The sequence below is a fragment of the Podarcis tiliguerta genome, assembly GCF_965153285.1.
Source record: "Podarcis tiliguerta genome assembly, chromosome: 7".
NCBI lineage: Eukaryota > Metazoa > Chordata > Lepidosauria > Squamata > Lacertidae > Podarcis > Podarcis tiliguerta.
In genome coordinates, this window is record NC_139540.1 from 36,627,884 (window position 1) to 36,772,062 (window position 144,179).

Here is a 144,179-nt window from a genome sequence, read left to right on the forward strand (position 1 = left end):
CCAAATGTTTTCCTGCAAGGCATATGTCATTGGGGTCAAATATACCTACAGTGTACATAGACTGCAGTCTTAAAACATGTCTACTTGGAAGCAGACACTATTGAATTTAATAGGACTTAAAAAGGTAAAGGTAAAGGTACCCCTGCCCGTATGGGCCAGTCTTGACAGACTCTAGGGTTGTGCGCCCATCTCACTCAAGAGGCCGGGGGCCAGTGCTGTCTGGAGACACTTCCGGGTCACGTGGCGAGCGTGACATCGCTGCTCTGGCGAGCCAGAGCTGCACACGGAAACGCCGTTTACCTTCCCGCTAGTAAGCGGTCCCTATTTATCTACTTGCACCCGGGGGTGCTTTCGAATTGCTAGGTTGGCAGGCGCTGGGACCGAATGACGGGAGCGCACCCCGCCGCAGGGATTCGAACCGCTGACCTTTCGATCGGCAAGCCCTAAGCGCTGAGGCTTTTACCCACAGCGCCACCCGCGTCCCTTAATAGGACTTACTCCCTGGTAAATGGAAGTAGGATTGCAACCTAAGTCCCATTATAATTACAGTGGTACCTCGGGTTACAGACACTTCAGGTTACAGACTCTGCTAATTCAGAAATAGTACCTTGGGTTAAGAACTTTGCTTCAGGATGAGAACAGAAATTGTGCTCTGGCGGCGCAGTGGCAGCGGGATGCTCCATTAGCTAAAGCGGTGCTTCAGGTTAAGAACAGTTTCAGGTTAAGAACGGACCTCCAGAACAAATTAAGTTCTAAACCTGAGGTACCACTGTATATACTGACTCATTACTACCATGCTTCATTTTGGTTCCGCCCCCCCTCCTTATAAAAAAAATGTATGAAAAGGCCCTGCCAATGCAATTCCAGTAAAAATGCAATCTCTTAGCTTGCTATTTCAGGATGGGAGACCATGGTTAAAGATGTCGTTTATGACAGTCCTGTAGTGTAGTCAGTATTTCAAGTCATTGGTGGGACTTTGGATGGAAGGGGATACAAAGCAGCCTATCAGGCTGCAGCAAAGGTCAATCTACCTAAATTGTTTTTGATTTTCCAATATGTTGTATAGAATATTAATATGTTACATTATTCCCATCCTTTCTATGTATAGCACATAGTTCTATATATATGTATATTTTTAAAATGTGAATTGCTGGGAGACCCTGTGGGTGACAAGTGACAATTAGGTTTGATAATAAAAATATAGTTCCTCGGAAGTCTTCCCAGCTCAAATGAAAACCTTATCTGCATGCAGCCGTCTTATTGCTTTTGAAGGTAGAAGTGTTGCACTTTTAAATACCCACCCCCCCAATATCACATGAAATAAGATTAAATTGAGAAAGAGCAGAAACCATTTTGCTGCGTTCTCTCCCCCCCCCCTTTTTTTTAGGGAAGGGGGCATGTTGGTGCACCTGGAATTAAGACTTGACATAGGAATATGTTTAAAGCTTATATTGATTAAAATATAGCAAGGGCAGCTTGCACGAAACCAAGCAGAAGTGCAGGAAAGTATAAGCTGTGCCTGCTGCTAAAGGCCAAACTACCTCAGAACAACTCCCTCATGTAAGTTATCCTGTAGGAAGCCAAACCATCTTCCCATAAATGGAAGCCATGACCATCCTGCCCTATGCTGTTCAGCATTCCACAGATGGCACCTATAGATATGTTTGTAGTGAAGGAGCTCTGTATGGAGTAGGGACACTCTATTCATTTTCTAGTCTGCTTCTATGGCTCTCTAGACTTTTCCCAGAAGGGAAGTATGCTGGGGACTAGAATGACGAAGTTCCCACTGCAGTGGATAGAATGCAGAAGTGTCCTAATAACACATATTTAAGCATATGAGTGTTCTAATTCACACTTGCACTTTTTGAGAACATCATGTTTCATTTTGAAATAAATAAATAAATAAATAAATAAATTGTCCAGTAGCACCTTAGAGACCAACTAAGTTTGTTCTGGGTATAAGCTTTCATGTGCATGCACACTTATTCAGCTACTTACCTGAATCATGTTTCATTGTGCATGTTGCACCACAGGATTTTTTTTTTTTTGTTCAAATCCCTTTCACCCATGGACTTTCTAGTTGCCTAGACTGTACTTTCCCAACCTTGGGTCCCCTCTCCAGATGTTGTTGGACTATAACTTCCATTATCCCTAGCCTGCAGAACCAGTAGGGGAGGGGGAAAGCTGGTCTAGACAAGTCACTGGCTAAGCCTCATTTTCCTGTCCATAAAATGAGACCATTAATTATCTAATTAGGGCTGTAGTGGGTATAAAGCATTAGGTTGGGAGTCTTATAGAAGTGATAATCGCTTTCTTTATGTGTATTTATGTGTATTTCATCTACAGCGTACTGCACAGATGTCTCGCAAAGCTGCTGTTAATATGACTGATTTTGAAGAACATGGCAAAGCTTTATTGCTAATCCTCCTAACTCTATGATAAATCTTCACTGTTTTGTTCAAATACACACAATGACACAATGTGGCTGTGCTTCTTGCCTCATCTTATCATGTTTCATTTTGCAAATCTCAGGACCTCGAGATTAGGATAAACACTATAAAATTTAAATGCTGAGGCTTAGCCTTACTATATATATAAACTTTTACTCCATTTTTAATGTATGATTTATCTTGTAGGATTTAGTTGCAGGATTTCTGTATTATAATAGATTTACAAGCTTCAGGAGTCAAACTGTTTTGGAATCTATAGGTGGTTCAAGAGCCAATGATGAATCCATAACCTGCTTTGGTACCAAAACCATGCTTCCAGCAGAAAAACAAATCTAGTGAATTGCTTCCAGATTTGGGTGGTGGTCATTGGGTACCTCTCCTCCACGTGTCCCTTTGAGATGAATGAGGGGCTGACTATGGAAGATAGTCTAATGGCATGCTTGTTGTTGTCTGTTGATTTTATTGCTCTTTCCATTTCTGGTCCTAACTTGGCTTCTCCCAAGTTGTGTATGCTGATGCAGGTAGGACAGCTTTTGTTGTTGTTTAGTCGTGTCCGACTCTTTGTGACCCCATGTACCAGAGCACGCCAGGCACTCCTGTCTTCCACTGCCTCCCGCAGTTTGGTCAAACTCATGCTGGTAGCTTCGAGAACACTATCCAACCATCTCGTCCTCTGTCATCCCCTTCTCCTTGTGCCCTCAATCTTTCCCAACATCAGGGTCTTTTCCAGGGAGTCTTCTCTTCTCATGAGGTGGCCAAAGTATTGGAGTCTCAGCTTCAGGATCTGTCCTTCCAGTGAGCACTCAGGGCTTATTTCCTTAAGAATGGATAGGTTTGATCTTCTTGAATTCCATGGGACTCTCAAGAGGCTCCTCCAGCACCATAATTCAAAAGCATCAATTCTTCGGTGATCAGCCTTCTTTATGGTCCAGCTCTCACTTCCATACATCACTACTGGGAAAACCATAGCTTTAACTATACGGACCTTTGTTGGCAAGGCTATGTCTCTGAACAGGTCAAAAGCACAGTGCCCTACTGCTGGCCAGCAGAGGCTCACCCAACTGGGTTGTGGCTTGGATGACGAAGTGAGAGGAGCTGGAGGAAAAGGGATTGACCCAAGGCCTCTATCCCAAGGACAGATCCAAAAGGATAGAGACTCATGAAAATTGAGGGCATCCTCTATACAGCGCAGGGCATGTATTAGCTAGGTCTCTGTCTCTTTCCAGAAGAAAACAGTAAATAGGTACTGCCTACCTGTGAAAGTTTAATGGGGAGTTTAGATATTTAGGAAATTATTCTGTATGGTATCTCTTGCACACTACTTCCTGCTGAGCCATGAAACTCCAACTCTGCCCATTTTAAAAAATGCAAACTCCACATTATACACTTTTACAGGGGGACAGTACCTATTGAGTTAGTGTTTTCTTCTAGAAGGAGACAGAGAAGGGGGGCTTGGACATGCCTTGTTCTTGTTACTGCATTCCCTCAGAGGTAAAAGCTGTCCATTTCTGCATTGTAGTGCAAATGGGATCCGTTTTCATATTTCAAACTATTTCATAGCACAGGTTGAAGAAAAGCATTCATATTAGAACCCATAACTTCTGGCGCTACTTGAAATGTAAGCTGCTAATAAGCCAATGAGATAATCTTGGTGGCAATTCACTGTACTTCTGAGATCACTTTTTAAAATCTGCAAAACAGAAATCTCTTTAATTTATAATATATTCATCAGTGAAAGCTCCTGATTAGATGAATACATTTTAGCAGCATGAATTTTAATATTTGTATTTTCCCTTTGTTATTAAGTCTCACTTGATGGAACAGAATTTGCTCATTTTAGTGTAATGAAACTACCTAAGACTAGTAAGGTTTTGTCAATTTCAAATAAGAGAAGACTTAACAATCAAAGGATGTTTAGATCTGACATCTCTTCTATAGAGGAATGTCTACTGTTGTAGCCATAGGAAAATTGGGAAGCAGGCTCACTCCATCAGCTCTGGCGAAAGGCCAGCTCCATCCCTCAACTTTTCCCACTCTAGCTATTATATAGATCTTTTACTGTTGGGAGCTACATTGAAACCTAGGTTGTATTATGAATCCCAATGATACATCTTGGAGGGCCTGATCAAGATGAGGGATGGGAGGAGTTGGAGGAGTTGCTGCTCAACAATCTCAGGGAGGGTCCCAGTGATGTGTTACCCCGACACGCTGCTCTGCCTACCCTCCTGTCATTCAAGCACTCCATGCCAGCCTCACTGCTAGTTCCAGCACTGCCTTCCATGTTGCCAGAAAGCCTGCCTCTGTCCTTACTTTACAGATGAGGTGACCAAAGATGTACCCACTGAGACCTCCATTACCTAGGACTCGGAGATACCAGCACCAGTGTGAACAGACTGCTGAGACCCAGCTTGCCTGAAAGGGTTCTTGTTTACTTGTACAGTCCAAAGAAACATCCCATTTGCTGCAGTAAAACCATGCCTGCCCCTCTAAGGTCCAGATCCGAGGGCCTTCTGGCAGTTCCCTCACTGTGAGAAGTGAAGTCACAGGGAATCAGACAAAGGGCCTTCTTGGCAGTGGCACCCTCCCTATGGAATGCCCTCCATCAGTTGTAAAGGAAGTAAATACACAACTTTTAGAAGACACCTGAAGGCAGCACTGTACTATAGGGAAGTTTTTAATGCTTGCCCGAGTGGCTGGGGCAACCCAGTCAGATGGGTGGGGTACAAAATATAAATGATGTTGTTGTTATAAATAATAATATAACAGCAAGCCAGGGGGCATGTCAACTGTTGGATCAACAGAACAGCCTGTGTAGCCATGGCTTGAACCTGCTGCACCTTTGAACTTTGCCTTGCTTATGTACCACCATACTGTCTGGTGGTATATAACATTTTTGGCAGAAAATGGTAATCGTCCTTTGTCCAGCATGAGCCAGGATAGGTTGTGAGCCTCTTCTGGATCCCCAGTGCAGCCCTTTGCTGTTAGATAGTTCAGAAATGAACCTATAATGGACCATGCTGACAGTAGGTCAGTTGATTTATGTATTTTCTGGTGCAAAGATGCTAAATAATGGCAAGTTCAACTAGCACTGATACCGTAAAGGCACTTAAAGCAATGTTTATGAGCTTGATACAGGAAAACACTAGGACACATGTTTCATTTTGGGCATACAGTCTGCTTCACTAAAACATGAACAAGGTGGAATTACACATTTACCTGGAAATAAGACCCAATGAACACAGTGGGGGTTATTTTTGCATAGACATCATGCTGCACAGCATAGATATAAATATCATCTAGCTTTCTAATTTGTGGGAAATGCTTAGTACATTTGGAACATTAAAATAAAATTAAAACATGTTGAATTTTTAATGATGCCAAATGTAATAGCCTTTTGTTTCCACAAAAGCTCTCAGGCAATCAAGATTGTTATTACCAATAAACTTTCCCTAGTGAATGTGTCCTTATTTGCAGAAAAATATATATTTAATTCTTAACTGGCACTATTTTCAACTGATGTTTTTCAAAAAATTTATTTTATGCCATCATCTTACACTTCTCCTAGTAAATAAATAACGGACAAACCTTTCATTCACAAAAGGTGTGCATAACCCATTCAATTGTTTGTTTCCTTGAATGCAAGACCTACTGACTTAGCTGAGATATATTCGAGTAAGTATAGATAACATTGAAACAAGTGCTTCCAAGTGTACATACATTGTCATATAATTCAGGAACTTATCAACCATTTAACTGCATGGATACACCAGCTGGAAATTATTAGGCTAAAAAAAATCAAATCAACCTGACTTCTCTTCATTTACCATTCTATAAGCATTTTATAATGTTTTACCCCAGAACCACCACCACTCCAACTTCCAAAATGGAAATGTGTATGAATGCGGCAAATATTTATTCATTCAGTATTTTAAAATAGTAGATGAAGGATTCTGTTTCCTTACAGTTCATAATGTACTTATTTCTACTGTGGGGTTCATGGCTTAATTCAAAACTAAAGAGAGATTGTATCGATTAGTGTTAAAGTGAGCATATAAAGAGCCACTGTCTGTGCAAATTCTAAATCACACAGTTCTGATAGGGTCTCATGTGGGCTTCCTTTGTGCTGCAGCAAAAGAAGCAAACCCTGGTAAAGGGGAGACTGCACTGCCTAATTTAAGCATGGTCTCTTTCCTGGGAAGACTTGTGACTAGGTTTACATGCTAACTCTGAGTAATCCCCCAAATAATGTGGTGTGGTCATAAGGTCAGCAGGGTTTGAACGAGATTGTTAAATTCATCCTCTCTACTGAGCTGTAATGCACATACCAAACACCAAACACAAATGCACATACTCCTCAACCCTGAAGTAAATGAAGAAACTCTTGTTTGCACAAAGTTCTGTGTGCGCATTAGTGCCTCTGCAAATGTCCCTTGAGCAATGGCTATGGGATACTGACTGCTTGATTATGATTATGGTTTAATAACACAGTTAAGTACATGGATCAGTATATAAGAAGAACCCTGCTGGATCAGACCAAAAGTTTATTCCCTTGACTATTCTAGTTCCCTCAGTGGCTATACAGATGCTCTGGGAAGTCTATGTGCAGTGCATGTGGGCAATAGCCTTCTCTAGCTGTTGCCCCACAAGGCTGATACATGCTGATGCTGGACCTTCCTGAACGGCATCTCCTAAGCAACACTGTGAGAATGTGTCAGTTGTGCATTTGTAATAAGAAGCAAAGTTAGAACTCTATAAAATGTCCTTTAAAAAGCAAAACACCCATTCACAGATGCCACTCATTGTTCCTAGCCCATTTATGATTTGCATCAAGAAAGCTTTGCCCCATCTTGACAGGTTTTGTGGGAAAACACTGAAACACACAACAGTCAGCCACATTTATAGTCCACAACACTTCACATTCCCCCCCAAAGTATTTCATTCCATACAATGAAAAAGCTGAAAAGTAGAAGAAAGTCAATATATTTTTCATAATGAAAAAATTAAGCTAGATTAGGACAAAATTAAAACCAGTAATGGATCTGGAAAAGCTGCTTGTGCATCTTTATAGCTTGGAACATAAATTTGCAACAGATCGGTATTTACAATAGTTTTATAAAGTTCTGTTCCCATGACCAGGAAGGCCATATACCACTTTCTGGGAACCACTTAGAACCATACAGTCGTAGAATGGTAGAACTGGAAGGGGGTCCCGGGGGTCATCTAGTCCAACCCCCTGCCATGCAGCAATCTTTTGCCCAGCATGGGGCTCGAACCCATGACCCTAAGTTTAAGAGTCTCGTGCTCTGCCGACTGAGCTAGCCTCGGTGGGTGCATCAGTCAGGCTATTCTGTCTCTCTAAAAATCACACGAGAGTAACACATAGGCCCCTGTCTTATACTGAGGCAGACCATTGGCCCATCTAGCTCACTATTGCCATGCACTGACTGGAAGTAGCTCTCCAGGGTTTCAGACAGAAAGGATTCCAAGCCTTACCTGGAGATGCTGGAGACTGAGCCAATAACCTTCTGCATGCAAAGTACTGTAGAAGTTATTTTTCTGCTGAGCTACAGCCCTTCCCCAAATGCATGCAATTTGCATATGGAATGCCATTAAAAGCAGCTTCCAAAGCAGCTGTGGGGAGAACATTTAAGTGAATTAGTATAAATGCTTTCCTATATTCTGGAAGACATAACCTCAACAGGAATTCCATTATTTTTATTATAAACTTTGAAGTGAATTAGTGTAAATGCTTTCCACTATTTGGGGAGAAATAATGATCTCAACAGGAAATTCATTACGTGTATTGCTAAATCATTAACTGGCTACTTAAAAGTAACATTTTGCAGTGTGTGTGTTTATAGAATGGATTAAAATTATTGGCTTAATTACTGAAAGAAGGTAAATCACTGAAAGAATTTTTTTATTCCATTTGCAAGAAAGTATTGATCTACCTTGTGACAGGTGAAGGCAGCCCTGAAATTGGGCTTTGTGTAAGATCTAAACCAGCATAACCTGGATGAAGCCAGTTGAAGTCTTGGACAAAGAAGTTCCTATCTGTTCATAAGATAGGTATGGACTGCAGAGAGTCGTACCGTGTAGTGGCTGCAGTGTTACACTAAGCCTGGGAGATCAGAGTTAAAATCCCAGTGTAGTCCTGAAACTCACTGGATGCCATGAAACCCACCCAGAGATAGTCACAGTTTCTCTCAGCCTAACCTACAGGATTGTTGTGGATAATTGGAGGGAGTGTCCTTGCTGAGCTCCTTGGCAGAAAGGTGGGATATACTGAGGTCCTCCTCCTCTGAAGGTCTTCTGCTGGTTCACTCACTGAAAGAAGTGAAGTTACAGGGAACCAGGCAGAGGGCCTTCTCAGTAGTGGCGCCCTCCCTGTGGAACATACTCCCTTCAGTTGTCAAGGAGATAAAGAATTACATAACTTTTAGAATACATCTGAAGGTAGCCTTGTATCAGGAGTTTTTCCCCTCATGTCCCAATGCCTAAATTAATACCCACCTACAAAAGCAGAAATACAAATGGAAGAAATTGACACAAAACCGAATGCTAGATGCAGACGTGGCCAAACCCCTTTTTGTTTGGCCATATGACCTTCTAGGCAGCCCTGTATAGGGCACATGCCACTTGTGGATGGGTTCAGAGGCTAAAGTGAGTGGAACAATGAATCTAATTTTTACTTTTGTACAATTGTCCCTAACACACATTCACCACCCCCTTTATCCTCTATTCAGGCAACTGTGAAGCATTATCAGAGGTCAAGGATACATTCCAGCCTGAAAAAAACCAAAAACATTCCAAGATGGTATGAAGCACAGCTGGTCAGAGGTGTGGCCTGAGGGGAGAAGGTATGGCCTGAGGAGGTGGTGTGGCCTGGAGAAAGTCCCAAGGGCCATAAAGGCCTGGAAGGACACATTTGGCCTGCAGGCCTGAGGTTCCCCACCCCTGCACTAAGGGCTGCATGTCTGTGGTGAGTATGGCAAAATTGCATGCCCTGCAACATTTCTCTAATGAAAATAAAAAGGTAAAGGTACCCCTGCCCATACGGGCCAGTCTTGACAGACTCTAGGGTTGTGCGCCCATCTCACTCAAGAGGCCAGGGGCCAGCGCTGTCCGGAGACACTTCCGGGTCACGTGGCCAGCGTGACATCGCTGCTCTGGCGAGCCAGAGCCGCACACGGAAACGCCGTTTACCTTCCCGCTAGTAAGCGGTCCCTATTTATCTACTTGCACCCGGGAGTGCTTTCGAACTGCTAGGTTGGCAGGCGCTGAGACCGAACAACGGGAGCGCACCCCACCACAGGGATTCGAACCGCCGACCTTTCGATCGGCAAGCCCTAGGCGCTGAGGCTTTTACCCACAGCGCCACCCGCGTCCCATTCTAATGAAAATAGGGACGTTCTATTTCATCACCACCATCACCATCATCATTTTTCAATTTATACCCCGCACATCTAACTGGGTTGCCCCAACCACTATGGGTGGCTTTCAACATATATAAAAAAACATAATAAAACATTAAACATCTGTCTTTAGATGTCTTCTAAAGCTAGTATAGTAAATTATCTGCTTGGCTCAGGGGTCGCATAACTCTGTACCCTCCACCATTTATCTGATGAAAATAGGGATGTCCTAAGGAAAAACGGGACATTTCAGGATCAAATCAAAACCTGGGACGATCTTGATCAAATCAAAATCCAGAACTTAGGGACACTTAGAGGGTCTGAAATTGGCCAGCACAAACTCCCTCTGTTTCACACACACACACACACACACACACACACACACACACACACACTGTACTTGCTAATTCAGAGAGAGAATGTCCATACACATTCAGACAAACATGTCCATGGACACACACATATTCAGTAACTAGAGCCTTTGCCCCTGAGCTCTTTTTTTCCAGAAGGCTAGTTTGAGGAGGGATGGAAAGTTAGTCCCATTCCACAAAGAGAATTAATAGATAGTCACCTTGCCACAGCCAGTTCTCCTACATATTCTTCTTAACTCTGAGTGGGCACTGGGAACCATGCCCCCAAGGAAGCCACATTTGATTCTGGCCTTCCTAAGCCTTAAAATTGTCCTCCTCATACATTAACACTTAATATAAACCTTCGCACACAATGAAGGTTTGCAACCTTCACTTCCTTTGTGATCTGTGGCCACAACCATTCTAAATATAATGCAGCTTTTCATAATATAAATGATGTAACATAACATGTAATTTCATCAGAAATTGGAGTTAATACAGTGTGAATTAATAGGCTACATCTATTTCCTGTTTATTTAAGACGTTCTAGGAGAGAATCACAGCGGACCCATTTGAACGAAAGCTCTGTGGCATTGGTTTACACAGTTATACGCAAAGCGGCAATAGAAAATTAGATTACATAGCACAGCCTTGATAAAATGTTTAGTTAAAGCATGTTTAATTTGACCTGTTGGTTTGAGGCCAAATTTTGCAGTCAGCCATGAAGCAGTTGGGCAGCATGTGTGAAATTGAGGTTAGAACTGCTGCTGCTATACTTAAGTCTGCTGCAAGCTCGTTAAATCACTGCTCTGTCCAAAACCCAAAAAAGGTCAATTAAAAGAAGACGGGGGAAGTGCCACTTTTGGTGCACCCAGCGGATTTAGCAGGACCAGTGCTATGTTGTGACTTGTTTCCTTTTTTAGATTTTATAGTCATGTATGTATGTATGTATGTATGATCTATTTAAAAAAGGCTTGTCGTGTGGTACAAGGAGAAGCTGTTTGAGACACATGAGACCAAATTCCCCTAAGACATGGCTTATCTAGTTGCACAGTTTTGGTTTTGGTTTGGTTTTTTTTACTCCAAGCTGTTATATTTATCTGGCCTGCCTATTTTTGCTCCAGATTTGGACTTTAAACATAGCAATGTGGCACAATTCTATACTACTTAGAATTCAGTCCTACTGAATTTAAGGAGACTCATAAGTGGGCATAATATTGCAGTCTTGTGTGCTAAGCAACAAATTTACACTCACTTGCCATAAACTAAGTCCCCTTGAACACAATGGCATTCATTTGTGAGAACAACTACATTACACATTCAGTAGGGATGGGCGAATCCGTCAATTGCAGCTTCTCATTTTTCAAGTCTTCAGTTATCCACATTTCAACATCAGTTTGCTTTAACTTATGAAAACTCACCAGCATTTTAGTGCAAAATTCCCCAATATTTCTGTATGCAATTTTACCTAATACACACATTTTTCAAAGCAATTTTGCATAGTATAATGCATTTTTATATCTTATTTTCACTATGATATGCATTTGATGCAAATTTTATCCTAGCATATGCATTCTGTACACATAGGGTCCATATCATATGGTTTAACACGCAGCGTGGTAGCTGCCAACAAATGGACCTCAGTCAGCAACACTGCACTATATGGAAACCTGCCTGCATGAAGCAGCTCCTGCTGGCATCTTCCAACAGCTCACCACTTTCTCCTCATTCAAATTTTCTCCAGGATTGTACAGGTCAAAATTACTTGGTCTTGTTTCTGAAGTAGAACTGATGAATTTGAATCCATCATGATTTGATTGATTTTTATTTTTCAGCTTTGCTCAGAGCACTGTGAATGCACAGCTATCGATTCCTTCAATTCATTTGTGACTCTTCTCCACCCCACTCTGTATTACCAAATGTGTGTGTGTATTTCTAAAGCACTGCCAAAAAGTTGCACTCTCAGTGCGATTATTATATGATTGCATCCAGATCTTTGTTAATGCGTAAGTGCATATGTGTATATTAATAAAAAGCTGCACAAAAGGAATTGTTGTTGTTGTTATTGTAATATTTTATTACCTACCCTTCAGCCTAAGATTCCATTCTCATATTATTATCACACTAAGACTTCACTTATTTTGGCAGTGTGCTAGCTGTACACACATGCACATTTGATTATGTACAGATTTTAAAATATGGAAATTTTCTGAAGAAACTGAACTCCATGGCAAACTAGACAAGTTCCTATTCCATAAATAGTTTCAAAAATTGTCCTATTTTAGCAGCTAGAGAGGCATGTTATTTATTGGCCTGTCAGTTACAATTTAATCCATATGCTCACATTAAATTAACCATATGGGGTAATGCAGATCTGAAGACAGAGAAGTAGTCTTGGGAGAAATGGTTAGAATGTGGAATATATACATTATACCAGCTGAGAGGCTCAGACTGAGATTTGCCAATCGGAAGGTGGGCAGTTCAAATCGCCGCGAAGGTGTGAGCTCCCGTTGCTCGGTCGCTGCTCCTGCCCACCTAGCAGTTTGAAAGCACGTCAAGTGCAAGTAGATAAATAGGTACCACTCTGGTGGGAAGGTAAACAATGTTTCTGTGCGCTGTTCTGGTTTGCCAGAATCGGCTTAGTCATGCTGGCCACATGACTCGGAAGCTGTCTGCAGACAACCCCAGCTCCCTCGGCCTATAGAGCGAGATGAGCACACAACTCCAGAGTCATCCGCAACTGGACCTAATGGTCAGGGGTACCTTTACCTTTAAACTGTTTGGTACTTACAGAAAACTAAACCCATGTTTAAGCCATGTTAAATGGATTTTGGTAAGGTAGAAGTTTATAAATTTAGAGAAGAAGATTTTGGATTTGATATCCCGCTTTATCCCGAAGGAGTCTCAAAGCGGCTAACATTCTCCTTTCCCTTCCTCCCCCACAACAAACACTCTGTGAGGTGAGTGGGGCTGAGAGACTTCAAAGAAGTGTGACTAGCCCAAGGTCACCCAGCAGCTGCAGGTGGAGGAGCGGAGACACGAACCCGGTTCCCCAGATTACGAGTCTACCGCTCTTAACCACTACATCACACTGGCTCTCTGTGGAGAAGTGTGGAGCAGGGAATTAGAAGGTATTATACAATGTAAACAATGGAAAATTGGTATAGAGTCTATACAAAATGTTTCTTTAGACCTCAAACTGAGGTTGGTGCAGGAAAAGGCAGTCTTTTGAGCATACTACAACATTTGCATAGGAAAGCATTTATAATACAGATGTGGAAGATGTAATGCTGAGAATGCCTCTTATGACGTCAGCTTCTCCAGTGATATCTACCCTTTGGTCTTAATTTGTTACAGCACTTTTGTATTGGTGAAATCCTTGATATTTACAGATTTTCATGTACTTTTAAACTATATTCCTGTAGTATGGGGATTAATGGATGGACAGTGAAAATTGAGTTTTTGATTCCTTATGGTGGCTAGGACACTTATAATTCAAGTCTGGAAAGAAAAATACCCAATAGCATTTATAGTGGTCTTAGGACCTCACTGCCCTAGCTACTTTTCATATAGGCATCCATTTCATATGCATGTTGTCTGTTAAATTAATATACATTCTGATTTCCTGAGAGTAGGGTTGGAAGGATCTGCCAGTTTAGGTTCTCTCTTGTTTCTCATTTTTACAAATCAAATTAAGTTCTCCACATCTTACAGCAATTTGCAACAAAAATCCTCATTAAAATTCATTGCCATTTTAGTGCAAATTTTTCCTAGTAAACACACTTTATATGCAGTTTTCACTAATGTGTGTAAGTCCCCCTAATATAATGCATTTTTGTATGTTCCTTTCATGAATATAATTGTTTTTATGCACACTTCCCCACAATATATGCATCTTTGTAAACATTGGTTGGTTGGAGAACTGCGTCACAATGTGTATTCCGGATCATATGTTGTTTTGGAAAGTGTGGGTTCAACAGTGTTAAATGAATCAAATTTGTCCTCCGTTCCCCAGTTACAGTGGTACTTCGGGTTAAGTACTTAATTCGTTCTGGAGGTCCGTACTTAACCTGAAGCTGTTCTTAACCTGAAGCACCACTTTAGCTAATGGGGCCTCCGGCTGTTGCTGTGCCGCCGGAGTACGATTTCTGTTCTCAACCTGAAGCAAAGTTCTTAACCTGAAGCACTATTTGCATAGGAAAGCATTTATAATACAGATGTGGTTAGCAGAGTCTGTAACCTGAAGCGTATGTAACCTGAAGCATATGTAACCTGAGGTCCCACTGTAGTGGAAAGGTTAGATAATGTTGTATCCAAGTTGTATCCAAGCAAGTGTTGCCCACCCTTTCCAGTGCAGTTCCCTGTCACTTTCCTTGTTGCCAAACATTCGTTACTTTGAAGAAGCAGGTCTGTTACACAAGACCTTCAAATCAAGTATAATTGTGCAACCTGCTGGTTTGTGATTGACTCTCACTAGTAAATAGCAACAGTCTAGAAGCATCCCATGTCCATTTTCCCTAAACTATATATAACTCTATACACTTTGATCATGTCACCATTTAATATATGGCACCACGCTTGTGTATTTTGTGACTGGCACGTTATAAACTGCAGCTTCAGATATCTGGAAGGAGGCAGGTTATCTAACCACAAAAAAAAGAATAGCAAAAGATAATTCTCCTTCACTTTTATAATTAACAGTGAATAATAATTTTTGCACAAATGTGTAGCCATCTTTTGTGACCTAGCGTCACTTGAAGAGAATGGGAAAGAAATCAGTTTAAAAGAGCCATTGGAGTCTGACCTTGGGGTAGACAACAGGAATGAATAAACAACTTGGATCAGATATAATAACAGTAATGGAAACTTGCCGTCATAGAAATGAAATGCCATTCTGCATACAAGCAGGACTCGGCTTTTTGAATCCATCACACTGATTCAGGCAAATATTCACAAGGCTATGAATGTGATTGAAAAGAGGGATGCCAAGGTTACCCTCTGCCTACGCAGTGTGATAAATACACTGACACATCTCCTGAAGTGACAAACTTGCATGTGAAAATGGAACTTAACTCACTGGCATAGGATGATGGCGATGATGCAGCCACAGGGGTTGGGTGACGGATGGAGCTGACATTTGGAGGTTATTCTGAGTATGAGCTCTCGCCTGAGCATTTCATATAGCTTAATGTGTGGCAAAATGAAGTTCTGATGTGCTATACTAGTATTCTATGAGACGTGTTTCCTGAAGATTCATGCTAGTTATCAACAGATGTGTTAAATCTTTCTGTATGGCATTCCAGGATGATTTGCAAAGGGAGGGGATTGCTACATTAGGGGAACATAATATAACAATATTTAAACAGGACAAGGTCTGCAACTTTGGTTGCTAACATGGTGACCTCCAGATGTTGTTGGACTACAACTCATTATTTAGCATTAGATTTTATTTGGCTACCCTTAACTTACTTAGTGTAGATTATAAGAAGATGTATGCCTGGAGCAGAGCCATCATGACCATGAGAGTCTTAGGAAGATAAGAATTCTGACTGGAATTCAGTGCTTCACTGGGGTAGGAGTTTGGGAATGGTAGATAAGCTGTTAAATGATAATCCATCTGCCTGCCTATTCCTTAGCTACCCTGCTGACCTGGGCTATTTCTTTGTCTTGGTTAATCTTGGAGGGAGAGAACTGAAACCAGCTGTGGGTAATGTGAAAGACCTGGCCCATAGACTTATTTAAAGGGTGCTGCTGTTTGAAGGGTCATAGCTCAGTGGCAGAGTGTCTGCCTTGCAAGCAGAAGTTTCCTGGTTCAATCCCTAACATGTCCAGTTAGGGTTGGTAGAGACTCCTCTCTGAAATCCTGGCGAGCTGCCAACAGTACTGAGCTAGTTGGACTAATGGTCTGACCTGGTATAAGGCTGCTTCCTAGGTTCCTAACTTTCAGTAGTAGATTATTATTATTTTTTTAACCTTCTCTTTCTCTTTCCTTCCCCTTTCTATTTTGGGTTCCCACCCTTTCCTCTTCCTTTCTTCTCTTCTTCCCTGCTCAGTTTTCTGTTTGTTTTGGAAGGTACGAAGGTTATAGTAGTTGGTCTGATGGGTGGTTGGGAGTGGGAGTTTATAGCTCAGGGAAAGAGCCTGAGCAGCTGGAATATTGGTGAGATAAAGTTGCTTATTGCTGTTTGGAGCAAGAATTTTATCGACACAGAGCTGCCTTTGGGGATGAGGCAAGGAGACGACATTATTGATTTATCTTTACTTTAATTCCAAGTTGTTATCTGGTCAGCTGTCTTTGCTTGACAGAGTGATTAGGATTTTCCAAACATTACTGGTTTAAAAATGGTTTATTTGATTATTCATATTTCGTACTCTATTTTATTTTTCTTTTGTATTCTGTTTTGAGATGTATTTATTTATTGTCTTTGAGTTCTGCTTGGTATATTGTTTGATTTTTTGGTATTGTATTTTGACCTACACTTTGCATGCAGTTTTCAGATTCTTTTATACATACTATATTTGATTTTCATATTCTGTATCAACTTGAGCTTTTGTTTATTCCATATTCGATCTATATTTTGTCCATGGCTTTGAGGTTCTTTCATATGCTACAAGATCTCTACTTTGTATTATGCTTTGAAACACTGGTTTATTGTATTTGATTTTGATTTTCTGTACATCACTTTGAGATTCTAAAGCAATTGGGACATTTTCTAAATAGGTAGATAGAGCTATCCTATACGGGGGTCATAACTGTTGGACAACGAGGCCACACAAGAATATTGATATACAATATCTTTATTGTCATTGTCCCATACAGAACAATGAAATTGAAAATCTATATAAAACATTCAAAACCCCCTAAAAACTCTGAAACCCCATTTTAAAATACAGTATACTATAGAGACTCCTTATGCTGCATTTAGAACCAGAATTGCATTTGCGGAATATCACCAACTTTGTTGGTTGTTTTATATCGCTACTGTTTGTGGGGCCTGGAAGAGGATTCATTTCAGTGAGAGTGAAGTCCCAGAGGAAGAGGTGTAGAGTTTATCCCAGTCTCTAGATGAGAGCTTGAGTTTAAGGGACAGCAGCTTGGCTGGGAGTAGGGCTGCTGCCCATGCATCTATATGATTTGGATGCTTGTTACACTACAGATCTCTTTGTAGGCATTTCTGTTGGATCATAGTCCTCTTGTATGCTGGCCATGTATTTTTATGAAGTGAGTGGAGAGAATAATTATTGGACTATTCTTGGTGGTAGTGGTGAGTTTAATAATGCTTAGCTCACTTTTTAGAGGCTGTATTTTTAAAATAGGTTAGAATTATTTATAGTTGTCTTATTAATGACCTACTAATTATATAAGCTGTGCTGTAACTATGGTGTTTTTTGTTTTGTTGTTGTTTATTGCTTGCAGGCCCCTTCGGCTTATTTTGAATGGAAAGTGGCATAGAAATGCAATTAATCAAATCAATAAGCAAGAGGTTCAAATCAGGGAAAGCAGAATATCCAATTATGAAGACTGAATCCTGGCATGCAATAGGGAGAAATGTGCCAACACTGACGGTTCAAAAGGTGCATGAAGAAACAGAGGAATGAGAAATGCAAATAATGCAGCGCCCCAACTCTGTATTAAAGGGACTTTCTCCCCAACACTGTTCTGATACTGGAAGCAACCCAGGCTGGGGAGGAGGTGAAATGCATGAAACAAGGAGGGAGGAGAGTAAGAATGGGGGTGGCTTCAGATCACTTTGGGCATGCATCCATTTGCAAATTGTTGTTGTTTAGTCGTGTCCAACTCTTCATGACCCCATGGACCAGAGCACGCCAGGCACTCCTGTCTTGCAAATATTATTTATTTAATAATATTAGTTTTATAGGTGCATAACAAGAAAAGAAAAACAAATCCCCAACTCTCCCTCTTCACCCTCTCCTTGGTTGCACCAGTGAGCATTATGTAATCCATCCCATCCCAAAATGCTTTCCCACATGTGTCTATGCATCCCCGGTGGATGCAATCCATGATCTTTTGCTGTAGCATATGTCATAAAACTTGAAAGAGCTTGGTATAGAACTTGTCAGTTGAATGTTCATTTCTCATGAGTCAAGTTTCCCATTAATGCCCAGGTCCATATTTAGGTAGTTCATTCCAACAAGTCTCTGACCAAAGTTCTCCAGTGCTTAGCAATTGTCAGACCAGTTGCTACAATAAGATACTGTATATCACTTAGTCTTTATAGAACAATGTTTCAAAGACGGGAGCAAAAAGAGAATGGAGAGTGGACTTAGGGTCAGGCAAAATTTTCTGCTTAGTTATGTGTTTGATTTCCTGAAACCCTTTTCAGCAAAAATAAAACAACTTTAGGGTAAGATCACCAAATGAAGTAAAAGGAGTTGGAGGCCCCTGTGCCCTCTTTCCTAGTATATTGATTCTAATCACCCAATGTCCACAGAGTGGTTTACATAAAAAAAAGATAAACCACATCATTACAACTCACAGAACACAATTAAAATAGCAATAATAAAACCATGCATGCAAAACAATTGCTATAAAACCAAAGATGCTCAAGGTTCAAACACAGTCTAACTGTAGACACCGAAAGCTAGGGAAAAAACAACAACTAAATTTCCGTCAAACTGTGAAAGCCCAACAATGACTAATGTTTGCTGTTTTATCGTCTTTTTAATATTTTGTTGGGAGCCACCCAGAGTGGCTGGGGAAACCCAGCCAGATGGGCAGGGTATAAATAATAAAACTGATAACAACAACAACATGTCCTTTAAGCGCTCTCCAGGTGTTCTCTAAATGTATTACCGTAACTAAGCACACAAGGAGGTTAGCAGAGATGAGTGTGGCACCCACTATTATCATTTTCCCTGGCAAAGTTCTAAAAAGTGCTGGTTAGCTACATAAGTTCAGGGGTCTCCCGAATTCAGACTGTTGCTCTCCAACTTGTGAAGGGCAATGAGAATAATGATGTGGGCCTGGAGCTAGCATGCTCCTCCCAACTACCCCCCCTTGCATGTTCAGTTAACACATTTAGATGATGCCTGGAGAGGACTACATATGCATCTGGAACCAGTGTAGGAGCCTAACTTCTGCGGGAAAGCGTGTGGTGTCCTTGCCATTTTGAAAACTCATAAATCACAATTTGCATAGAGTTTGCTACTCCCTAAATGCTGGTGATTGAGTTATAAAAAATTCTGTTGGACAAGGCAGTAGTGAGCGCATTAGAAAGATCTGTAATGACTGCATTGCTGCAAAAGAAGTGTTAGAGATAATCCACTGCCATCTGTCTTTATTTTGCAAAGCCACTCAACTGGAGACCATATTTACAAAGGAAAAACAACAACACTTATTACAAGAAAGAGCTGGAAGACTAGTGCAAAATTATCTTCACAGAGATACAGCTGCATTCCAAACGGTACTATGTTCATTCAGTTACCCAATTTTAATTTGAAGCCTTGCAAGCAAAGCTTTTATTAAAAAATAAATAAATGTAAAAATGCAGATCTTTGTGTAATCAGAATACACAGGATACATAGGTCTGCATTGAGTGTTACTTCTGGGCATAATTTTCTTCTAAATGATTTCTTTTCTGTTCAGTGTGTCACACAGCGGTAAATTAATCACGCAGAGTCTTCTTCATAAACAAATTAAAACTTTACTGAAGAAAATAAACTTGTTCATAAACAGGATAGTTAAAGCGCATACACAGAGTGCTCATAGCTGCTATCTGCCTCTTCACAGAGGCACAGTCCTCGTTAGTGATTTACTAGAGTCCTGGAGCCACTCTGTCTGCCTTAGCTTTACACAGCAGCAGCAACAACAGCACCATTCCACAGACTACTCCATACACAATCCATACAGCTCTCTGATGGAGGCCCATAGTGAGACTGGCTACTTTTATAGGGAGAATGAGTCACGAGTCAAAGTGACTTAGCAGTTTGCTGTTAACAGTTAGCAGGCTTAGGCTTGAATGATTTTGTAGGCCTTACTGCTTCTTCTGCTCTCAAGAATCTTTGTCTCATGACACTGTGGCCACAACATTATCACACAGGGTTGGTTTACTGAATATGAAATATGAACAGCATACAATCAAACAGAAAAATTGTTGAACATCCTACAAGGTGGAGCTAGATTGCCTAATGTTCAGAAATATAGTACACAATTTGCAAGAAAGGGAAAGGACTAACAGTGCTGAGAGTGCCATTCTAAATGCACCTACAAGCCTCATAATTCCAAGTATAGGATTACCGTTGCAAATGAGTGACTTGTAGGGAAAACTGGTGGCAATCATTTTAGGCGCAGCCAACTGACACATGATTGGCAACACATAGGTGCTTTGGGACCTGATAGAAGGCAGAATGGGGGGCTGCAGGGAATAGAACGGAGCATAGCAGGGCTGAAATACAATGCTTGGAGTACAATGTTTACTTTTTCTTTGGTTTTGATCTGAAACAGCAATATTGACATTTTGTTGTGTTTTGTTTACTTCTTAATACATGAATTTAATATCAGTGTAGTATAGGTGATTATGCCTTTTGGCAAGACAGGTGAGATGTTATGATTTGTTTATTCATTCATGGAAGATCCTTACATCTCACTATTCCTCCTATCTGGAGCATAGAGCATCTAACATCCAATAGATAAACAATTATACAAAATAACACATAACTGAAACCACAAAATTGTAAACTGTCTCAAGTGACAGCTGAGATTTCAGTAGCACTTAATAATCCAACAGCAATTCAACTAATAAGTGAGGCAATAAAAATATAACCATCAGCTAATAGTGGAACAATAAAATAAATCCCAAATAATCAACTAATAACAGAAATAAAAGCACACATTATAATTTACCCTCTGCCTTCCCCTTCCTCAGTGGCAACAGCATTTTACACACACACACACACACACACACACACACACACACACAGGCTTATACAGGATTTAGCAGCTCAACCACTACCATTTCCACAATTGATGTCAGTACTGGTAACTACAGTCTTCTCCACAGTATCACATTTTTTCTCTTCCAGTCACGTCAGGGGTTGCCCTCCCCACTGGAAGCAGTCTACACCTCAATCTCCCATCCTGGGGTGCCCTTTCTTGACTCTCACTCAATGATCGCTTCAACCCATCAGTCATTTTTAGACGGGTGCTCCATCCATGTTGCTTCTGAAGCAGTCACTTCCCTACTTCCCAAAAGCAGTTAATGGGATGCAGCAGAGTCACTACACCAGCTTCACAGCAGGTGAGACACTGCTGCTTACCAGGAGACGAGAGGCAACATAACACAAACACATCAACAGAGCCAATCTGGCACCTCTGCCAATGTGTTTGCACCACACTGACCTCCCTGTCCCCTCCCACTCTCCCTCCTGTTCTCTCTGTCTCCTGGAGACAAATGGAAATATCCACCCTCACATTCTAGTGTAGCCGTGCTACTTTGTGCTACTTTGCTTCCATTAGAACAAATTAGCACTTTATTGTTCATTCCCTCTGTCCACACCTTATACTAAATATGCATTCAGTCTCACACTGGAGCAGGCGCAGTAGCAGATACAGTCGTAAACATTCTGTCAACGTATCAATGCTAGCATAGTAAGCAAATTATTATTTTCATGCCCAGAGATGGCGTCATCCATTTAAAATGACTAAAACCCTTCTGCATTTGCCAGCTGTGCAGCATATGGTACTTATTCTTTGACCTGAAGCTTTTAGCATCTCGAGAGAAATTCTGCCAGGTACTATTAACACTGATCTCTTGTGCTGACTCCCCAAGCCATACCTTCATCCTTACACAAGGTTTATACCTAGAGCTATAATCGCATAATGAGCATAACCTACTAATTGGAGTGAAGAAGAGAGGAGAGAAGGAATAAATTTCCATATTTCTTTATGTAACTTTGTTGGGATAAACTACGCAATTTTAATAACTTCTTCTTTTGAATTTTTGAACTCATTTGTTCACCCAGGGTTTCCATTTTCTGGTGGATAAGCCAGCTATGTTGAATGTCCTAAGCTGATCTACTGATTTGTGACTAATTTTGTTGATTTTATGCTGTTTTATGCACCCTGGTATTTTTGCTTAATATTGATGGCATAGAAAAATCTGCAAATAAAATAAATAAATTATAGGTAACCCCCTCTCTACAGATACTGAGCTCCCAGTGCTAGGCCTAGCTATGCTAGGATTTGCATGTGCACTTTGCTACCTTATGCCCAAATTCCTGTGTCAAAGCAGCAACAGCCATTAACCAGTCTCCATAGATGAGGCCCTGCTTCCAGCTTTGCAGAGGTGTCGGGTAAGATACTTTGATCTACATTTTTGGGGTGCCTTCTGAAAGAAGTTCACCTGGCAGTACTCCTTTATGAGTTAAGGAGAATGAGAAAGCCACACTTTTGCTGCCGGGTGTTTTGCCAGTAATTGGTAGCTGGTGCTGGTTGGCTCTGTAATTTTTTTGGATATAATTAGTAGCAGCTGCTTTAAACGTTGTTTTTTTTTTTAAAAAAAACTATGTCAGCTGTGATTATGGGTGTTGCAAGCATTTGATCAGAATGCTTGTAAATGCAAGCACCCCTGACTGAAAACTTGAGAGTCAGGGCCAGTCATACTATTAGGCAGAGTGAGGCAACAGATACTGGAGAGAAGCAGCTGTTCTTCCTGAGCCCAAGTTCATTCCCTTCTTTTGACACACAGACTATTACGCCCCCCAATCTGTCCCACTGCTTTAGATTTGGTGCGGGATCCGATCCCATCCCCATGGTCAAGGTAAGATGTAACTGCCAGGCCAGTCGGCTTCTGTACATGGGATAGGGAAGGGGTGCCACCCCAGAGGGTGGAAAGATCATTTAAAAAAGGAAAGAGTTCTAGTGCAACATGCCCAAACTAATTCCAGTTCACGTTTGACCGCTTACAAAACAAACTAATTTGGGTCACATTCAAATCAGAGTTCCAGTTCATCCAAATGATCCTCAGCAAATATTTTTTTAAATTAAGTATTTTAACAGTCCCCTTCATGGATCACTGCCTTGCCGTGGCGAAGGGGCTTGAAGAACTCAGAGAAGCTATGAACTATGCTGAGCAGGGCACCCAAGATGAACAGGTCATAGTGGAGAGTTTTGACCAAACGTGATCCACCTGGAGCAGGAACCGGCAAGCCACTCCAGTATCCCTGCCAAGAAAACTTTATGGACAAAGACAACAGGCATATAAAAGTTATGACACTGGAAGATGAGCCCCTCAGGTCGGAAGGCGTCCAACATGCTACTGGGGAAGTATTTTTCTTAGAATGAAAAGTGAATATTGTCTCCTTTTATTTATTTCCTCTTCAGCCAAGCAACTTCTTGCTATATATTCCAAGGAAAAACTTGTTACTTCCTATCACTCATGCAACTACTTTCAAGAAGGAATAAATGCCACATGCCAATTATTTATTATTATTACTATTATTACTACTACTATTTATTATTTAGTTTAAAATGAAGCTCTTCAGCAAGCAATATGTCTATAATATTTTGGAATAATGTGGAAGGGAAAGCGGCATTTTGGCTCTATAAGTATTGCACTGATTTCCAATGTGATTTTATTCATGAGGATAATGGGTTTCGATGGTTCAGCTTTTTAAAGACAACTGAAGGTTTCACAGAATGAAGAATGGATCTATTGTGTGCTCTGACACTGCTAGTCAAAATACATAACAAAACAAAACAAAACTTTTAGTAGGGAGAAGCAATACTTTGAGTCTGTGTTCCTTTTTTTAAATGCACTCCTTCCTTTATGAATGATTATTATTTGAACTTACTATTATTTTCTACACAGCAAAGGTCTCCAAATGACTTACAAAAATACAGCAATGAAAACATCAATAAAATAGTGATTTTATGTTGTGGATTTTCCTACTTGAGGAAGGGGCTGAAATGAAACAATAATCTATACCCATCATGAAAGTAGTTAAGATGTGTGTGCTAATTCTAAAGTGATGTTCTTAAATGAAAAATTTGAAATTGTGCATCCTGTGTGGTTAGAAAATTTCAATGATCTGTCTATAAAGCTAGTTCAAATGAGCTTTATTTATCCCCCCCCATCATTTTTAATGGACCCATTGTGCATTGGCTTCATGCCTACAGACACAACTGCCATGAGCAATCTAAGCTGCAATTCATCTTTAAGATGGAGAATCCATATTGCAGGCTGACAGTGTTGAATTATGAAAGGCCAGGATGGTATTTATTCTAGATGTCACAGTTCCCCTGGTGTTTGAGGTACCAATGAGTTATTCCTTCCACTTTTTCCTGAATGGCCTGGGAAGTAGGGATGAGTCCAAAGAAAAATTGGCATGCAGGAATATCCTAGGGAAAATATATGCAGTCAACCCCAAGATGTATCCCTTCAGGAGAGGCAGTTGAGGTGCTATCCTGGTTCTTGAAGGTGGTAATGGCTAGTTGTGTGCCAATAAACTGAATTCTTTAAAAAAAAGAGGCATTATGTGTTCCAAATTCTCCAGTATGAGAAGTGGGAAAGGCATTTGTTATGGGTGTCATTTGGGCCTTGTCCTTGAAAGCTACTGATATTTCAATATGATCATACCAGAGAAAGAAAATATAGTAAATTGCTTTGGTTCTGAACTTCTGAGTACTACTGTTTATGCCTGAAGCAACAATATGCAGTGATGGACTTTCAAATTTCAGCAGCACCCTGTGCAACGCCAAATTCAGAGTCCCCTACCTCTCACCTTCTGTTCTACATCATTGTTGTGGTGCCCCTCAGCACCCAGTATGGGCAAACTGGTTGCACTCCCCAGAATCTGCCTCTGCACTCACAGAGAGAAAATTTACTTAATGTTGCCAGGCTGTGCAGAGTAAATGGGAAGCCATTTTACCTGATGGGTTTTTCCAGCTCATATTGCAATGGTAAGAAAATTTTGGTACCTACTGATGCGTCAAGTGTTTACATATGCGTTTTGCTGTATTATCCATAGTGCCATACCTTTTCTGGTGATCTTTGGGAGCTCTCCTTTATCTAGTTTGTAAGAGTGTATCATTGCGTGTTTGATAAAACTGGCTGATGTGCATGTTATTGTAATTTACAAGATGCAGAGCGCTGCACATTCTATATTTGAGGGTTCAGTTAATCCCTTAGCACAGCAGAATTCTCTCAGTACAGCAAGGGATTTGATAATTGGACAGATGAAGCATGAAGGAATAAGGCAAAAGTGCAGGAGCCAGATATTCTCATTTAAATCAACCAATCCCAGCACAAAGTTTTTTAAAACTTTAGGCCTAGGCTATGTATTGGTGGAGAGGGAGGTCTTCCATGCCACCAGTACATTCTTCAAGGTTGCATTCTTAAAATAACAATCATCCCACAGAGCAGAAACTAGTAATGTAGCTACACAATGTTGAAAATATTAATGTGTCATGTACATATAATTTTAAATAATATATTCCAACCTAAATGTTCAAATTCCACATGAAACTTGCTAAAAATCTTATAAACTTTTTAAAAAAGTAAGAAGAATTGATTCATTAAGTGCTATGTGATGAATTAAATCAGAATGCAGAAATTGTCATGGCCCATGATCTGGAGACTAGCGTGTGGTGGACTCTAAAGGGGATGCTTTTCAGGCTATTTCCTTGGGTGCAGAACTATCAGGACTGTATTTGGTGCCCCCTGTGACGGCGCGACAGCACTTTTTCACCCTGGTGCCGTTGGGCCAGCCCTTACTTAAATATAGTGCCACCACCTCACTGTACACCAATTACCTGAATTTCTACAAATTAGCCCAGATTATCTAGTGGGGGACTTGTGTGAGGGAAAACGTAATGATTTGGAGTCTCAGGTAGGATTTGATCAAATAAACAAGAAAGATTGTATTAAACAAAGGACACTTCATGTTATACTGTTATTTCAGGTAACCATTCACCTAATAATATTTATACTAAATCTAACTGTTGTTATGGATTTCTAATCAAGCACAGCTTCTTTTAAACTTCAATTGCTTATGTTCAGTTACTTAGCTTCAGGTAGATGTTACAGGTTTATAGACTAAAGGGTAAATGCTCAGCTTATTTCCAGTTATTTCACCTCAGTTCTTTCTCAGCTGTTGTACAGCTGTTGCTGCTTAATACTTTGATTCTTAACAAGGTATTTTCTGACAGTTACACACCCCTTTGACAACCTTACTCCTGAGGTCCTCCAAGTAACAGACCCAAGGGATCACCACACCCCTCTTAACTGGTTTGGGAGTCTTCTCTTTTTGTAGCAGAATCTCTCCCCTCCTGACTGGAATGAGACCTAAGTAGACTGTATCTTTCCAGCTTCTACTTCTCCTGGCTCAGCCTCAGTCTCCCAGTTAATTCCTGGCCTATTACTCTCACTGGACACCACACACTGTCCTTCACACTAAGCTCAGAGACTCCTTTCTGTAGCTTTTGTTACACTCCTCAGAGTGGATGTTTCTACCCAGAACCAACTCTCTCTCCTCTCGCAACATGTCTCCCAACCTCTCCTTTTCAACTCCCTCTCCTGGAACCCCAGCCAATCAGAAGCTGAATTTCATTAACCGTTTGCTGGCAGGGAAAAAGAAAACACTTGGTGACCCAACCCACCCAGCACACCCCGTCACACCCCCTGGCCTGAAAACACAGCCTTCCACTATCCTCTGACCCATAGGATAATATCCCCACTATATCCCCAGCCACGCAGAAGCTCCAGATTGCAAAATAAGGTGAGGGATTTTTAGCCTCTTAGCCAGTTCCTCCGGAGAGGTGGAGCGTCCTACACTGCAGGTCTAGACAGTTTCAGATGGCTCTAGGTCCCTGCAGAGATAACATCTTCTGTAGCTGTCTTGGGGGGAAGAAAGTTTCTGAGCAGAGACCCTCTGAGAGCTGTCCAAGGTGCTGTTCTCATCTGACTTAATTCTTTCTTAAAATTCCTTTTTCAATTTAATGAAAAACATACAACAAACAATCCCCATCTCACTCCCACCCCACAAGAATCTTTCCATGCATATACAAAGTAAATGATACAGTCATGCAGGTTTGATTATAGCAGTTAAAGGTCTTCTACACTTTCTTCTTAACAGATTGTCCCAGAGTGAGCCATGGGTAGCTGGTGGTAAGGGGACAACATTGCCATTTCAGATGTACTGAATAAACACGGACAATACATTTTCAAAATATACTTTGGTCTTTGTGTTTGTCTGACTTCTTAACTGGACTCTGCCTCCTTTCTCTGTGCGCTTCAATCCAATGGAAATGAACAGAAAGATGAGAAAATACCCACTCCACATTGCACTTTTGAAGACTATTTAATGGCGTGAAATATATCATTTGTGCTCTATTTGTGTTCTATTTGTCCACATACTCACCATACTGGGATGAATAGGTGGAACATGTCTAGCTAAAACACCCCTTCCCCTGGTCAAACCTGGCCTTCCTGGTTACTCATTTACACCACCCATCCCCTTCTAATGAGAGGGTAACATGTGCTCTGGTCCCCTTTGGTCCCCTATAAACCTATTTGTTAACCCCAGCCCTTGACACTAGAAATAGCATCAAGTCTGGAATCATATTAGTGATAGCCTTGCCCTCAGTGGAAAGGTCAGGCTCCTTTATTTTCCTCTGTTATCCTTATTTCTATTCAGCCCATGTCTACAGTGGCCCCGTGGCAATAAGAAAAAATAGTCAAGATAACTGATTTAAACCAAGCCCAAACCACAACAGACAGATTCACTAACCATCAACTCTAGGAGATCACCATCAGCAAAATGAAAATATATCCACCGAGTTAGGCTTCATGATAGACATGATAGTATCAGTATAAGAGAATTATAAAAAAATCAATAAATTTGCCAGAAAATAAAAACCTTCCTTCCCATAATACAAAGTAAGAAGCTAAGCCAATGATAGCATGGATCCATAAGGATGTGCGTGTCTTGAACTGGGATTCCTGGCAATCAGGATCTAATGACTCTACTACCTCCACATATAAGGGCGCCATCTAACCTACAGTATCTCTGCAAGCCGGTGGTGCAAGGGTGTCATCCAGGCTGTGCTGGACTAGATGAGCCTTTGGTCTGATCAAGCAGGTTCTTTTTAATGTTCTTATATTTGCAGTACTGCTAGCAGATGCTATGTTCTAAATGAATACTTTTAGAGGTGTTCCTGGACATTCCAGGGTGTTTTTTCTTTCTGTAACATAAAAGACTGCTCTGACTGCAAACTCTCAAACATGAAAGATACCCAGGAAAGCTAGTCTCTGACGATCTTAGTTTCTAGTAATGGGATTTGAGCAGTTTCTGAAAGCAGTCTTTCTTTCATTTATCACCAATGGGCCAAGAGGGGAAAAGAAACTGAGTTTTTATGAAATGTCTTGTGAATTACTGACCTAGAAAGACAGTCCTGAAAATCTTTTCTGTGAAAAACATGTCCAGAAAGTGATTGCATTCATCTCCTTCCATCTCTCTGCTGGATTATTGGATTGGACAAGAAAGGCAGTGTCCGATTAAAGAACAGGGCATTCAAAGAAAGACTCCATGTTGCAAGGACTAAACCCAGAATACTTTGCAAAAGACACAATAAAAAAGAGAAAACAAATTCACATGGAAAAATTGTCTATCAGTATTACTGAGCTCTAAATTCCTGTTCAAGAATAAAAGATGTTATTATTTACTTTATTTTCTCTATTATGTAGTGAACAAGTAACCCAGTTCAATAAAGATAAGAATCAGTTAAAACTCTAAAATTAGAATTCAATGCCTGCTGGAAAGGAAAAGTCCTCAGTAGGTGCCGCACATTCAGCTGGAAGGGGGCCTATCTAACCTCAACTGGAAGGGATTTCCATAAAATGGGGCTCATAGTACTAGATACTGGTAGATACAAACCATGCATCTAAGCCAAAGGAGATGATTAACAGTGATTCCCCCAAAGACCTCAGTTATCTTGAGCAGGGAATTGAGGAATCATGTGGTCCTTGAGGAATCCTAGACCCAAGTTCTTAAGGACCTTGTAAATTTATACAATAACCTCGAACCTCACCAGCCAGCATATGGTTGAAACAAATGACTGATCTGGATGTTAGGAATAAAATAATTACATCTGAAAACTTAGTTCTTTGAATCTTTATCAGTGTGTGTAGATCTGGTTATTCTGGAGCCATTATTTAGTATACTGTTTGAAGTAACTAACAGAATTTACTGAATTTGAGTGAATTGTGTTCACTTTAGAACTAGGGATGTTGGAGGAATTCATTCTTTGTGTATTCTGATATTGGTCTTGCGGGCACTTCCTACCAGTACCTGGTTGTCTGATGCTGCCAGATGTGGTTGGCTCCAGCTGACTGTCCCCTCCTCCAGCTGCACTGAAGATGGTGGCCTCCCCAGACCCACCACAGTCATGGCAAAGACTGTCCACCCAGAGCTCCAGGTGAGTGGATATTCTCTTTGTATTCTGATATGAACCAACATTTATTTATTTATTTTTTAATGAATACTGATACAATCAAAGTGGTTTACAACAATTGTACATTCCTGAATATTCCAACACCTTTCTTGGGTCAAAAACATATACAGTGGTACCTCGGGTTAAGAACTTAATTCGTTAGGTCTGTTCTTAACCTGAAACTGTTCTTAACCTGAGGTACCACTTTAGCTAATTGGGCCTCCTCCTCCTCCTGCTGCTGCTGCTGCACTGCTGCCCAATTTCTGTTCTCATCCTGAAGCAAAGTTCTTAACCCAAGGTACTATTTCTGGGTTAGCGGAGTCTGTAACCTGAAGCATCTGTAACCTGAAGCGTCTGTAATCCAAGGTACCACTCTACAAATGTCTTTTAAGATGCGTATTTTGAGGCGGGGGGGGGGGGATGTATTTTAAATGCAGAAATGAGATGGATTGGATTTAGGAATGAAAAATATGAAAATGCTGTACCCTGGTCATCCATGCCTTTGTAATAGAAACACAGGAAGCTGATTTATACCCGATCAAACTATGTGCATCTACTCAAGTTGTGTCTCCTCTGCCTGGCAGCACCTCTCCAGCCCTGAAGGGAAGAGGAACAGATGGAGTCAAGTGGCAGTGAGGCCAAGCAAGACCTGTCAGGCCTCATAGCAGCCCTACTGTCTCCACCTGAGCCCGAGCTCAGAGACAGAGATGGAATCCCCACCCTGCCCATTGGGCCAGTCACTATATCTCAATGTAACCTTCCTCACAAGGATGCTGTGAGGATAAACTAGGGAAGAAACATGTCTACCTCCTTGAACTACTTGGAGGAAAGGCAGGATATTTAAATGGGGGGCAATTAATTGCGGCATCACTAAAAATATTCTCAAACAGCATTATAATTATGGTATAACACCCTACAATGTTTCAACAATATCTTAGAAACAGTGCATTATCCTATCTCCCCATATTTCTTTTTAATTAGGGTATGGAGGGTGGTGGGATCACTTTGCAATTCTTTGCCACTTTAAAAAAATAAATAGTGGCATGTCTGAAATGGGCAGCACAATTTCAAACTATCCAACCTCCCTTGCATGCACTAAAAAACTTTTATAAAAGCTTTTAAAATGGCATGACATCACACAGTTTCCAAACAATTAAGACTGCAATCCTATCCCCATTTACCCAGGAGAAAACCTCAGAGGGACTTCAAAATAAACAAGCATCGCATTACACTATATGTCTCAGTGAACACTGTGGAACACTTCTGGGTAAACAAGCATAGGATTGTACTGGACAAAGCCTAAGAACAAAACAAAAAATCCCCATAATTTAAAATGGATTAAAAATAGATCAGCATGCTTGAGCTACTAATGTAATATTGTTGAAGGGGAGAGATTCTGTCTTTGTGCACTAATTACAGAATAGGTGACATTCAGGCAACCACATTCCATACTGCAATGGCAATGGGTACACAATGTGAAGGAAGTATTGTGCTTTTCTAGGTAAAATATGCTTTGACTGCCTGGAAAATGCATTGACCTTGAGACAGAAATATCTATAGATTCTTTGAAGCCCATGGGGATCTCTTGATTTGGGATTTGCAGGCTCATGGGGAGTGCAATCCTCAGGGCCATCCCCTCTGTCAGGACAGCTTCTAGCTCAAAGCTTGTTTTCATTGTGGTTTGACTGCTATCAACTGCTATTGTGCCAGGGTCGGGTGTTTTTTAATCATTGTCAACCCCCTTAGAGGCTCTTATTGGGGCTGAAAGGCACTATATAGCTGTTTCTACAAATACATCAAGGGACAGTGGAGCTGTGCTATTCCCCATGTTGCCTATGTCTTGGAAGAAGATTTGCTTCCTTGGTCTGGGGTTTGGAAAGCAGACAAACTGAATGACTCAACTCCCCCATACAAGCTTTTACAATGTGACAGCATTAAGACTCAACATATCCTATTTGCCCTTTCCTCAAGAGTTCTCTTAGGATTACTTGAAGTAGACTTGCATTTGGGAATAAGCAGCAGGGCTGTTGTATCATCAGCCCCACACACACTTCGGGAGACCCTGCCTTTATCCCCGCCAAACACACACACACACACACACACACACACACACAAAACAGGAAGCCAGATTCACACTGTATATATTATACACACAGAGAGAGACTGTGCAAAAGTCCAATAACCATTTCCTGTTCTTTTGTTATGTAGACTTACTGTGTAATTCTAGATTAAAAATAAATAAATTCTGCCACTGGCAAGGCAGATATGATGAATGCTGTGTCTTATGAACATCTAGCTTGCTGCTCAAAGTATTAAGGTCACATTCCATACATTCTGGAAATAGCCTGATTCCACAAAACTTAAGTGAGATTCCAAAGCAGAAGGGAACTGGGACAAGGTATGTGCTGACAGTGTCCTAGAGATTTTTATTAGAATGAAATTGGCTTTCAGGGCAAACATACCTGTGATCCATCCTTGGCTCCCAGAGTCTTTGGCCTCCATGAAACACAATTGCCTGGGACTTTGTTTTCAGTAATGTGAAGTCTGTCCTGTGCTAGCAATAGGGTCAAAGAATTGCAGTTTGCAAGAGTTCCCATCTAAGATATACCAGCTTTGTTTTCAAGTGGATCAGGAAAAGATGGCTATATGAGGAGCAATAACATTTTGTACAAAGCAACAGTGGTTGAGGTATACCTAGGTTAGTAGTATGCCTACCTATAGCTTGACTTGCAGTAATTATGGTATATCTGAAATGTCTTATTTATTGGCCTGCTAATTGTGGGCAAATAATCTTAAATTTAGATGGATGAATTTCATCTGTTCTATGTGTATGTTGAAAATAGAGACAGATCATTCACTTTCCCACTTCTGGATCCACAAAGATGCTTGTCATGATTAGAAGTATTTTCACTATAATGTGTCAAATTGGCAAAGCAAAAAGAATGCCCCATAGTGACAGAAACAGAAGCAAAAATTGCCTGTGTTGGTTTCTTCATCCCATGACCAAAACAGAAATCAATCCAATGAATATGGCTGGCATCCTGAAGGTCCCAGGCCTCAAAGAGGTTAGGCTGGCCTCAACTAGAGCCAGCGCTTTCTCGGCTGCGGCTCCAATCTGGTGGAATGCTCTGTCACAAGAGACTAGGGCCCTGCGGGACCTGACATCTTTCCGCAGAGCCTGCAAGACAGAGTTGTTCCACCAGGCCTTTGGTCAGGGCCCAGCCTGACTCCCTCCTCTGGCAACCTGCACAGAATTTTGCTTAACGGTTGCCATTAATTTGATTTTAATTAATTTTTATAATGGACTGTTTTTAGAATGTTGGATTATTTGATTGTTTGATTATTTAATTAATTGTTGTTAGCCGCCCTGAGCCCGGCTTCGGCTGGGGAGGGCGGGATATAAATAAAAATTATTATTGTTGTTGTTGTTGTTGCTGTTGTTATTATTATTATTATCCACTCTTTTGTTGCTTTCAGCCTTCAAACCGTGGATAATTGATCATACTTCCCCATGAGGTGGACTAACACAATGACAGCATAGTTTATGTAATTTATATAATTAATTACATAAATGACACAAGTTGCATAATTTTGCAACAGAGGACAGTAAGATGAAGAAAGTCAATTTTGGCGGAAGGCAAACTGCAGCAGAACAGAAATGCCAATAAAAATAAACAGACACTTATTTTCCCTTCAAATCTTCCTTGTAATTTTGAAGGCTTCCTTAAAACAAACAAACAAACAAACAAACAAACAAACAAACAAACAGCAACATTGTGCCAAAATTCTTGAGTCATTCTGTGTGATGGGCCCATAATCTTTGCCCCACTAGCAGGGTGAGAGCTTCCTGTAAGTACATTTCATAACACTTAGGAAGCGTGCAGTAGCATTTGAAGAAGTGAACTCTTACTTAAAGAGCTTACTATTGCTCATGCAGAGTTTGGAAATCTGAAACACGTCATGGAAGCTGCAGAATCATTGTCCCTGCCAGATATGCAGAGGGAGTATCAAGGTTGTTATTTCTCTAGGGTCCATTCAGCAGAGGCCTGTTAATTTATTTGGGAGTTAATCCGAAAAACCTCAGAGACAGGGTGGAACAAAGGAGGATTGATTTCCAAAAACCAAAAACAGACAGAGCAGTCATTTTCTTACTGAAGCGGCCTGAATTAAAGAATAGTAATGGGTTATTCCAACAAGCCTTGCTTTATTGTTTTACCAATAACAGGATTTCTCTTGTCATTTCAAAGGGGACGCATGCCAAGGGTTCAGCAAAGTTTCTTGCCCTGTAGCGATAGCTTTCACTATGTTCCTCCAGGCAAGAGTGGGCTGCTGACTAGTTAGAGAAGCATAATCCTGCTGCATGGACTCTTTCATTGTGAGTCAGATGTTTTCTTTCCCTTTTGTTTAGGAAAGGAAAATACGTTGTGGGCAGGGAATTATTACTTTTTCCTGACGACATACATAATTATGCCTCATGATTGTTCAGAAGAACGTCAAGATGAGGAATCAGTTCGTTCCTGTGCGTCAGCTCTTCTGAAAACAACCAGCCATCTCAGAGTCGAGAAATGCTTTCTCTTTAGAGCAGGAGTGGGTGGGCAGATGTCAGGCTTGTGAGATCTGCTATGTTTTCTGCTAGGACCCCCAAGATCCACCAACTGCAGCCTGGCACAAAAGGTATGTACATAGAATTAAATAATTCTTAGTCCAGGAATTTGTTTTGAGTTCCAGAATGAACAGAGCTCATAGTCTTTCCATAGAAAAACCCACTGCTCGTTATCCTACTTTAATTCTAGCAGTATACCTTAGGCTAAAACATTCAATGACATAAACATTCAATACCAGGGAAGCAGTCATTTTGTTGCTGCTTTTATTTAACAACTGGGAATCAGAAATACTTGCTGATCTATTGCAAATCAACCTTCTGCTCATTTGAGATTAAGAGCACAATGCAACAAGAAACTACCCTGCACAACTTCCATTGATATGAATGAGAGAAGTGCAAGGGATCAGAATGTGAGTTCTTGGACAGCCTCCCTTCATTTTACTGGTGCAGGTGTGTTGCCTATGGAGACTTCTAAAAAGAAATAACCCGGAAGATTGTGTTTACCACTGTTATCTTACAGAAGAAGACAGCTGCCACCAAAGGAAGTAATTCTTGAGTTATCCTTTGGGTAATCCTAGTCAGAATCTCAGAAACTGCTGGAGAAAGCAGGAGGAGAAAAAGAGAAGTCATGTCGGTAGTGTCTTGTTGTTTCTGCTTTCATTACAATCTGCTTTCAGTATTATTTTGATAGAAAAGTGGGTTTAAATATTAACTTCTAATCTAGTAAGCAACATGATGGTGCAGTGCATTGGATTCGTAGCATTTAACATTTTGTAAGCTTTCTAACTCTGACAATTCATCATCCAAAAAAGGTAGCCCAAGCAACATTAGAATAATTTCTTACGTTTCCGAGCACAATTCAAAGTGTTGGTGCTTACAATTAAAGCCCTAAATGGCCTCGGCCCAGTATACCTGAAAGAATGTCTCCACCCTCATCATTCAGTCACTGAGATCCAGCGCCGAGGGCCTTCTGGTGGTTCCCTCACTGCGAGATGTGAAGTTACAGGGAACCAGGCAGAGGGCCTTCTTGGTTGTGGTGCCCGCCCTGTGGAAGGCCCTCCCATCAGATGTCAAGGAAATAAACAACTGACTTTTAGAAGACAGCTGAAGGCAGCTCTGTTTAGGGAAATTTTTAATGTTTTATGTTTTATCGTGCTTTTAATAGCCTGTTGGTAGGGAAATCTAGCCAGATGGGCGGGGTATAAATAATAAATTGTTATTGCTATTGCTATTATCTCTGGACTACTCTTTAGCTGCCTGACTATTCTGTGTTGAGAACAAGGATCATAGTATTTTAACAAAGTCCTGCCTCTTATAGTGTCATTAGCTGGGCTGGATTGGAAGAAGGACTTTAGTTTCTATAAGCCATAAAAATGAAGCAAATTAGGCCAATAACTTCACAAGGGTAGAGCAATGCTCATCATCTTGCATTTAGGTTTCAAAGCACTCAAGTTATGATTATTTCTCTCACAATACATGCCACAGAACTGTCAGGCACAGGAGGGGCGCTAGTGCAAGGCCCAAGCTCTACTTACGGAAGGTCAGCAGTCCTTGATGTTGTGGCTGCATCAGTACACTGCAGTGATCAGGTGAGTCATAGAATCATAGAACTGGAAGGGACGGGAGGGTCACCTAGTCCAACCCTCTGCAATGCAGGAATCTCAACTAAATAGAGTCCCCAGAGTTTCAGGGAAAGAAGGAATGATTGATAAACCACTCTGGGAAGTGTAGCTTTGTGAGGGGAATAGTTCACAACGCAAAATGTGGAAGTGAGCAAACATGTGGATTCACTTTAAGGGAAATGTTCAAATGTCAGTTGTGACACAATGCTATTGAAGACATGCGTTTTGGATAAATTATTTTTATTTTCTACTTTAAAAAGAGTATACTAACACATTTAACATGCAGAAGTGCCATTATTTGACAGTCTGTTGAGTCCAAATTTATTTGGATGTGGATAGCTCATACTAGTTTTAGATGCCCACAATGCCATTTACATGAGATTATAGTGTATCTTTGTGACTTTTGAAAGCCTCATGCAGAAACACTGTTGTATTTTTTCATGGTGAGGTGTTTTGAGAAAAGGTTTCTTAAGTATTTTTCTTTGGTGTGGTATCCCCTCCCCCCCCCCACACACATGGAGGCTATTCTCAAGAATACCTCACCATGTGAAAATAATGTGGTAAGTCATTGCATGAAGGTTTTGCTATGTCAACAAATAATGTGGGAACTGACCTTCATTGCTTAGAGAGTTTAAAAAGAACTATCAGGGAAACCTGGCTGAAGGCTATGCACAAACACTCTTTCTCTTTATACATCCCTTCCGAATTTCACTGCAGCTGGAAAGTATCATAGCACAGATGTGTTCTCAGGAAGCTATTCATTAAAATTCAAGAGCGGTATAAATCAAAATGCATTTTTCACTTTTTTGAAAAGAAAAACAAAACTGTCTGCATAAATTTCCTCTCGTTTTCCTTCCTCAGGTTTCTCTTCCTTCCTCACAACTCAGGGATGAGATAAAATAAACAAAAGAACATCTGAAGATCACCTTGTAAAATTAATTTCACTTACAGTTATTACAGGTGATTCATTCCCACACAAATCAAAGTGACTTCCCACACAAATCAAAGTGACTTCTAGAGGAATCTGGACCATTTTCTTAAGATCTTTCCATGTTCACTTCAGACCTTGCTCCGACTACTTCCATCACCAGTCTTTATAATTCTTACATTAATAGCCTGCCACCATCTATTCTAGAAGACAATTAGAAGATCATCAGATTCACCGTAGCAACAAACATCCAGAGTCTCTTAAATGTTGTGCTGCCTGGAAAGAGAACAAATGCCTGGGTCGCTCATAACCTTTTCAAATGTTTGTTCCATGTTCAGTAGTGAAAGTGGACAGGGACAGGAAGGGGCAGGGATAGACTTGAAGCAAAACATTGCTGATCTTCTGCTGGCACAGTCGTGCTGTCATTGCTGCCTACACTGGTGTCTTGTTTCTTTTAAGAATATGATACTTGCTGAGATGGGTTAGAAGAGTGAATCAGAGACTGATTCTCTGCATCTTCACTGCACAGTCAACTAATGGAAGAAGAAGAAGAAGAAGAAGAAGAAGAAGAAGAAGAAGAAGAAGAAGAAGAAGGCGGCAACATAACGCATAGAGCTGTGTAGAAATGGCTTCTCAAAATTCTTCTTTGTTGGCAAAGAAATTTGGGGAATTTCCATAGGAAGCGGAGAAATTCTTTAACTGTTTTTTAATGGGGGGGGGTCCACTACTAGCAGTGACATTACCTTAGCTTCCTTCTTTTAAATTCCTTCCTTTCTTCCTTTGAGCCAATGGGGGGGGGGAGAACATGACGGGGAAGAAGAGGGAGGAACCCCCCCTCAAAGTGAAAGTCCTTATATGGGCTTCTGCTAGCAGGAACAGTTTGTTGAATTTGACTCCAAGCTGCCATTTATCCATTCTACTCTGGGTGACAGATAAAATGCTCTCATCCTCTGCTCTGCTCGTGCAAAACCCTCTGCCAACATTGGATAATTCCTCATCCTTGCTGAAGCCCTGTAAGGCACATCTCACAATGCCCCCTAGGTCCCCTCAACTCTCTAGAGAGATTTTTTAGGGAATAGATGGGGTTGCAGGGAAGAGGAGGGGAAGGGAAATATCTGTTGGATCAGTTGCACTCTTCTTGCATAGTATTGCGTACAACCCATACACCATAGCGGACCTAGAAGGAATATTAAACCAGAAATGATAGCAGAGAAGGAGGAGTTTTCTTGGCTCTGACAGAAGGAGAAGGCAATGCAATGATAACATGGTTCCTGACTACACTAAAGACATGAGGCTCTGTCTACCCATTGGATTGGTTCAACTCATTCAAATCAAGTGGCTTAACTTACTCATTTTGCAACTAGTGTACACTGAATTTATACAATTCTGGAAGTGTTACTGCATGCTGACCTTTTCTTGTTTCTGTTTCATGGTGCATTTTTCTTTTTCCCCACCATCAATCAGATTTATATAAAACTAACGTCAGAAAAGCTAAAAATTTCTTTGGTCTTAGGACATAGTTATATATAAATTTGACTGCCTCACAGGAGTGCATTATTCATAAGAAAACATCATCAAAGAAGACCATTTTAAAATCACAGTAGCTTTCTATGATCTTTTATGACAGGATAACTTTCAGTGGATACAACTAGACATTTGTATAAAGTTCACAAAATATTTGGCAGCACCAGTTTAAAAGTTTTGCTACTTGTGCTTCAAAATCCTTTGGATAGCCAACAGTGCTAAAGGTCTCATAATTTTGCTTTTATAATTTACTTTTGGTATGTGTTCATATGAACATGTTGATCTTTTGGGAATCAGACATTTTGCTTCTGAAAACTGAGGACAAATAACCCCTTAGATTTGGTTCAGAATTTATTTGCAGACTGCTTGTGTTTATTGAGTTTTCAAAAACAACAACGTACAAGCAAGACAAACAATAGAAAAGAACTGCGCCAATCACATTATTACAGTTAGAATAAAATATGCAAAAGGCTTATTTTTTTGCAGACGTTCAAGTATCATATGAGGTCAAGTGATTTTGTTCTCAGAGTACCTAGCAGACTTGTAGCAGGCCTTGGGTGATTCTAACACCCCATTACCTGGGGCAGGGGACAGCACCCTCTTTACCACACAAAAGAGCTCTGCTGAGTACCTTCTTGAGCATGCAATGGAGGCAGCAATACAGATATTTTTTCCTGCCTTTATTGCCATGTGATAGAAACAATTATACACTCTGATATTCAGTCAGCTTCACACTGGATCTTGCACCACTTTTGCTATATAACCTTTAGAAGACAACAACTTTTCTATCTGGATTTTCACTGTTTGAAATATGGCAACCCTATGTATAGAAAAGCTTTTTAATGTGTAATGTTCTATTATGCTTCTATATACACTGGAAGGCACAAAGAGTGGCTGGGGCAACCCAGTCAGATGGTAGGGTATTTCTCCTCCTCCTCCTCCCCCAAACTCCACAGTTACAGTTTACGAACATTTGGAACAAATTACTCTTAGTTTATCAATTTAATTTATTTAAAAAGTTTACACCCCAACCTTCTTCAGTTGAACTTAAGGTGACCAACAAGGGTAACTTAAAACAATTATAACAATGATAAAATAAGAGTAAATCACTTGAAAGCAGCAGTAGGAAAATTGCCTCAATACAAAGAATGGTTTCTTGGAGGCTTTTGCATTAATATTTGTTTGTGGAGAGAGTTTTCTGTCACCTTTTGATCTCTAATAGGATATACTTACTGATATTTTTAAGGGAATTCAGAATTCAGTTTGATTTCAGCTGAACTCAACAGACAGGCAAGAATGCTGAGGAATGAGACCAAGGGAAAACGAAAGCTCATATGACTCACCAGAGAAATTTTAAAATGCCTTTGCCTATGGTGGTAGCAATGTGTTCTTTGGGACCACAGTGTTGTGTGTCATGAACTTCAAGCTTGTTTTAATGTCAGCCAACGAGCCACCATTTCATCTCTAGGTAAGTTTTCAGATGGTGCCCAGCTGTAACTCAATCTGATCACAATCTGCCCAGGATTTCTTATTTGTACAACTAACCATATGAAGGCAAGCCAAGCTGAGTTGGGGGTGTAGCTGGCATAGACATTTTAGAGTACTGAAGGCAAAGGGAGAAGTTGGCCATTGGGTCATGTTTCCTTCCTGTCTTTTAGGGAAAGAAGAATGTTTTTTGTAAGGAATTAATTTTGCTTTTCTACCTCAGTATCCCTCTTTCAGGGCATTGAATGGCTTGCGATTTGGCACCAGCTGAGGCCAGAGAAGTCCATTTGACAATCTGACGTTTATTGTGCTGTAATCCATTTTGAAGGAACAGTGAAGGAAAATGGACATAACCAGACAACGGGGCCTATTAAACAAAATGAAAGGTAGAGCAGGCTGCCAAGCTCGCTGGAGAGTTGCCTTTATCCAGTGCTGTGATGTTTACACAATAGATGTGATGTAATGTTCAGCTGCATTTTACAAGGATGCTGACACTTAGAGAGGGTCCTGAACTTCTACAATTACTTTTCCTGTCCTTTGAAGACCACCTGGTTTTGTTTAACAGATTTTAAAAGGGCGCTAGTAGGATTTGGCTGAAATAAACCACGTCTCATGTTTATGAGAGCCAAATGGAAGGGTAGTACTGTGGACAAACAGTGCACTTAGAGATATTTTCCCAAGATTGGTGCAAATGCTCTTTTGTTTATCTTGGTGGAAGTAGGTAAAAAGGGCTTATGGTAAGTTGGGGGAGGGGTAGTCCCTCTGGTGAAGGACACATCATGCTCCTTCTGGGGTAATTTGTACACCTTTGGTCCCCACCCTGCACTCACCTATCACCTGTGGCTCCTAGAAGCTGTCACCATGTGACAGCAGGCACAACTCAGGAATGGCTTTGACTGGCTGGCTAAACCAGATGACAGTGGCTGATGAGTCTCAAACCCTTGGTGAGTTAGGGATTTCTCCTGCATGCAGGCTCCGGTGGATTGAGCGGATGAAACCAATAGTGGGTCCAACAATCAAGAAGGTGGTTTCTGAACGTGCTATAGAGGGAAGTGAAGGGCAGATGGGGCTCATCAACCTGGAAAGGAGAAGCAAAGCTCTTATCCTAAACTACCACTGCCTTGTGCGATAATTTCGAGAGAAGAAACAGTTGATGAGGAAACCCTATACAAATCTGGAGTGGAGTTCCTAAGACAATTGGATGGCAGCTTGCAGCCAAGCTGGTGCCAAATGTATTGCTATGCTTTCCTTTGGACCACATCAGCAAGGCTGAGAGGGGGGCTCTTGTTGTCTGGGCACCCCAGAATCTCTATACTGCCCAGGCTTGCACCCTGGGGAGGTCTCTTTGGTGCTATTAATGCAGTGGTTTGATTTCACTCCCAGAGGTGCACTGCATTGTCTCTTGAGATGGATGGTTGCCAACAGCAACTTGCTGGAAGTGATCAACCAGCATTACAAATTACATCACAGAACCTTGGTACAACCATGAACAAATGAAACTGGAGGGCTAAAGTTGGAATTATTGTAAAAGGTAATTGAGAATAATAATAGTAATAATAAAGATTTTTGCTCCTGTGATGTAAAGGATCCAATTGTTATTTTAATTCTACCACCTTATATTTAAACTTGTTTCCTGAGCGAATCTTCTTTATAGACACTTTCCTAGGCTGCTCTATTTTTTTTGGTAAATTTTCTAAGTTTGCCTTCTGTGTGTATTTCAAGAAAAAATTGCACACGAACAAATGCAGTTCTGCTATATGAAAATATAAACCTTTTTTCTCCTCATATGGGAATCAAAGCATTTGTAATATTCAAAAATGTGTTTATCTCATTTCTTCCCCACCTTTTCTTCAAGGAGCTCATGGGGCAGAATCTATGGGCTTTATTCTTTCAACATTTTAGCCTTTCAACAACTCTCTGCAGTGGAGAAAGAGTGACTTGCCAAAGGATATCCAGTGTGGTCCTAACTTGACTTCTCCCAAGTTGTGTATGCTGATGCAGGTAGAACAGCTTTTGTTGTTGTTTAGTCATGTCCGACTCTTCGTGACCCCATGTACCAGAGCACACCAGGCACTCCTGTCTTCCACTGCCTCCCGCAGTTTGGTCAAACTCATGTTAGTAGCTTCGAGAACACTGTCCAACCACCTCGTCCTCTGTTGTCCCCTTCTCATTGTGCCCTGAATCTTTCCCAACATCCGGGTCTTTTCCAGGGAGTCTTCTCTTCTCATGAGGTGGCCATTGGAGCCTCAGCTTCAGTATTGGAGCCTCAGCTTCAGGATCTGTCCTTCCAGTGAGCACTCAGGGCTGATTTCGTTAAGAATGGATAGGTTTGACCTTCTTGCAGTCCATGGGACTCTCAAGAGTCTCTCCAGCACCATAATTCAAAAGCATAAATTCTTTGGCAATCAGCCTTCTTTATGGTCCAGATCTCACTTCCATACATCACTACTGGGAAAACCATAGCTTTTACTATACGGACCTTTGTTGGCAAGGTGATGTCTCTGCTTTTTAAGATGCTGTCTAGGTTTGTCATCACTTTTCTCCCAAGAAGCAGGCATCTTTTAATTTCGTGGCTGCTATCACCATCTGCAGTGATCATGGAACCCAAGAAATCCCCTTCTATTTGCCAGGAGGTGATGGGACCAGTGGAAAACACAGTGGAAAAAAATGAAATTTAAAACCCTTCCTTGTTTCATTCTTTCCCTCTGTCTTTTCTGTATTAATCTTTTCTTCCATGATCTATCCATTTTTGCAGAGTATATTTTCAATTATAAATAGCCCTTCTTATAACAACACACTGAACTGAAGCTTCTGCAATTTCTAAACACACGTTCTTCTAACTAAGGGAGAATTCTTTATCTCCAAATGTACAGGAAATTGGTTCAGCTGGTATTTATTTGAGTTGGGGAAGATGAAAAAACATCCTCTTTCACAGCTTTTACACGATATGATTTTTATCTGCACTATACAAGTGTAAGTCTAGAGAACCAATTAAACTACCTCTTTTGGGTTATGGAGAAACTGAGAGGAGACAGGGTGGGGAAAACCCTGATAGTCTTGGGGAAATCAGTTAAATGTCAGAGGACACATTTATTTTGTATTTATTTGTTAAAACTATTAGAATTTTTGGTCTAAAAAGCCATGGATGTGGCCATGGATGTGAACTCCCAGGGATGATGAGAGTTGCAGTCCAAAACCACATGGAAAGCCACAGATCCCTGATCCCTGTACTAAGCTGTGTATTCTTCTGAGTTTGTTTTTACACTGAGAACCTGTTGCAGTGATGCAGGAATGGGGAACCTGTGCATCCCCAGCTGTTGCTCTCCTCCAGTTCCCATGGCTCTGCTGGCTGGGTCTGATGGGAGTAGGAGTCTAACAACATTCAGAGGAGCACAGGTCCCCATTCAAGCAGTAATGGGTGGTCAGCACAACCGCAGAGTGCTTCCTTTCCAAAAAGGCCATGCTCCATGGTCTGAAATAGCATGATACAAGCTTCTTGCCCTCTCCCATTCTTCCTCAGTAAACACAAGCAGCAGACCAGATGCTCCTTGAAGGGTTCAACTCCATGGGTATTTAGATACAGATTGCAATAATACAAAAAAAGAAACAAATTAATCCTGTCCATGTAAAATGGTAAATTACTACTTTCTTTTTAAACTGTAAGAAATAAATTAAACCTAAATACCAGCTGTCAGAATTAGGACTTCTCTTCAAAAGAATGTCTATTGTTAGAAAATGCTAAAACTGCTTTTACTGATGAAGTTGCTGCTTGAAAGCTAGATGGTTTTTGCCGACTTTTGAAGTGGTGGTGAACAGTGCTGGCAGTTCCATAACTTTCTTGACAATGTGATTGTTCGTTTGCCTCTGCAGCATATGGGTCATTTCCTCTAAGCATGGAGATGTCACCAGGCACCCAGCTGCTGGTGTGGTGCTGAACACTCTTCCTGCTATCTCCTGGCCAAGCCTCTTCTGCTTTCAGTCAAATGCTGCCACGCTTCAGCTCTGGCCCAGGTCTTTAAACGAGGTCAGCCAGGTGGATCATGTACAGTGGTTGCTAAGCAACGTTCGTTTTGACTGAAAGCTACAAAATTTAAGACGCAGCTCTTTTTCTTTTTAACCTAAGAGATTTGTATCTTATTCATTATTAAAGTTGTTAGGTGCTCTGGTTTCCTCAGAGAGAGAAAGAGTGACTTAGGTTACAGTCCTGTGCAGTTGCTTGTGTCAGTTTCCTGCAGTCTAAGCATCCTTGCTGTATTCAAACATTACCAAATAGGAGGTCTTGCTGCTTTGATCGTATCTGTGCTTTTGCACCCTTCATTGTTAATATGCACTTCTTAATGAAAATGTTAGGATGTACAACTGGGTATACTGCTGGAGGAAATGGATCGTGTCCGTTAGCTCCTCCCTTCTCCATGTGTTTGGATTGGCACAACTTCTGGAAGTTTCTGTATGTGTATGTGGGCCCTGGTGATTGCAGGGCTCCCATACACACAGCATATACATTCAGTCTGTGCTCATGTTGGCTTTTTCAGAAGTTATGAAAAGCAGCTCCCTGAGTGGGGCAGAGCAGCTGTGCTAACTTCCTGGCAGCTGGGCTGCTTTTGCTTCTTGGGGTGGAGAGGTTTAGGTGGTGGGGAGGTTGGTGCAGTGTGAATGCACTGCCAGGGCCAATTCCAGGGATGAGTGTTTTTGTTTGTCAGGTTAGGAAAGGCTGTCCCATGCTGTACTGTTTCTTACTAGCCACAGCAGCCAGCCTATCTACCTGCTTGCTAGCTGGAGTGGGTCTCCGGTTGTCACCCACTGCACTATCAGCCCTCATCCACTTTGTTCGTCTCACCCGGGCACGATTGTAAATTACTCAACTCTCAGGTAATTGTATAGAGACTCCTTTATTGCTCCATTTTATGCTGTCATGATGCCCTTGTTTTCCTTCTTCTTTTCCTCCACTACCTACATGGCAGAGCACTGGTGAAGGTTTTTATAGACTCTGATATCCAAGGGAATTGATAATGGGATGAGATTATCTTCCTTTCTCATCACAGTCTCTTTCATCCTCCATTATCCCTAATTGAGAAGGAAGCTGTAGAATCAGCAGAAAATTAATCTGCTTCTAGATCAATAAGAGAAGATTCTACTTCTAAGGTTTCCTCAATACATATTCTTTCTGCAATCCAATCATTAAATGAGATCTGACAGACTTGAATCAGAGATAGATTAGCTTCTGATTCAAATGGCTAATCCTAAATGATGTCATATGTTCATTCAACAATCCTAGACAAATCCGGGTAATAATTAGACCAAGATCTATGTGAAAGAATGTATCACATGAAAGAATGTGCGCCAAGTCACACATATGTGGCCATCAACTTTCTATCTTGCCAACTCCCAGTTCCTTTATTTCACCTTGTCATATAAGGCTAGATGATCAGGGGATATAAGTAGGGCAGCTGTTTCCAGAATAATTGCAGGGCAGAATATTTACGCATGCAAAGTAGGAACATATCTACCAGAAGCCTTGTGCAGGCATTTGGTACTCATGGATTCTCAATGCTTGAAGGGGCTACTGAGAATGTGCTAGTTCCACACTTTAGATGGCAACATGCACAACAGCCACATTCTCCGGTTGATTCATAATTGGCATAATTGGTTGGTGGCTGAAGTTATGAATGGAATTGTGGTAGCTACTAGGGATGAGGGAGAAATGTGATTCTGTTCTCATTTAAAGGAGAGCTTACCTAATTCAAACTTCTCTAAACAATTTGAACCAAAACACAGCTACCTTTTGAAATTCACTCATCTCTGATAGTGTGCAATTGAGTTCTCCAGCCAGGTAGTGGTACAAAAACCCACGTGCGATGATAAAGAATGTCTATAATGAATATTAGTGAAAATGATTTGTAAATCTGCACTATATTAGGAGAAATTGCTTTGCAAAAAGTGGGCATTAGATCTACAAAAATGTGTGTTAGGAAAAAATTGCACTGAAATCCTGATGAATTTCCACAAGGACTTTCTTTTCTTTTTCTTTTTCTTGAAAAAACACACCCTCAAACTGATGTGGAAGTGTAGAGAACTGAATTCAAGATTAGAAAAAAAATAAAAATAAAAATTGGGAGATGCAGAAATGGACAGATTAACTCATTTCTAGTCCCAGTTCCTGTCAACTATACTCTCCAACAATACCTAAGTGTTCTCCTGCCACTTCCTGTTTTTGTCTCAACACACATTTAGAATCATATAATCATAGAATCTTAGAGTTGGAAGGGACCCCAAGGTCCCTATTTCAACCCCCTGGAATGTGGGATTTATTTTGCCCAACGTGGGGGTTGAACCCACAACCCTAGAATTGAGAGTCTCATGCTCTACCTACTGAACTATCCATCTCTACAAGCCACTCTGTAGATAAAATTTCCCTAACCACTTATATAATCCCAGTGGCTCCTTGGGAATGTTTGTATGGTGTAACAGTATGCACGTTTCCTAGGTAAATGGGTTTCGGATTGTAGCTTTAATTAAATTCACGCATTTACTTTGTCAGTTCTGACAAAGAATAAGGATCACTGACAAATATTCCAGGTGCCTGTAAGACATAAAATAACCCATTTCAGGCATCTATTTCCAGCTTCATCCCATCATTTCTTTTTCAGATCCCTTGCCAGTGTTGTACACCCCTAAGCATCCATGCCACCTTGAATTTAACCCTTGCCCAGACAGCTGTATAAAAATATAGTCACTGATGTAGCTCTCTGGAAACTCATCTCCTCATCCTTGATCTTGAAGTGAAGTCCTAGTGCTACATACAATTGTGGCATCCCATCCATTTCCATGGCAACAGATTGCAATTTCACAGACACAGGATTATCACAGACACTGCAGGATAAAAACAGCGAGGCAGTGTTACGGAGGAAGGAGTTTGCATTCAAACAAAAAAGAGCTTTAAAATGTTGCAAGATATAATTATTGGCAAATAAATAAAATAAAATTTCACGATGATCTCTATTTTTATATCACTTTCTTTTTACAATGGTATGAAAGTTTCTAATTTAAAATTGCAGCTGTGGTGATGGAAACTGGGGAAGAGCAGTAGATCAGTGGCAAAATATCTATGGGTATCCTCAGGATTTTTTCTTGTGTGGGGGACAAAGTAAAACACTAGAAGAGGGAGCAGAGTAGTTTCTCTCACACACACAAAAATGAGAGATGAATATTATACCTCATAACAGATTCTAAGAAGCTAGAAAATAACCCTTAAAAAGAAAGAAAAAAATCGGAGATATGGTTGAATATTATGGTTCATTGGGGTGGGGGACCTTTCCCCGCATTTAGTAGAATCCCATGAGAACATCTGCTTTGCATGCAGAAGGTCCATGGTTTAGCTGTCCAAGGTTCCTTGGCAGCTGTCTCTGATGTGTGGTGAAATTCTCCTTGCCATTTGGCAAGAAGATATAGCACAAAATAACACTATGGTATTCACACAGTGCACAGTTAAGCTCTGGAATTTGTTCCTTCAAGAAGCAGTGATGGCCATAATCTTGGATCCAAAATAGGATTAGATAAATTCATGGAGGATAAAAGGCTCTCCGTGGCTACTGGCCAAGATGGCTGTGTTCTCCTCCTTCTGTCAGAGGCAGTATGCCTCTGATTGCCAGCTGCTGGGAATCACAAGTGGCAAGAGTGCTGCTGCATTCAGGTCTTGATTCTGGGCTTCCAATAAGCACCTGGTAGGTCACTGTGAAAACAGGATACTGGACTAGATGTGTCAACATGCTCTTCTTATGATACCGATGACCCAGGTATCCTAGAGTGAGAGAGAATCTGTTACCTGTGTGGACTCCAGATGCATGTCAGTCCAATGATGGACCATCCTAATGGTGAACCAATACACTGATTATTATTTTGTGGTCTTTTGTTCAAGTGTCCACAGTGTTGGTTAATCACAGGTGGTATTCAGCACTGATCATGAACTGGCTAAGAATAGGAATCCTTTTTCTATACACTTCTCTACCATAGTTTGGTTCCCCGCTCCCGCCAGTAGTAAATCCTGCCACGCTTTTCTTTACCGTGAATGTAAAATGGGGCAATATAAGTTTAAGAATCAGAGTTGTTGTTTTAAATAACATGTGTAGTAAAATGCATTTTGATTTCCACAGGTAGCAGTTTCCACTATTAGTAAGAAACAGAGTGAAAAACTGAGCCATGGGCAAAAAGACAAACAAATCCAAGAGTGCTTCTTTGTAAATCCCTGGCATATGCATGTAACACATCTTTGTACTTACAGTTTGTAGTACTGGGTTGTTGTGATGTTGTCATCCAGCCTCTAAGAGATGCTTTGACACCATTTTGTACTTTTGGCAGCTGATCAATGGAGGCCTTCTGGCATCGTAGGTATGGACCAATTTTCCATCAGTGGGAATGGAGCAGGAGTTTGTTTATATAATGTGGTTGTCCAGGGGATGAACGAAACCAAAAAGGCAGGGGATGTTTTGCGGGATTAATGCCACAGCAACAAAGCTACAGTGAGTCTGAATCCAGAGCAGCTTAATTTCTTCCACATAAGGGTCATTGTTACTGGATACACTGAGTGTTTATGGGGATTAAAAATAGTCAGTAAAGTGTACTACTTCCTATAAAATAAAACCTTTAAGCTTCAGTGTTACCGGCTACATTCATATTCAGTTAGTACCTTCAAACTTTCTTTTCTGGAGCCCCAGCCATGTGGGGAGGGGATACAGATTATTTATTTCACTTATTGCTCATATATGTGTGAGACATAATTTAGCTATTGAGCTAAATTGGTGTTATGACGGAGATAAGCATATGCAAGTCCTTACACTTTAAAGTTTGCATATATATATATATATAGGCACACATCAGAAGGGGTCATTTCAGTAACATGCTTGCAGGCAGATTACTTGAAAAGTAATCAATAAGTTTAGACAGAAGCACAGAATTTCACACTGCAGAGGTTTCACACAGTGTGTTCCTGCACTACATATTATGTCTGCAACATGGAAAAGTTGTCATGCATAACTTATTTTAGCCATCTTATAAAGCCTATTCAGGTGTTTGAATGAACATGAGTGGGATTAAGGGCGCACTCAGATGTGGGGAGTATTGTGTTAGTTTTCTTGATTATAATGATAATGGTTCCACCCCATTTTCTAATGGTCCTTTTCCACTGCAGTACCTGTTGCATTATGGAGTTGTGGCTTGTTGACCACTATACCAACATGTCACACTAAATTTGTGGCACATGATGCCACACAATGACAAATGTCATTGGACAACATCACTACTCCCCCATGCTTTCTTCACATGCATGTTTCCGTTCCCCCACGATTCACCCATGAAAATTGCAGAAAAGAAAGATATTCTTGTATACTGCCTCAAATTTCATCATTTTTCTCCCACAGTTTTCTGTGGGATTGCAAACAGACGCTTTCTGGAAACAATGAACATGGAAATGAGCACTAAACATCTACTTATATTCTGCTAGATTTCTAGAAGTGGCTTTTACATCACATGACATAAACAATTAGGGAAGCAGAATCAACTGTCATGTGAATGCACCTTTAAGTGGGGGTGTATAATCTCACAGGTCTCATTTGTAGGGACTCTTCCAAGCATGTTTGGTCACTAAATGAGTAATGGTATGAAGTGGAGCAGCAGCACATGGGGCATTGGGGTGCAGCTCTCTGTTAGCCCCCCCCCCTTCCCAGGTTAATCCCATGTGTTTTTGCTGAAATGTCTGAGTATGGCTTAAGTGGGCAATGCATAATGTAGACCAGTCTTTCCTAATTTGATGCCCTCCAGGTGCATTGGATTACAACTCCTATCATTCCTTCACCATTGACCATGCTGTCTGTGGCCTATGGGAGCTACGGCCAAAAACATACAGAAGGCACCAGGTTGGGGAGAACTGGTATAGATTAATACATTTAAAACATTATCATACCACTTTAAATAGCTGTGACTTTACCTCCAAAATACTGAGGACTGTAGTTTGTTACGGATGTTGAGAGTTGTTAGGAGTAAAGCACAGATGGGATATTATAATCCTTTATGTAAGGAGTTTATTTTTGGTCTTTGTGCAGTAAGAATTCTTATAAATGAGTTAAACTCACTGGGTTGCCAAATGTGGTAAACACTAGGAATAGATTCATCTCATGCTTCCTCCTATCCATTACTGTCCATTTTATGATGCAAGTGGATGACCTAGTTAAATTCTGGTCAGAGGAGTTGTTATGGCAGCCAACTGAGACATTCCCCCGCTTCCAAAAAAAAAGGGGAAGGGGAGAAAGGTGTCCTCTTCCATCCAAGCTCACACAATTCCATATCTGCTCACCAAAACCTTTCTCATCCTAACTACCACCTCAAGAGGTTGTTGTTTTTATTCCACAGAATAATGTTAAGGAAAGTTTCCCTATGATGTCAGTGAAACATCATACAGTCTTTTTAACATGAAGATGCTACTTAGATGATATTGCAGCCTACTAAACACTAGACACTCGCTTGAATCCCCTCCCACATTCCTCTGTTCACGTAACCAGATGTTCGACATAAGTTAGGGAGAGATACATTGTATCATTTAATAAATAATTACCGCTTTCTAATTCAGATGAAGGAATTATGATCCAGAAATGAGATATCAGTTGAGAATTGAAAGAGATTACTGGGATCTGCTTTCCTGAGATAACAATGGGAAATTACTTTGGTGTGAATGAATCTTCGTTTATTTTTGCAAAGACTGTAAAAAAACTTGAACATTTCAAATAGCAATTTTTCTGTGGCTGCTAGCTTCCTCTTTAAAGGCTTGGTGTTCTACTGAACTGGAATCAGCACAGTGCAAAATGTGTACATCACAGTTGCCTTTTAATTAACCCCATAATTATATGCATGGCTGCAGAAGCGTAATTAATATAAGCATGCCCCATCTGTCCCCAGCACACTTGCAGTTTTAAGGAAATTAGATTATTTGAATGCTTTTTGCACTTTCTCTGCTACTGCTATTAGCATTCCAAATACACGGATACAAATTTAAATGGAAATAATGTGTTTTCATCCTTCTGCTGTTTGAATGACAGTCTGTACTAAGGGAGGAAGGAGAAAGCACCATGTTGAATATTACAAAGATGGGGCTGAAAGTATTTAATTTTTTAATCACTTACTGTAATTAGAATGCTCCATTACAATGATATATGCAATTTGTTTCATTTCTTTATGAGGCAAAGTACATACAGAGCTGTTGCAGAGATTAAAATTCTTTTGTATTGGATTGGAAGATAGTTTTAAGCATGAATTTACAACCACCTGCTTGTTGATGTACCTGAAAATACCTGAAAATTGAAATACCTGAAAAACCAGTCCCAGGGTAGAATTCAAAGTTGAGCTAAGGAGATCACTCCTGCCCCCCCAAGCTTGGGGGGGGGTATGAAGGGAGGATTGGGGAAATTCCCATTGCACTAGTGGGTTTTATTGCTTTGGCTTCTGTTAGTGCAACTATTTAGTTGAATCCAGCTCTTAACCTGCCAAATAAAGTGAGGTGGGTAACAATATGATACCTTTCCTTATTATGAGGTTCATCTTGTGCTTTCCTTATAGCTTTTAAGGTTCTCAGGCTCTTTAATTGAGTTTTAAATCCAGACTGCCTCTGTTGTAAGGGAGGTTTATTTGGTGCATTTTATTGCTGTTTTTAATTGGTGCTGATTTTGGGTGAGATTGCATCAATTTCCTGGAAGATCTTGGGGAGGATGTGACAGCCCACGTGGTTTCAGTTCAGTCAAGTGGAGAAATGGGATGCACTGCCTCTGGTAGATGCCACCATGCTAGGGGCCCAGTCCCTGTGTTGTGTGAAACGGACTGCCTGATGAAATGGTATCTGCAGGGTGTTCCCCTGCTATGCAGCACAGTGAACACTTGAGCATATAAGAAATTTGAGATAGAAGAACCTGTTAATTTCAGTTCTCTCACCTTCTCATTTCCCCAATCTTTAAATGCAGTTCTTCATGTTTTGCAGGAAAGTTGCTCTATTTTAGATAATTCTGTCCTTATACACAGGAATTCCAGCTCATGTGGAAAACCTTGAGGGGACACAGAGCCAGATTTCAAAACTGCCTTACTCTTATTTAGCCAGTTAGCTGAAAACATGGCCAAAGATTGCACAAAGGAGCAGATGGTGAAAGAGCACTTTTGAATGTCAGTTCCTGTCCCCCCCACTACTTCTTCTCATGACTGACTGCTTCTGAAAGTGTAAGAATTAGAACTTGGAGACAAAAATGGGGCTTAGTCGACAGTGCTGAGTTTGCCATAATCACTGGCACACATCAGATTCGACAATAGGATACTGGGATCTGCTTTGGCATTTGTTAATGTAAAGTGTTTAGTGAGCTCGACTGTTCTCTCTGGTCTGTAAAACTGAACAAGTGGTGATAGGTAATATCCTATCAGTGGGAGACTCTGTTTTACACAGGCTATGGAATGAGGTGGTGGAATGCTTTAGATCAGGCATCCCCAAACTCGACCCTCTAGCTGTTTTGGGACTACAACTCCCATCATCCCTTGCTAACAGGAGCAGTGGTCAGGGATGATGGGAATTGTAGCCCCCAAACAGCTGGAGGGCTGAGTTTGGGGATGCCTGCTTTAGATGGCCTGAATCATTTAAGAGTATTTGCAGAGGACACACACACACACACACACACACACACACAAATAGAAACCTCTCTGCAATTAAAAAAAGAAAAACTAAATTAACCCTGGCACATCAGGAAAAGAGCCTACCTTCTTGCTAGGCTAGATCAACTTGCAGAGAGTTGTGAGGTTTTTTTTTTTTTTTTACACATTTTAGGATGTGAGTCAATCTGAAATGGTACAGCCTATTCTGCCATCATTGAATTTGAGCACCACATCCCCCCTTCATTCTACTATGTGTCCAGAGCAAGTCAGCGTTGCAAAAACTGTATATTGGCAAGTACCACTTCCATACCCGTTTAATTCCAATCCATATGCTTCATACCAGTGCATCTTAACATCATTTTCACTTTCTATCTTTTTAATTCTATCTGGATAATTAGGAGAGGATTTTCTTGTGAAAATATAAATGAATTTTTTTTTCTTTTTTCTTTTGCTCTGTAGCCAACACAACTGATGCTCATACCACTCTGATTGAGCATGTAAGCAGTTTTTGTTTTGTTTTTTGTAATGAACAGATGATATTCTTGACAGCAATAATGGTTTAAGGGAAACAGCATCTTTTAAGAGCTGCTTTGCATATTATATAGCAGCAAATCTAGATTTGCCATAGAGGGAATATTCCCTTTCTGGCTTCCTGATCAGCATATCTGTACCATGCATTTAAGCTGTATGTCCACAACATTCATGTATTACACTATAAGTTTACATTTAAAGCATCTTAGGTGATATACATCAAAATACAGTGTTCAGTTGGCCTAAGGTAACTTGAGTACTTTGATATTTGTAACTATAAGGTATTAGAGATAGCTAAATTTGCCCTGCTACAGTTTTCAAAGCCCAGAAGAAAATATACCCAAACAAAAGAACCATGCAACTATTTATAATTCAGTTCACTGATCATTTACCAGCAGGAGCTCAAGGTCGGGATGGGCATATTTGCCAATTTCAGTTTCTGTTTCTCATCTTTTCAATCTTAAATTCAGTTCTCTGCTTTTATGCAGAAATTTGCTTTGCATTTTCATGTGAATTTTCTCCCAGTAATGTCATTTTTTCAAAGAAATGTTCGCTAATGCCCTGCATTTGTATATGTTGTTTGTATATGTTGTACATGTACATTTTAATGCATCTTTTCCCCTAACCATCCCCGCTTGTCCATGAAGCTCACTGGGTGACCTTGGACCAATCACGTACCTCACAGGACTGTTGTGAGAATAAAATGGATAAGGGGACAGCCGCTTATCCCATACTGAGATCTGTGGAGAAAAGGTAGGATATAAATGCATAGGTAGATGGATAAACTATGCATTTTTGTCCTTGTTGTTTCATTGGGCAACGGAATCACAAAATTCAGAGGCGTGCGAATTTGAAAGGATGGCAGTGCTGCAGTTTGCATATTGATTTGGGAAGTGTGAATTCTAATTAAAATTTCTCTCCTAGCCATAGATCAGTAGCAGAGCCCATGCTTTGCACACAAGACATCCCAACTTCGTTCCCTGGTGTCCCTAAGCAGGGATGAGAGAGGCCCTGTCTGAAAGACAGGAGAGCCATTTCCAGGCTGTATCATTAATACTGAACTAGATGGACCCAAGATAAGTCTTTGTATAAGGCAGCTTTCTATTTACTTCAGTGGCCTGCACTACTCAATTATCCATTCAACTGTTTACCCACTTGATACTTGGGCATAAGATGTCAGCCTCAATTATTATGGCATGCACTGCACCTCTCTGTGTAGATGGACTGTTCAGTTCCAAAGTGGCATTCTATCTTCAGTGTATTGTGTGACTGTTTGACATTGGATGCACATCTTCTGAGACTCAGCCTTCTAGGATTCTGAAAGGAAACACTTTATTCTCTCCGTGGCAGCTGTACAGCCTGGCATAGGCTAGCGGGAGCTGGGAAAATGTTAGAAACCAAACAGTAGCTTCTAATATTTTGCCTCGCCACAACTGACTTTGAGAAATGTACTTCGGAAAAACTCCCAGCTGGATTTGTAATTAAGTCCATCTTCTATAAACACTGGCTGACACTCTCTAACTAATGGCAAATGCTGGAATCGGTGGCAAGAGTATGAGCCAAACATTATTTTGAGCAAGTGGAAAATGTAGACTGTCTCCGTGTTACAGTGATAGCCTGAAGGATTATTATTATTTTGCATACAGTTGTTTTTCTCCTATTTGGAGGTGGAAGACAAATCCCATTGGGGGAATATGCCTGAATTACATAAAAGTAATGTTGCATTTCTGTAACCATTTAATTGAGATTCATTTGGCAAGACCTCATATTTCTATGAATTGATTATACCCCCCCAACCCTTCAGAATGCATTGAAATGTTACTTAGCAATTTAACAGATACAACATCTGCTGAGAATATTTATATTGATGTACTAAAGGGAATTGCCAGTGGAGCTATGTTAGGCATATGGACAAACACCATCATCTGCATGTCTACTTGTACACCAGTCTAATTGAGTTCAGTGGGATTTACTCTTCAGTAAGTTTGAATAGAATTGTATCAGTAATTTACTTGTTTTGGTTTGACCAGATCATCTAGCCAGATCAACAACAGCCACCATAGTAGACCTTGACACCTAGACGATGAGAAAAGCATTGTGCTTGATCAGAAGCAGTAAGGAATATTATCAGGCAGCACAGCAGATAGAGACACCACAACATGCTTGATTATGTTTTGATATCTGTAGGGCCAAACCTTTTTCATCCTTGTACTAAGGCTCCTGCCCTCATTAATCTGAAGATGAAGTCTAATGGCATCTGGAGGGTCATAAGTTCTCTATCCCTGCCTTAGTTTGGGGATACTTTTTCATTGCATCCCTTTGCAATTTCCCTCCAGCAACACAGCTTGCTAAAAGAAATAATCACACACTGAGCATACAGCACATTGGTAGTTCTAAATGATTTTTATTTGAATGCAAATGAGTTGTGCAAAGATCAGGAGGAAGAGGATGTTATTTTCTTCATTCCACATTTAATTTATCCTTCTAACGCATGAAGTTTTTCTTAGTGGAATGTTAGAATGAATAGATCATGTCAAGAGCCCTGGTGGATACAGCCAATGTTTTCCTTATGCTTGTATCACTTCAAACGAAATGCTAACCTCAGGATCTACAGCCAAGCTTATTTTCCATTATATTCCATTACACTCACATAATTCTCACTCTTGCCAGTAAAAATAACTGCACTGATATATGCAAAGATCACAGATGTGAATAATAATTACTCGTTACTGAAATTGTTGCAGAATCCCTATGGAGAATAAGAAATAACATTTGTGTGTTCATGTCTGCATACATGCAGACGTCATTTATATATATATATATTTTTAAAAAACATGTTTTGGAAGATATCAGTGTGGAAAATTTAGGATGTATTTTCAAATAGTTATGGCTTCTATATATTCAATAATTGTGCCTGTGACAGTTTGGTGTACATCCTGGAGTGCACACAGAGTTCTAGAGTAAAGGCAGTGTGTATTGTAAAAAGAATGATGTTCCAAAGTAATATTTACACACTAGAGACCAGTGACAATCTGTTCATAGGATGTGAAGAATTTAATCTAGTCACCTGCTCCTGTCTCCATCAGTTATGTCATCTACTGGTAAAACTCAAGACTAACCTTTGTCTTTGACTTAGACCTCATTTCAGTATTACCTAAATGCTATGCATCTCCTTTGGAGTCTGCTCATCATCTTTCTCATCACTGCTGCTCCTCAGCATAATTTAGCTCAGGTCCTGCCAACACCTTCTCATAGCCTCTTCAGAAGCTTAGAGAACCCTAAGGTTGGCTGCTTGCCTGCCTTCATTCCTTACAAACAAGTACTTTCATTAAGGTACAGAAAATACTTTTTGTTGTGGTTGTTGTTCTTCCTAAATTGAATATTCTTTTCTGCAGCATTGATTGCTGTGGTAATCTTGCCAGCAAAGTTTGATCATATCAAACTATGCAGAACAATGTGGTATTGTCTCTATGACCGTTCCCTACAATAACACAGAAACTATTATAAACATAACTGCAGAGAACACTAAAATAATTATATCTGAAGGCACACATAGCCAGCAAAACACACACACACACATGCCAGATGATAAGCACCCTTGAAACAATTTGTATGTTCATTTAAGGCTATATTGGTTTTATTCTATCACTAGCTCAATCCGAGGAAGTGTTGGACATATGGCATTACCAAATTATTTTAGTAACTTGGGTTTGATTCAGCCAAAAATAACTACTTTTCAGCCATATTATTTTCCTTAGGAGAGGGAGGGAAGCATGTGCTTATCACTATTTCCAACTGAAAGCAGTTGTTCAGAAGCCCTTTAAAAGTTGTTTAGATGATACTTTTAAACATTCGGTTTTTAATTGTAAAAAATACACATTTTCTTTTAAGAATTCAGTCATTCAATTGAATCAGACCAAAGGCCTATCTAGTCCAGAATCCTGTTCCCACAGTTCCCAGCCAGGTACCTATGAGAAGCCTGAGAGCAGGAAACAAGCACAGCAGCGCTCTTCCATTTGTGCCCCACAGCAACTGGTTTTCAGAAGCATGCAACTTTATCCATGAATTTGTCAAGTTCTCTCTTAAAGCTGTCTGTCCAGCTCCCCTCTTAAAGGCTCAGCATTTAAATTAAGAAAGGAATGGTTCCATATGTATTAAGTAAATTCAGGCATGGACTTTACTTCAGTGTAGTGGTCTGGATTCCTTTCCCTAGTAATAATTATACAAGAGTGGTTAACTTAGCATGGAAAAAAATGTATAGCAGGTTTACTCCTGATCAATAAAGAGTTTACATTATACCAGAGAATATTTGCAGTGGTTGCTCTTAAAACTGATATTTTCAGAGTGCCATCACTGTACTTTAAAGAAATATGCCGGCAAAATCTGGAGGATCCACAACAGAGTTTCAAACATCCTAAGGAAACATCCTATTTCAACCCACCTGCATAAAGAAACCCACTTTCCCCCGGAATTCATCACTCTAAGAAACCACTATGACCTTCACAGCAGAGACGCAAAGCAGAGGTCAGTAAAAGTAGTCAAACCATCAAAGTGGTGATGCCGTCCATAAAGGTGTGAAGTGCTTTACTGTAAAGCTAATGTGGAAATGAGCTGCAAACATACCCTAAATATAGCAAGTCAGTGACACAAAAGGTACTTGAGAGGTGAACTAGAAGGAGGTCATATGTGTGAATACAGCCCAAGCAGCGAATGGATGGCTTTTCAGGTAAGCTTGATCAGCTATAAAACACATCCCTGCCATCCCCAGGTGATTTTTCAGGGAGTTCTGGAAAAGGGACTGAAATAATTCTTTCATCTACATACCTGAAAGCTATGCAAAAAGGAACAGAGTCTGACAAATTTCAAAACATTTGGCACGTTTCTTAACAAAGGAAGAAAATCTTCTTTATCCCGTGTGAAGAGCAGCTAATGAATTATGCCAACTGTAGTGTTAGACAATGTTGTGAGAGCAATAGCTCTCATTTCTGTCCTAATAAAAAACTTTAAGCTATTTCCAGTCAGACTGATAGCATACATTGATGCTGGTAGTCGTACATAACATTTCTACATCCGTTTGTCCCAGTCCTGCAAATGGGATATGTACCTGATATGCTTCCCTGCTGTTTGTCCCCACTGTCTGGTATGGAGCATCTGCTTCTGAGCATGGTTCTTTAAAGGATCTGGTGCCATCTTCATGTGTGCACTGTGACATGCTCTCATCCGTCTTGCAATGTGGTTACAGAGGCATGTTGCTTCCTGCTGTCTCAAGCTGCCAGTCGCAGCCACCACTGTATGCTATTATCTCCAGATTGGGACCTCGCTTAATCCAGTATCAATGTGTTGCATATCATTAGCTAGATGTTCTCCATATTGGCTTAATTCAACTGTAATCTTGCTTCCATTAGCCAGCATTGCAATTCAAAGGCGATGAATAGAAATAGTTTGCTAATAATTAATTGGATATTTTAAAAAAAGAACCTCATGACTATATGTGCAAGTGTGAGGAGTTAATGGGAAATATGCCAAATCCTTTTGCTTGACGAGACTTTAGAGCCTCATAAAGCTACTCAGATAATCATTTTTCAAACAAGGCAATTTGAAAGATTATCCAAGCTTCTTGGTTTTGTGTAACTTTCTGATTGCTTGCAGGGGAGCTCTTTTATCTTAGGGAAAGACTGCATTTAATTTAAAAAAACCTTCATAGCTCACATTTTCACTGTAACTCTTCTGCTTTGGTGGCAAGGGTAGGCAATATATTTCCACAAAAATGCTACTGTGAAAAGGATAAGTGGTAGGTTTCCAGTATGAATTATTACAGCATCATGTCTAACAGCGCAGTACTGAAGATTGAGTTCCTGTTCTCTGGATTGCTTAGGATATATATATATATATATATATATATATATATAGCATACTGCCAGCTCCAAAGCATTCCCAGCTAATAAATTAGAATCCAGAAAAGCTATTCGAAAGTAGTTTCTCTGAAGACTATGCAAAAAAAGAAAGAAAGAACTGACTAGGACACCCACTGCAGCGATTTATGTTCAGTACCCAAATTATAATACCAGTGTCTGCAGAAGTTGTTATGGCTTGCTAATATGGTAAATTGTGGCTATTAAGTGTATAAGGCTGACTGTTAATGCAAGCAGAAAACCAGCTCTGGGAAACTCTAAGCAGATTTGGGACTAAGTTCATGACATGAGAAAAAGCATCCTGAGAGAAGAGACATAGTAGTAGCACACTATCAGCATGGATTCCCTCCCTACCACCACCTGCAATTCAAAATTTGACCATATAAATCACATGCTAAAAAGGAGGGATGGGGAACTTGTGGCCCTCCAAATGTTGCTGGACTACAACTCCCATCATCCCTAACTATTGGCTTTGCTGGCTGAGGCTGATGGGAGGAGCACAGAGGTTCTGCGTCCACCTCTTTGTCTCCATCAAAATGGAGCTAATCAAAGCTATTTGACTGATTGAACAGAAGAAGAGAGGAACCTCTACCCATCTGGACCTATTATGGGGCAATACTGAGCTCTCAGTGCTTATTACTACTTAAAACAAGCATACAAAAATCGGCTCAACTTTTCTGTGATTGTTAAATGCATCCACTGAAACAACTGAGGTAGTACAAATTGATAATTTACCAGAAGAGATCTATTTGAAGAAGAAGAAAATCAATTGAGCTGTCTTCTGGGTATTGATTACTTGACTAGCATTCATATTACTACAATATAAAATGTATTTTAAACAAATGGGTCAATAGCAATGTTTACATCAGGGTGGCATGGCAAATTTGTTTCTTGTGCAGCTAAACATTCCTCTGTCTCCCCCTGCTGCCTTGACCAGCTCTCTATTATAACATGGCAAGTAACTGCAATTGTGGCGTCCCTCTGGGAAAGGCGGAAGGACATAGCCGCCAGCAGACTGGAGTGGGATAAAGATAGTTAGATCAGGACAATCAGCCAAAGCAAAGGGATGGGAGGCAGGGAGCAGGAATACTGCACACACCTTTTTTATGTTATTGCCCTCAAATCTTGAATGAAAATTTGACTGACACCATCCTTTGTTAAAGATGCTGGGAATTATAGCTCTGAGGGGGAAACTCCAGTTCCCATGATTCTTGGGAGAAAGCCACATGCTTTAAATGTATGTGCTTACATAGCTTAAGAAAGAAAATGCACTTTATGTCCAATGTCATTGACTACCAGTTGTGTGATTTCATGCAGACACCTGCTTGGTCACTGTGAGAACAGAATGCTGAATTAGATAGGCCTTTGACCTGATCCAAAAGAGCTATAATTATGTTCTTACTGATCTCCTGTTTCCCAGCTCCAAACATGTTTGCTGTTGCCAAAGCACCATGATCTGCTGGTTTCTCTAAATCCCAATACCCTTTTCAAGTGCTAAAAAAAAATTTCTTGAAACTAAATTGCTTTTCTTGATTAACTCAAATTGGATGGTTATGTATTATTCCAGTTCTGGAAATGGTTCAAGGCATATCTAGATGATTGTCCTGTTGGTGTTAGCTAACATGTGCCCCTTCTCACAACCACCCATGTAGTTAACCAGTGGCAGTATTCTTAGACTAGATCAGGACTTCCCAAACTTGGGTTTCCAGCTGTTTTGGACTACAACTCCCATCATCCCTAGCTAGCAGGACCAGTGGCCAGGGATGATGGGAACTATAGTCAAAAAACAGCTGGAGACCCAAGTTTGGGAAGTCCTGATCTAGTCTAAGAATACCGTTGTCTAGAGGCATTGCACTTTATGATCTGTGTTTCATTGATAATTACGTACTTTATGGCAGCTTGCTTTCTAACAGATTTATGGATTTTAGTGGTGCTTTAGTGATTATTTTATCGGTTACACGACTTGGAGAGTTTTATGATTAAGAAGCATATAAACCTTTCTAAATAATCCAAATAAATAAAATTGAAGGGAAAGGGGGAGAGCCTGCCATTTAGTCTGTTTTACAGCCAAAGCACATTTCACCACGCTCAGTCTCTCATGTGAAGCAGAACAATGGTCCACAAAATAGCCTTGCTCAGTCTCTCTCCGTGTGATCTCAAGAGCATGGGGAGAAATGCCTGAACAGAGCTAATTTGTCATCTTCTTCCTGTGAAAAATATGATGAAGTCACTGAGGCTCCACTTGAAGCTGCACAGTCTCCAGAGGAGCCATTCTATGGTTGTCATGGGGCACTAATATGAAGATCAAGATAGAGAAAAACAGTGATACAAGATGCCAAAGAAAGTGCTTGTGTTTTGTGTTTTTTTTAAAGAAGTTCTTACACCTTGGTGGACTGCAAGCTCCTGAGACTGAATTAGCTCGTGTGACCTTTTGAAAGAAACAAAGGGAAAACTCCAGCAAGGCAGAGTTCATTTTATAAAAAGGTCCACACGTAATGTAAGCACAGCAAGAACTGTCATTATCCATCCAAGGAGATGATTATGATGTGTGGGCTGTATTTTGCCTTTTCTCTGCAAACCATAAATTCTGCAAAGTTTTAACAGGACAGAAAATACAAGCCACAGTGCCCTTAATAGTACGGTCTAACCTTACTTGATTCTACCTACCTACCTACCTACTGTACCTACCTATCTACCTATCTACCTACCACCCATCTTTACTAAAAATAGTATATCCACCATGCACAAATAATTATCAGTGTTAATAATTATCTGAGGCCCTTCTCTATGTACCCCTTCCTAAAGAGTTGTGCAGGGTGTTGTCAGAAGAATGGACTTTCTCAGTGGCATCTCCATGTATATGGAATCTTCTCCCCAGGGAGGGGTGCCTGACAGTGTAACTATTTGTTTTTAGGCACCATGCAAAACATTTTTGCTCTCCCAGGCATTTGGATCTTAATTTCCCGCTTATCTTTTAGTGTGGCGGGCTTCAGTTGGCTTGACTCATGTGTCTAGGTGTGTAACTGGCTTTTTAGGTTGCTTTATTCTTGTTTTAATTTTTTTTTGGAAGTCACTTAGTGTTCATTTTTTGGGGAGAAGGAAAGCAAATAATAATAATAATAATAATAGTAATAGATAAATACAGCTTGCATTCTGAAAGTATAGGGTTACTATTGACTATCCCTTCAAATAGCCAGTGAGTGGACCAGAGGGATGAAGTCTGTCCTCTGTTCCACTCCTGAAGCCACACCCCATGGCTCTCCTGTAATTGGTTAGAACCATAGCTGGGCCCAAGCATTTAGCACAACCGGCAGAGGAGGAAGTGATATTCTTCCCCAGTTGTGCTAGGAGATGGCCCTGATCCACTGCAGCTGTGCCCTTCCGCAACCTCACCCACTGCCTAAAGTTGACAGTAAGTCATCTTTAATAATATTTAATTTCTTTTATGTTTCTGAAGTTTGTGGGGTCAACATTTGCCCTAATGTCAGAACCATTTTTGACATTTAGCCCCATCCAAGCATTTCCTAAATGGAGAGACATCAGTTTTCAGTGCAGAAATGCTGTTTACCTTGCTGTCATTTTCTTGCTAACCAAAGGGGGGAGGGGTAAAAAGCTGGCCACAGTTTGTATTCTCTAGAGTTAAGATAATAACAGACTGGAGAGTTTTCCCCGCTGTTTGGTTTGCTTTGCAGTATGCTTGTTACACCACCATATAATCAGAGATTGTAGATATATACTGAGCAGAATCTCTTAAACTGCACAGAGCATTGCTGCCTAAGCAACTTATTAAGAAATGTATGTACAGTCCCCTGCCCCCTGATTGGGTAAAGTAAAAAAATCTCTGCTCACTCAATACCAGAGTGGTTTGGTTTTCAAACAAGTATTTATGGATGCACTGTCACATTATTAGGCAAATAGTTCCACTGCTCACTCCCCTCACCACCATTAATATTCAAGAAACCACAATACTATCTCGTGTACTTTAAAAAAGTATCTTTTTTCTTTTAATCCATTTTTAATAATAATAAAATACAGGTATTAATATAATAGCTATGGTTTACAACAGCAGGTCACCGTTTATTTGGGGGCAAATGGGCACTTTTGAAATTTTGAAAAGCCACAAAATGGCTGTGTGGGGAACAGTATAACCCAAAATGGCTTAATAGCTTCCATATCTAAAAGAGCAGAAAAGGAGACAGGAACACAAAATTCAGAAAAGATGGGAGGATGAATATCAAATGAAATGTTTCAGTGGGTATATTTATTGTGGAGGGAGAGACTGAAGTAGTACAAACAGAAACTGAGCTGAAAGAGCTAACAGTCTTTCATGCACTGGCTCCAGCCCCCTCAATATTTTGAATCAGGATGTCCAGGCTACCCCAATATTGAGGGGGCCGACATCCACTGCTGGGCACCCTCCCTGCACACCAGCCCCCACCCGAGAGTTGGGAGGGAGCAGCCAGGAGCATGTCGCAGGGAGAAGGAGGTGGAGCACAGCGCTGGGCCCTGCATCCGGCCTTCTCCTCCCTGACTAATGTTGTGTGAGGAGAAGGAGGTCAAGAATGGAGCCCAGTGCCACGCTCCGCCTCCTCCTCCCTGCTCAATGCCACATCACAGCTGTGGGGGTGAGACACTCATGTGGCGTAGCCTGGCGTGCGAGTGCTCGGGTGCTGGGTAGGGGTGGCACATATCACATGACATCACGAGACGCATCATATGATGCACCCCCCAATGTGTGTGGGGGGGAGTTGATGGCCCTGCTTTCATGCACTGTAGATTTTCAGGGGATATTTACTGAGACCTTTTCAGATGCCATAGGTCGGTACACTGGCATCTGTAGATGACACATTGGCAACCCCTGGTGCACAGTGATATAGCATTTCAAATAGGTTGGATGTTTGCAATTCATTGATAGTGGTGAATTATTTCATGTTATTGTGCTGAAATGCCAGTTTTGACTACAGCAAAACCATTTTAATGGAAACACAGTGTAGTGCAAAAGAAGATTTCTGTTTGGCTTTGGAGACGATAGTATATTTCAACCTAACAAGCCCCACATAATTGTTGTGAACCTAAAATGTTTCTCTGAGCTTCAACGTGGAATTGTGATAAGTCGTATTTAGCTGCAATTGTATGCCATCTTAACCTGGTCCACAGGATCTTTTCTCTTCCCTTAGATTAAGTAAAACTGTTGCAGCCTGCAGAAAAATGAAGCCATAATCTGGATTCCTGTTAAAAGAATATTACAATTACTTTAGGAAGCAGCAGCAGCTACTGGCCATTCCAGAGCATCCATTTGTAACCTGGAATTAAAGCATCCTACTGAGATGGTCATGCTGCTTCTATAATTGTACTGGGTAGCCTTTTGTAGCTGACTGTCAGTCATATGTGGAGAACTATTGCTTTGGCAGTCCCAACAGGCTTAGTGATTGGTAGTAAGTACTCCCAGCAACAATCTCTGTGAGTCCAAGCTGTATGGTTGCAATATAGGCTGAGACCTGAGGAATCAAATGACTGCATGGAGCCAAGGAAGTGAGGCCAGAAGCAGAGTGGGTCTAGAAACAATGCCTGAAAGCATGTTCATGCAGCGAGGCTGGCAAAAGCAGGTCAAAGAGCATGGTGTCAAGTCTGAGACTGAAGTAGCAAGGAAGGAGAAAAGATTATTGTGGATCAGGAGCTAGATTCAGAGACAGGCAGTGAACAAGGTAGAAAGTATCATTGTAGAGACGTGTTATGACTGCTGATTCATAAATCATGGGCAGAAGCTCTACACAGGGGCCAAAACAGAAGACATTTATTGACATTGTTTTATAGAGGATCTAGAGTTTCCAGATCTGCACTGTCATGGAAGGTCTTCTGATGAGTGGCATTCAAATATAAATCCCATAGGTAGCTGCTGAGTTAAAGCTAAATTTCCAGAAACTTTCTGCATATAGGACACTGTTTCACATAATTGTCTGGAATTATAATGTTGTTTTTGGAATACTATCGCTCCCTCTTCTTGTCTCATAACCTTCCTTCCTTCTTTTTATTTACCTTTCCTTTCTTGCTTTGATATTTCCCCTTATTCTCTGTTGTTATTATTGCTTTTTGTGTATTAGAAAGTAAAACAAAAGCAAAAGACTATCTCACAGAGTCATGTGTGATCAAATCCTTAATTGTAGAGATATAGTTAGGATGAGCGTTCCTATAGGCTAGTCAGCATGACAGTTCTTCCGGATCTGATATAGGGTCACAGGGTTGACCTACTCATGTTTGGAGGCTGGGAATAGCTCCCTTGGTTGTATGCCATGTTAGGCTCGAATCCCAAGGCAGTTTTTAATTATAGCTTTTGGTTATAGTGTAATTGCAAGACAAGCTGAACTGATTAGCTTTTGAAAAGGTCTCTTAGATAAGCATTCATAGATAGAAAAAATAACAACGTACTGACGTGTCCTATTCCTTCTAACACTGCTGTGTGGCTCAGATTTCCATCTTTCCAGCAAAGCCAGGGAGCTGTCCATTAGGTCAGAGTTCAAGACTTTCAAGATAGAACGGAGCTGTCCAGCTAAGAAGGGTCTGAGGACTGAGCAAGAGACATTCCACCAGCAACTTCTAGACCTCAAATGAACAGCTTTATAGCTTGTCCTGCAGTTCTCATAGTGTTGGCAGGTATTTTGACATTGTGCTGGATCTGGCTTTCTCCTCCTGAATAAGAGGAGGTGAGAGGCTTTGAGCCACCAGAAGGACACTGCTGCATTGTTTCTGGACTTTCGCTTATACAGTGGTACCTTGGGTTACATACGCTTCAGGTTACATCCACTTCAGGTTACAGACTCTGCTAACCCAGAAATAGTACCTTGGGTTAAGAACTTTGCTTCAGGATGAGAACAGAAATCATGCTCCGGCGGCGCAGCAGTAGCAGGAGGCCCCATTACCTAAAGTGGTGCTTCAGGTTAAGAACAGTTTCAGGTTACGTACGGACCTCCAGAACAAATTAAGTACTTAACCCGAGGTACCACTGTATTCCCATTATACTTGCTCCTGGGTTGTCAGGGATGACACTGGAGAGTATGCAGCTGGGTGTTGCCTTAGGGTGTCTGAGTGGTGGCCGGCATTGTCAATGTTCACTTGCTCTCACCTGAACTCAGTTCCAGCACCTCTCAGGTGGGTGCCATTGCCATTCTAAGAGAACAAGGGGGTGTTCGTGGTGAGTTCTGGCACCCCTTTTCCTAGAAAAATAGCCCTGGTGATAGGATGTGTCTGGGTCAACCAACTTCCCCCAAGTCTTTACTGGAAATTAAGGAGAACTCAAACCCAAACCTCTAATAGAGTTTGGCAAATGGAGGATTGGGAGGAAGCAACATTTGGCTTTGCTGGAGACAAATCACAGCAGCTAGTGGGAAGTGGGAGAATGCTCTCCATTGCCAAGAAACTTGGCAGGCATGGCAGCAAAAGGGCAGGGTTGCACAATTCACCATCTGTGCTAAATTATTCAAAGGCCAAGGATCAAGGAGCACAAATAGAGAATATATTTCCTCTATAGAAGTGCAATGGCAGATCACTGGAAAAATTCAAAAGAACAGTTTTAGTGCTCAGCTCCCAGCTTGAAATTGCAACTCTGATGGGGTGCCTGGGGGTCTGATTACACAGTTGACAATCTCAGGAGCACCACGCATGAGGCAGGGGGTTATGGAGACTCCTGTTTATTGGCTCATAAAGAAGGAGTTCTCAAGGGGGTGGAATAGCAGCTTCTCGTTTCAGAAAAAGAAATCTATGAGGCACATGCCCAACAGGTATTATTAACTATGGAAGTAACAAGATATGCCACAGTGTAATGGCTCAAATGGTCAGATCATAATGCTAATTATTTAGTCTTTTAGTTGAAGTCCCCACAGGATATTAAACACTGCCAACCACTTACTGTTGCAACAGCTAATTTCTAGTTCAGTTCCTCTGCCAGAATATCTCATTGCAAATGGCCTTCATGGAGCCAAACTACAGAATGCCCTAGGCTACATATGAATTAATCTACCCTAACCTGAAATTGGCAGCAGTGTCAAATCTGAACAGAGCGGGGGGTGGGAGAAGGCTAATTTAGGCATCCTTCACTGCAACCTTTTCAGTTTTAAATAGGGTTACCTTTGTCTCTCCACAGCTGTGAATGTCTTTTAAGGGATTCCTTACTTCAGGCCACTAGTAGACATTGGTGGGCGTACCCTTTGATTGTTTCTTAGACAAAAAGCCATCTGGGTAAGAACTATACAATGTTGGTGTTATGCCCACTGCTTAGCACACCTCAAGCATCAGGTAAATGATAAGCAAAGCAGCAGCATGGATAGGACTGGCAGGACTAGAAATGACATAAGAACAGCCTGCTGGATTAGGCCAGTGGCCCATCTAGTTGAGCACCCTGTTCTCACAGCAGCCAACCAGATGCCTGTCAGAAACCCACAAGTAGGATTCAGGCAGAAGAGCACCCTCTTGTATTCGGAACTGGTATTTGGGGGCATTCCTGCCTTCAATTGTGAAGTTGTGAAGATGGATCATAGCCATAATGGCTAGTAGTCACCAATGGCGTTCCCCTCCATTAATTCCTTTAATTCTCTTTTAAGATCATCAAAGTCGGTGGACCTCACTGCTTCCTGTAGGAATGAGTTCCATTGTTTATACACCCACGTTGTGTGCTGGATGGAGGAAAAGTACCATCCCAAGAGGCAGGTAGTCATGGGAGTTAAAAGGCCTATGCAGAAGCCCCTTGTGTTTAACTTTAAATCTGCTGATTCCATGCCATTCAATACTTAACATATGGAAGCTTGGAGCAGGTGAGGGTCACATGCCTCATCAAGCCCAGGTGCTGCAATCAGCATGCAAAGTACAAAAGGGAAGCAGAGCTGAGGGGCTGTGTCAGCTCAACTGCCCATGCTGATGGTCCTTGGCTTGGATGCTCCTGGGCCTCTGCGGGACTGGGCTTTGGGTTTGAATCTAGACTGCATCCTGACTGCTGGCCTTCAGACTTGACTACTTGGATTGACCCTGGACCATGTTTCCTGACCTTTGGACTTGACATACTGAATCATAGAATCATAGAATCATAGAGTTGGAAGAGACCACAAGGGCCATCGAGTCCAACCCCCTGCCAAGCAGGAAACACCATCAGAGCACTCCTGACATATGGTTGTCAAGCCTCTGCTTAAAGACCTCCAAAGAAGGAGACTCCACCACACTCCTTGGCAGCAAATTCCACTGTCGAACAGCTCTAACTGTCAGGAAGTTCTTCCTAATGTTTAGGTGGAATCTTCTTTCTTGTAGTTTGGATCCATTGCTCCGTGTCCGCTTCTCTGGAGCAGCAGAAAACAACCTTTCTCCCTCCTCTATGTGACATCCTTTTATATATTTGAACATGGCTATCATATCACCCCTTAACCTCCTCTTCTCCAGGCTAAACATGCCCAGCTCCCTTAGCCGTTCCTCATAAGGCATCGTTTCCAGGCCTTTGACCATTTTGGTTGCCCTCCTCTGGACACGTTCCAGTTTGTCAGTGTCCTTCTTGAACTGTGGTGCCCAGAACTGGACACAGTACTCCAGGTGAGGTCTGACCAGAGCAGAATAGAGTGGCACTATTACTTCCCTTGATCTAGATGCTATACTCCTATTGATGCAGCCCAGAATTGCATTGGCTTTTTTAGCTGCTGCGTCACACTGTTGGCTCATGTCGAGTTTGTGGTCAACCAAGACTCCTAGATCCTTTTCACATGTACTGTTCTCAAGCCAGGTGTCACCCATCTTGTATTTGTGCCTCTCATTTTTTTTGCCCAAGTGCAAAAAAGTACTGCCAGGTAGGCCAGGGGTTCAGGACACTTTTTGATTGAAGCCCAACAGAGGGTCTTCACACCAAACCAAAATTGTTCTCCAATCGCAAAGAACCTTTTACTCGACATTAGATATAGCACTTCACTCATCTTATACAGGACTTACCTTTACCCACATTACACACAGGGCAATTTCCACAAATTGTATAACAGCACTCCCAGTTTTTTTAACTTCAATGTACCCTTGACACTTTATATTTTGTAAGGCAACATGAACATTAACTTTATTGAAGCATGTCACAATACATCAGTAAAATGTCAGTGTAATGGTGGTAAACAGGTATACCACAGTCACAATATAGCATCATGTGTAGGATGGCACACGGATAAAAGTATGGAGGTTCCTTCTTCCGTAAGGCAACAAGGCTGCCAGCAGGTAGAGATTTTCTCATTTGTGTTCGCTAGTGAGACACATCTCTTCACTGGTAATGCTTCTCCTCAGTTGTTAAAATGTTTAAAGGATTTGATACATACCTAGAGGGGCTAAAATTCATTAAAGGACTCAGGAGTCAATGTATATAACATGTAAAACAAATGATCATTCTGGGTAGGAATGTATAAATTCAGAAGGTGATTATCTGGTTTAAAAGCATAATGTACAAGCCCATAGATAAAGCAAACTCGACCCACATAAATATCTGCATGCTCATGCACATGCTATGTGCACCTTCAATGTTCCTGAACAAGGAATAATCCTAGGTACTGACTTTATACTTGATTATTTATTCTACCAGTTCTCTTGTCTGACTATATATGGATCTGTTCAGATCCATATAACATTATGCTAGTTAAGCAGCAATTCTTAAAGGGAAAAAAAATTGATTATGTGAATCTTTTAGAGACCATTCCTATTCCCTTTATTTGGATGAATGAAGTTGTCCTTTAATGGAACACAGGATTGTGAGAATAAACTCTTTCCTATTGTTTATACTAGCAGCTGGGTAAATTGGTCATGTTGATGAGCATAACATATACCATCTTCCAAAATGATGCTTCTGCAAAACTCACCCTGTCACTAAACTTATTTAGTACCATGCTGACTTCTCTGTGACACCGAGGAAATCTGTTAGCAGCTTTCCAGTGAAGCCATTGCCTCTTAAACAGAGCAAAGCAAACTTGATTTCTACTGTCTGTCTAGACATGGGTACTAAATGGTTTCTTGAGAGAGCATTGATTAGAAAAATGACTCTGTGCCCTTGAGTCATTGCCAGATCCAGAGACTCTCAGTATCGCTGTTGATGGATAACACTGATGCAAGTGGAATAAATAAGCTCTTGGAATAAGGTTGCAAGGCAAACAAGTTTTCTCCAGGGATATCATTTGGTCTAGGATTGCTTAGAGAATGCTTTGTAAGGTTAGAGTTTTTATAGGTATCCTTTACATTACAACTTAAAGAAGCAGAAGGTGTTTATCCAATATACTCCTCCAGACATCTGAAGAATAAAAATTAATCTGTAATGCAGAGGCAAATTGGTAAAAAGGTGTTCAGATAACACATTTCTTCTGCTTAGGTTTCTGTTGCTGTCCAAGAAAAGAGCATTGATAAGGAAAGATTTTGGGACTGGTTCTTATGTATCCTAATATAACCGTCAATATAAGGACATATAATTGATGCCATTTTAATATTTGTTGCCTGTTGATATATGGACTTTTGGGAAGTTTTTAACATCTGGAATTATATTGTTTCTGAGATTATGGAGATGAACAAAACGTCTGATCTGGTTTAAGGCAGCTTCCTTTTAAGGCTTATTCCCAGTGTCTGAATCCCTTTTTAATTCTTTGATATTTTGTAATTCCTCATTTACGGTATTCCAATTGATACCCAGTTATTTACTGTGTTCTTCTCACTTCTACTTATTGAAAACAAGATTCTAAATTTCATACTGTAATTATTTAATTCTAGGAAATGGCACATTTCAACTACTGAGTAGTGTCATGTTCATCCCTTCCCAATAGGGATATCAGAACTGAAAAATGTATTTTAAAAATTAAGTAAAAGGATCAAGGGACTCCATGGCTTTCCTTACAGGAAGAAACTACAACACTTTGGGCTTCTTTTAGGCCCAAGCTTCATGGGAAATAGGAGATTGCACACCGTCTACCTAATTCCTGGATCTGAAAGCCACCAACCCAGCTTATTTCTTTCTGCTTTAGTTCATTACCACCTCTAGGCAAGGATAGATGGAATAAATAAGAAAACAAACCACTATCTGTTGCCATGTGTAATGGGCCTGATATTGCAATGAAAATCATTCAGAAGCAATTGACTTTCCAGCTAACAGGCCACAATGAATCTACTTCAGAAAATTAAGCTGGTGTCAAATAATGGCACATTAAATTTAGAGATAGAGATGGAACAATCTTGAAAATTGTTTTATAATATTATACTATCTAAACTCATAGACATTCCACAGCACTCTTACATTAACGCACCACAGTTGAGCAAGTTTTATAGTTTCCACCCTTACAATTTCAAACTGATACATTAATACTATTACAAAAATCAATCAACATTAACAGACGACTGGAGCAACATGAAGCATCATGAACTATTGTTAGTAATTTAAAACTTGCAAGAAACAGGACAGCTTGTGGGTATGACTAGATGCTTATACCTTTGCCTGTAAACATGGGTGGTAACTCTGAGGGTATCTAATGTGAGATTTGTTATGGCACCTATTTGTTTCCTCTGGTGCAGTAGTGTCTGGAGTTTTGTGTACAGCAAAAATGGCTAAGGACTGGGTCATAGGATGAAGCGAGGTATGGGGCATCCTTGAAAAGAGGTGAACAGAGTCTGAAAAGTATGTGTTGTGGCCAAGGGAAAGATGTGATTGGCCAGAAATGTTTGCCCATCGGTGGCTCATCAATCATATATCTAATTTTCCCACTAGGATATCAACATCCCAGGTGGCTAGACATGGTTCCTCTGTAGCCCTGGGACCTGTTATTTAAAGTTAAATATTAGGGATCGTAATATTTCACATGGAGCAGGAGATGTAGGTCTGCTTTTTATCAAATATTTGTTGGACAATCATTCACCACTGACTCTGAATGTATACATCACCATGGTTCCATAGGGCAATAAGAGCACCAACGTTCACACTTGAAACCAGAGTATGCAGGAGGGCACAAAAAGTATTATTGTTATATCTTGCCTTTCTGCAATGTATTTGCATTGGCTCATAATTATGAAATCACATACAATGTAGTGTGCATAAACATAAAGTTATAATAAATATATTTGAACAGATGTAAAGCAAACTAAAACAGCAGTGTAAAATATATCCAAAATCAAAACAGCAGCAGTTTTTAATCCTGGTAAAATACTTGGATCAGAAAAGCTCATTGACATAAAAATGTCTTTGCTGCTTATCTAAAACCATTTGTACTCCAATTTTTGTTCTGCTCTATAATAATAATAATATTCATAATTTATTATTTATACCCCACTCATCTGGCTGGGCTTCCCCAGCCACTCTGGGCAGCTTCCAATCAAATATTAAAATACAGTAATACATCAAACATTAAAAGCTTCCCTAAACAAGGCTGCCTTCAGATGTCTTCTAAAAGTTTGGTAGTTGTTGTTGTCTTTGACATCTGGTGGGAGGGCGTTCCACAGGGCGGGCGCCACTACCAAGAAGGCCCTCTGCCTGGTTCCCTGTGACTTGGCTTCTCGCAGTGAGGGAACCGCCAGAAGGCCCTCGGCGCTGGACCTCAGTGTCTGGGTAGAACGATGGGGGTGGAGACGCTCCTTCAGATATACTGGACCAAGGCCATTTAGGGCTTTAAAGGTCAGCACCAACACTTTGAATTGTGCTTGGAAACATACTGGGAGCCAATGTAGGTCTTTCAAGACTGGTGTTATGTGGTTTCGGCGGCCGCTTCCAATCACCAATCTAGCTGCCGCATTCTGGATTAGTTGTAGTTTCCAGGTCACCTTCAAAGGTAGCCCCCACATAGAGTGCATTGCAGTAGTCCAAGCGGGAGATAACCAGAGCATCACTACTCTGGCGAGGCAGTGTGCCGGCAGATAGGGTCTTAGCCTGTGTACCAGATGGAGCTGGTAAACAGCTGCCCTGGACACAGAATTGACCTCTGCCTCCATGGACAGCTGTGAGTCCAAAATGACTCCCAGGCTGCACACCTGGTCCTTCAGGGGCACAGTTACCCCATTCAGGTCCAGGGAGTCCTCCACACCCGCCTGCCTCCTGTCCCCCCCAAACAGTACTTCTGTCTTGTCAGGATTCAATCTCAATCTCTTTTAACTGATTCCAAGTTCTCAGTGAAATAAGGAGCTGAGTTAGCTGTGCAAGGCAAGATGGTGGATAACTCATGGAAGATGTAGACACAGAAGTGTAGCAGCTGTGAAAAAGGCAAACTCTGTGTTAGGGATCAGTATAAAAGGAACTGAAAATGAAACTGCCAATATCATAATGAAATACAAATATATTGGTGGGACCACATTTGGAGTACTGTGTACAGTTCTGGTCACCTCAACCAAAAAAAAAAAGATATTTTAGATGTGGGAAAGCACATTTACCTACTGAAGGAAGCATATTAGTGTTTTGAATAAACACAGAAAATGTGCTGCAGAAATCTTTCATCTTTGATAGATAGAGACTGAAGTAATGGCTCTGTAGTCAAGACAAAATGCATCAATGAAAGAATGCCATGAAATGTCTTCATTCATTCCTTCTAGATTGATCACTAAGTGGCAGCACTTCTTTTCAGGCCTTCGTTCCATTTGTTTGTGAAGATTTAACTCTGAAACATAATAAGCATATTCATGTGTATTTCAATATCTATGAGAAAACATAGCTGGGCCTGCTGAGAGTAGTTGGGGTTTGAATAGCTCTTTTGAAATGGCTTAATATTTACTAGTATTGTCTCTACCGTCTTGAATATTTCATGTCACAGTCAATCAGCAGTCCAGTAAACAAAGCCAAGAGAAAACAAATATATGGATAAAGCAATAAATCCACTACTAATAAAATAAATGTCACAGTTGCAAGGGCTTTATGGCAACTCTCGCTGATTTTAATTTTTTTAACATTTTTAAGACAGTCATTCTAAGATTATGAATAACTAAAGACAAATAAGGATGCATGTACGTGGACATTTAAGAGTGAATTTAGAATGCAATCTGCGCATCAAACTGCCCATTTGTGGGTGTTCACATAATCCCACTGGTAAATCCAGCTAAGACGTATCAGTATCAGTACTAATCCTTAACCAGGTTGCACATCATCACAATGAGAGTGGGCAGGCAGGGCCTTGTCTCATCACTTTGTATAAAACATCTCTGTAGACCTTTCTGGTCTTTAGGACAGGTGATCCAATAGCACGACAGCCAAATATGAGAGGCTAGTGGAAGCCAGTGTGTAGGCGTGTGTAGGTCACTACTTCTAGGTGTCAATCGGGGGGAGAAGGGCTCTCCATGGTCAAGGAGCAGCTGAGGGATGGAAGGGGGCAACCACACTGCACTTCTGCAGAGTCTTCTAGCAGATTGTCTGGGACAAGGATGCCACAACTGATTTGTGCCACTATAGAGCAATGTGAGTGAAGATGCACTTATGTGAGCAACATTTTTCCTTTTCTCTGCCTAACTTTTTTTTTTCACCTTCCATCAGTGCTTCAGTGTGTGTGAACAGACTCTCTCCCCTTACACAACTGAGATGGTTGCCATACAGTCGCAGCCATTTTCTAACACTGGCATGTGGCCACTGCCAAAGCTATCCTGGGAAGCCTCTTGGTCCCAACCTTCTTTATTCCAGTGCAGGGTGGGGAACCTGTAGCTCTCCAGATTTTGCTGCTCTACAACTCCCGTCTTCCTTGATCACTGGTCATGCTGACTGATGATGGTTGCAGTCTACAGGTTTCCTATCCCTGCTCTGTTTGAATAACAATTCAGATGTAATGAAGCAACTCTCAGTTTGCCCTAATGAAACTTAAGCTAATATTTCATATATCAGGCCACCCAACTTATTATCATCAACCAGATGCAAATATTCACAATTGCTATGAGTATTTTTCTCTTAGCCTAAACACTTTCAGAGAAAAATGAACAATTAAATAATTTCAAACTTAATGTCCTATGGATCTTGAGATATATTTTCCCCTCACATCTGTGCTCATTTATGGTGTGGAGGGTATCCCTCCTCCTTTAAAATATGTACTGAATCAGGAGGAGGGCCTTCTTGGTAGTGGTGCCCACCTTGTGGAATGCCCTCCCATCAGATGTTAAGGAGATGAGTAATTATATAACATTTAGGAAACATCTGAAGGCAGCTCAGTATAGGGAAGCTATTTTAGGTTTAATGTTTTACTTTGTGTTTATATATGCTGGAAGCTGCCCAGAGTGGCTGGGGAAACCCAACCAGATGGGCAGGGTATAAATAATAAATTATTATTATTATTATTAAATTATTACAGAAATTGAGGTTAGATTCCTGTATACATGTCCCAAAGTACTCAGTGGAGCTTACTTCTGAGTTAATATGCATTGGCTTGTGCTGTAAGATGTCCTAGTGCATGAAGGTGTGAGTCATTTCTTACTCATGGTGGTGAGTCACACTTTCCCACTTACCAATTTGAATAACATTGGTAGTCATCACTTGCTTTCTACAGACACAAAATGAGTATGAAAAAGTACCGTAGATCAGTGGGATACCTGTGGACAGGTGCACATTGAAAAGAGAAAGCCAGGAGGGATGCTGAATTTCTTAAGTTAAATGTCCGTTTTTTCCTTCGGTTTGATCTGAAGAAAACACTTAAACTTCCACCTGAAAACAGGCCAGCAACTGATTTCAAAAACTGTAAATGTCAAATATGAAACTCTCCAAACAACCCACTCAGTGCAGTTAGTGTCATACCACCCACTCTGAGCACCGAGACAGTAATTTATGTAAGTTGTACAGCAGCAAAAGCAAATGTAACTGATGCTGCAGACTAGTTCCAGAGGAAAACGGAAAATGCTGAAACACATAGCCTTTATTGCAGTTATTTTGCATTCCTCTTCCAAAACTAAAACTGCCATGTAGCATCAGCTAAGGATTGGAGTACATGTGGCTAGTGGGCAGCGGGCCAAAAATGCCTCTGCACTTTTGCAGCCCCATCCACTCCCTGTGAAGTGGAGAGGCACTTTTTCCATTTTTGAGGGATAGGCTAGCAAAATGATGACAGTAACCTAATACTAGAACCCAGCTCCATCAACTGAAGATGAATGTCAAAAAGATCCAGGACAGACAAAGAAGTGCATATTCACACAGCACATAGATAACCTAGGATGTAGTGATGCCCACCAACTTGGATGGTTTTAAAAAGCAGTTTAGATAAATTCATGGAGGATAAGGCTTTACTAGACATGGTAACCAGGTTCAGGCCTCTGGTGTCAGAAGCAGGATGTCTTTGAATACCATTTGCTGAGAATCGCCAATGGGGGAAGTGCTGCTGTGTTCATGCTCTGCTTGCAGGCTGCCTAGGGGCACTGTATGAACAGGATGTTGAACTGGGGGACGGGTCTTTCCTCTCATCAATCAGGGCTCTTCTTGTGTTCCAGCTTTGGGAGTCAGGGCTTCCTTTCATCATGGCCAACTGCAGAAGCTGCTTCTTGTTCTTGCAATACCTTCTTCTTGCCGCCACAAAGAAGGTAGTTGTAGCGTTCCGAGTGATTCCTGGACCCTTTTGCCCCTACCAGAATCCTGGCACAGATGTGGGAAGGCCTGCCAGGGTCCACTATAGGCCACAGAATATTGAGGGGCCCCACCCCCCTCCTTGAAAATTTTAGAGGACTTGCCCCTCCAGATGGTGTCCCTGTCCCTTCTACAATACACACTTGAGAAGCTCTGTTCAGAATTAGAACACAGCCCCAGTGATGTGTGAAAGCTTCTCCTAACATTCTGTTTTTGGGAATTAGGGATTAAAATTTGCCTCCAAGAAGAATTTGGATCGAGGCTACAGATGGGGTGGGGGAGGTCAAAAACCCCACCTACTACTCTTTATCCACTGTCCCCCTCCCCCAGCCAGCTTCTGCCTTTTTCAGACTGCTCCTCTATCTCCCTCATCTTCCATGACTACCTATGAGGTTTATAAGTCTTTGGAAGGAGGTCAGAAGTTTGTGACTTCTCATCAGCTCCTGCTTACCACCCTGCACCGAGATGCATGTCAATTCTTGTGAGCGAGTAGCCAATCTACAAGCTGCTTCTTCACAGTGTGAACAAAACTGGATAAATGTAGGGATGCATACTTCTTAACAATTGACATAAAGAGTTGTTACCAAAATTGAATCTGAGTAAGCTTGTGAGGTCCTTCAGAAATAAGATATCTGGGGATGTTTTTTATGGAAGGAAAAAGATCTCTGATTAAATGTAAAATGTTCACTTCTGACCTTCACAGATTGCTCAGAAGGCATGAAAGGGCAAGGCAAGCTCCAAATGAACAGCTTCCTAGAATGAAATCTTAAGAGTGGACTCAAGGCTCTTTTTGGGAGGCTCCTTGAGGAATGGAATAGGGATGCGGGTGGCGCTGTGGTCTAAACCACAGAGCCTAGGGCTTGCCAATCTGGAGGTCGGCAGTTCGAATACCCGTGACGGGGAGAGCTCCCGTTGCTCGGTCCCTGCTCCTGCCCACCTAACAGTTCGAAAGCACGCCAAAGTGCAAGTAGATAAATAGGTACCACTCCAGTGGGAAGGTAAACAGCATTTCCGTGCACTGCTCTGGTTCACCAGAAGTGGCTTCATTATGCCGGCCACATGACCCGGAAGCTCTATGCTGGCTCCCTCGGCCAATAAAGAGAGATGAGCGCCGTAACCCCAGAGTCGGTCACGACTGGACCTAATGGTCAGGGCTCCCTTTACCTTTACCTTTGAGGAATGGAAGGCTTTAAAGCAGTCAGAGAGAAACCTTTGGGGCTCCATGTATCGGAACCTTATCAGGTTTAGCCTTGTTGGCCAAATTTGACATGTGGAGGGGGTCAGTTCCTCAGGGGATACAGGCACCAATGTGAGAGAACCCGACTGTTGTGGAAACTAGATAGTGTGGAACAAGAACTTATCTCAGGTTTACAATTCTCTAGCCTGGACTAACATGTCAAAGAGACTCAGTAAAAGTAAAACTTCTGTTTGTAATTTCTAGAAGTTTTCAAAGTATCTAATATTTTCTGTTTTACTTGTTACTTGTGAAAAATAATATAAGGGGGATATTGATATTAGCTCAATGCCTATACCGCCAGTGCCTTCAAGTATCTAGAGGGTTATTGCATAAAAATTCTACTGCAGCATATTTTAATCCAAATACCAATTTGCTTCTTCCAAGGAATAAAGTGCCTTCATGCAGATATTTCTCAGATAGTTAAAAGTGTTAAAATTGTGTTTCATTCTGAACTGCTCTCAATGCGTCAGTGTTTGACTTGAAGGATGTTTAAGATCTGAGGATGAATAACATTTGATAAGGAACAAATTGTAATTGCTTACTTCATTATACAATTTTGCACCAGCTTCCAATTTATTAGGTCTAAACGTTGTTGTCAAGCGCCAGAGAGAGTGAGAACACAAAATTGACACGCAAGTATTCTTATCTCAAAGGGGATGAGACTGGTATGTGTCAGATGTGGGATTTGTTATTGTTGAAAAAGTAACAATGCAATTTACAATCTGACTTTAAAAAAGATGGCACTGTGCTCCATCAATATGGCAATCAGATCTTATATTGGCGTTTTGTATTATTTACTATGTATGCTATCCAGCTATTGGCTAGAGTTGCTTCTGAATTATTCCAACCTTTGTTGACATTTATGTTTTCTTCAGCTCACAGAAGGGTTATGAAAATAGGCATTTCTTCACTGTCAAGTAAACACAGTCTGACTATTTATACAGAATGATGAGTTGAACAAGTCCCGGGAGGACACAAGTGGAGTTTCATTCCTTTCACAAGCCATCTGCTACCCTTCCTGCAAAAGGAAGGGTAACAAACAGCCTTCATATCATGGCTACTTCAAAAAGAACTAAGACAATCATTACGTAATGAGTAAGTACTGAAAGAAAGTTATTGTTTCACACAATAATTTGGATCACAGTCAGTATGATCTTAGAAAAGAAGTATATCATTTCATCAGACTTCCCCCATTCATGAAGTTCTGCCCTGGGATTCCCCTCATTCTGTGAGGATTACATGCTCACCAACCTCTAAATAATAGCACACAATCTGGCTTCAGTTGACTTTTTTACACCATTCAAGATTCATCTCAGGCTATGCTAATAACAATACTGCCATGTTTCTCTTTTTAGGAACATAGGAAGCTGCTTTATACTGAGTCAGACAACTGGTCCGCCTAGTTCAGTATTGCCTACAATGACTGCTGTGGTTCTCCAGGGTTTCGGGTACGATTTTTTCCCTGGAGTGCTACCTGGAGATGCTGATCTTATGCACAGAAGACAGATGCTTTACCACTGAGCTAGATCTGGGTAACAGCTGGACTTAATGTTTAAAACTAGGCATGAGACACTGCTTCTTCATCCCAGAAGACTAGGAGTAACCTGATATCTCCATTTACCAAAAAGAGTCTATTCCAGCTTGCCTTCTAAATGCCAATAAAATTCAAGCTTTTGGTCCATAATCTGAGGACTGCATCAAGGTTTGACCGTGAGTTGCTGCCATTTACCAGTATACCTGGCAAATATACCTTCAGTATACTTGAAGGAACGTCTCCACCTTCATCGTTCTGGCCGGACACTGAGGTCCAGTGCCGAGGGCCTTCTGGCAGTTCCCTCGCTGCGAGAAGCCAAGTTACAGGGAACCAGGCAGAGGGCCTTCTCAGTAGTGGCACCTGCCCTGTGGAGCGCCCTCCCACCAGATGTCAAAGAGAAAAATAACTACCAAACTTTTAGAAGACATCTGAAGGCAGCCCTGTTTAGGGAAGCTTTTAATGTTTAATAGGTTATTGTATTTTAGTGTTTTATTGGAAGCCGCCCAGAGTGGCTGGGGAAACGCCCCCAGATGGGTGGGGTATAAATAATATATTATTATTATTATTATTATTATTATTTACCATTTTATGGCTTGATGGTTTTAAAATTTCTCCCTCAGACCTCAGAAGCTTGCCTGCTATTTTGTGACATTTTGCTTAGTCCCAAGCAGTGCTATTTTTCTAAAAAAAGAGGTGCCAGAACTCACCATGAATGCCTCCCTTGTTCTCTTAGAATGGCAATGGTGTCCACCTCAAAGGTGCTGGAACTGAGTTCCATCAAGTTCTGGGGGGGGGGGGCACTGGTCCAAAAAATGGATTTTTATCTACCTTCCTTCCTTTTTAAAATACATTTTCCAAAGCATTTTGTGGTGGCTTTTGTCATATGAACCAGTAGGATTGGTAGCAAAACAATGATAAAGAAAACGATCATCCTAATTTCATACCAGACAGGGCCAAAATCCAGCTTCCTTAAGAATGTGCTTTTCCCAAAGGCCGAATGTTGTTGCTCTCGCGTACAGCTTCCAGGCTTCTCATGGGCATCTGGTCAGCCACTGATCCAGCAGGCTCATTTAATGTTCTTCTGTTCTGAAGGGATTTTCATACTTCTTGTTTCACTGTTTATTTTGACCATGAGGGACTGACAAATGGAACTAGGATCCCAAATGGAAACCTTTGCTAAACTCCTTTAATATGCTCTTACAATGCAACCCATCCATGAGGCAAGGTGAGACAACTGCTTCAGGCAGTAGGTCCCACAGGGGCAGCAGATCCCAATGTCAATCTTTCCCACCATCCCCTGTTTTTAATGTAGATATTCCCTCACCTCTTTTTCATTGGCAGGGAGGGGAACAGCATATGGGGTATGGCTCAAGTGCCGAAATGACTCAGGGTGGCTCTGGTGCAACCTATGCATGTCTTATTCAGAAGTAGATGTAAGGTCAGGCATAGGCAAAGTTGGCCCTTCAGCGGTTTTGGGACTACAACTCCCATCATCCCTAGCTAACAGGACCAGTGGTCAGGGATGATGTGAGTTGTAGTCCCAAAACATTTGGAGGGCCGAGTTTGCCTATGCCTGTGTAAGGTCATTGGGACTTACTCTTAGATAAGTATGTATAGGATCTAAACCCAAATTATGGGCTTCTGTATGACTTTTCTTGCCAGTTCTGATACTCAGGCAATTCCTCACTTTTCACCTTCCGCACTGATAACTTTTGGCAGCAGATTTGTCTTTTGAAGCTGGAGGAATAGTGGACATGCTATTTCACCTTTGTAAAGACCTACATTTTGTACAATAGATCAAAGTACTGTGATGGGAAATGCATCACTTTACTTAACCATACAATTCCTTCCCTTCTGCCACTCAGTATCTGTTCAGCGTGAGTAAACTGAATGCACATCAGCAGTAGGAAATGAGGATAGCAGCAGCATGCTCTACTAGCAGGATACTCTCTGCATGCAAACTCATTCAGCGCAGAGGCGTAGGAAGGTCAGGTGGTACCCAGTGTGGAAAATTTCTTGACACTACCTCCCCATTGATATCCCCCCCCCCCCCCTGCAAAAGTGGTTTTACATTACTTCATATTTTCTTACAAATGAATGTGGATTCTGGGCCTCTGATAACAAGCAGGTGACTATGGACAGATACTTAAATCTACAGGATGGATTGTGTTTTGGCTTGTGTTATTTTATTTATATTTATTGTTTATTTAATAAAATTTATTTTAAAAAACCTGCAAAGTGGTTTACCAAAACAACCGCCCCCCCCCAAAAAAAACACACCACAGCAGTAAAATCAAGAGCATTTAACAATATTACCTTAAAACATACAAAAGCTAAAATATCAAAATTAAAATTACTTCAACTTCCTAAGCATCTAGGTATGCTTACCTAAAGAAGAATGCTTTTAGCAGGTGCCCGAAAAGAGTCTAGCAAAGGCACGTGGTTTGTTGCAATAGGCGGGGGAATTCCAAAGTGCAGGTGCTGTTACAGTAAACAATGCAGTACAGATATTATGTGGAACCTGTAGGAGTGCTTGAAACTACTGAAGGGGAGGTTTAATTCATTGTGATTTCACCATGCTCTGTATTATCTGAAAACATTTATTTAAAAAACAGGACTGCACAGCAGCAATCTAGTCTCATCATGAGCAGTGGGACTTATTCCCAAGCCAACAGTGATTAAAATCGGCTGCAATCCTATGCACCATTTGCATCCAACTTGTGCCTAAAACTGTGCTCAAGCCTGTACCAGAGAACTGTAGAGTTGGAAGGGATCCCTGAGGGTCATCTAGCGAAACCCCTGGGGCAATGCAGGCAATCTCAACTAGACTATCCCTGACCAATGGCCACCCGTCTTCTGTTTTTCCCCTCAGCCAGGACACACAACAACAGAGACTGGAGGTGGGGGGAAAGACAAATTTTGTAAATGGGGCAGATTTGTCAGGTGCGCGCAGGAACAGCTTGAAGACTTTACACAGAGAGGAACCCCACACGGGTTTCCCCACATGTAATGTAACAGGCAGGGAGCCAGCTCAGATAGAGAGAAAGACACTGGGGGAGGACAGGACAAAAGAGTACCAAAGTCCGCCCATTTTATCCTCTTTGGGATGGTGGTGTTAGGGCTCTGGGACCACCCTCCCCAAAATATTTACCACTGTTTGTTACCACAGTTATTCTATAGTACAGATCCTTTTAAAATTAAATACTTTCTCTAAAATTAAAACGGCAGAAGTAATCAGTAGCATCGTTATCAAAGGAAAGGTGAGAGAATAGTCCCTAACAGATATAAGGGAGACACAGATACACAAGCACACAGAAGTAAATAATCCAGCCTTGGGGAGAGGGGTGGGAATGTACAGTTTGCTGTACTTAGTCTCGAGATGGGAGACTGAAAGGGCTTAAAAAATAAAAGTCTTGTGTCTAGGAATATTTTTCTGCAAAAGCATAGCTATTTTCGTGGAGGAGGGTCAAGATATTAACTAATATGCATGAAATTTCACATATAGCTATATAATCCCCAGTGTAGTAAGATAAGACCTTTGGAGCAGGCATTTTTTAAAAAAAGATTTTTATGAACCACCCTAGTAGGGCAGTAATTGTTCCTTGATAATTTGTCACCCCTCTCCATGATGGCACCCAGTGCGGACCGCCCCCCCCCTTCCTACGCCCCTGATTCAACATAGGCTATTTATATGTGCTTGGGATCCTACAAATGCTGCAGCACTTGCACTGAACCTCAAAACATGCAAGATGGGAGACTAAACAGGAAGGGGCCAATGACTATAGTACAGTAGATTTTTGTGCCTTGTATGATAATACAGAAATTTTGATGTTTATTGGAAGACTGTTTCATATTGTAATCATTTTTGTTATTTTCCTTGAGAAAATATGTATAGCAGTGAGACTGTTAAAAATCTTATTCAGGAAGTTTTCATGCTGTATACCTATGAACCATCCAATGAAGTGATCTTATATCATTTTTCTTCTTCTTTTTGGCATAAAGAAGACCATTGCTAATTTTGTGAAATTAGTAACTCTCGCTCATATGGTTGCATATAGGGGCTGGCTACTTCACACATTGCATCTTGAAGTGTATATTTAAAACTTTGTATGTGCACGTCTAAAAATATAATGTGACAACTATACATTTGTAAACCTAAGCATGATGGTCATCCAGGAGCCACGACTGATTGCAGTTCCTTGTTAACTGTACATATACCATGCCTTACACCAAATCTGCCCATTGATCCATCTAGTTCAGGTCTATACAGATTGACAAGAACCCTCCCAGTTTTCAAACAGTGTTCTTTCTCAGCTCTGCATGGAGATACTAGGGACTAAACCTGGGACCTTTTGAAAGCAACGCTTATGCTCTGCCATTGAGCTGTCACCCATCTCCAGAGGTACATTTCTTACATTCAGAAGCAAGTCTTGGTTGCTCTTGTGTGATAGGTAAGGGGAACTCGTGGTTCTCCATATGTTATTGAACTTCATCTCCCTCCAACCCCAACCAGCATGGCCAATGGTCAGGGATGATTAGAGTTGCATCCACAATGTCTGGAGAACCACAGTTTCCCAACCCAATGGTCTTGGGAAGATGCTAAGCATGTTTTCACCTTACTATATTTACACAATCTTTTTGCCAATAGCCATGATGACAACAAGGGTCATCTTTTAACCAACAAGCCCTCTCCGCAAAACCTGGGATCTAGGTAATAAGTAGGTGTCATGAAAGGCAATTCTTTTTCATCTGAAGAACATCAGAACACAGGCTATGTGGAAATACTCTACATGCTGATGCCCTTTGTGGACTAGCTCTATATGTGATGATTCTATCATTTATTCTAATAGGTAAGCCGTAGTAACTGAGCCATGAGCTGGTAAGTTTTCAAGTAAGACACTGACTAATCTCTGTGCGCAACAGGCTTCTTCTTCAGCGAGTTTCTCTATTTTTCAGGAATCAATCCCCCTCTGAGTGCCAATTTATGGAATAGTAAGTAACAGTACAACAGTTCATTATTTTGCATTGCAGAAAATCAATGCTAACACAAAAAGCTGTGGGATGTGCTTCTGATTATTTATGCTTAACCGATCCAATTAAAATCAGTCACATTGATATTGGTTTGGCTTTACCTAACTGCAGTTGACTAATGTGATATTCCTAGCTACTTTTAACAAAATTAATAACAAAGTCCTGAATTTAACTGTCAGAAACAAAGACACACACACACCCACCCCTAGTCTAGAGAATAGGATTCATTCCAGTACAACTTTAAACAGCTCAGGCAAGAAGGATTTAATCAAAAACTTAATCAACTGGTCTCAATATGTTGCAAAGCACTGAAGTGTTTCCCACCCCTTATTCCTCGGTCTTTCAGTTAAAAACAATAGTGGGCTGGGAAGCCCATTAAATTACTATTGCAACTGCAGGTTACAGCTAGAAGCAGGAACTCCATCTGGTAGTATATTGATCTGCAGATCTAGGTCTTTACAGAAGCCAGGAGTTTGGTTTACAAAGGTCAGGCTGTAAAGCAGGAAGTGGGAATCTGTAGCACTCCAGATGTCGTTGGGCTCACCTCTTAATATTGGCCATGCCATTTTGGACTGATGGGAGGAATAAAAGAGCACCTGAAGGTACCTATAGGTACCTCACCCCTTCTGTAAGGTTGTCATGTTGTGTCCAGCAAATGCTATTTGTCCACACAATGTGACAAAATGATCAGTGGATCAGGGCTTGCATGGGGAAGGACAAACCCCAGCTGATGTGATGAGATATAGACAACCATGGATGACATTAGCAGTGGGTCACTGAAAAGAGAGAGCCCAAACAACACAGTCAATGAGGAAATGAAGCAAGACATCATTTAGGGGGTAGAAGTGGTATAAGACATTGTCCGTGATCTAAATATAATGGTCACATGTCACTGAATATGCCATGATTAAGATTTGTCTATTGTTTTACTGAACTCTGGCTTCATATGCTGACATCACTATGTTGCCTGGAGTGACCTCCATATTGCAGGATAGCATATGAAGTGGTTTGCATCTCTGTAAACCTGATTTGCTGAAAATAGTATAAAATGAACAGCTGGCAGAGGGGTATCTCTAAGCAAGAACAATCTTACACAATCAGCTCCATTTGTGACATTTCGGCTTTCGAAAAGGACTGTCTAGTCGGTTGATTCCAGGATGACCCACCTGTTCCATTGTAAAGCCTTGCCCTGGCTGACTGGGAAAAGGTCCACATCTTATTTCCACCTGAAGGTTGGAGGAGCTGACCTTCTACTGAAGGTCCCCTGTTGTACCAGTAGATTAACGGGAAGACTTATTAGTCTACAAAACTTTTGGGTAAAGATTATTGTAGTGAATCTTTGTTGGCATAGTTCTTGTGGCTTATCAACTCACTAAAACTCACAGAACTTAGCCTACAGGTTGCAAACAGGATATCCTATTATAACATTATTACTTGGAATCCCCTTCAAAGCACAGAAAGTTTGTCAGCGTTGGAAGCCATGATTCTAGGATGTACTTGCAGTGACTGCATTGTTGGATAAAACTGGGACACTTATTTTTCCTTCTGTGGTCTGCATTTCTGTTCTCGAGCACGTGGTCCATTCATCCAATACACTGTCCTGTGTCAATGCTTTCAAGTGTATGATGCTAATTATAAGTGGGACAAGTAGAAGGGATATGATTGACTTCATTTCCCCCTCCTTTTTTGGAAGACCAGTCACAGAACACACTAAATATAGCTGGGACAAAACTGGTGGTTGCAAGTGCCTGCAAGTTTTAGTGACTTGAAAGGACTTCCAAGTGATAATGCTATCATGGAACATCCTGTTTGCAGCCTGCAGAATGAGGTTGAATTCATTATTAGTGACAGAGTATAAGGAGTAAAGGAGTGGTAGCAACAAAAACACATATTGGATTAAATGATAATTAATTTGTCTGGTTCAAGAGTAAAGGAATGGATGGAGGGTTGCTATTGTAGTTACAAAGCTGTTGTTACACCAGGACTGAGTTCAGCTCTTTATGTTACTGATTTACTCTAGATGCTGCTTCTATTTTGAGCCTTAGAGTTGCTTGTTTGTTCTGATTGTTTCTCCCTATGTTTCCCGTTAGAGTAGTTCACCATGTAGCCTCTCTTCATTTAGTCAGTCTCAAGTGATTTATCAGCCATAGTCTGTCTTATAAAGTTGTTGAATTCTTAGTTCCTTGCTGTGGCTGTGTTACATACAAACACAGAGTCTGTTTCTGTACTATAGTGCTGTTGTGTGCACAAAAGCATTCAGTGTTGTAAACACCAAAGCATCACATAATAATCACTTCCCATCATCATCCCACAGTTGCACCCCTGTTGACAATCCATTATTGTGTCGGATGATTATGAGTCACTTACATGATGCAGAGATGAATTGTTCGCAGTTGTTAGAGGATTGTTCAAGGTCATTAAAACAGAAAGAGATTTCAAAGAGCTCCAAAAAGAACTCCCCAAACTGAATGAATATGTGGTTAAAAGGCAATTGCAGTTCAGTGTAACCAAATGTTAGGTGATGTGAAATGTTAATGTTAGACTCATGGGGTCTAAGCTGGTGGTAGATGATCAGAAAAGAAACCTTGGAGTCATAGCAGATAGCTTTGTGGAAATATTGACTCAGTATGTGGCAAAGCAGGTGAAAATAAAGCTTCCAATATCATAATGCTATCATACAAATCTATGGTGAGCAGCATTAGGAATATTGTGTACAGTTATGATAATGTCACCTGAAAAGGATATTATAGAGTTGGAGAAGGTTCAGAAAAGGGCAGCCAGAATTATTATGGGGGTGGAGTGACACTCCTTTGAGGGAAGGTTGCCGTGTTTGTGACTTTTTTTCATTTAGAAGGTGATTAAGAGGTTAAGTAATAGAATTTTATAAAATTATGCAGAGCATGGAGGAAGTAGATCAGTGGTCAGCAACCTTTTTCAGCCATGGGCCGGTCCACCGTCCCTCAGGCCATGTGGTAGGCCAGACTATATTTTGAAAAAAATAAATGAACAAATTCCTATGCCCCACAAATAACCCAGAGGTGCATTTTAAATAAAAGCACACATTCTACTCATGTAAAAACACCAGGCAGAACCCCAACATAACCCAGAGATGCATTTTAAATAAAATGACACATTCTACTCATGTAAAAACAGGCTGGATTGATAAGGCAATTGGGCCACATCCGGCCCCTGGGCCTTAGGTTGCCTACCCCTGAAGTAGATAGAAAACATAGACAGAAAAAAGCTGTTCTTCCTCTCTCATAGCACTAGAACTTATGGACCTCCAATGAAGCTGAATGTTGGAAGGTTTGGGACAGATACTTGTTCACTCAGCACTTAGATAAATGATGGCACTTGCTTCCACAGGAGGCAGTGATGGCCACCAACTAAGATGGCTTTAAATTCACAGAGAATAAGATTATCTTGGGCTAGAGGCAGCATACCTCTGAATACCTGAATACCTTGATGTGGATCACAGGAGAGGACAGCGCTCCTGTATTGGGTTCTGGCTTGTGGGTTTCCCACAGGTATCTGTGTTGTCACTATGTTGGGCCAGCAGAAGTCTGCTCATGTGACATTTCTCAATATACAGACAGAATAGGATCACAATTACCACCCAGGTTTCATTCAGTATTGGTTTCATTCAGTGATTTAACATGATTCCTCGCTATCATAGAACCAGTGAATGTTCACCTGGATGTCATGTATTTTGTGTCACTAGATGTTAATAAGGATATGTTTCTGATACTAGCTATGTGAGTGCAGTTAACATCTAGCTACTAGTCCAAGCAAAGGTTTGTTGGTTCTGATTTATTACATGATGAATGGGGCAAATATTATGGATTGGGGAAAATAAACAGGGCCATGGGTCAGGACAAGCACATGTGCTTGCCAAAGAATGTACATAGACAACATTAGGGACTCCTGATGTAGCTGGAGCCCTAAGCATAATGTTCAATCTAAGCCGTTCACTGAAGTCTTTCCTTGGAGGAAGGGAATTAAATATGGTCCTTTAACAGACACTGCAGATGGGGAAGTAATTATAAAGGCTATGCAGCATCTGTGCTTTTGAGCTTTAGCAGTTAAAGTGAGCAGCTTCTCTTCAGAGACTGACAACAGCATATAATGTTGTAGTGCCAATTGTAATTTGCAGGTGTATTGCCAGGATGAAAAATGAGTGAACCTGGGAAGCCTCAGGAATGGTGATGTAGGCTGATAATATCTATTGTACTGAGAATTAATAGTGGAATAGCAATTTATTAGCAAACTCCCCAATTCACTGTTCAGTAAGAGCACATAAAGGCATAAAAGTGAGATTCAGTCATGCTCTGTTATAGCTCACAGCAGGCAACCTGCATCTTCATTAGAGGGCTTCACAGTCTTTGAAATCATAAAGCCAGTGCAGATGTCAGTGTGTGGTAAAGAAGTTTTTAACTGCTTGTTGCTTCTGCAGAACCACAGCCTTGTTCCAATGCTGCTGGATAACCTGTTTGCCAATGAGCAAGATGTACAAGATAGGTGTTGTCTTCTAATTTGGTGGCCAATATTCAAGGTACAAAGTAGAGGTCCTGGTACACAAGAAATCATGGAAATCAGAGAACAAACTCACATTGAGCAAACTTGACTTGGAAAACATGATGAAAGAGATACCCAGATGCTAACAGACAGTCAAAATCTGTCAGGAGTGAGGAACCTGTGGCCTTATAGCTCACATCAGCCCCAGTCAGCAGAGACAATGGTCAGTGATGATCGGAGGACCACAGATCCCCTCTGCCTGGTCATAATGTAGGAGGCCGCACCTGAAAATAGGTACGTTATGAAGCTGCAAAATAGAAATAAATGCTGCCACATTACAGTAAGAAAACATATTGTGATGCGGTTGGAGACTGAGACTGCTCACCTGTGTCAGTTGCATGGAATCACACTCACGTGTACCATGGGAGGGTGGTGTCAGAAGAGCAGGAGAAGAATTGTTTCTTTTCTATAAGCCACAGAGAAAGATGGAGAATGGGAGGGGGGGCAGAGTGAAGCAGAAGCGGAAGATTTTGAGCATGGTTAATGGTTTGTTACAGGGAGAAGTTGTCCTCCATCCCACCCTATGTTGACCTGGGATACCTAGGTCAAAGACCCCAGGGACCAAGAGTGGTTCTAAGCCCTGTAAGCAGGGGCTCCAAATACTCTGAAGCTTGGGGGTTTGGGGAACGTACTACAGCAAAATTGAAATGGCTGACTATTACAGAATGAACTTAGCTGTTGTAGCTGCAGCAAGCATGTTTAGACTCTAAAAAACAATTATAAGCATATGACTGTGCTGTACGACATTCTACCTCAGAGCCATTTCTAACATGCCTGTTCAATATTCACATTCTGAAAAAAGTGGATAAGGAGAAGCTGTCAAAAAATGTTCTCAGATGAGCATCTTTGCCATCTGGAGACAATCATGCCCCAGGCGCAGATTTGGCAAAGTTCCTAGACCTCGCACCACCATTCATGCATCTCAGGCTCATGTTGAAGAATTCCCATATTGCACAGAAAATTCTGATAATACCGTAGTACAGAAGCAGCAGATGGAACTTCAGCACAGCCCTGCAGCATGCAATGCTTCAGATACATGTCTACATTACCTGAATTGGAAGGTTCAGAAAAGGGAGACAGTCAAACAACACTTTCGTTCATAAGATATGAGGCCTATCCAGCAGTTGCACAAATTTGGGCTTGATACCAGATTTGGGCTTGATACCAGTGTTCATACCAGCTTTCATTTTATATACATCATTACTAATTCCCAGAGGGCTCTCCAAATATATTCTAGTATTATGAAAAGGATGAATATAGGAAGCTGACCAATGGTCCATCTAGCTCAATATTGCCTATAGTAGACTGGTTAGAAGTGGCTCTCCAGGGTTTTAGACATGAGTAATTTCACCTGAATATGCTAAGTGTCAGAGCAGTGAAACTAGCCTACAAAGAATTTTTTTAAAAAATATCCTTTTACATTTTCCATTGTACTTGATCCTGCTTCCCAACTTCAAGTGCCGTAATGAGCTCATGAATCTGTAGCAGACGATATACTTTGATTCACAGACATTTCCAAGATTATCTTGTGTGGGAGAGTAGGTGGGTGGGATCCAAACACAATAGATATTTGTCATAGCATTTGCTGTGTGTCTCTGTAGGCTTCTTGCTCACAAGCTTTTGAAAATCTTTCCTTTTCTCTGATTAAAGGTCTTTTAAAGGCCTCTTACATGTGAATAGTCTGAAGAGCTTCTTGGTTTACACCTAGCCAAAGCTGTTCATATTTTATTTATACCTCAAAATGCCCTGATTGATACTAAACTGTAGGGAATATGAACTGAAAGCATAGAGTATAGATTGTTTCTGGGTGATAAACAGCTCATAGATAAAAGAAAAAATAATAGGGACAATGTTGAAGAGACCTGCTTAATCCCAGATTATTTATTTAAAAGATGTTTAGGCTGCCATCCATGAAAAATATGCTTGATGTTTTTATTTTTTTATTATTATTTATACCCAGCCAGATGGGCAGGATATAAATACTGTATTATTATTATTATTATTATTATTATTAGCAAGCAATAAGGTTGATAAAGCAGCAGCATAGAATATAGTCCCATATAACCAAGCAATAGGACATAAAAACAATTTAGCATTAAACTTCAGCAAGGTAAATAAAAATACCGTACTATAATTTGACAATACCTGCTAATACTCTGGTGCTATAATGACATCCAAGATGGTGGAACCACGTGGTTTTCTCAGCAGAGATGTTTCATAGTCAGGGCTGCCACAAATGGAAGTTTGGTGGACTCCTTGCACCTGTATCAGTTTGCTTGCACACTGATATCTACAGTGGAGACTCTCCCTTCACCTTGTGTGCCCACTGGGGATGAAATTTTCTGACAATCTTAAATGTGAGTTTATTGGCACAGATCCCCCCCCCCCCCAATTTCCATCTTGCTCCTTCAACTGGTTCTGCTAAAAGTATAAACAATGTTTACATATACTCATTGAATATGTATAATATTATATGTATATATCCTCCAGGTTTCCTAAAGTAACAACCACATAAATCCACACAACAAATCCACACAACCAGTGCTTTGGGGGGGGGGGGTTGGTATGCACACCTCTAAACATTTTGTGCATCTTTGTACTTTTGTCCATTTACTGTATTTATTTTTCCCAACTTGAACTATAAAATGGTGATTTTCCTGAGTCAAAATGAGAGTACCCCTAAATATTTTTTAAGAAAAAAAGCACAGTACACAACAATAAATAGAACTGGATAAAAGTACTCAAGATGTAAAGTAAGGACAGCAAAAGGCTGTTCCTGACCCATTAAACTGACACTTTCTCTCCCCATTGATGATTTATTTTCTCCTCACCTGATGGATAATGGTAGGGGGGGTGCGGGGCAAGCACAGGATAAAATTTCAGAACAGCACTAGCTCTAGACCACTATCTGAAAGCAGCATTGTGGCTCTACTACAACTGTGTAAAAGCACATCCAGTGTGATAAGTAGTTTGGTACTGTCTGCTGCTACCAAAAAAAGACTTTTAAGAGAACTGAAAACTTCAATGTGGTACTAAATTTTGAAGCTAGACAACATAAAACTCTGCAATACGGGACTCTCTTGTTTTTCCCGAGCAGCTCAATAGGACTGTAAATTGTGGCGGTTTCTCAGTGTGCAACACACATTTCAATTTCCCTGAGTTTTTCAATAGCCGAAAATAGATTGCCTTTTACCTTCTGGAGAGCATGGTGTAACTGTAGCTCATACCAAGAGAACTCCTTGGCTTCTAGTAAGAGAGCTCTCTCCCTTGAGAGTTGTTTTCCAGACAGCAAAGGAAGCCGCCACCATTCACCTTACCCTAACCTTTTCATGTAATTCTATTACACTGAAAATGGTTTCATTGCTTTCGTTTCTAGCATGTACAGACAAGCAGTTGGTGGGTGTAAAGGACAGTCGAGGTCATACAGTGCTGTGATTCTGAAGGGGAAGAAAAAGAGATGAGCATAAAGCAATCCTAACCCCAGCCAGGGAGCATTTATTCTCTGCTGCAATAGCTGAGTGGTCTGAGGAACAAGCCTCTTTGGGGAGCCACAGGGCTTTGGAATCCAGATTGAGATTGAGATGGACCTCTGCCATGGCCCAGCCCACCTACCCCAATCAGGGGCACATCTCTCCATCAAGAATGTTCCATCCTACTCCCCTTTTCAGTCATCAACATGGGGAGATAGGGGTCAAACTGTGATTTGGGTATATATATATATATATATATATATATATATATATATATATGCACACATGGACATACTAGGGGCTGTGCTCCTGCTCACTCTGCTCGCCAGCCCCCCACCCATCCTTCTCACATTAACCTCCAGAGCTTTCCCTTCCCACCCTATACAATTACTAAGCTTGGTATTTGTTATGGTTATAAATTTAGTGTACATAAGATGCTGTGTTTGAATACAGTGTATTTTAAATGTTGCAATGGGAAGTTTTCCTTAGGCAAAAAGGTTCCACTCTGGCAAAAGCGTCAGAGAAGCTTGGTATTCTTTCCATTAGAGTGTGATAAGCTATGTGATGACTCATCTCCAGAAACATGAGCTGCAGAGCTCGCACAGCAGGAAGCTGAAACGTGTGTGTGTGTGTGTGTGTGTGTGTGCTTGCTTAGAGATTGCTAGTAGCAGCTGTGGCAGTGGTTGCACAGAAGTTCTTCAGTGATGAAGAAGCTTAGGAACTCTCTCTAGGACCAGAGAGAGGAATGTTTACTGAACTGCATGCAGGACTGAACTTCATTGCTTGTTTGCAATGTCCTACATTGTTATTTTGTGACATTTATCTTATTATATCTACTTTTCAAAGACTGCTCTGCAGTAAAGCTTTGAAGCATATTCTTGTGGTGGAGAGAATTATTTTCTACACAAGGTCCAGATCAGGGATTCCACGGAACAACTCTAGCACTTTTCACCTTCCCAACCCTATTTATGAAGTCACTTTTCTCTTTTCTTCTGCAGCCTTGCTTGGCACTCATTTTCACATTCAAAATGAGTTCAATGAACCTTTTATTTCAAGTACACATGTCAAATGTTCTTTAGGGACTTAGAAAAGGGCATTAAAGTGGTCAGAGTCTTTGCCACTGTCATCTTCCTTGACCACTTCCTCCTACCCTTTCTTTGCCTTCTCTCTTATATTATTTACACACTGACTCCACCCCTTATTTTGGCTGGTTTTTGCTTTGAAATCTTGCCTATTCTATACTGGCCCCCCCATAGCCCTGCTTGGCACTTTCTCCTCCAGCCTGGATATCCTTTGCATTCCTTTCATCATAGATTCCCTTCTCTGGCTGGCTGTTCCACAAATGACTATAGGCAGTGCTTAAATCTTGTGAGTATAGTTTTATAACAGCAAATGATGAATTAAAATGTAATTGAGATATGCAAATATAATTAGATGGGAAATATTTTTAATAGGCCTGCTTCCACACATCCATAGTCATCTTGGATATATTTTCAATTCCCATCCTTCTAACAAGATGCAAATTAAAATTACTGTAATAATGTCCTTCCAAGTGATATACGTATATGAATCCCAAAACGAATTTGCTGCTTCTTCTACTAGTGATTGTGGGGGCATATGGGAGCAGCACTTACTGTCAAACTTTGAACAAAATGTCTCAAAAGATTCTAGAAACTGACAAAACAACAAAGACTTTAGACGCAATTGAAAATGTCTAAAGGAAATATTTTGACCATTTCATTCCAAACTGAAACATACAGAAGAACTATCTAGAAGCATGCTGAATCCCTTTCCAAACGTCAGAATATTAGAGAATCCATTCTCAAAACTGTTAGCAGGTGGTATATTAAGCCAGCAAAACCGAAGATAAAGTAGGAGAAAGTCTCCTCTGTTTAATGGGGAGAAAGTCACATTTCAATATAACTGTCCAAAGATCTAGGGCTGGTGGCAAATATAAGCTATTCCCCCTGCTCCCTCCCAAACCAAGTATTCAGCTGATTTTCCCCAGAATTCCAAATTAATTCTGCTTAATTTTGCTTGCATATTTTGAGTCCATATGCTCTAGAAAGAAAAAAATGTGACTTCCTATTTAATTCATAATTTTTTTATAGCTGCATAGAATTTTATGCAATTAGAGACAATATTTATTCAGTATTTATTTAAGTGGTAAATAATTTTTTTTAAATATAATTCACCTGCAGCAAATAACAATGAATAAGCACAACAAATGATATTGGGATGGCTTACTTCAGGTCTTAGGGCCATACCAAATTGTAATTAACATGATAATTTTGCACAGCATTTTGCTTGTAACACCCTCCCCCTCAAAAAAATTCCAAAAGTAAAAGGAGATTGTCAGGGTGTGCTTTAACCTGGCTTTGTATGGGATGCCCTGGCCAAGTGGATAAGCTCTGTAGATGAAGTCTTCATTGATAAGTGGTACCAGCATCACCATCCCACTTATGAAGGGTTTGAGATTCACTGGAAAATACCCACCTGGCTCCTAGACCTCTCATGAGGCAGTTGCTAAGAATTCAGGTTGCTCCCTGCCCCCCCCCCCCTAGTACAGAGAAACTATTTTCCATGCTATCTTCCTTATTGCATTTGCATATGCATAAACACAATTTTTCATCTTTACTACAAAGAACACCATGCAGCTGTCAGAATCAAACTGTTTACCACATAAAGAGGCTATAAATATAGCAAAATTCTCATGGGCATTCGAAGAGTGGCAGTTAAATGAAATCTCTCTGGGAAGTAGCTGCCGACACTGGTCCTCATTCTATCAGTTTTTGTCAGACATGTGTTGAGCCCTAAATTTCTTTCCAAATAGGACACTGAAGCTCATGGCCAGAATTCGATTGAACTCCTTTCATGCAAATAGGCTAACAGTACAAAGCCATTTTGCCACTGCTGGTTTGTTGTAAGAAGTGACTTTTAGTCTGACTCTGAAACAGGATGTATTAAATCACTGAATTTAAGTGAGCCCCTGAGTCAGCAGTGCACTACAGATTTATGAGCAAACAGCTATATAATATGGAGGGATGAATCGTGGAAGGAGACTAATTCTATAGGAAATATAAACAATGGGACTGGATAAAAATGAGTGCCCCCAGGCGATGTAGATTTATGAACATTCCTTTAATAAATTAATATACAGTTAGTTTTCTTGTTGATCAATGCTCCGGCATTTATCAGTAAAATTTAAATGCAACATTTAAAATAGAAGCATGAGTTTTATCTGCTAAGGAGCACTTTAGTGACACTGTTTTGTGAAGAAACAGCCATGCATGTTATGAAAACATTGTTAGGGCTGCTGTATTTCACTTCCCTAAATCGGGATGGCCTAATTTGCATATTATGTTAATAGTTTGGTAATTAAGCACATTTTACTCATTTGGCATAAAATGCTTTTTTCAATTTAGGTTTTAAACATCTAAATGTACAATGTCTCTAAACAATGGAGCACAAGGTTTTTACATATAATTCCCTGGATTCAAGCTAGAAAGGGGTTGGAGGAGACAACTGAGCTGGTCTGATCTTTGCTGCAGACTGAGTGGTGTGCATTATAGGGCACTGGTCTGCATTGGCATTGACACTGCCAGGGAAATTTTGAAGCATTTAAAGAGAGACGGGGAAATCATATAAAATAATACCTGAGTAAAAGAGGATTAGCTCCTGTCTTTGCTGCATGGGTGACGGTATAAGGAGGCAGGGGGCTGTTAGGATTGTCCTACTCTCATGTAGGACCCATGCCCAACTGGCATGTTCTCTCCCTCCTGGTTGATTGTTTGGGAGCTTCAAAAGCTTTCTTCAGCCCGAACATCACAGTGACTGACACCAAGAAGCATCAGCACACTTAGGGATCCGCAGAGTATTTGCAGTTTGCATAACAGAACTCAGTAGCACAGCATTTTGGCTAATCTACTTTATTTAAATATAATACACCAGGAGCTTCTTAGCTCCTTCCTCTTTCTCATCAGATAGCAAAGAGAAAAAAGAACAAAGGACAATAGTCCCACTTCACGGAACACAGTAACACAAACATCCTGTTCCCATTACTTCCCACACTGTGGAATGAAAACATACACCGTCATGTGATAGACAACAATCTCATGACTGCAAACACGGAGCAGAAATCTCAACAGGGGCAAGCGCCTCCCAAACAAAGAGTTTGACCCCTCCCCCAGTTGCCCCCTACTAATCCTAGACTTTTGTCATCAGCATATACTGTTATTTTTTTCCCGGTAATCTTAATGTGTGCACCCTTCTGGAAATATACTTTGACCCTTCTGTGTACACCCATCTTTTTTTCTGGTGCCACTACTGCTTTGCTGTGATCCTTCATTTGCTGATGGGGGGGGCACACCATTGCCCTATCAAAAGTTGGCTACCCCACCTGACTTTCTCTATTATTTTATAGGGACAGCTCTCGCTTTCATCTCAGAGAAGGGGGGGGGTGTCAAAGCCAACTTCTGTGTCTAGATCATTCTGTTCCTATCACTGTGGCAATTTTTCCTTCTCTTCAATGTCAATCTTAACTGTAACTTCCCACATTTGCTACAACATGTGAAAAGGGTTCATTTCTTACAAAGCTGGCATACTGCCTGCACCTTCTGTGCCTTATACTGACGAAGAGGCTAGAGAGTGCAATATCCCTACACAGATATCTCATTCACTGTTATTCTTATTATAGGCTCCTATCCTGGTCCTAGTGAGTTTCTAAGTACAATGTTCAGAATGATATAGCAAGCAACAAATGCCTGGTCTTTAACCTATATCATGGAGAAATCTCCACTGAACAAACTTGAGTCTGGTTCTGGTGAATTTCTCTTTTAAAAAACCCAACGCAGCAATAACCCATGTATACTAAGCCTCTGGTTGTGAATCCCAAAATGCTGTCATATACACACACAAGGGAACAACCAGGGGACTCGAGGGAATACTGAGGTTTGCAAAAGTGCAAAGTAACTTTGTGGGATGGGAGCGGGGGACACAGCAGTCTAACTAGTACTGAGCATGCTCAGTGGCCACAGAATACCAAATGTTCAGGACTGGAGGCTGGTGGTGTGTGGAACAGAAAGAAGGGAAAGTGGGAATGGAATGGAGTATCATGGTAAAGGGCAGGGCTGGCTGGAACCATGAACATGAATGTTTGACACAGCAACACTTGGTTGCAAGTCCCTCTTTTTTCTTCCTTCAGGAGAAAGAGTGGGATAGAAATTTAATAAATAAGAACAGCAGAACAACACACCCCTGACCTCCATTAATGAGTCAAATTTTATTCAGATGGTATGAATTCCACTCTTAGTAAACAGCTCATTTTCAGAGGAAAACTAAATTAGACCCCCCCACACACCTCCTTTAATTAAAAATGAAGTATGGCACTTAGCACCAGGAAGAATACAATGCTATGCTGATCCATACCCTACTTGGTCTTTGAATAGGTCCTTAACAAGCTGTGAAAGGATGGCTGTGAAAGACAGGCAATTTCAAATGCAGTAACTACCCAGCTGTATTGTGCTATGTGATGTTATGCAATGGTGCCCAGCATATTAAGGGTCTTTATTACAGAGGATTTAATACCACATTCAAAGATGCTTTTAAAGCTGCTTTTATGTACCGTGTTAGAGTCCTGTAAAACAGGAGAGCTGGCAAAATGGATTTTTAAAAAAAATATATACAAAAAGCTCCATGAATTACAAGCAGTATTCAAACACTTAAAATATGATTGACCTACAAGACTGCTAACAAACTGGAATAGCAAATTAGTTTGAAATACGTAATAGAAATAAGAGGAAATTAGAGGTTGCAAACAAGGGGGGAAATAAGAAATATTTATTTGCAAACTTTAATTATTTTTAAATAAAAGTGTCTGCAATCATTTTTTAAATCTATGCTTTAATAAACTTCCTACATAAAACTACCAGAAATTGCCATTATAATCTGCATTATAATGTCTTTGAATTATTAGTGTCAAATATATAAACTAATAAAAATATTGCCTAGAGATAAAGCAAATTTATTTTTCCATATTATCACCACAGCATATATCTTGTATGCTAAAAATCGGAAATGAAAAATAGTTCCTTAAATGAAGGAAAATTAGGTTAAATTATGGGGGTTAGGAGTCTGGGGCAAAGTTGCATAGGTCCTTTGGGTAAAACAAGGAAGATATAAATTAAACAATGTGAAGAAGAAAGGTGGTACTTTCAGGATTGGGGAATGCAAGGTGAAATACACACACACACACACACACACACACACACTGTGGTTATTCTTTTGTTGTAAGTTAAAATAAAGGATAATGATTTATGTTTTTGTCCAAGTCAATGATTTTTGTGTTTAAGAATTTATAGGATTCACAACTTTAGGAGTGGGAAAATTAATTTGATAATTTGAGATTTATAATTATGTTAAAATTATACATGTTAACTTAAAAATACATTATTATAGGTGGCATCGAAATGTTTGATATTGTATTAAATCTTAGCATTTAAGCTTTGTACTATTTTTAAAATTTCAATATTGGTAATCCTGATTTGATTTTTCTTGCATGTCTTTGTTTCCTGTATTTATTTTCTTTCCACTTCCCCCAAAAGAACAGGGTTTTGTTTTTGTTTTTTTTACGTTTAAGAAGCTTCTACTTATTATAGTATTATTTCCTAAACAATTAAAAAATAGCTTCTCTGCTATGCTGACAGTCTGAAGGGTGTTCAGATGATCCTCATATATTCAAAGCATTGAAAGGGCTAAACTAGCTCCACTACCCACCAATGTGCCTGGGACCTACATACCCAATGGCCCACACATGTAAAAGGGAGATGCCTGAAAAGGCTCCTGCCTGCAGAAGCACCAGATTAGCTCTGCCATCATGTTTGCACTGCATCAACTTCAATGCTCCCTTGCCCCTCCTCTTCTCCAGCAGTGACTCAGCCAGAAGGAGGTTGTCAGGCTCCATCATGCCATCCGTGACTGCTTTGTGCACATGTCAACATACCTATGTAGAGCTTCTGCATGTGACTGACATCCCATCCTTGTGTGAAGGATGTCTAAGCATGAATCTTAGTGTCTGCATAGAGACCCTTGTCATGCCCATTGAATGAGCAGAAGATGAAAACAAAGCACAATGTTAATGCATTTTAAAAAAATTATATTAAGTTGCAACATTATAACATATACAGTCAGAACACAATTTTGCCTTTTGACTTATTTTTGTCGATTTCCCACCTCTTTCCCCACCTTCTTCCTATCAAACCATAACCACAATATTATAATCTAATTACTTCTGTTGCTCATAGCTCAAATCCTGCTCGCAACTTCATCATATGATAATATTTCTTTAAATAGTCCGAAAAAGGCACCCATTCTTCCATAAAAGTCTCATTGTTAGACAAAGTACAATGTTAATGTAATTGCAAAAATATGTGCCTTTGCACTAAATGGCCAGTGCTTTGGAAAGTGGGGGAAGCTGTTTTGTAGAAAACTGTGTGCATGTTTTGGCTTGGAATATTTTCTTCAATAAAAAGGGATATTCAGGGAAAGGGATCAGAATGAATCTAAAGGGGCTAAACTCCCCCACAATACTACAATGTATTATTATTATTATCATTATTATGTTTAGGCATTTCTACACCTCACAATCAGCTGTCAGCTCACAGTAAGTGTAAATACAGGCAAAAGTATTTGAAAACAGTCAATATATCATAGGGGAAGCAATCTATAAAAGCAACCTGTAAAGGACAGTCTTATTGGGGTAAAGGAATGTCAAGGTAGAAGGTTTGTTTTCCTTCACAACTATCCCCTTCTTCCTCAGGAAGGTTGTTCTGTCACTTTGAGAATCCTGATAATATAACATTGGCTATATATAAAGTACCATAAAACAGAGAGTTCCTTTTCTGCCAACCCGGGCTTCTAATTTTCACCCCAGTACCTCTATTAACTTCAGTTTTACAGCACATATTTTTTCCTTCAGAGGGAACATTTCTGACAGCAAAGGATAGGGAAGCACATATACATCAAAAGTCGCAAACTGTCAGGTATTTAATGTGGAATTCTGTGGGCACATAAAGAGAAAGCACTCAAGGCAGGGGCTTCAAATAAGTGCCAATAATGCCACTGGGGAGAAATATCATTGATTTGATGAGGACTGCATCAGATCGTTAACACCGAAAGAGGTAAATCTTTCTGCTACTCAAACATTGCCAACATAGGAAGTGGTGTGGCTGAAAAAAGCCACAACGGAGCTATTAAAAAAATATATATAGAAAGTTTCATGTGCCAAAAGTAGCACAGGACACTTATAAAACTCAGCTCTTCCATGAGAGTGATGTGGTCTTTCCACCTGTTTATGCCACGTGGATGTAGCAGGCTTCAGAACAAAACAAAAAAAAGTACAGGCGTTTCAGACATGACCTTTAAGACGCAGCACAGTTTCTGCTAAGTAACACTTACAAACCCCCTCCAACATTCCTTAGATGAAAATAGGGACATTTCTCACTCCCCTCCAACTGACCCTCCTCAACCCTCCATTCCTTTGCCCTCTGCAGAGCATTTCCAAGCAGAAGGGCGTGTGCAGCCATCACTACACCAATGGGACACAGCTCATATGCCCTCCACTGCCCTAATCCTGATGGTATTTTATTTTTCTTTGGTAGATTTACCAAAAGAAAAGCACACACCAATAAATACATTTTTGAAAAGGGCAAGATTGGACACAGATACACAAAGCTTATTATTATTATTATTAAATCAAGACTCCTTGCACTCCACTCTGCTCTGCCTTTGTTTCCAACCCAGGGTGGCCCTGCCCTCTGTCTACTCCTCAGAGCCAGCACATCACACAGGGCTGGGCCTCAGCAATGGCAGCCTTTCCTCCTCCTTGCTCATTCTCCTGCAACTGCAAAAGCGCTGCCCAAGGAAGGAGGCCAGCAGTGGCGGCCATGGAGAGGCAACAGGATGCTCCCTCACTGCTGCCGATCAGGATAAATGCCAGCTAAACCTCCGTACCAAGCTCTGCAGTCGCACTGGTGGGGGAATTAGGTGTTGGGATATTGATGTTCCGTTCCACCCTAAGAGGAACAGATATGTAGATTGTTGTATGTCACATGTCTGTTTACATTCTAGCACAGCTTGCTGGGAACTTTCGTTTGTGTATTCTGACATTCTGAGATCAAATCCTAAGCCGGTATTCTGTGACTGTTCCTGGAAAATCAGGACGCTTGGAGGGTATGCTTCAATTCTTCTAACCAAAGCCTATTACATGACTTTCCCAAAGGAACATTTGGGTACTACTCCCCAGATTTCTACAGACGCATTGTACCTTTTGCTCTGTCACCTGAAAGCTTTATATTTGTTTTTAAAAAGTAGTTGTACCTCCCCATTTGTGTGTGCATAAGGGGGGCTCTCAAAAGCAATCCTAAGGATTGTGGTTTTATAAAGACTCATGCGAGTTACTTTCTTAAGGTTTGCCAGTGAAACCTGGTAAATAGCATGTTGTTCTACCCTTTGGCTGGCTTTCAGCAAGTCATTATCTTTTAGCTCCAGTTCCCCACCTGTAACATCAATATTACAACCAGCCGACATCAAAAGGTTGTCACAAGGATGGATGAGATAAGGCAACATGTTTTGCTCTTGGCCAGAAGGATAAAATGAACAGTAAGTAAATAATCATTTTAGAATTTCCACTGTTTTCAGAACCTTGTGGCATTTGCTTCCCTCGTTCTGTCCCTTCAGCAGCCTGTACATTTTTAGCTTGACTTTGCAATAGCCAACCCAACATGACCCACAGCAAACAGTGTTAGCTTGAGGTTTGGGGAGACTCTTAGGCCCTCAGTCGAGTTGCTCTGTGAGGTGGCCCAGTGGTAAAGCATCTGCCTTGCATGCAGAACTTCCCTAGGTTCAATCTCTGGTGTCTCCAGGTAGGGCTGGAAAAAAATTGGATGGGGTCGAGGGCCAGAACCCTGCTCGCCAGGAGGACCTCCAAATGCAACAGGGCTTACACATTTTAAAACATGGAATGGTAGCCAAAGACCAAATGCAGCTCTCCGGGATTCTCTGCCTGGCCCTGGAGACCCTCCCCAGACCACAAAACCTGCCAAGCAACACTCTCACCAGCCCTAATCTTTACCCTCCTTGAGTTCATTTGCCTGTCTGAAATGTGCCCCTGAACTCTGATAATGTCTTTTGATTGCATTGGATGGAGGATAGAGAGTAAGGAAAGCTGATGTCATGTTTTGGGATGGGAGCCTGACATCTGGTACCCCTAGCACTGGAATATGGAATAATAATAATAATAATAATAATAATAATAATAATAATAATAATAATTTATTTATACCCTGTCCATCTGGCTGGGCTTCCCCAGCCACTCTGGGCAGCTCCCAACAGAATATTAAAAACACAATAAAACCTCAAACATTAAAAACTTCCCTAAACAGGGCTGCCTTCAGATGTCTTCTAAAAGTCAGATAGTTGTTCATTTCCTTGACATCTGATGGGAGGGTGCCACTACCGAGAAGGCCCTCTGCCTGGTTCCCTGTAACCTCACTTCTTGCAGTGAGGGAACTGCCAGAAGGCCCTTGCAGCTGGACCTCAGTGTCTGGACTGAACGACGGGGGTGGAGACGCTCCTTCAGGTATACTGGGTCAAGACCGTTTATATAAGGTTCCCCACCCCTGTTTTGAAGAGTCCACTTCCATAATAAGACCATTTAAAATTGTCCAGCACCATTGCTGCTCCTGTTGGGCCCTCAGCAAATGTCCAGTGATACCGGTTCTTAACCAGGCACTTGAGGGCAAATATATCACTATGTAGTATGACCACTGCATCTTCTTTTTAATGAAACAGAAACAAATATTTTTGAGCAACACTGGGTCTGAAAGAAAAATTAGCTCATTATAACACATCAGAAGGAAAGGCAGAAGCTCTTAATCTTCGGCTTGGCATGCCTGACAAATAGTCAGAGCACATGATGCTGTTTGCATGGTTATAACATTCTGTAGTGTTGCCCACAATATTTTGAGCTATTCTACTAAAATGAGGTTTCAGGTGGCTGGCATGGAACCACCAAATCCTCTCAGAATTAGGTAGCAACTCCAGAAAGTTCCTTCTATTTAATTGTGTAGAGCATGCTGAATGATTTGCAGTGCCTTATTGTCTTGGTACATTTCTCCCAAGTGTATTTCCTGTGTGTCACGTATACCAGTAGCTCTGTTGTTTGACTTCCCAGATACTATTTCCACAAAAATAAAGGTTGTATGGACCCCCTGCCCTTCACAGAAAAAACTGGTAAATTCATCAATTTTTCACTCTGGTACATCTTGGAAGACAACCCATCTGCAGAGAACAGCAAATGATCCACATTTTAGTTCTCTGTCCAGATTTTGAGACTATGTTTTTTTCATCCCAGGGTTCATTATTTAAATTTCAAACCTTAACATTATTGGCAACTTAAAGCACTAGGATAATGCCCAGACAGTATTTCCATAAAATTCACAAGCCACCTTGCTGCAAATCTCTAGCAAACACACACTGAGGATTGGATTTCACTCCACTGTTCAGTTTTGCTTTGGTCAATTTTGCTTTGTCCATCTTCAAATTTCCTGTTGTCCACACTCCTAGAGAGTGCCTCTTGATGTTTTTCTGCAAGGAGATCCATGAAAAAAGAAGAAAGGGAAGGATGGGATAAAACAAAAACAAAAACACTGTCTCTTAGCTTTGAGGGCTTGGAAAGACAATTCCAAACTCCATTCAGCTTATTTTTCTTTCTTTCCAAGCTAGCAAACAAAGCTGGAGTCACCCCCTTTCTTTCAAGGAAACAACAGCAAACCCTTCTAAATTTCTGAGGAGGAAAGGGGAAAGCCCAAGGGTCTACCAATACCAAGCTGCTGCCAACCCAATGCTTTTGGAGAACAATTTGCATTATATCAGAGTATTTTTGTTTCTGTGGAGGTCACTAGGCCTAGCATTAGACCTAGAAAAGTTCCAGGAAAACAGTTTTTACTGTTTCCAGGTAAGCACATTTATTGGAAAGGGCAAAGAGAGCTGGTTTAAGGAAATTGATTTTGTAGTACCATCTGCCAGTTGCATTGCATAAAAGTGAAGTTTGTTCTTTTACTCAGTAAATTTGGTTTTTTATTGCAGGAGTTTTGCATTATATAGCAATAACATTGTCCCGAGTGTTTAAGGAAAGGACATAGCAGGTAATTAAGTTACTTCAATTATAGCTGTAATTTTCAAAGTAGAATTATTTCAACAAGATTAATTAAATTAAACTGGAACAGTTTTAGAAAGGCAATTCCTCTGCTGCAGAAAGGACAGCCATCTCCAGTCCACAGAAAGTAGAGTGTGAAGAGCTCATCATGGGATGTGTTACTTCTTTCCTTCTGTTGATACACTAAAATCCATTCAGTCAGTTGGGATTGAAATCCATTCAGTTTCTGGTAGGCTGAGTTCCACCTGTACTACGTCGCTTATGTGTATCTAAGCAAGCACAGTGCTTTCTAGACCTCTAGGACTCAGGGTACTACCAGGGAGAGGAAAAGGTTGTGGTTCTAGTGGGAACATGGGACCGGAAGGCTTAGCACACAAGGGAAAGGCAAGAAGGAAAGTTTGTTACAAAGGCAAAATTAACAGGGAAGCAGAGTTGGCCCAAGACAGTTTGTCACCTGAGGTTAAACACAAAATGGTCCCATCCCCTGCCAGGGAAGAAGGCGTGAGTGAAGATCTACATCAGGTACAAGAGGGGGGAATAAATATCTACCTCAGGAACAAGGGAGTGAATGAAGATCTACATCAGCAACAAAGAGGGGGAATCAAATCATCTTTACCCAAATCAAAGGCCGTTGCAGGGCTGGGGGGGGGGGAGAGAGACAAAAAGGCTTAATCTGAATCACATGGTGCAACTGAAGAAACCCTAGGAATGGGAGGAGGCCAGTGAAAACCACTAACATGGGGTGGGGGGGGAGCGACAATGATAACTCTGTCTTTCTGTTTTTGCAGTCATGCAAAAATGAAAGATACCACGGGGGGGGGGGGGGCGGATACATTGATTCTGCAGCACTTCCGCAAAAGAGAACGGAAGGACCCATCAACCGCAATCACCCGGAGATCACGGTTAAGAGCTTCAGCAGCTTCAGCGGCCGGTGCCCCCCAGAATTAGGTTCCCAGGTGCACCACACCCCTTGCACCCCCAGGTAAAGACGGCCCTGGGGAGGTTAACAAGGAAGAGGCAGATCTGGTCTCCAAGGAGTGCACTACAGCTGCAGAAAGAACATCTTTATATGTTGTTGTTGTTTAGTCGTTCAGTCCTGTCCGACTCTTTGTGACCCCATGGACCAGAGCACGCCAGGCACTCCTGTCTTCCACTGCCTCCCGCAGTTTGGTCAGACTCATGTTTGTAGCTTCGAGAACACTGTCCAACCATCTCGTCCTCTGTCGTCCCCTTCTCCTTGTGCCCTCCATCTTTCCCAACATCAGGGTCTTTTCCAGGGAGTCTTCTCTTCTCATGAGCTGCAGAAAGGACATCTTTATATAGGGGCAGTATTAACACATTGTGAAGGTGGGATTGATTTTGCAAGACAAAGACACAGAAAAGCTACTGAATTCCAAAATATTTGTGAAGATGCTCAGTTTCAGGCTTTAGGGAGTCTCACGGCGGAGATGTTCCATTCACTGTTTTCATATTTGTGCCTTCATGCTGCATCATTAGATTCCTTTCCTTTCAGAATGAAAAAGAACAATACCAAATGGTTCTTCATACACTGAGAAAGGCTGCAATCCTAGACACATTTACCTGGGTACCCCTGAAGTCAATGAGGCTTATGTCTGAGTAGGCATGGATTGGATTGCACTTTTAAGATCCTAAAACCAGATTTGATGGAATGGACAAAATATCTATCTAGGCCTTCATTCTGTTTCCAACAATGGTCACCTGGACATTTCTGGGAAGCTTACAAGCAGGTCATGAGTGCACCAGCTCTCTCCTTTTGCTTGTCTCCAATACCTGTTGTTCAGAACATCTGGTATTCTCTTGCCCTAAAGGTATAATCTGGTTTGTAACTTGAACATTATAATAAATATAATAAAAATAAATAAATAACTGGCACAGAAATAATAGACAAAGACACTTTAAAGATCTGTACCTAATGGAAAATTGTTTGGGAAATAATCTAAATGTTCTGAGGTCTGAAAAAATGTTTTACCTAAAGGCAGTATCTATTCCAGCTGAGGCTATATCAAATCATATAGTCACTGAATCAGAGTAAGTTTAATTTATTCCACAACAAGGTGCAACCAGATCGCCAGTTCCCAGAACTCTAATATTTCTATTCTGCTTCTTCAATAGTTCAAACGAAACAGCAGCTCAAAAGAACTGTTATGGTGCCCATAGGGACTCACTGAAAAGGAAACTAGGAGAAAGCTGGCAGTAATCTGCTCTGAAAAAAAGAGTCTATACCGTTTGGCAGGAAATGTCCGGAAAATGTGAAGTAAGGAAAAAATGAATGAGAGTCAATGCTAAGCCTGTGTTTATGAAGTCAAGCTTAATTTAGAGTTATTTCAACATTCTTCCAGACAAAAATGAACTAACAGCTGAAGGAAAAAAAATGGGTCTAAATAAGTTTGCTTTTCTGTGAGCAATTTCCTGTCCAGCCATGCTAACCACCCTGAGCTACTAAGTCGCCCACTGTGTTAAATATACAAGTTGACAATATAATTTAGTTTTTATGGCTACCTTCTCACTCTCGAATTTATTGTAGTCCACCACAAAAAGGGCCTGAAATTAAAATATTTATAAATATGTGAAGATGGCATAGAGTTTAGTGGTTGATGAAAGAGCATGAAAAATTACACGGTAAACTTAATTGCTATCCCAAGGTGTATGCAATATATATAAATACATATAAATATACACTATCCCAGGTGTATGCAATATAAACTAAAAGCTATAATTAAGCATGAAGCCAAAGTAGAAGGATAGCCAGCCCTGAAGGATACTATTTATTTTTCCAGTTCAGTAAAGCTATTTAGAACAGCACACTGGTGCGTGTGGAAAGGCCATAGCTCATGCAGAGCAGATCTTCTGCATGAGGAAGGTCTTGCTGGACAAGAGCCAGACTTCCATCTACTCCAACATTCTTTTTTTCAACAATAGCCAAATGCCTCCACTGAGCACCCAAGCCACATGCAAGCATATATCACCTCTGAGCTATTTACTGGACTCTTCTTCATGAATTTGTCCATTCTCACTTTGAGAAAACAAAACAAAATCTTTTTTAAGGTAGTTGACATTAGGGATCATCTCTCAATTTCCTTTCTCTTGGTTTTTCAAATCTAGAAACTGAGAAACAGGGAAATGAAACTGAGAGTTGATCCCTAATGTCAAGTTCAGCTCTCCACATTTCTGCATCACTTTGCAACGCCTTTCATTTAAGTCCTCATGAAAATTTGTCTGTGTTTTAGTACAAATTTATCCTAATATACACATTTTTTTTGTATGCAGTTTCAATATACACAATTTTGCAAGTATTTTTTTCCATAAATATATGACTTTTTATCCACATTATTACTATAATATCTACAGTACATTTGCCAACGCATCCTTTGGAACTACAGGGACGCGGGTGGCGCTGTGGGTTAAAGCCTCAGCGCCTAGGGCTTGCCGATCGAAAGGTCGGCGGTTCGAATCCCCGCGGCGGGGTGCGCTCCCGTTGTTCGGTCCCAGCGCCCGCCAACCTAGCAGTTCGAAAGCACTCTCGGGTGCAAGTAGATAAATAGGGACCGCTTACTAGCGGGAAGGTAAACGGCGTTTCCGTGTGCGGCTCTGGCTCACCAGAGCAGCGATGTCATGCTGGCCACGTGACCCGGAAGTGTCTTCGGACAGCGCTGGCCCCCGGCCTCTTTGAGTGAGATGGGCGCACAACCCTAGAGTCTGTCAAGACTGGCCCGTATGGGCAGGGGTACCTTTACCTTTACCTTTGGAACTACACCACAAAATTCAGAGTACAGCGAGTTTTGAAGGATAGCTCAGTTACGGTTTCAGAAAGTGAAAATTATGTAGGTTCACATTAATATCCTAACCAAACCTAACTAGTGCACATCCTATTTCATGGTGGAAATTTTCATTGATTGACTATGAACTGTGTAAAGAGCTATGGTGTGTCCTGAATCTACCGCTGACCATTTTCAGGTTATTCTGTATTTCATTACTAAATACAATGCATCTCCCTATACTTTATTTACACTAGATTTCTATCACACTGTTTTCTGGGGTTCTAAAACTGGAGGGGTTTGCATGCCCTGGATGGTTTCACTTTGATTGGTGTGTGCGCATGTTTCCCAGCTGCTTCGTGGCCCTTCTGAAAGCCTAGAGAGCTTTCCAGGACAGCTTCCACTGTCCCTTCATGGCTGCAGACTCTTGAAAGGCACTTGGGCAGAGAGACAGAGGCAGAGAAGAGTGTTGATAGGGACAGATTCTCTCCAGTAAAATGAGAAGCATCCATGGGATGGGATAGAGAAAGAGACGCTCTTGGGCAGAGAGAGACAGAGGAAGAATGCACAGTCTGTATATATGGGAGGGGGGGGTAAGAGAGGCAGAGAGATACATATCTGTCCAGTTTGTTATGTGTGTGTGTAGAGAGAGAGAGAGAGTTGCGTAGTTCAACACAGAATGTGGAGCAGGAAGGGAGGTGGTGAGGGGAGTGACCAGGAGCACAGCTCCCCTACTATATCAATATTTATACATTTCCACTTTTGCCATAGCATTCACATTAACGTTGTTTACATTTATAGAGTTATCCCATAGATCTCAAGCAGAGGAGCCCCCAAATCCAAAACTCAGCCGGGTTAGTGGTACCAGGGCAGGTGATGCAGAGTGGTGCTTTTTCTCTCTGCATCCCCCCCCCCATTAGTTTTCACTCCACATTCCTGAATATAACTGCCTCACATCTCCCATGCTTTGACATATTTTCTCTTTCAGAATAATCAGTCAGAATAATCAATAAATATATTATAAACATGTGTTTTACAATAATGTTAATGATAGAGCCAATTAACATTGCTGCAGATCTGCTAGATAAAGATTAAAGCGTGGCAAAAATTAGTAAAAACAGCATTGCTACTGCATTTGACTATACTATGAAAATCATAAAAGGCGGGGAAAGTACTTACAGATGTTGTAAAATATAGAACATTTTCAGATGTAGAGTTTGGGAATCTGCTGAGCACATTGCTCCTGCAATATGATGACAAGACCCTTTATGCAATATAGGCCCTGGAACCTCTTACATCTCACTTGCCCCATATTTACCCAACTCCTGCATCTAGCAAAAGAAACCGACACACGATTAATCATAAAACACTCCATATGTTGAGAATATTTTATTTTTAATCCATATGGAAAACCTTCCATATTCTGAAGTCTGTGTCATGGACACCTCCGTCTATGAAGGAACCCTGGGCTTACTACCTTTTGAACATTCCCAGATTAAACCTTGTGGGGGCTCCTAGGCAGTCAAAATCTCTGGGGCGCCCTCTCCTCATACGTTTTTGTAATTTCCTTTCAAGATCAAATCAATATTAGTTTGATCGCTTGTCAGGGCCCCTAAAAAGCATGGGGCCCATAGGCCGGTGCCTACTCCTGCCTATATGGTAAACCAGCACTGCTTTTGAGGTGCCTTGCCCTCCATCAGTGGGCATCCCTGGCAGTCATACCTGGCAGCAGGACTCCATGTAAAACCAGCTTGCAGGGTCTAGCTGCCGTTTAATTTTTCCACAATAGTTCCAGTGTAGTGTCACTCTGGGCATGATGGGAAATTTAAATGGCAGGAACGTTCAGCTGCTGGGCTAGCCCACCCAGGAGGCAAGGTGGATTGACCGCCTCATGTGGCAGGATCCACATGAGCAGCAGATCCAGCCTCCAAAGAATCCATCGCTCGCTGTTGCTGCAGTGATCTCCTGGGAGGCCGGATTGCCGCCTCCTTAGTATCCTCCAATGGCACCTCTACAGAAGCCTCTTAGTGAACAGGAGGCACTGTTGTTCTCCACCCCTAGGAAGGAAATGGCAAGGGCTGCCCTCTGGGGTCTCCTGAGCTCTGCACTCTACTGGAATTATTCAAAGCAGGCCCCTTCCCCTACATACAACAGCCTTTGATTCCCACTTCAGTCATCATGTAAGGTGGATTTGACCCCCTCTCTTGTTCCCAATGCAAATCTTCACTCACCCTTTCTTCCCTGGTGGGAGATGGGGTGCCATTTTGTTGTTTGCCTCAAAAAATTTCTCAGGCCAGTCCTGCCCAGCTGCCTTGTGCTAGTTGAGGTGGCAGGCTGGAATGCTTTGCATTTTTTAAATTAGGAGCTGAGGGCAAACAGTGGGCCCTGACAGGGTGCTGTGGCCCAGGCAGCTGTCAAAGATGCCAAGAGTTGACACTATCCCTGTTGGTCCATGTAGTTATTCTCCTGAAGCACATCCAGCAAGTGTGTCAGTACCACCTAAGATGTAGTGGTAGTAGCATAGTAGATGAATATAGTAGCATATAGCAAAGTCCCAACTTACTAAGGCAGCGGTAGGCAACATGGTGGCCTCCAGAGGTTGGACTGCAACTCCCATCAGACCAGGCTAGCATGGGCAGGAGTCAGGGACAATGGGAGCTGTAGGCCAACAGTATTTGGAAGGCACAGCATTACGTCTCCTGTATTAAGAATTGGGGGTGGGGGTGGGGTGGATTCAACCTGACTCACCCATCTACCCTCTAAGAAGGTTTAGCATGAGTAAAATTATTCATGTTTATGGATCAATAATAAAACACACAGAGATCTTACAGAAGATGCAGTAGGAAACCTCTGGTTTCACCTCAGATCGTATAAATCTTTCGCCTTTTACTAAAGATTTCTAGAAGACATCTGAAGGCAGCCCTGTTTAGGGAAGCATTTAGTGTTTGATGTAGTCAGTATTTTAATGTTTTTTTGGAAGCCGCCCAGAGTGTATAAATAATAAATTATTATTATTATTATTATTATTATTATTATTATTATCCCTTCAGTTCTTAGAGGGGCCCTCTTTTTCTCATCTCTTCTCTTCACATTAGCAGCCAGGTTTCAAATCAAACCTCACATTTTCATTTGCGCATGTGGAAAAAATAATTGGTCTTTGCTTTGTTTGAATCCATAGTGTCCCTGCCCCATACAACTTTTTTTTTGTTTTAGGAAGTAATTAGGAATATGAGGAAGTATTTATACAGAAGCTCCTGTGCTAAACAGGTGTCTTGCTTCCAGCTCTCTCAGCAAACTCAGTGGCAGAGAGCAGATGGCAATGTTTGGCTTCTTTCCTCACCTTCAGCAAAAGTGAATAATCCTGATCATCATCAATTGCTTGTGACTTTGTGCAGAACAGATTAGTTTCATCAGTAGGCTGATTCAGATGAAATGCCTCGTGCATTAAAAGCAGAGATGAGAGAACTGTGGGGCCGTGGGGCCATGTTTGATCACCAGGCAATAGGAATCCTTGGGTGTTGAACTGTTTCTTTAAATGAAAAGGTTCATCATTGTTTCACCCAATGTGTATACCTTTAAGGGGCCAGAGCAAGGGCCAGAGTAAACTAATGAGATCCAGCCTTGCAGCTGTGAGGCATAGCAGGTGCTGCTGAGTTGCATTGATTAAGCTGTGTTGGGAATTGGCCACAGTATATAAGGAGCAGCACCTAGCTCTGCCATTTACCCTGGGGATGGGTTGGTGGTTGGATCGTGTTTGTTTGCTTGTATGTAGTGTTTAAGGAGTTTTTGTTTTTCTTATTAAAACCTTATTTAAGTTATTTTTGAGTCCCTTCTTTTTAATGCAAGCTCTCCCCAGCAAGCTCTCTGCGCTACTACACTGCGAAAAGTCAACACTGGGATCCCAAAGAGCTGCTGTTTTCCCTTTTGTGCTCTCTTCCTGCTTCTATTACTAGTCCTTCGGATATCCCTAGTTGTTGTTCTTCCTTCTTCCTCATGCATCTTTCCTGTGCTGCGTTTGTCTGAGATCAGGTACTTCCTACAAGTTTTTTTCTGCAAATACTCCTACACAATAAGTGCAGGTGGATATAAAAAATATCCACCACATGGCAAATAAATAAATGAAAAGGCTCAGACATCTTTCCTGCTGTGCAAGAGCTAAAGACCAGGCATTCATTAAGAACTGACTATATTGTTAACTTATACTTCGATGGTATGCATATCTACTCAGAAATAAATCTCCTTGTGTTTACTCTTAGGTAAGTTGACATAGGATTGCAATCTAGACTTTGAGTTTTGTTTATTTTGTTTAGGGTTGGCCTTGGGGCGAGTGAGGAAGCAGGGTTAGTGTGCCTTTAACAACAGTGTGGTAGGCAGAAATTCAACAGGCCAAGCCTCTTCTAAATATGGAAAGAGAATTATGGGGAATCACCTGTTCACATTCTGCCTGTCAGACATTTCATTACATGCGTGGCTTGTGACTTACTTTGGGGTCCTCCTCTCAACGTAAAAATGAGGACATAAATTTGCCTATGATACAAACATAGACAAATTTATGCAAATCTTTGCCCTCTTTTGTGAGTGGGTTGCAGGTCAAAATCTACGTACAGTGTACTGGGTCCAGAAAATCCTGTTTACACCTCAGTGTATAGGGACATTTTACATGAACAGAGATCCAGAAACAGCCTTGGTGACAAAGCAAAGCTGCCCCCTGTCACCCCATACCAGGTTATTAAATCCATGTTTCAGCCTTGGAATATATTTTTGCTCAACAATATTTTATCATGTGAAAATTTCACGCTTCCATTGTTGCAGTTGCCCAACAAGGAGAATTGATGGCAAGAAACAGCAATCTATACGTGCACCAATCCATCAATTAAAAAAATAGTGAATATGTTTGCAAAACCAATAATGTATAGCGGTGGATACATCATTTTCTTCTTGACTGCAACTTGTTTTCTGTGATTAAGGTTACAATCCTATGTGCACACTTACCTGGGATTCAATAGGACTTACTTTTTAGTAGACATGAATAGGAACACACTGTGAGACTGCTTTCCTATGCACACTTACTTGGAATTAAAGTCCACTAACCTCTGAGAAAACAGGCTTAGAATAATTTCAAAACTTATTTGGAACCAAAAAGGGTTTTTATGCTTTACTATGGCAAGAAGGATCTCTTCCACACACACACCCTGCCCACCCAATTTTGTTTGCACTTAATTTTCTTTGCTCAAATTCAAATCAGTATGTTTTGCCATTGAGTATTTGGATTTGTTGAAGAGAGAAAAAAACAGCCTCAGATGTATTTAAAAAATTGGGAGAATCTCAGAATATTCTCATTTTCTCAAACATTCTGCAGTTTGGCAGCAACTCCAAGGTTTTGAATCGGAGCCAAAGCTTAGGAAATATCTCCCTTCATTCACAACTGCAAAATTCTGGGGAAAATACTGTTGATCGTATGCCCAGCTTTGGCACAACTCCAGGGGTGGGGTAGGGACCTGCTGGTGTTAGGTTTAAAAAAAAGTGGTTCATATGTATTCTGTTAGTTTCAGTGCATTTTGGTCTGTAACAGTGGTTTTCAATAGATTGGCATCCAAAAGTTCTCAATTTTGATGCTGAAGGTGGAACTTGTTCCCAATAAGTGTGTTCTGGAATGTTTGAACCTGTATTGTGTTCCCAATCATATTTGATTTCAATATTTGATATCAAGCAGTCAATAGTATTGAAGAGTTTACATGCTTTCAAAAAACATCTTCAAGGAACACTTTCTATATCAGCATCTACCAAAGAACATCGGTATCATCTCTCACAGCCAGGATTTAAGCAGTTCACAAAGGATTCGGGGGCATATTCTAGGCTTTACACTACGTTCACCCAGTGACTCTCACAGTACACTTTAGGAGTGAAATTATTTTTCCAGGCGTTGAAAGAAAACCAATCCTTTTGGAAGTAGTAAAACCTCAGAGTGAAGGCGTGCCTCCAAAGGATGCTAATTTAAACACAGGGACCTAGTTTTGTTACTGCTCCATGCTGGGAAATCCATTTTCCACCAGCTATCCATATGCCCTGCCGGAGTAATGAAAAAAGACTTTAACCCTGTATACATCTTTAATCTATACTCAGACATGTATGCCATCAAACAGCTGCTGAGCTGAAATGAGCCTTTCTCTTGGTTTCCTTATACCATACACAAAGCTTGTATGTGAGCTCTGTAGACAAGCCAGTTTGCCTCTCCATGAAGCATATGTAAGAAAGGGAAACATTGCAGAATAGCCTAAAACTCAGGATAACTTCCTTTTCTAACTGAAATGAACACTGAACTACTAATAACATATGATAGCACAAAACACACAAACATGGTCTGGAGATATGAAGCACACACACACCCCACTTGGCATTTAATGTTAGGTACAAAACCAACAAGAGTGAGGAAATTAAAAATTAAGAGTTGCTGTCAGGACTTCAGGGTGCATTATATGATCCCACTCTTTTCAAAAATAGTGATTAGGGAAATGACCGCCGAAGAAGAAAAACAGTACCTCAAAATGAAGACCCATGCTGGTGAGTAAGCCTACATCTCACTTCATATGGCAGAAACCTGTAGTAATTATCATAGCCAGGGTTTAGAAGGGCGATATCGAGACTTTAAGTCTGAGGCTGGAGCCAATTAAAATAGAAATAATTATGGCAAGGAAAGTTTGGCATGTGATAAAAATCCATGCGGCTGTGACACGTGTTTGTGATCCAAAGCCTTGCCATTTGCCTTTATGAAACTGCTAAACTGCAGATAATAAACACACTGAGATGTGTCTGGCTTTCAGTACCAAGAAGGATTTTTCTTTTGTTTTGTTTTTTAAAGCAGCATTAGAACTATGTGCAGTGTAGATTTATGGGGTGTTACAAGTTCAGGAAGCCATGAGAGAGTGAAAGTGCCAGGCCCGTGGCTCAAAAAAACAGAAAGCCCGGGGAATGAAATGTCAAAGCGTTAATGTAATCCTTGCTCGATCTGATAGTTCTAGTATCTCCATATCAGCATTTAGTGTCAGCGTTTCACATTAAATAGGAGAGTTTATAGCATATAATTATTGATAGTTTGAGAGAGAGGGTTTTTTGTGCTATAGCCTATACTGTAAGCGCAGGTCATGCAGGAAGCATTTCGCTGGTCTGTTGCCACATCCAGGGGGTTTTGAACTCCCAACAGTCATTAGAAATGTGAAGCACAATTTGCATGGAGCTACTGTTCCTTAGTCCCACCACTATCCATCAGAACTCATCACTTTTCATTATTCCAGTGAGAACAGCCAGCTGCAGTTTGTCTGGGAAAATGGATGACTAAGCAATCCCAACCAAGTGTTCACCAAGACTGGGGAACAGCTCTACCATTCTCCAATTCAGAAAGGTTGTAGAGATGTTTCTGTTGCCATTGTGAATTGATGTGGTCATTGACCAGCATATATGAAGCATGGCTGTTCATGCATCAAGCATAACTGCCTTAATGAATGCCATGACACTACGTCTATCCCGAATGCTCTTAAACAGAAGTACTGTTGTCACAGAAGGCTCATCTACATGCTAGAGTCACTTCAAGGAACATGTTTTATTTTACAAGGCTGCCAAAGTAACGATCTCTTCAAACCAGGGATGTAGCAAGCTTGTATGATTATTTCTATGATGTCCATCGTCACACATGTATGCGCATGCACATATTATGCATCAGGTGACAGGCTCAGTGAAATCATGCAATTGCCAACCACGCTGGTGCTTCTTGAAAATTTTTTGCCAAATAATGGCAATGACACAACACACCCAATCCCGGAACTGATCCTTTCCAAAGCATACTGTGTTCTACCAACTTTAGAAGCTGTTTATTCTTACTTCAAACCAAGGCAAAATATTTTTTTCAAGAAAACCTTTCTGAAGAAAATTCAAAGCAAGAAAAGAAATGGCAACCAATGAGCCAAAGAACTGCTGAGGACAGGCTTGGTATGAAATTGAGGATTTGGTGTGCAACAGCCCATGACCCAGCCTGAGGGTAACTACAGGGGTGTTTTTTTGTACTCCATCCTACCACCTACGGCCAACATGAAATCTCTGAAGCACCAAACTGTTTTTATTCTGTCAAAATGATGGATCTGGCTATATAATAAATTACAGGGAGCAATCTGTCCTAGTCAAATAAAACTCTGCAGGATTGCTGAAAGGATAGGTAGTGGGTGGAGAGAGGAGAGCTGGGGTGGGGAGGGTTAGTGGCTTTTTAAAAAACAACAACAACTATGCTGTGATAGTGGTAAGAACAGAAAATGCTCTCCATGCTTCTAGATGAATCTGAAGGTTTCCCCTCCTGCTGCTATTTTTTGTAGCATGTCACTGTTCTCTTATGGCACTTACATGTCTGAAATCAGAATAGTGAGTGCTAAATATGCACAACTGATATTTTAGCATGTGAGCAAGAGTCTTATATATAAACACTGTTGTTGGTTTGCCTGAGGATAATAACAAAAAGCAACCCTATGCCATCCTTAGAGGTCATGCATATGTCAAAGACCTTCTCTGCTTTCACAGGCACATCATGACAAGACAAAACCCCATGTGGTATTCTGGAGGCATCGTTGTTGTTGTTGTTGTTTAGTCGTTCAGTCGTGTCCGACTCTTCGTGACCCCATGGACCAGAGCACGCCAGGCACTCCTGTCTTCCACTGCCACCCGCAGTTTGGTCAGATTCATGTTTGTAGCTTCGAGAACACTGTCTAACCATCTCGTCCTCTGTCGTCCCCTTCTCCTTGTGCCCTCCATCTTTCCCAACATCAGGGTCTTTTCCAGTGAGTCTTCTCTTCTCATGAGGTGGCCAAAGTATTGGAGCCTCAGCTTCACGATCTGTCCTTCCAGTGAGCACTCAGGGCTGATTTCCTTAAGAATGGATGCGTTTGATCTTCTTGCAGTCCATGGGACTCTCAAGAGTTTCCTCCAGCACCATAATTCAAAAGCGTCAATTCTTCAGCGATCAGCCTTCTTTATGGTCCAGCTCTCACTTCCATACATCACTACTGGGAAAACCATAGCTTTTACTATACGGACCTTTGTTGGCAAGGTGATGTCTCTACTTTTTAAAATGCTGTCTAGGTTTGTCATTGCTTTCCTCCCAAGAAGCAGGCGTCTCTTAATTTCGTGGCTGCTGTCACCATCTGCAGTGATCATGGAGCCCAAGAAAGTAAAATCTCTCACTGCCTCCATTTCCTCCCCTTCTATTTGCCAGGAGGTGATGGGACCAGTGGCCATGATCTTCGTTTTTTTTGATGTTGAGCTTCAGACCATATCTGGAGGCATCACCTACATATTTAAAATAGCTATTCAGTTGGTACTTTTCAGCTGATAGAACTGCTGCCATGCAGCTGTCCATTTGATTGCCCATTGGTTGTCAGACAGTGCCCTTCGTTTTTAAGACAAGAAAGGGGGACTCGGACATATAGAAAGCAATATGGAATATGGGTTCCTGGTGGTGCAGTGTGAAAGAAGAACAAATCACAAGGACAATGTAATCCATCACGAAACTGGCACAGTTTAAGAGCTCTTAAAACCATATGTTATGTGTGGCATAAGTGGGAGTTGTGGCACAGGAATGTTTGGGAGTTGTCTGGTTGCTCTAGACAAACCAGGAGCCAACATTGCCACCCATTAACTATTTACTCACTCAATGTTGCCTCAATTTCTGCTGCATCTGAACATGAAAGTATTCTTAGACCCATGTCTGAGTTTGTGATGTGTGAAGGAACACTAATGCCAAACACATGGAAAAAAACGCATGGCCAAACATGAGTGACAGGGATGTCAACAAAGACCACACATAATGTGTTCATGTTTTAGCCACTCTCAATACTTGTTTCATTGTGGGGAAAACCATACACACCCAACACACACAAATGCTTGTGAAATCTAATTGTTCCTGAGTGACAGACAAGGTCTCTCTTCTGTAATGTTCCTTGCTTCACATGGAAGGCTGGGAAAGTTGCGCATACTTCAGGGGTGGAGAAGGCATTGTATTTCATATAAATATAGGGACCTTTACAAAAGTAAATGCAGGCTGTTGGGAAATGCATTGTGGGAGGGAGAGAATTGTGTACTAGTCTCAAAGTGTCGGGGGGGGGGGGGAGCAAGCAAAAACAACCACTAAACAACATTTTAGGACTACTATAGCCCAGTGGCATTGCGTGGGTTGTCAGCACCCGGGGCAAGGCAAGTAATTTGCACCCCCTAACCCGGGGCAAGGCAAGTAATTTGTGCCCCCTGCTGCACTGTCCCTCCCCCAGATAGTCCCTCGCTCTCTCTCCGCACAGCACCGCGTGCCTGGCACCCCCCCCCTCCACAGTGGGCGGCGACCCAGCGGCTCGGATCGGATTTGCACAGCCAGCACTGCAGTGAGAGAGAGTGAGTGAGCCAGGTAGGGGCAGAGAGCTGCGAGCGCGAGCGCCCCCCCCCCCAGATGTTGCGCCCGGTGCGGCCGGGCCCCCCTGCACCCCCCATGCTACACCACTGCTATAGCCTTTCCAAGACATCTTTGTATCTTTGCATAGGCTCTTGGGTCTGCATGGCTTCAGTCCAGCTGTTGTCATGTATGTATTCTTCCCCGCCCCAGTGGGTGGCTTCTCTTGTCTCAGGTGACTGGAGAAGATGATTCCTGCTGATCCATTCATTCTGGCCAAACCAAGCAGTCTAGGTGGCTGGCAGAAGAGTAAAGCCATGGGGGAAGCCGTGATAGAGGTTGGAAGATGGATCATTGATCTGATTCTCCTGGCATTACATATACTGAATCAAACCAAGAGTTGTGTGGTTTCCAAGGCAACACACTGCCTTCCTCATTCCCATACAACAATTTCCAAGCAGAAGTGCAAAAATGTATATGCACAAAATAATACCAAGCAAATTAAAGCCTTGAAACAAATGAGTTTTTTTAAAGGAGCTACAAAGTCGATTGCAATTTTCAATCTATTTATGAGATTGATAATGCTAGGAATGTCCGTTTGTAATAAGAATGTATAGATAGTGCTGATTGCTAACAACACAATAGGAACAGATCTTCTGGAACAGCCTTCACCAACCTCTCCAGATTTTGTTAGACTACAGGGTGCTGGCTGGGGTTGATGGGAGCAGTCATTCAACATCTGGAGGGCATCAGGTTGGTGGAGGCTTATCTCACAGCCCCCCAAGTCTAGTCCTCTCACTTCATATTGGAAGTAGAAAGCAAGGTTCTAATATATTATGCAAGAAAAGGCTGGACATTATTTAATGTAGATTTAAATAAGAAGATGTTTTCTATTTCACTGATAATAATTTATGTATTAAGCATATTACAGTTTCACATAACTTCTACACACATTACAGGTGTGAAAGGGAGTCACGTGATTAAAGGGGCTGTGGTGCCACACTGCTGGTTCTGCCTCCAAATAGCATGTGGCTTCCCGTGACCCATAATATTCATGGATTATACATGGACAACTGGGCTGGGGAAGCCTACCTGCATAGACCTGTACGTTTCCCCTAGGAAATGGATCACTGCATAGTATGGGTTCCAGCACATAGAGATCTACATGCATAAAATTTCTGCCTGCAGACATTCATGCTTGATGTATGGATATCAGGGACAGAATGAGGATTCTGTGCAATCTCAGGGGAGAAGCGAACAGTGGGAAAAGGCAGTGCCACACACCTGGCCTCCTGGCAGCAGCATCACTGCCATATACTGGAAGGAAGGGGAGGGAGATGACAAGGAGGTTGGTGCTGTGTGCAAAGAGATTTTCACACCTGAGGCAGACACTAAAATGGTATGCACCTCACTGCCAGGGAACAAGGAACACCAGTTGCGTCTCGAGGCCCCAAGACCCACCTCCAAAATAAATACACACAGACACTTATATTAGTTTAAGTTTTGGGGCAAATTTTGGCCACAACTTTATTGAAATACAATCACGTGAGTGGTATTGGCTTAGGCATTGACTCCCCACTATAACTGACTCCACCTCTCAGGGTGATTGTTCAATGGGGTAAACCAAACGAGAGAGCAAGGTCGATGAGGACCAATCTAAGCTCATCCCGGGGTTCCTGTGGTCCTGGCATGGCCCTAGCCCCTCAAGTGGACTTCAGACAAGATCCAGGACCCCCAAATTCCTTTAACGGAATACCCAGTTCCTGGAGGGGCAGGTGATGGCTGCACCTCCTCTCCCCACAATCCAACTGAGCCAATGCCTAACCGCCACCTTACAAGTTGTGACGATTTGCTAAGGGGTGGGTGAAAACCAAATGGCTAAAAGCCAATCTGCCAAATGGAAAAAAAATCCCTACCCAGCCCCTGTTCCAAAACAGGCAACCCAAACCAAAGCAAGGCCAAGCAACTCTACCTAAGCTAGGGAGGGTGGGTGGGTGTTTAGCCGTGCAAATGCAAGTGCCCCACTTGCATCACACTGCTGCTTTTAAAGCCCCTGGGATCACACCACCTACTGGCTATTAGCTAAAACAGCCTGGCATGATCCCAGGGGAATGGCCAGGACTTCCTGCTCCTCCCCCCCATTTTAACCCTGTCAGGTGAGCTCTTGGGTCCCGAGTGCAACCAGGACCCTCTGTTATGAGGATCCCATGAACAAGGAGGGAAGAAAGATCTGTATCGAGACTTGCTGCCCCTGTGGATCTTGCCGCCTGAAGCAGTCACCTCACCTTGCCTCATAGGTGGGCCCGCCCTGGCTGTGTGGGCACCCAAGCAGAGCCAATCTGGCTTTTCCAGCAGTGCAGCTGCACAGTGCCAATGTCCCTTCCAGTCAGTGGCAGTGATTCAGAGGGTGGAGCACATTTTTGTAGTGCTGGGGTGACTTACCATACGGGAACCAATGCATCCTCTCCTTCAACCACCTGCATGAAATAAAGACATTCCGAGCACCTAACAGTATGCAAGGTTTGCTTTGCTCTCTGGCCTTATCAATATCAGACACTGCTTATAAATCTGCCCCAGAGGAATGCTGTCCACTAGAGACAGCATAAATTGATTTAACCTTCAAGAGCATTCTTTACAAATGTCATACAAAAATGTTTTACTCAGTATTCCGCAAGGAACTTAGAGGGGCCTTTTATTCATTCATTCATTCATTCATTCATTCATTCAGGATATCGACATGATGCACAAAAATAAAGCATGTGGAAAAAAGGGGGGATGCATCAAACATATAAATCTGCTTAAAACAGCCTTTACCAACCTGGTGCTTGCTCTCCAGATGTTTTGGATTACAGCTCCCATCAGCTCCAGCCAGAACAGTTCCAAGGGGTGGGGCTGATGGGAATTGTAGTTAGTTCCCATTTTAATGTGAACTTACCAAATTTGCACTTCCTGAAAGAATAGGAGAACCAATCACAACTATCCTTTGAAATTCTTAGTTCTCAGAACTTTGTGATGCAGTTACTCCAGTGAAACAAAGTGCAGAAACGTGTGTGTATTAGGAGAAAATGTGCATAATGTGTGTATCAGCGAAAATAATATGCAAAAAAAATATGTTTTATTAGGAGGAATTATTTGTCAAAATGTGTTTTCTAGAGAAAATTGCTTACAAAACTGTTTACATTAGGAGAAATGCACACTAAAATGGTGATGAATTTTCATGAGGGCTTTAAAAAAAAGAAAAAGCTTCAAAGTCATGTGGAAATGTGCAGAACTGAACTAAAGATTGGAAAAATGAGAGCAAGAAACTGACAGTTTCAGCCTGGCTGAGAATAAGACCCATTCAGCAATATAACTTATATACACACAGGGCTGGCCTTAGATTTCTAGTGCGCATATTATTTCACTACTCTAACTATTTTGGAAAAAGCTACTTGGAGCTGCTATGTTCCTCAACAGCATATCACCATTTTAGTAAACCGAAGAACAGGAAAAAAAGCATATTCAGCCAGCAAAGTGAATCATGATCTGCAGAAGAAGAAAATCTATTTATTTGCTCCTCACCAAGAAACTGACTCTCACCCAACCCTCAAAGAATCCTGTGGTTATGTGAAAGATGACTGATCTTTTTTGGAACATTCTTTTCATATAGCTAAAAACTCTCTTCACAGTTTTGCCACAACAGCTCTGCTTCTGTCTCCATCGTTGGCCTTCTGCTGTCAATCAATCTTATTTCTGTCTTCTCCTAGTTTGGATGGGATTAACCAGTAACCACACATTTCCCAGTCATGTGGCTCTTGTAGTCACCATAGAATCATAGAATCATAGAATCATAGAGTTGGAAGAGACCACAAGGGCCATCGAGTCCAACCCCCTGCCAAGCAGGAAACACCATCAGAGCACTCCTGACATATGGTTGTCAAGCCTCTGCTTAAAGACCTCCAAAGAAGGAGACTCCACCACACTCCTTGGCAGCAAATTCCACTGTCGAACAGCTCTTACTGTCAGGAAGTTCTTCCTAATGTTTAGGTGGAATCTTCTTTCTTGTAGTTTGGATCCATTGCTCCGTGTCCGCTTCTCTGGAGCAGCAGAAAACAACCTTTCTCCCTCCTCTATGTGACATCCTTTTATATATTTGAACATGGCTATCATATCCCCCCTTAACTTCCTCTTCTCCAGGCTAAACATGCCCAGCTCCCTTAGCCGTTCCTCATAAGGCATCGTTTCCAGGCCTTTGACCATTTTGGTTGCCCTCCTCTGGACACGTTCCAGTTTGTCAGTGTCCTTCTTGAACTGTGGTGCCCAGAACTGGACACAGTACTCCAGGTGACGTCTGACCAGAGCAGAATACAGTGGCACTATAACTTCCCTTGATCTAGATGCTATACTCCTATTGATGCAGCCCAGAATTTCATTGGCTTTTTTAGCTGCCGCGTCACACTGTTGGCTCATGTCAAGTTTGTGGTCAACCAAGACTCCTAGATCCTTTTCACATGTACTGCTCTCAAGCCAGGTGTCACCCATCTTGTATTTGTGCCTCTCATTTTTTTTGCCCAAGTGCAATACTTTACATTTCTCCCTGTTAAAATTCATCTTGTTTGTTTTGGCCCAGTTCTCTAATCTGTCAAGGTCGTTTTGAAGTGTGATCCTGTCCTCTGGGGTGTTAGCCACCCCTCCCAGTTTGGTGTCATCTGCAAATTTGATCAGGATGCCCTTGAGTCCATCATCCAAGTCGTTGATAAAGATGTTGAATAAGACCGGGCCCAAGACAGAACCCTGTGGCACCCCACTAGTCACTCAATCTTTGTTGTCAAACAATTATAGCTCTGTTCATTGGTTATAGTAAACAGGAAATAGAATATAGGAGTGGGAGAGGGGGAAAGAGCCTGTTCGCTCTGCTTGCCTGCTCCCATCCATGTCTCCCTCCATGAACTGCCTGCTTTGGAGACAGTAGTGACTAGTGAGGTGGCACAGGTGAAGCGCTGTTGCTCTCCCAGCTTCCCAAGACAGTGGGTTGCTGGCTCAAAATCCACCAGCTCAAAAATCCAGGTGTGCCCACAAGCCTTAAAACACTGTCAACCCCTGCTATAACCTAAGAATCTCCATGGTAAATTAACCTTTGTTGTCTTCTCCCACCCGAGAAACACTAGTCATGAGCTAGGGGAACTGTGCATTTTGGAGCATGGACTATGTCACTGGAGAAAGCAGTTTTCAAATTGGAGTGATTAAACAAACACGAAAGAAACAGACTGTGCACTTGTTGGAAATATAGTTCATCGTTTCCATGGAGACTGAAATTTAAGGGCATGAAGCTGCCCATTTTGCGGGCAGCAGTACTATAACCAAGCGTAGCACACATATAAACATATACACATAAAAGCAGCCACATGTGCCAGAACATTTTGGCACTGGGAAAGAAGAGTTCAGTTTCATTAAATATCACGTTTAGCTATAGTCTAGCTAAAAGCATCTCTCCAGCTGTGTGTGACAATCTCTTAAAAGCACAGCACCATGACAGCTTTTCCTAAACAGTGTAAGCAAAGTGCAGCAAAGAGGACAAGTTGCTGGTTCTTTGAACATCCTTGCCGCAAGATAATCGAAAGAGACTTTTTCTTTCCTATATCTCTGGCCTGCACTACAAAACATGTGTTCCATCAAGTTGAGCAAATCGTGGCACCTTACCAATTAGGACACCAGACATAGATCTTAAGATTCAGCAGAAGAAATAGCAACCATGTATCTGCTTCCTTTCTGGTGCTGTGGTCTCTTCCTTACCACCCGCGGCCGCCTTTACTGGACATGCAAGATTAGGAGACCTTGTCAACCCAGCAGGTGGTAGAGTAGTAGTACAAAATTGTACAGAGCAGTATAGAACTGTCAGAGGAATATTTGGGAGGCACTACAACTCTCTTGTGTCATGAGAACACAGAAAGCTGCTTTACAAAGATCTCAGGAGTTAGGTGTCACCTCTCATCTGACCTCTGGTCAGTGGCAAACACATTGACAAAGCCAATCCAGTGGTCCTGCCAATGTGTTTGAATTGTGCCAACCTTGCAGCTTCCTCCCTCCTCCCTTTCTACCTCCCGGTAAGCAGCTGTGATGCAACCAACCAGATGTGAGGTGAGCAGTGGTCCTCCACTATGTCTTCTGTTACTGAAGGCATGTGCTCTACCACTGAGCTGTCTCAACTAACTATGACAGGTCTGTGTCTCATCTTGGTAGAATTCTTCATCCAGTCTCTGACAGACTGATAGTTCATTGATTCATTAATGACTAATGAGCAGAAGTGGAATGTTCACTTTTGGACCTTTCAGTGCCTGACCTTTGGTAGCTATTTTGATCTCCCTCTCCTGTATAATGTCCTCTTTGATATCCAGAGGAATGGTGTAAATGTAACCCTCTCAGGTGATACCTACTTTGTTCTCCATAGCAGCAGTATCACAGCTCTGCTGCTTCTTGGCAGGCTGCCAGATGAAGGCCGCCACCTAGGCTGCCTTAACATTTTAACTATTTCCACACCAAATGACTCTGTATTATAGGAAACACTCTATTTATACATTTATATAACCTTCTGATTCTCTGCAAGACCAATCATGAACACACTCTAATACTGAAAAGGGGAGCATCACCATTACCGTAATGTTTCATTATTTAAGGTACTGGTTTTGACCTTTAAAGCCTTCCATGGTTTGGGACCAGGGTACCCAAAAGACCACCTCTTCCACACATGCCTACCTAAATCCTGAAATATTATTTGGGGATCAAGGAGCAGGTATTTATCTATGTTTGAATACAATTGAACAACATTCTGAATCAATATGGCAGACTGAACTATTCAAAACTGCACTGATTTTAACCACAGATCTTTGGGTTTGTTGGAATTCCAAGCAATGCTAGACATGAGACTGCTGGTGTCAAATAAGAGCTGCAGAAGATATTATGGAGCAATTCTTATTTTCTTCTCTTGGCCTTGGAGGAAAGAAGCTGAGCAAAATGTCAGTGGAACTATGATCTGTATGATCTGGAACATCCAGTATTAGATAGATGCAGATGAAGATCAGACCTCCTGCCTACAATAACATCATCTGATACACACAGGAAACATTCCAGAGGCTAAGTCAAATCATTGTTAGGTCACCAACAGCTGCCAATAACTTCTGAGAACTCTTAACACATTGATTGTAAATCCCTTCTTCAGTTTCTCACAAAATGGATCAAGCTCACAGGACTGCAGTTGGTTCTCAACAATTACCTTTCTGTGGACGTAATGTCAACATCTGTCACAAAATATGAGAAATACTCAACAATTGCTAGCATTTTAAAATGCCTTGCAGTGTTCTGGGAAGTAGTTTCTTGGCACACATAAAATAGCTCTTTTTGAACAGGCTTCAAAAAAGATTAGAATGACAGAGTTAGATAATATTGCTGTAAATTGTTGTGGAGACTCAGGTTTAATCTGGTGGGTTTAGCCGATGATACTTCTGCTTTTCTTTTATATTAACTCTGTTTGTTTTGTTATTACTATGTGTGTATTTAGGTACATTATAATGTAATTGTCATGGCCTTTTGCTAGCATGCTAAACTTATTGAATGAAGTTTCTTGGCACAGAAATTCAATTCCAAGCAACTATTAAACCCTGGTGTTAAATTTTTTCCATACTTAGCCTTCAGGTCTTTAAAAGATTAAAAAATGGTATTTCTTTGGGATTAGACTTTTGATTCACATCAAAAGTTACTTGGCATTTCAGTTTATCAGTAAAAATTGATTTGAGACTTCAGTTCAGACCTCACAAACATGTAAGAAGGGATATATAACAGAAGGAATAAGGGAATAACACCACAATCCTGTACATCTATTCAAAGGAAGAGCCCACTGAATTCAATGGGACCCACATATATGCGCATAGGATTTCCCTGTAAGGCAACAGGACAATTGCAGAACCATGTGTTGTGATTGGGCAGCTGTCAAATCCCCATAAAGGGGGAGAATGGCATATTTAAAGTACAGGATGGGGGCTCCCCCATGGATGATTTCCTCTCTGAAACAGCCACACACCTCTGTATATTTTGTTTCCTGGGGAGAGTCTGGCTAGGACTCCTCTGCTGGAAGAAGAACATGTGAGTAAATTAAATTTTGTTGTGTGTAACACAGACATCCAACACTTCCTTCCTGCCTCCTGCTTCTGGACTTTTATAGCAATCTGTACAACCCTCATTGTAAGACAAGTAGGGCCAGCATAATCTGTAGTCAGGTTTTTTGGCCAAAAGTGGACTTGATGGCAGCAGACCTATGGTCTTTTTGAATGAAGAGGGCTCCTTGTCTCCTTCCTGGTATGCAACAGTAACCCATCTGCTGGGCAGCTAGCCTTGTGGCTCACCACCAGCACCACTGACTCTCTGCTTCTGATAGAAAACGTAGTGTAGTGCTGGTGGTCCAAAAGTGCAAAGGTGTTCATGGCTGAAGTATGCTTCCAGTGCTGGCTGCTTGGCCCCTGGTGTTTCATCTGAGAAGGGCTCACTTTTTATACAGAAGGCAAACTGAGGAAAAAGTGATGCCATGGGAAAGACTTCACGGTCATCTGCAGATGGGGCCCGTTTGCTCCTCCGATTGATTTTTGCTAAATTTTAAAAGATGCACAAACCGTTCACATTATAAAATATCAAAGTGTTATACAGATAGCCAAAGATGAATACAAAATATATACTAGGATAGTACAGTTAAACTAACACCACAGTAGCACCACAAGATGACCAGAGGACAATAATTAGCAATCTGGCAAATGAAGTCTTAAGCAGATTCTGGGTCCCAGAAAGAGCAGATTCTGGGACCACAGCATATCTACTAATGATGGATGCATGGGAAATCGGAAGAGCTTGCGGCACAACTAGGAGGTCTTTTGCCATAGAACGCCAGGCAGGGTGTACGGGAAGAGGCTCCCAACGGCCCAGCAGCTTATTTGCAGAAGTAGACCCACTCAGGAGCCGACCTGCATATGATCTGGCACTGTCATCTGTAAATGTGGCCTCATTTGCTGAAAAATCAGATAGAAAGCAAAAAGATACTATTTTCTGATCTAGCTCCTTATTTGTTTCTCAAGCAGACCTCACATGCATGACAGCAACTAATTCAATTGTGATAAATGAGGGAGTCCCGGAGAGCAGGATTTCCCCCTCCTCTCACTCTCTCTGTGTATCTGTGAGTATTCTGTCTAGTAGAGTTATCATTTGGATATTACCCAGTGAAACAGAAAAGCAAACAAAAAAAGCCAACCTTGTGTGAAGATGCAGTTTCTTCTCCCCAGCGTAATGTTGAACAAAATGAGCTGCCTGAGGAATGTGTAAGGAAGAAAAAGCAATCTTTTGTGACTTCGTTTATCTAGGTGCAGAGAGTTCAAGACCTCTGTGTTTTTGTTCATACGATGTGGAAAATGAAAACCTGTTTTTGATCTCCTCCTGTGTCCAGAACAAATATAATCCTTTACAGCACAGAATGTAGCCCAACTTCCTGTCAGCCTGTCTATTACAGGGAAAACTTCCATCAGTACAACACATTCTATTCCCAAATACTACTGACATGGTATGGATGCTACATCAGGGTGAAATATTTTCAAGAGAGTTGTCAGAAAATAAGACATCATTTCTTGATCCATGTGTATAAGACATCAACTGTTGTCAGTGTATCAGCCAATGGATGATGGCATGCATGATACAGAACTACTCAGAGAATATCTAACTGATTTTAGTGAATTTTATTTACTAAGATTGCTCAATAATACATGGTGTATGGACTGAAGCCAATGAGACCCATAAAACACCAAATTAGCATTGGTTGAAAACTGCCATTGGATCCAATCATAATGTCTTATCTAGGGAGAACTCTCAGACATGTCAATTTTTATGCAATATTTTACACCCAAATAAAATTCCACATTCTCCTTCATTTTTAGTTAATTCAAGCCATTGTGCCATTGTGCTAGAGGGACATATTCCAAATGACAATGTAACATACCTTTCCTTGTCATTTCAATGTAACATACTTAATTTGATGACCTTCTTAAGGCCATGTGGTTGGAAATACAGACAGACAGACAGAGGTGCAGTGGTTCATCAGAGGTAGTCTACATATACTACTCCCATCTGGAAGTGATCACAGTAATAGGGCTGCCAAGTTTTGAACTGGCCCCTGACGCTGTGCTCTTTAACCACAGCTTGAACTGCTGCAATTAGCAGGATGTTTTGCTCCATGCCATATGCAGCTTCAGCTGCTGATTTCTGCATATCAGGCTGTTGTAAAAAGAGCAGGAGCAGGCTCAGTTGGTTTTTCTCCCTTCCCTTTCCTGGCCAGTGGGCAGTCCTGCTCAGCACTTCTCTAAGCAAATAGCCATTTTCATTATGCCTGCAAGGTCTTGGGTCTCAATTTTGCACTGTTTCCACCCTCAACCAGTAATCAAGAAGTAAAAAACTTTCACCCAAATAATAGAGATTAGAACTTGAAAAACGTTTTTCACATATTGAATTTAAGAATGCACCCACCCACATGCACAATCCTGCAATGCAATATAATTGTGGCCCAGCAAGCTCATTGATGCCTTCCTGCTGACTTATGGGGTGTCACGATATCTCCATGGCCTCTCTACTCATGTGATTGCAGTGAGCACTATGCCTCACAACCCAGCAAGACCTCATGGAGGTGGCCTCTGACTGTCCTTTTTGACTCCTTTCCTCAGGAGGAGGAAAACTTTCTCAGCCCACCCTCCTTCAGATTAGAAGCTCCCACTAGGGCAGACTTCAGGTCAGGAGTGCCAACTTGAATTAAATATTGTGGGGGCCTGGGTAAGCCCGGCATAATCGATCACATGATGCAGTGCACACACACCATTTGAATGGGAATGCCCATGAACGTTGTGGGGGCCCAGCCCCCTCATATATGTTATTTTGGGGGCCGAAGCCCCCATGGCCCCTATGCTTCAGGTCAGAAGTTCTTTGGCCAGCATTGCCAACCCCACCTATGTCTATTTTGTCTCTTGGTCATTTACTGGGTTAGCACCCACACTCAGGGCACAGATGGGGGCCAGCAAAGCAACTGCCATGTGGTCTCATAGCCTGTTTGCAATGACTAGGAAGAAGAAGCTTACTTGAATTTTGGGCTGGCATTAATTTCATTCACTTGCTTCCATTGATGCTTGGTTTGGTTTGCCACATTCCCAATAAGAGCAATGGATGTTCTTCCTCACTTGATATCTCTTCTTTGTTCTTTCTCTCTCTTGGCTTTACCAAAGGGAAACCTTCCGAAGAACAAATGGCTTCAGCTTTCTTCCCCCCATTTTTTAAAGTCACTGTCTCAAGTGGCACACAACGTGATACAACAGGAAATGAGAAGGTGCTGTTCTTGAGAGTTACATTCCCTTTGCATGCTTACTTGAAAGTTCTTTACTTGCAGAAACAACACTTCTTGTTTTCTTAGAAAGGTGGATATCCTTAGCATGTTTATTGGCACAATAAATAAATGTAAGCATTCATCTAATATGATTTACCCTACTGACTTGTGCTTAGAATAATAAATTGCAGAGTTCGAAGGGACCCCAAGGGTTATCTAGTCCAACCCTCTGCAATGCAGGAATCTGTATATTCATTCAGTGGCTGTCATGGGGAATCTTTTTTGAGATTATTTTCAGAAAGGAATTTGTAAAAATTATAGAAAGAAATCAGTGTATATCCAGAAAACATTAAAGGAAAGCCTTTTTTTTTTTTGGTAGGACTTCCATCAGTTTTCTTTCTACATGTGAGTGAGATTTCATGGATATACTGAGTTTTGCAAGTAAAGGCGACAGGCTCTAAGATATGGATGTCAGGGATGGTGCCCTAGAGTCCTGCTGACCATGTATTGGGAAATTTGGCTCCATACCGGTAACATAAATAAAAAAAGAGCTGATACATGCCTGACTAACAGCATATTTGCTTGCAATTTTAAGTGCAAACATTGTTGTATTTATTGTAGCTCTATGGAAGCCCCAACTTATTGAACTGGACATATTCAAACAAGGCTCCAATCCAAGAATGAGATGGCAAAGAAGGTGAACATGAATCAAATCACACAGTCTATGTAAACCAGGACAGTGGATACCCTCTCGGACATGAAAATTAAGCTGCAGTCTAAAATGCTTCATCACACCTATACAGTTGGTTTCAACGACTTAGGAACCTGGGAGCACATTTAAAAAAAGGACCATGTTTCTAAAAACAACATGTGATGGCCACATAATAAAGTGTGATAGTTATAACTAATAGATAGTCTGGTGCACTGAAGCAAACTCTCTGTATGAAGGGCACCTGCACTGTGGAAGTCCAGTCTCATACTTCTTTGCCTTTGAGAAAAGCCTGATATGCTTGAATTTATCACAGTTGCAGATTCAGGTTCCAAACGTATTCCTTTCCCAAGCAACTGGAGTATACCAAAAGAAAAGTGGGAGAGCAGTAGATATAAAGTGATGGTGGCTACCCTGAAAAACTCCAGATGTTGCTCCTATCAGCCCCAGGAAGGATGCCCAATAGACAGGGACAAGTAGTCAAACAACCTCTGGATGACCCCTGCTTTAAAGGTACAGAGTGATCTCTGGGTTGCGGCCTGGCAGTGCTACATGAAGTCCCAAGTAGTTATTTCTCTCTTCTCACCAGGGAACTCCAGCACATTCTTTATGTTGAACCAGAGCCTTGCAGTTGTCGTCATAGTAGTCTTGCTTTGAAAAAGTCGTAAGCAGTACCTAGTGTGGCTGCATACACACCAGGGACGTGGGTGGAGCTGTGGTCCAAACCACTAAGCCTCTTGGGCTTGCCAATCAGAAGGTCAATGGTTCGAATCCCCACGACAGGGTGAGCTCCCGTTGCTCTGTCCCAGCTCCTGCCAACCTAGCAGTTCAAAAGCACACCAGTGCAAGTAGATAAATAGGTACCGCTGTGGCGGGAAGATAAATGGCATTTCCATGCGCTCTGGTTTCCGTCACGGTGTACTGTTGCACCAGAAGCAATTTAGTCCTGCTGGCCACATGGCCCACAAACACCGGATCCCTAGGCCTGAAAGCAAGATGAATGCCGCAACCCCACAGTCGCCTTTGACTGGACTTAACTATCCAGGGGTTCTTTATCTTTTACCTTTATATACACCATACATTTAAAGTGCAACCCCCCCCCCAAAAAAAAGGACAACTGTAGTTTGTAGCTCTGCATAGGGGTAAACCACAGTTCCCAAGATTCTCTGGGGGCCAAATGTGCTTCAAATATGTGATGTGTATACACAGCCTCTGTCACTTGTGGTACATAGAAAATATGCCTCAGGGCATGCTAACAGTGACTCACAGGCTTCCCCACAACAGAGGTTAAGGTCCAGTATTAATTTATGGGTTCTCTTACCTTCCTCTCTGTATTTGGACAAAAAGTGTGTAGGGGGGTGTTTGTTTTTTAATATCACTCACCTCTTTCCCACCTTGCTACCTTAACTCAACAAACACTGAATGCATTGTGGGGGAGGTACTGGGAATTGTTATGCCATTCTTACACTACAGTCTGTCTTTGTCAGCAAACATACACACAAGCTCCCCCCCACCCGCACACATGCACCTTTTCAATGTAAGGAAGAGTCTGAAATATTTCCCTTGCTTCATGGTGCAAGTCATTCATCAGATCTCTACATCAGAATATTTTACTATGCTGCATTGTTAATGAAAGAGCACTGCTTTGACCTTAAAATGTCGGATAAGAATTGATGGTCTATAGCTTCTGAAAGAGAGGAAGAGAAAAACCCAGACACAGGGAACAAAATAACCTGAACTCTGGCATCAGCAAAGCAGAGATTAAATGCTGGAAAAAGACAAAAGACCTGTGTTGGCAGTTCAAAGTGAACAAGCTGGACACCAATCAATTTCTAAACCCAGCCAGACCTGAAGAAGCATTACTGTACTCAAGTACAATAAAGTCTATCAGAGGGCAGCAATTTTTTATTTCAGAAAAAAGTTTTTTAAAATTGGAAATCATTCTTCCAAGAAGCCAGTGATGTATGATCACATTTCCCCCCATATAGGTGGGAAAGTGGCACGATAGTAAAGAAATGTTTAACAATTGATTGATGCTTCACCTGTGAGTTTAAGGCAATTTCATATTCCAAAAATAACCTAGACTGCAAAGAAAAAAAAGGTGTGCGTGTGTGGGGAGCTGGCCAACAATTCTAGACACAACTATTCCCAGAAACGCAAAAGGATTGTCAATTATTTTAGTAGGGTGCTTTCCTTTTTGCCCATTAGCTCATCATCTGACGCACTACCTCCACCTTGATATTTGGTCCTCTGTGACCCTTATTAGTTATGTACAGTATCCCACTCAACTCCTGATGCTGGTTCACTGCACACTCATTTAGCTAGTCAAGCTCACCCGCTTGCCCTTGCGATTGAGGGGGCTGGGACAGCGCAATGTGTGCACAAGGCTGCCGCAGAATTTTAAGGAGGCCTGGCCCCCTCCTTGAAAATTTGTGGAGCCCTTGCACCCCTGCCCCCAGATGCCACCCCTGTGGTTATCCTGGGTCCTCAATATTTAACCTTTTTCTTGTGTTATGTGAATAGGAAATAATAGAAATCAGTTAATATTGTACATAGGTGCATGAATGTTTAGGGCTGAAGCTCATTTGTCTACAGGAATTCTCCACTCATGAAGCCAGCTCAAAGTAATGGAGCAGAAGGCCTTATAATGTACAAGATATGTCAAGCTTAAAAAACTGCATCCTAAGCTGCATTGGGACCCATGCCAAGTGCCACATTGCATTTACAGTGTGTGAAATTCACTTCGAAATGACAAATAAATAAGGTCTAACATACAGGACAGAGCCACGTATCGATCCAATATATAGTTCATTAGTGGTGAAACAGGGCTTGCATCCATTGCATTGTTCCATTCAAGCAAATCTATCCTCTTGAAGAGATAAAACCCAGTCTTTCTCTAATTCCAATCACTTTCCCTAACACTATTTATTTGTGAAAAGGTCCTTTAACTTCAGTTGAACTACTTGAAAGTGAATAGGGCAAGCTGGGGATGGGGAGGGAGAGGTTGGTGTAGGAAGTACTCATAGGGTGATGGAGGATGATGAGGGGGTGGAGGTCAATGCACAGGAGCAGCAGGACCCATCACCAGAGCCAGAAGGGCCCCATCTCCATGAACATGGCAGGCTCTGAGGCATGGGGAGCTGCAGGAGGGACGCTCCAGAAGGCTGAGGCAGGCAAGGGCCCACAACCCATCTCCCTAGCTGGCCTGGTCGCCAGCTCTGGGAGGAGGGGTGTGGTTCCTCAGTTGGAGTAGGCTTTGAACAGCTGAGGGTCACATAACCTTGTCAAGCCCAGATGCTGCAATCAGCATGCAAATTATAAAAGGGCAGCAGAGCTGAGGTGCTATGTCTTCTCATTTGCCCATGTTGATGGACCTTGACTTGGCTGCTCCTGGACCTCCATGGGACTGTGCTTTGGGTTGACTCTGGACTGTAACCTGACTGTTGGACTTTGGACTTAGCTACTTGGATTGGCCCAGAATCTTGTTTCCTGGTCTTTGGATTTTGAACTTCACTTGTGTGGATCAGCTCTCAGACTTTGGACTTGGCATACTGACTTGCTGCCAGGTAGACCAGGGGTTCAGGACTTTCTGTCATCTATGCTCTGGTAGGACAGATCGTGAAGCTGAGGCTCCAATACTTTGGCCACCTCATGAGAAGAGAAGGCTCACTGGAAAAGACCCTGATGTTGGGAAAGATGGAGGTCACAAGGAGAAGGGGACGACAGAGGACGAGATGGTTAGACAGTGTTCTCGAAGCTACAAACATGAATCTGACCAAACTGTGGGTGGTAGTGGAAGACAGAAGTGCCTGGCGTGCTCTGGTCCATGGGGTCACGAAGAGTCGGACACGACTGAACGACTAAACAACAACAACAATGCTCTGGTAACCTCTAGGATAGTTCACTGCAATGTATTATACATGGCTCTGCCTCTGAAGATGGTTTAGAAACTTTAGCTGGTGCAGAATTCAGCATCAAGGTTGCTCACCGGAACAATATGGTTTGAGCATATCACTCCAATCTTGGCCTGACTGCACTGGCTGCCAGTTAGTTTCTGGGCCCAATTCAAAATGCTACTTTAGATCTATGAAGTCATAAATGGCTTAGGACCTCAATACCTCAAGGACTGCCTCTCTTGGATGTTCCAGAGGTCAACCTGGGCTTTGACAGGAGTGCCAGTCATGTCAGGCAGAAAATCCCCCAGAGCTACCCATCACCTGGTTTAGTTGGCCATTCCTGGGGTGTGTTGCTGTTGCATGCTGACAGCTTCTAGGAGCCACAGGTGAGAGCTGAGTGCAGGGTGGGGACCAAAGGTGGACAAACTACCCCAGAAGGAGCACAACTGTGGCAAGGCTATCCCTGAATAGGAATGGCTATACTTGAAAGATTCCATCAACGGTGTCTCCGAAAAATTTTACACACCACTTGGGAAGACAGGCGAACTAATACCAGTGTACTGGAAGAAACAAAGATCACAAGTGTTGAAGCAATGATTCTTCAACATCAACTTCATAGGACTGGTCATGTTGTGCAGATGCCTGATTATCATCTTCCAAAGCAACTACTCTGTTCGGAACTTAAAAATGGAAAGCGTAATGCTGGTGGTCAACATAAGAGGTTTAAAGACTGTCTTAAGGCAAGTTTTTAAAAATGTAGTATAAACACCAACAATTGGGAAACACTTGCCAGCAAGTGCTCCAATTAGAGAACAGCCTTTACCAAAGGTGTCATGGGCTTTGAAGACACTTGAACTCAGGATGCAAGGGAGAAACGTGCTAGGAGGAAGGCACGCTTGGGAAATCCACACCGTGATTATGTCCCACCCGGAAACCAATGTTCCCACTGTGGAAGACATGTGGATCCAGAATTGGCCTCCACAGTCACTTACGGACTCATTGTTAAAACTGTCTTTATGGAAGACAATCTTACTCGACTACGAGTGATCACCAAAGAAGAAGAAGAAGACACTTTTTGTGTTTTGATGAATCTCAGTTGAACGGTATTTTATATTATCAGTTTAGAATGGGTTTTGAGCCTATCACTTTCTATATGATGATATATTAAGACACCAGATGACTAACAATGGTTTAAGTTTTGTGAAACTTACATGAGCTGTGAATTAGATCAAGGATTTCTTTTTCTTTTTTTAAGAATATGGTTAGTGTTCAAAAGTACTCACATTTTGTAAAAGATGGAGCAGGACCTCTGCTGGTTGCAAAAGATTACTGTAATTCAGCAAGGAAATTTACCTGCAGCATTATTCTATTTAATATTGAAGGCAGGTAAATACTTTTAAATAAGCTTTGCCCAAAATACCAATATTTTATGAAGCTAAGTGTTTTTTTAACCTATTTTCTTTCAGTTAACAATAGGATATGTTCCAGATACAAATTAAAATGTTCAATTATGTAATAATATTATGACAAAAACCAGCTACATGCTCTGAATTTTGATGAAAATGCAATTAAAATGGAACTGTTTAAACTGACATCTTAAAGAACAAGACTTTTACAGTGCTCTTTTTAAAATGCCATTTCGCTTAATTCTGGGCTTGCAGAATGTCCCACTGGATTATGGCAAAACAAGTGACACATAATTATCTGGCTGAAGTAAGTCCTTCGGTTTAATTTGATTGTTTGACATTATCATTGCAAGTTGGTTTGTAATGCTATAATACTGTACCTATAGAACATTGATATATTGGACTGATATAAATTTTAATACCACCTCAACGCCTATGTTTATTTTCAAAGGGAAGAAAATACAGGTGAGACTGAGGCCAAGTTCTCACTGAGGTGGTAATGGAGTCTTGACTGAATACTTCAGATTTAAGGTGACATCTCATACAACTGTAGACATCAGAAGTAAAGATTATAGCATAACCTCTCCCTGATAGCTAGGTTGTATTCACAATCCAGGCACTGGTTTACATGAAACTTTGAAATGAAAGTTGTTGTTGTACATTAAAATAAAAATGGTTACCTTACGTTCAGCTAGAACAGGGGCCTGCAACCCGCGGCTCCGGAGCCGCATGTGGCTCTTTTACACCTTTGCCACGGCTCCGGGGTGGATACTAGCGAGGGGAGGAGGTGCATTGTGCGCCCCGACACTCCCCACTGTGGCGGGCGCTGTACTTGCTGTGACGTCGCATGGGGGTGGTGCATGCGTTTGTCATGCACCGTCCCGACGTCACCTTCCCGCCCGCTGTCAGATCGCGGCTCCAGAGATATATTTGTTTTAAATGTCGCAATGGTTTTGCGGCTCCCAGATTTTTTTTCCTTCCGAAACGGGTCCAAGTGGCTCTTTTTGTCTTAAAGGTTGCAGACCCCTGAGCTAGAAGAATATACTGAAGCCTAGCAAAGGAAAATGAAAAGAGATCTGTGAAGGGAAAATATTGAAATGAAAGAGCAAGATTCTACCTCACAACACATTCCAGGTTGTCTATGAAAGAAGACCTGCAGACCTGGGTGGCCAGCTGCCAAGTCTATACTTAGCACTGACTAGTCCCAGCAGAACTCTCTATTACAGCAGATCATCCATGACAAATATCGTCTACTAGTCCTGTTGCTTGGATAGTACAATAACATCCAAAGAATTAGTGAACACTGGGATAAAATATATTTGTTAACCATGGCATACCTTCCAAAATGAGGACAGATAATGGGTTACTGTTTTCTGGCATTGCTTTTTAAAGCTTTTCCAGTAGTTCACACTTTATTTGTAGTAACAGGGAAGCAGGATGGGCTGTCCAGACAGTGAAGAACAATTGCACCCAAAAATAAAAAGGACATAGACCAAATAAAAGGTAAAAAGGTAAAGGACCCCTGGACGGTTAAGTCCAGTCGAAGGCAACTCTGGGGTTGCGGCACTCATCTCGCTTTCAGACCGGGGGAGCCAGCATTTGTCCACAGACAGCTTTCTGGGCCATGTGGCTAGCATGACTAAACCACTTCTGGCGCAATGGAACACCGCGACAGAAGCCAGAGCGCAAGGAAACGCAGTTGACTTTCCCATCGCAGCGCTACCTATTTATCTACTTGCACTGGTGTGCGTTTGAACTGCTAGGTTGGCAGGAGCTGGGCCTGAGCAATGGGAGCTCACCCCATTGTAGGGATTTGAACCGCCGACCTTCCGATCGGCAAGCCAAAGAGGCTCAGTGGTTTAGACCACAGCACCACCCATATCCCTACATAGACAAAATATATGCATATTCAAGGACCTATTTTGTGCTCCATGTACGAAGCCTGGCTTGGCCAATGTATGTCTCAAATATCTCCTTTGAATACTGAAATCTAAGTGAAAAGGCATCTTGATCGCACATCCACTTGACAAGAGGGCAAGGAATATTGTCAAACACAATGAAATATAATATCCATCTTGAAGTCTGAGATGCTGGGATTGGGAAAACTTGAGCAACTGCCATGAACCAAACACTCTAGCAATGCTCTCTGCAAGCACCTGTCAAAATTGGCCCATGTTGAGGAATAAATATTCCTCCCCGTGGCAAAAATGTTTCCCTACCCCTGAAGTCCCAAGAGACTTCAGTTTGACTTTCTAAGGATACTCTTACTTCCTATGAAACACTGCTGATGTAGTCATACTAATCTCCTCTCCACCTCACACTTTGATCACAACTGGCAAAGTTCACTTCTTCTCCTGATAGACAGGAGAATGACATAAAGCTGTCAGATTAATGTCATTTAGCTGAATGAATGAATAATGGTAACCTAAAATAGCATAAATACTTGTGTGTCAGAATAAGGTTTGGGATTTTAGAAATTTACTGGGATGGCTTGCATTTGCTCCCTGACTTTATTGCATAATTTCCATTTCATAACTGTAGGCTTTTGAATCATAGTGGATTTAGATTATTTCCAACTACATGTCTGTGATGATAATGCTTTCATTAGGAAGCTATAATTTCTGTGATGACCGCAGTCCTCTGACTTAGTCATCTACATTATTAACAGCATAATTCTATATATGTCTACTCAGGCCCATTAAGTTCAAGGGACTTACTCCTAAGTAAATGTGCATAGGGTTGCAGACTAAGTACAGAAACATGCAAGGTGGTCCTTACATGTTTACTTAGAAGCAGCATTATAGAAATCTATGAAATTATGCATGGCATGAAGAAAGAAGCGGGGAGATTTCCTCCCCTCTCTCATAGCATTGAAACTCATGGACATTCATTGAAGTGCATTGTTAAACTATGGAACTCACTTCCACAGGAGGCAGGGAGTTGAATAACTTTAAAAGAGGATTGAACAAATTCATGGAGAAAAGGCTATCATTGGTTACTAACCATGACAGCTATGCTTTTGAATACCAGCTGCTGGAAACCTACACAATTCAACTTACTCCTTTTTATGTATTATCCTGGCCTTGCAGCCCAATTCAATGTATGTCTACTATGAAGCAAGCTCTGCTGAACTCAATGAGAATTATTCCCAAATAATGTATGTGCATTGCCGCTTTAATGTTCAAATGCGACATTCTTGCATATCTCAAGGTTGCAGGTGGAAATACTCACTGAACCATGCCAGTTACATTTTGCGACTTGCACTTACTCAGAACAATTACCATTGTTTACTACAGAGTTCCTGCCTCCCTTTGCAGCAGATACCACAGCCACTTTCCTTTTAATTTCTATTATGATGAGGCAAAGCCTCGTTTTAATAAGATTGCAGAGTGTATTATTAAAAGTAAATAAATTAGCACACCCTTATGCACACACAAGAGGTTGAGCTAAATTGAAATGCTGGTTTGCTTGTGTGGTATAAAAATAACAGTGGGTTTTTTGAGTGGGTGGGATCTGTCTCTTATTCATCTGCTTGAATCCAAGGCTGCAGCTATGGGGGAAACAAGACTCTGCTGGGGTGTTAATGCTGCGATTCCCTCCCATGAAATCACATGCCTTTAATCACTGCTCTACTAAGGTCTACCAGACTGTAAGTGTGCCAAGGAGATGCATCAGGCAGAGTCCTCTCCTTTTACTGTCCTCTCTCCACTTTCACCTTTACTTTCACCTCTAGGCATGGAAAAGCTAGATACTAACTTTGATGTCCTCAGAGAGTAGTTTGGTCACATCAACCAGTAGCTTGTGAGGAAGGAGAGAGAGAGAGGTCGTTTGTTACAAGTGTTCTATGAAAAAGGGAGGGTGGAAGCAAGGATCAGGTTGCAGTCCTTATGCTACTGATATTTACCTTTTCTTTTTTCCAGTAAGGCAGCCTCAGTGTTATCTTTCAAGCAGAGTAGGCCTTCCCTATCCCAGCTGTTGAGTTAAAGAATGGCCCTGAAACTGAAATAAATGTAATTCCAAATTAGGTTAAAACAGAAATTTATCATTTCCTTGGCTTGCTGTACTGAATTCTGAATTCTATTGGGTTTATTTTAATTACACCAAACTGATTTTTTTTTTGTCTGTGGAATTCATCCTAATGCCACTAACAAATAAAGCGGTATAGAGATAAAAGCCATTTCTTTTCCATCGCCATGAATCCATTCCTCCTCCCCAAACAAGTGTTATTTATTACTGATCTCTGACACGTAAAAGGCATCTTCATACTTACTCCTGAGCAATGGTCATGTTGCAAGATCCTACTGGAATCATGGGGCTGGAAAGACTCTTGTGGGTAATCTAAACACAGTCTCTGCAACATCAAGATTCTCTAGATTTCAGCCAAATCTGATACTGTGCAGTTTACTTTCAGAACAGTGAGCCTTGTTAGGCATAGCATCTATTGCCTTTGGTGGCCAGACAAACGTGTCATAATTTGGATGCGGGGGGCGGGGGCGGAGAGAAGCTCAATTATTTTTGTATTTTAATGAGAAACTGCCTATGAGGCACATCTGATTAAGGATACTGAGTCAGAGGTCCAGAGTTGTTTAAAGGTTAAAAATAATGACTGCTTTGCAGGGGAATATTTTAAAGCCTTAAGACCTGGTTTTAAAAAATACACTAGAAACCACTTTAAATTCCTAACTTGGTTTGTGACAAATCTTTTATTCCAATATTCCCATCAGCTCTTTGATCCATCTGGCTTTACAGCTGAAGGAGTCTTAAATTCAATTGTTTTCTCAGTGGAATACCAGTGGCTAATCTTTAAATCTCATTTCTAACCTAATCTTCCCAAAGCATGACAGAGTAGTTTATTGGGAAGGGGGGTGGACTTTGGGGGAAAGAAGTAATCACTATTACATTCAGAAAGTAGACAGGTAAACACTTTAATTTCTAATTATATGCAATACATATTGTTATGAGGTTTATGGGGGGAGGGAGAGAAATTAAGCTTTATATCAGATCCTTCTAACCCCTGGACCCAGAAAGTGTTAAAATATAAGCCAAGCTAGCTTCCTGTGTTGAGGTCCCACCTGGGTGATGGGACAATTAGAGACCAAAAGAAAGGAGGTCTGTGCTAATCATAGAATCATAGAGTTGGAAGAGACCACAAGGGCCATCGAGTCCAACCCCCTGCCAAGCAGGAAACACCATCAGAGCACTCTTGACATATGGTTGTCAAGCCTCTGCTTAAAGACCTCCAAAGAAGGAGACTCCACCACACTCTTTGGCAGCAAATTCCACTGTCGAACAGCTCTTACTGTCAGGAAGTTCTTCCTAATGTTTAGGTAGAATCTTCTTTCTTGTAGTTTGGATCCATTGCTCCGTGTCCGCTTCTCTGGAGCAGCAGAAAACAACCTTTCTCCCTCCTCTATGTGACATCCTTTTATATATTTGAACATGGCTATCATATCACCCCTTAACCTCCTCTTCTCCAGGCTAAACATGCCCAGCTCCCTTAGCCGTTCCTCATAAGGCATCGTTTCCAGGCCTTTGACCATTTTGGTTGCCCTCCTCTGGACACGTTCCAGTTTGTCAGTGTCCTTCTTGAACTGTGGTGCCCAGAACTGCACACAGTACTCCAGGTGAGGTCTGACCAGAGCAGAATACAGTGGCATTATTACTTCACTCAGAGTGGACCCACTGAAGTTAATAGACATTACTAACTTAGGTTCATTAATTTCAATGGATCTACCCTGAGTAAGACTAGTAGGACTTGGTTGAATACAACACAATGCGTTTTAGTATTTCTATTGATATTTGTAATGAAAGGCATCTATGCTTGGGGGTATGACTGTGGTCTAAAGTTTTGTTCCACCCCACCCATCTTCCCCCCTCCACCCCTTTTCTTCCTAATGTCTCAACAAATGAAACTGATTTGTAAAAATGTTACATGGAAAAAATACGAGAGACATTACGCATACTTCTGTAAATCAAGAAAATCTTTAATAAAAAAAATTAAAGTTTTGTTCCTTAATTTTTTTAATGTAGCTAAGAATGTGGCTATGTTATTCAAAAAACAAAAGCCACAGTTGGTTATTATAGCTGTAAAACAAGATACATTTATTTGTCAAGGGGGGAGGAATGGAATCCATGCATTGCATGCTGTTGTTGAAATTTGATATTTGGAAGGCCACAGCTTCCCCATCCCTGATGTAGGCAAAAAATAAAAATAAAATTTTAAAAATGGGTGCATGGAAGTGTGTCTGCTGACTAAGTAATCCCAGTGATGTTGAATCAACAAGATTTGCTGTACCTGTTTTTTTGTAGTGGAAAAGCTGAGGCTCAGAACATTGGGCGCTTTCTGGTCCAACTTGTTAACAGTATGACGCAACGTGATAATATGAAAGATTACTTCAAATTACTCTGATTCACCTCAATATCTGATCTGACGTTCACCCCGACGGGTCCCACCACATGTATAATTAGTAAGGAAAAGGAAAGCACAGCTTTCTGTAATACTTGGCAATTCTCCTTTTGTCCACTAGAGGGCTTCATCTTCCCAATAATGTAACAAGCAGCCAGAATTCAACACACAGCAAAGAGCTCTCTGCAACTTCTAAATTAGCAAATGATTATTTGATTGAATGAATCGATTTATTTCGGTCACTGACCAGAGTGCAAAGATATACAACAACAGAGAGCATACAGATATAAATAGATTAAAATTAAGCTCTATGAGATGATACACGATAAATAATGCAGATATAAACCAGCTAAAATATACAGTATACTGTCAGTTAAAACCTTAACCGCTAATTTAAAGCATATTAAGACATATTAAGACATTGGCCATTAGATTCATTCAAAACCGGTCTACTTAATTTTATAGCAGCAGCACAGAATCTAGCCACTTCTAAGGTAATCTCTGGTTCCCTGTCCTCTATTAAGTTTTTTATGTAGTAATCATCAGTTCTACTTGGGGTTTGCTGCATGATTGGAGTTATAAATATAAAACGTATAGCCTTGTAATAATGACAATTCATTAGGGCTTGAGTAGCAGTTTCAACTTCCTTCAAACCACACAGGCATGGTTTGCCTTTGAATCTGTCCTGCAGTGATGCAGATGGAAGGACACTGAATTTGGCAAGAGTAAAAACTCATCTAAATTCCCTCCCATCATCTTTAATTTCTGGATACCTGGTCATTTCACTCATGTGGCATTGCAACTCAACATCGCATATCCGTTGCTTAATTGTGGATTTGACTTTCTCATGTCCACAGGTTATCGGAGCCTGCACTGTGAACCCTAGGCTTCTCAATTCCTCCGGCAGTGAGGATTTCCATTTTGTTTGGCATGTATCTATTAAAGCTAAGGGTGCCAGATCTTCTGCGAAGAATATTAGTTTTAGCCAATAATGGATCTTTAGAATTCTTATCCGGGACCTAACTGGGATTTGTCTGACCTCCAGGCGAACTGCTACGTTGGGCACACAGGAAGGAATCCCTAGCAGAAAGCAAAATAATTTTGTTTTTAGAATTTCAAAAGGGGCAGTTGTGATAAGTGCACACCTGGGAGCCATATGTCAGTTGTGATATAACTTTTGCTATGAATACCTGTGTGGTTGAGGGAATATATTGACCTCCTCTCCCATAAAAGAACCGTGGGAATACTTGTTTAAGTAAATGTAACTATCTTTGGATCAAGCCTAAAAGATGTGTTGGAGGTGAAAATCTGAACAGCAAGCATGTGAATCAAAAGAACAAGCGACCACAATGGCCTAGATCATCTAATCCGGTATTTCATTGTGGATGTGTGTTGTTTTCATGAGGGATATTCAGGAATTTCTTTATGAATTGATGAGCTCAGTCGACACGGCTCTAATCTTGAAATGGGTTTTTCCTGATTATAGAGTGTAACAAATTTGACTTCAAAATTCATATGCTTCCTTACATGTACATATCACACAGTGGTGGCTGGCGCCCATTGTGACTGGTAGATCAGAAGGCAGAGGGATCAACAGTTGGTGGAAACAGAGGCAATGACAGGTGAAGCCAACTCAGAATCTGGGCTGGT

General features: G+C 41.3%; 1 long non-coding RNA gene across 1 annotated transcript; it reads left to right on the top strand.

The window, feature by feature from the left end:
- Positions 1-29,564: 29,564 nt before the first annotated feature.
- Positions 29,565-101,883, top strand: LOC310681866. Its single transcript, XR_014513665.1, has 3 exons — positions 29,565-29,650; positions 84,212-84,247; positions 101,872-101,883. It is a non-coding gene; the product is annotated as an uncharacterized lncRNA (long non-coding RNA).
- Positions 101,884-144,179: the final 42,296 nt, after the last annotated feature.